The following is a 141,178-nucleotide window of genomic DNA, read 5'->3' as shown; positions in this document are numbered from 1 at the left end:
TCAAGCCACTGCTTGCCGCCATATTACGGGGTGTTATAACTAGTCTCGTGTGCGTTAACCGACTACACACCTAATATAGAGCTGCGCGAACACTTGTGTTGCGTGCATAGCTGTAGCCTTTCAACTCCTTTCGTTTCCTTACGAATTCACATACGTGTTCTTTAAAGGGAGATAATGACCTTTTTCCACAAAATCTGAGTTAGGACCATTTTCTGACAAAACACAACAAGTTATAATGTAAATTAAAACCATTTTGCTCAATTCGGTACCTTGCCGCAAATATCTCAACTTGAAGTCACGTTAGCGGGGAGCGCTGAAAATGACCGTTGAATAAGTACTTACATCACTTTTTGGTACTTGCATGTAATTTTGTAAAATGAGCGTATTCCTTACATTTGATCTTCATCACATCTAGTTAGTTAACCCGCGCACCGACGGGGGTCTGCGCCAACTTCGCACCGACGGGGGGGGGGGCGGATGACCGCCCCCCCCCTGAGATCTCGAGAACGAAGCAAGATAGCGACAAGCGGTAAACGGCATCGGATACGCACGGCGAAGATCTACAATTTTTACAAAGGTCATTTTCAGGTCAGGTCAAAGATGACGTCACAGGGGTCGAAAAAGTCAAAATGGCGGCGCTAGATATGGAGAGTTTTTCTCGAATAACTTTCAAATTAGTCAAGATAGGAACAAACTAAGAGCATCATCGTGATCCTCTCGTCAATCCGCATCGAATGATATATATGTTGACCTCGAAAGGTCAAGGTCAAAGGTTGACCTCAGGTCACGTGACCTCGAGGTCATCATGTATATCATTCGATGCGTCTTGACGAGCTGAACACAATGAGACCATCCACGCGTCTGTATCTTGTTCCTGTACGGAGTTATTGGCCAAAAACATTTGGTGACCTTTGATGACGTCACATGACCTCACAGCTGCCCAACAGCAAAACAGACCTCAAGGTAGTGAAGGTTGATCGTATATGAGGTCATGTATGGTATATGGGGCCATTCCGACCCGTTTTAGTGGTAAAAACAGGGAGTTGATTTTCCCCCCATTGACTTATAATGGGGAGGTCGCGAAATTGACCTGACCTTAGGTCACCGATATCAAAATTCCGAGATACACAAATTGTAGCTACTAATGACCTAATAATATCCTGCGACTTTCAAAGGCCTCCAACATCTACTGTAGCTCTGGCACGGTGACAAAGTTGCAAAAAAGTGACTTGAGGTTGGGTCATTCAAAGTGACCTGGTGACCTGACCTTATAAGGTAGGAGGTTCAAACTTGCACACCATGTGTAAAACTGATGAGGTTATAGTCATACCAAATTTCGCGGCGCTACGCGCCGCGCTTTTCCCGCTATTCGCGAAAAACCTCAGGGGGGGGGGGGGGCGGATATCCGCCCCCCCCCGTCGGTGCGCGGGTTAATGGTCGTCTATAGTGCCTTCAAAAGATATTCATGGTTTGGGGGTGGTTTATGTCTAAATTTACGCAACTATTTTTCCTGTTCATCATCTGACGCCATATGCTGCTATTTTAGTAGCAACGACTCAATTTTGAATCGGTCCCGCCGACTGCACAATAAAAGAAGATAGATACAACACTTTTGCGGCATCACTGAAAAACTTATGCAGTACTGTTATCAAAATTCTCATAACACCGTTCGACAAACCTGAAGTCTTTTTGAAATAAATATGCTTGTATTTTTCGCTTCAGGCTCTGACGCCAAAATAATGAATTTCGTAGTCGCAATCGCAAGATTTGGCTGCGTTTCTGGCGCATGCCGTTCATTTGTGGCGCAAAATAATGTAAACAGTGTCATTTCAAAGAAGAAGTAGGCACTATGTACCCCCGATTTAGAATCTAATTAATTCTAAACCGAATTAACTCTAATTCAAATTAGAATCCTTACAACCAAGCAACGACAAGGCGATAACATAAACAAAAACCCAAGCGTCGCTGTTTGAAACAAAAGCGCCATATGCTGCGACTTTTTTATAGAGAAGGACAACGCATTTCGGTGGGTGTTACAAGTACTGCAAGTACTGCTTCTTTTTTGCAAAAATAAAAACCTTTTTCACATACGAAAATGTGCTAGGAAATTTTCATATTTTATAGAAACCACAGTAAAAATAGTATAGATGTCCATAGGCGGTCCCAGGTGGGGGGGGGGGGGGGCACGGGGGCCATGGCCCCCCCTTTGGTGCTGAAAGGTGGGGCCATACTATCGTTTGGCCCCACCTTTCAGATCAAACAAAAGTCCTAGAAAGCTTTTTTTATGTTTCATTTTCTTTCTTGCGCCATCAAAGGACGTAAATTTCACTCATGAGTGGGCTCAGTTTCTCATTCTGTCAATTTAGCGGTCAGTGTCGCTGGCACTGGTTCACGAGTATGGCCGGATCTTACAGGGTGTCCCATAAGTTCCTTCTCACCTAAATTTTTCTTTTAGAGGCTCTCTTATTTAAAGCCACGCTTAATTTATTTTGTAACTGAGCTTTTGGGGTTGCCATGGCAACTGTGAATGTGCTCCACGGTAACTAATTCGTCTAGACAAAATATTTTTTGCCAGAGAGTTCACTTCCTGTGGAGACGGCTTACGCCACAACATAGAGGTCTCCGACACGGGAACGTCTCGGTATTTAGTCCACATTGGGCCATTCACGACGGTTGAGGGTGATTGAGGCCATCCAGTATGTAGCCAATGTCTGTCGCTAACTGGACGCACAGTCAACAAGTGACGCCGATGATTTGTCGGGAGTCAATCGCTGCAAGTTTACGCTCTTTTTTGTCAGCTTTCACGAGTGAGCCATGTGGCCAAAACTGTGTGGCGCCAAAATGGCCGTCAAAAAGGTCTTAGCGTTAGAAAGTTGGTAAACAGGCTTTTCAGGATGCATTACCAGCTGTCTAAGAGTATCATTTCGGGGTACCTAACTCAAGGTGACTTAAGCTCTACTTACCGGAGGGCTCAAAACAGTCAAAAACGTCTTAAAATGGCCAAACATGTGTTTCGTTATGCCTGAGGCTAAAAAACTGAAGGGCCGATGACATCAATGTGGTCATCTGGACTACCTAGTCCGTGCTCGAGATAAACCACCGGTGCAAACCCCAAATCGGTCCCATATGGGCGACGTAAAAGGCTTTTTTGTCATCCCGCTTTATTCCTATGCAAAAGGCCAGGGTCACGGTAATGTGGGGTAATATGCGTCCAGACGCTGATGCACAATGCGATTGATACTCCAGAAACAGTCTTGGGACGCAGAATGCTTCTCCAAGAAGATCTAGTAGGAGTTTCAGCTTTCTAGCTTAACTCGAACCGCAAGTATGACCACATCTTTTTAGGAGAAAATGGCATCCGGGAGGTCGTAGGCTCATCTTCAAGCACGACAGTGCATCAGTGCACAGGTCAAGCAAAGCTTAGAAGCAGTGCCAGGAGACTGTGATAGGCGTGTGTGGTAAGATCACATCCCAGCCAACTCATCGGATCCAAATTTCATAAAAATGTGTTGGGAATATAGAAATCGAGGCTCGTCGAAGCGAAGCGGTGTTTCAGCATTGAGGAGCTCACGGCGCATGCCAAGTCAGTCTGGGCTAACTTCAAGCCTGCTATGCTGCCAAACATGCCAGTTGGCATGTCGCAGCATGTATTCATGTGTTTGCCTATGAAATGGGGAGCACATTGAGGGGTTATAAACATATCAAAACGCAATGTACTCTGTTTTACATGCAAATATAAGGTGAGAACGAACTTATGGGACACCCTGTATATGGAATATCAGCGTGGGTTTATTTGAGGCTCTCTAGGCCCAGCAATGGCTGGCATGAGACCCTCTTCGGCAGTGGCGGGTGGGTCTTGCCAAATGAGCGTGGCTCTACGACACTAAAGTAAGACCTTATGGGTTGGTGCTGTGCACCTCAGAAGCCCGGTGGTGACGCCGTATGCCGGCTTGGTTAGCGTGGGACCTCCGGGGCCTGCATAGAGTTTGCATGAACTAGTATGCAATCTCAGAGGCCTGTGTGTAACGTGTACACAGTGGCGGTCGCGGGGGGGGGGGCATCAGGGCCATGTCCCCCTCCCCAAAGGCCAATAAAGGGGGCCATCATATCATTTGCCCCCCCCCCCTCAAACAACCGATGGGCCCCCATAGGTGTATGGGGCCCTGGCCCTTATTCGATCGTCACGAGGCTCAAAAAACCCACTCCCAGTTATTAACTATAGCTCCCACACCGGTCTTTGAGCGTCCTACACTGACCTCTGAGGGAACTTCAGTGGCGGTCAAGCGCCCACGTTGGCCGCTAAGAGCCCATATCGACCTCTGAAACCCCACATCTGGCCTATGAGGGCCCCTAACCGGCCTCAGGGGCCGAAACCGGCATCTGAGCGTCTCACACCGGTCTCTGGTGGCCTTATTTCTGTCTCTGGTGTCCCAAGACGAACCTTTAGGTGCCAATGAGGGCCCCGCACTGGTTGTTAAAGACCCGAAGCCGGCCTCTAAGGGCCTGCATTGGCCTCTGAGGAGGGCCCATCTTGGCCTTTGAGGGCCCTCTGCTGGCCTCTGGGGTCCAACGGCGGCTCATGCCGGTCTTTTAGAGCCCCACGCTGACCTCTGAGGGCCCCATGTTGGCTTGTAATGAGTAAGGACCCACATTAGCCTCTGAGAGCCCAACTCGGTCTCTGATGGTCTCAAACTACTGGCCTTTGCAGTTTTCAGGCCCTGTACTGGTGTCTGATGGCCCTAAACTGGCCTCTAAGTGAAAACATAGTACATGGGTGGGCTTCTGAAGATCAGAGGGCTTACGCAGACTCCTGCGACCTGCACAGCCTTACGTTGGTCCTGATCGAGATCACTTTACGTCCTGATGGTCCCGCGTAGATTCCCTCATATTTCGACGTCGGGACCCCATGAGCCGTTGTGGGTCCTGGGGCTGGCAGAGACTGATGAAGTCCTCAGGGCTCAGGGCCAGTCTTTTTAGCATGAGGACTAGGCAGGTTGAGTGAGCCCCAATAGAGCCGTTGCGAAGCCCGCAGGAGTCGCGCGCGGCCTTCAGTCAGATGCAAATTTTGAAAGCCAGGAACCTTTGGTCTCCAGAGGTCGGTCAGTCGGTGTACCTACTCTCTCCCGCCGCCACACAACTATAATGGGTAAATGTCATAGTCTGAAAATGCTCTCTAGATTTCACATGCTTGTTCAAAGCAAGGTTCAAAGCAAGAGGTAGGTTTCTGTACTTCTGTACTCCGAATTGTTTTATAGTGGTAAGGTCATGAATCCGCGTGCCCGACCTTCCAGTATATGCTACACCGATCCGTCGCCATGGTGCAGTGGCCCGACCGGTGGAAACAGCGTGGGACGGGAAATGGAACTGGTGATTTTGCCTTAAATTTAGCTTAAAGATTCCACGCAAGAATGAGATGGATGAAGCATAAGTAGTGCCAACTGCGTGGCGCCTCGTGGACGTAAAACATTAGCCGATCACCCCCCCCCCTCCGGTGACGGATAAATGTTATGTCCCGCGAGTGTGAGTTTGGCCCCCCCTTTTGCTAGCGGCTGCGACCGCCAGTGTAGATGTCGAGTAATTTTTATTTAAGAAAAAAGAAAGCTCATTATCTCCCTTTAACTGACAGCCACTGCAGAAAACTGAATGCGTCGTAATAAAGTTTATGTTCATTGTATATTTCCTCGTCTACCAGCGCTCGCCTAGTGTTGCGTAAACCTCGGATGTTTTCACAAATGTCGCCGGAATATGTCGGGAGCTGTAAACACCCCGCAACACTGAAATCCCAGCACCTGGGTGTTTTATTCTCTTTTTTTTAGGCACCAGCCTTCAGTCGCACATTTCTTTTTAAAGCTGTACCACGTAAGATGACAAGTTTTTCTTCAAAAAGTACAAGTATACCGCGCCTTGATATGAGATAGCGCACGCTAGCCAAGTTTTGCTATTTGCGGATGGCTGCCGTGCCAATATTTCCTGGTATGCCGAGTGCCGACCATAGCCTGTCATCTCGAACACGTAACCTTTCTATGCAAAGCACTCAATTTTTAGCATAATTGGTAATTTTTTAAATGAGAGAGCTCGTGGGCTTCACTGGCACTCGTCGACGATATTCCGTTTTATATTATGTTGCCATCTTCCTGCGCCTTGCGTTGGTATCGCGCCCTAAGTTTTGGCAGCGCTCGGCGACTGGTGCATTGGTCAAACTGATAAAGTCTGAAGGAGTGTTATCTTCCGGTCGAACTGGTTGTAGTGCCGTCTCCCTAATCAGACCGGTCAGAGACTGCCGGTCAGGCTGGATAGGCTGGTTGACAGTTGACTAGGCCATTGCTCAGTGTTGCTGATGGCGCGATTGACACTCGCCCTGTTCTGTAAGAAGTTTATAATTGGTCGTTGTGAACCCCACAAATATCGTGCGTTGTTTATGTGGGTTAACTTAGAGCGGTGGCCTGACGAGGGAAGTGGGTAAGATACCGTACTCCAGTTCATATTTTAACAAATTTTTACTGCGTCCCAAAGTTGATCAGAGGGCACGTGCTACGACTAAAGGCACAGGGCAAGGAACAGAGTAGGGCACTGAGGAGGGCAGAAAGTAGGGCACGGCAGGTTACAGGGCATGGCACAGGACATTTTAGAGGGAAGGGTACAGGTCAGGGCACACAGCAGGGCACAGGTCAGGGAACCGGACAGGGCACAGGGCAGGCCAGGGACGCAGTGGGTCAAATCAGCAGGGATACGTCCCAAAGCGAGGGGGCTGCGTCCAAAAATGGGACGCAGTAAGTGCCTTAAAATATGCCCTGCCGTACTCTCTCTCTCTCTCTCTCTCTCTCTCTCTCTCTCTCTCTCTCTCTCTCTCTCTCTCTCTCTCTCTCTCTCTCTCTCTCTCTCTCTCCCCCCCTCTCCCTCTCCCTCTCCCTCTCCCTCTCCCTCTCCCTCTCCCTCTCCCTCTCCCTCTCCCTCTCCCTCTCCCTCTCTCTCTCTCGCCCTCCCTCTCTCTCTGGCTCTTTCTCTCTTTCTCTTTCTCTTTCTCTTCTTTGGCACCCCCACTCCCTGTCCTCCAGCGCCCTCCCTCCCCTTCTCCATCACTCAGCCCGCCCTGTGAGACCCTCTCTAACCTGACGTCGCCGCCCGTTTTTTTCAGGTGCGTGTCTCGCCTCGTACAGGGCCTCATCTACCAGTTCCAGAGAGACGTGCACGAGGCGTGTAGCGTGCAGCTGGCCGGCGGCGGGCCGCTCGGCGAGAGGCCCGAGTCTGAGCTGGGGGCCGTGCTGCGCTACATGGTGGCCGGCAGGGGATGGATGATTCTACACGTCATCAACGCACTACCCTCCGCGGTAGGTGGCGATTGGACGGAGACAGACTCACTTGTGGGGAGATGCGCAGTTGTACAGACAAAGAAACACACAAACACAGCGTAGGTGTGGATACACAGGGACGAGCAGACACAAACACAGATATACGGACACACAGGCACAAGGAAACGTAGACGCGGATACACCAGGCACACAGCATGCCAGACACTAACATAGATATGTACAGAGATGGCCGGACTCACAAACACAAAGGCATGCAGATACAGAAAGATAATTGTATTGATAATTGTCATACACACTCACTCAGGCAAGAGGACACCCAGAAATACGCCGATTGTGAGGGGTTTGATGTTAGCTGATGGGTGCTCTGTTCAACTCAACACTTGATAGTACAGCTACGTCGGCTACCCGGTTCATTCGATGGTCTAAATGCCTCTGACCGTCCAACCTCTATAGTGAGTCCAATCGAGTAGCAACACTAGACATTCGGAGGATCCGAGACATTTTCAAAACTGGGGCCTTTGACGCATTCTGCCGTTGAACCTGACCCGCGTCATGCATGGAACGGGCCTTTTGTCAGCAGTACACGGTCTCATGTAAATCACGGCTTGTTGCCCTCGGTGCGCTGACGAATCGTGTGGCTACTGCCCACGTGTGCCTGTCATTCCCTCGCCCCCAAACTCATACAAACAACCACGCAGTGTACGCACTTGTGCACTTGTGTCTGTTTTTCTAAGATATGTGATTCTGGGATTCTCGTGGTCCAAAAAGTCACTGTGTCCCAGCTGCCTTCTGTTGTTATTTCTGCTATCTTGAGTCAGTATCCGATATAACCTCGTTGCTGGTGCGCCCATAACACCAGAGTCAGTATCGGGTTATTCACAGTTTGCGCAGCGGTCAGAGAGTGTGTCGGTACGTTGTACACAGTCTGTTGACCGATTGCCGAGAGAGAGGGTTGAACTGAGCGGCCGATAACGCCACACATTGGAACGACAGCCCGACGACAGGCTATGTGTGAGACGTGAGACGATGGTATGCTGCTCACTGTTGACCGTTAGCCTGACGAACGATCGAACAGGAAGCGATGCAGGGGCGCATGGCAGGGCTCGATTTTTCCGCGCAGAGTTTGTAACTGTAGTCCGGGCGCCCAAAAACCCCAATTCATCATCATCATCATAACTTAACAACTTCACCATGTGCGACTTCACCGTGTGATGAAGCATGTCTGAAAATTTGCGAAAAAAAGTTTATTTATTAATTTATCATCACTGGCCTAGCTCAGTGATCTGATCGCTTCTTTCCGTCTCCTCTGGAATCGCCTCGTGGTCATCCATGTGATTACCTTTGAATAACCTTCGGTGATTCGCCTCTCCCAGTTTCTCATTGAGCTGTCCACCAGTCTCTGTTGCCTCGACGACATCTCAGGGTCACCAGTGGCCGCCGTGGCTGAACAAACTGCCAGGCAATCTGATCAAGAGGGTCGATCCCGTTCGTATATGACATCGGCTGTCCAAAATATCTGGCCGATTTCCAAACGAGACCCGTCTCCGATCGTAAATGACATTGGCAAGCCCAAATACCATAGGCACCAGTCCGAAATGACCGTGTCTGCCCAACTGGCGAAGTTCCTTTGTATTTTTTTTTTTCGTGACATAAGGCTTCCATGAGGTTGGAAGCTAATGTATCGTGCCCATCGTGATGTTTTTATAACATGCTACAAATTCAATGAAATGCAAGACCTGTTAGAAAATGAAGAATTATAAACACAACAGTCGCCAAACATGTGCTCTTTTTATGGTATTGCTGACAGCCGAACAGTGAATATGTTTTAAGCCCATTTTTATGAGGTTATTTTGCCAGCTATGAGTGCAATTTATTTACAAAGCCGTGCAGAAAGGTTACCTTTTGTTTATTTACAAAATTCTTTGCGGAAACTACCTGTGACATCTTTCCAGAACCCCGACGTTTGCGCCATTGACGTGTTATTGCGTTGCATTTCCCAAATTCATTGAAACTTATCTTGGTGTCCGGCTATGGCGAAATACATAAACAAGATTAAGTAACAATTTAGTTGCTCGGCATATTAGTCGAGCTTCCAATACTGTGTTGCAACCACTAGCCCTATTGCATTTCCAACTCTGCATGTTTCACAAGATCATATGATTAGGAGACCTTTCCGGCGTATTTCTCAACTACCATGCTTTAATTTTCATTCGTAGATATCGGTTGTCTTTAAGGCGTCACTCTCAACCATTAGCAATAACAGTTCTTGCATATAACTATCATCCTGCGCAGTGCATAGTGTTTGCTTTAATGCGTAATGCTGGCGACCTAACTCACTGTCGCGGCGCTCCTCTCGTCTGGCCGACAGAGCATTCGCATATCTCCGGAGACGGTGGAGCTGATCTGCTCGCTGCTGGCACCGATGGCCAACCACGCGCTGCTGATGCAGGATACCGCCTCCAGCAAGGAGAAACAGCAAAACAAGGATAAGGCCGGAGAAGACACTCGAGAAGCGGAGAAGCCGGACGACACGAAAGATTCCTCCAAGGACTGTCCGGCGGCTCGGGATGCACAGAAGCGCGAGTTTCCTGTTGTGTCTGCGAACCCTCCAACTGAGTCCGACGTTCGCCCCAAGACGCCTCAGAAGGGTTCACCGAAGAAGTCAGTCAGATCACAGGAGTGTCGGGGTGCCGAGAGCCCGTCTCGGCCCGAGTCTCGGCAGTCCTCTGCTGACGCGCAGTCGGAGGGGGAGCTGCCGGACGCCCCTGCGGACGGCCTGTACCCGGTACCGATTAGCTGGGAGACGGCAGCGGTACACGGTACCCCTTTGTGTCCTCACACGGAGAAACTGCTGGCCGCGCGGAGAAGCCAGTCAGGTGAGATTGCGTCCAAAGAGAAGCAGGCCACAGTACTGTGCATTACACAGACTTGTTTACCTCTGCCGTGCAAAGGCAAAAACCATTATGTCGGGTCAGAGGCCATTACCTCAGGTCAGAGGTCACCCGAACATAATGGGCTTTGCCTTTATTTAAATTGTACGCTACAAGCACACAGACTCACAATCCGGTATCTCACTTTACACAGGCCGTCAAACCATAAACGCAACATAAAGTGACCTGATGCTGTGATCAAAATGTCTTTGCACGAATAGTTTGACTTGTCGCTCGCCGGTTTGATTGAATGTATGCGCCTTGCCTTGGGCCGTATAGGATGTTTGGCATTCCTGCAAGGAAAGGCGATACGCTCCTTAAGCTTAGTTTTCATCGTTTATCACTGTTCTGTGTTTATGGAGCCTGATTGCCAGTCGCGGTTATTCTATCCTTCTCATTGGACCGCTAATGAAAGCAGAATAAAAGCACGAGTGTCTATTTCGTTTCCGGTTAATATCCGTTAGGAATTGGATACGTGTGCTATTTCTCCGTTTCAGTTCTCGCTGGGCCATGTGGTCACGACCCCCTCTCCCTCCCTCTCCCCGGCAGAGGGGTCGCGGCCGCCCTCCCCGGCCGGCAGCAGCGACGAGTCTGACGCGGAGGGCGCCGCGGCGCTGGAGCGGCTGCACGTCCGGCCGGCGCTGGTGGTGTCGCGCCGTCCAGAGGCCGACTGCTGGGACTACCTGTCGGTGGCCGGCGCCGCCAGCAGCGACGAGCGGCCGCCCTGGGTGGCCCAGCCGCGGGCCGAGCGGCCGGCAGACTGGACGGCACGGTACCGGCCCCTGCTGGCGCGCCGCCGCCTACCGCCCGACGCCGTCATCCGCCTCGGTCTGTCCCTGCTGACGCGCTGCTGTATGAGGGCCGCCCCCGGCCAGGCTGACCCGCGCTGCGCCGTCTGCCTGCGCACCGCCCTCAAACTGGTGGACACTAAGAGGGCGAGAAGTGTGGTGCCGGAACATGCGCTGCTGTTAGCGGTGGCCACCGCCGGACCTGCGCTAGTGACACGTCCTGATATGATACTACCCCACATAGAGACATTCGCGGCGGCTGAGAGGGCCGGCGGTGACGGCTCCCTCTCTGGGCGCGCACTGCTCGTTGTGGTGAGGTGTCTGACTCTTCTAGCGTGTCAGAGCGTGCGAAACCCACAAGATGCGCCTGGTGTGTGGCCCGAGACTCTGGGGCTGTGGGGTAAGCTGCAGGTGACTGAGACGCTACAGCGTTATTTTAGTGAACCCGGCGCTGAGCCAGAGCTGTGCCGCGCCCTGGCCTCAGCCATCGCCTCCGCTGTGATTGCGCTGAAGGAGCTGCGGGCTCCGCCGCCGGTAGCTGGTGGCCGGCGCCGCGCGCCCGACGGCTGCGGAGGCGGCCCGCTCAGTGCGCACCACTGTCCGAAGCAGCCGGCAGGGCTGTCCGGCTGTCCGGCAGCGTTCCTGTCCGAGCAGCTGCTGCGGCTGGCTGCTGCCCCGCCGGACCGCGCGCTGCGGGCGCAGCTGATCCAGACTGCCGAGCAGAGCGGGGTGTGCTGCTGCCTGCCGCCGGCGGCCGCGCTGCCGCCGCTGGCCGCCGCCGTGGAGTCGGCCGGCTCGGCGGCCGGCTGCCGCCTCACGCTGCGGCTGATGGAGGGGACTCTGGCGCAGCTGGGCGGGGCGGCCAGCTCGGTGGACTGCCGGGTGTGTGACCCGGACCGGGGACCGGCCGACGGCGGCCGCTGGCTGCCCGCCGGGACCGTGTACGCGCGCCTGCTGACCGCCGTGCACGCGTCCCCCGGGCGCCGCCGGCTGCTCGGCCAGCACCTGCTCCGTGTGCTGACCACGGCTCACCCGCGGCTGCGGCTGGTGCTGCTGCGCGACCTGCTGCTGCCGCTGCTGCCGCCGGCGGACGAGGGGGGCGCTGCCGTGGACATTTCGCAACACCAGGTGAGTTTTCACTGTCCACAGTGGAAGCTAGAGTATATGGTCACACGGACGTGTCTGGTGCCTCGCTTTACTACTCAAAGACTTTACTAGTGTACCTCCGAGGCTACTCGAGGACTCGACGCTTGGACTGTGGCTTATTCTCGGTGCCGATTGTCGAACATACGCGGTGTTTATATTCCTTTGTCTGTCGCACTAATCTAATTTTAAATCTGTCTACAGTCTCGAACATCTGTGTGGTTTGAAGCGATCGATTCCTTGAGATCCAGTTATAGATAGGGCTTCTGCGTTTTTCTTGAACTGGTAAATTTCACGTCGACAGCGGACAGGCGCGCCGATTCTTATTCTCGTAACTGTAACATGATCCAGATACTACACGGTGATAGCGAAAAACAATAACAAGCAATGTTATCCGTAGCTCGTCAATGACTATCTACCCGGTTTATGAAATCTTTTTGTTAAAGATACGCTTACATGATGTTATGTATGCCAAGGGTATTAATGGGAGTTTCAAAAACACGTGTTCCGTCCGTTTTGTCTTTGTTTTGACGAATGAAACGACTGGATTGAGAGTTTAGGCACGAGGGATCACGTTGGTATTCCACTCTTGCAATAATGAGCAAAGGAAGAACGTGAAGAACAACTGCACCATGACAAAGGCCAGGCCTCCCAGTGCTGAGTGGAACAGCTCCCTGGCTGACGGCTGAACTATAGTAAACACGCGCACCACACGCCGGCATGGGCGGGGATAACGGGAGCTGAAAAACGCTATCCGCTTGGACTGTGACCAGCGAAACGCTGCTCTTATGCCAGGTCTGCACAACAGAGCTGTCTGCGAATGACTGGAACATGTCAATGATTGTCAAAATTGATAATTGCGTGCTGTTATGTTCCGGGCCTGGTCGTCTGTGTATAGTTCGGTGGTCCGTTCATCTTCATTCTTATCGGTGTGTTGCTGTGTTTTCTGCCGTATTCGCCGATCGGACTCGGGGTCTGCTTTCACGTTATCTCGTCCAATGTTTATACAGTGCGTATTTAATGTCGGGCTCCGTCTACGGCTGATGACACACAGCGGGGTGTATCGCTATCCAGGGATGACCTTCAGTGCCCGATGGATTACGGAAGCCCCCGAGCGCCCTCCTCCCCTCCCTTCACCCGCTCCCACCCCTACGTGTTATAGGGTTTCTTGGTTAACGATTGTGGCGCTGTGGAATGTGGAATAATTTTAATTCCGGGCGTATTTAAGGAGCTATTAGCTGCATGCTAGTGTGCCATCTTGGAGCGGGGCAGGGGAAGGGCTTCATTAACCCTAATGTGTTCCTGTGTGTACGGTTATACTGAACGATAGCGCTCTGTAAGCTTTCGTTTTTGTTGTTGTTTTTTTTTTTAGTGATCCTTATCCAGTCTTTTTCCTGCGGGTGGCTCGTCATTTCGATAGATCTTCGATTGGCCAGATGGTCTGCTTCTTTTCACTACACTTGGTTATCAAACAGTATATGCTAATTAAATCCGATTCCTAGTATTTGTTTTGCTGCGGAACTATCCACAGCCATTATTATCAGATCAATGATACCCCCTCAATTTGTCCTTGTCATGCCTCTAATGTTAATATGTTTTTGTCTTGCTCCCTCCGTTCCGTCGATTCCACCCTCAGGATAGTCGAATCCTTCTCCAGCCTCAACCCCCTGTCGCGCGCTGGACGGGCAACTTTATCCCATGCGGGAAGCTACCCTGGGAGCAGGCCCGTAGCCGGGTGCGGTGAGTGTTAGGGGTCTGATTGGCCTGTCCGTGTCCACTGGATGGGCTCAGTCCCGACGACTCACTAGGGTCCCGCCCAGACCAATGTCTCCCCCTAACTCCTATCATCTTTCCGGCTCTGAAATGGTCTCGTTAGACCAAAAGAGCCTAACCCAACAAAACAAACAAATTTGTCTTTCTGTTTACTCCGCAGGGACGGAAGTAGTGACTTCTCAACTTGTCCAATGAGTACCTGCTCCCCCAGCTCTGTGCTTGTTGGGGAGTGCCTTCTTACCCCTTCATGTGTGATAATGAGCTCCTGACTACCTCACACCGCCGTGTGTGGTGAGAAATGTGAGCTCTCCCACCCCTGAGAGCATCTGCTTGCCCCGCTTGTTTGTTTGTTTGTTTTGTTGGGTTAGGCTCTTTCTGTCTGACGAGACCATTTCAGAGCCGGGAGGATGATTGGAATTAGGGGGAGGCATTGTTCTGGGCGGGCACCTTAGTGAGTCACCGGGTATGAGCCCGTCCCAAAGGACAGGCCGACCAGCCCCCCCCCCCCCCCCAAGTACTCACTGCACCCGGCTACGGTCGTGCTCCCTTAGGAGCTGCGATGCGCTCCAATGGGAGCCGCCCGCATGGGATAAAGTTGCCCGTCCAGCCTGGATCAGGGGGTTGGGGAGTGGAGAAGGATTTGTGTGTCCTGAGGTTGGAAAAGAGGGAACGGAGGCTTACCCCGCCATGTGTGTCGAAGTATTACCTGCTCACTGCGTGCCCGTCGGTCGCCAGGAGTACCTGATGACTCTAAGCGTGTCGGCGTGCCGGCTGGTGCTGGAGGACGCCTCTGCCGCGGACGATGACCCGGCGGTGGCCGTGGTACGCCGGTGTCTCCACCCCTCTCAGCTCACCGGTCTGCTGCATCGACCGCGGCTCCGGCGGCGAGCCCTGACTCTACTGGCGCTCCTGGCGGCCGCCGAGACAGACAGTGGTTCACAGACATCGCCGCCAGGTGACAGCACCGCCGCGCTGATGGACACCCTGCTGGCTCACACGGGGAGTCTCTCGCGCGCCCTGCTAGTTGGAGACGCACACCCTACAGACTCGAGTCCGGAGATCAGCAGAGCCCTCCCTCCGGCGCTGGAGGCCGATCTACCCCAGCTGACGGACATGTGGCAGGCGTTCGTCACGGCCATCTCCCAGTGGAAGCTGCTGGGTGAGGCGGTGCTGTCTCGCTACCCGGACCTGGGCCGCGACCTGGCCTCGGCTCTGGACCGGCTGCTGCGCTTCCTGGGGTCACTGGAGAGGGACACAGCAGACGGCGAAACAGGTGCGTTCTCGCCCCCTCCGCAAACGCATAGGTTAACCTATCCCCAACACTAACGAGCTCTTCCGGTGCTGGCAGGTGATGCATGTGGGATCTCGTGGTTCTTGGGATCCTTTTATTCGTAATCGTATGGTTTTTTAACATTAGTCAAAAGCATTACAGCTGTCTGCCTAGTACATATGTTCAGACTTGAGGGTTTTGTTTTTGAAAGCTATAGAATATGTAGTATGTACTGAATCTCATCCAGTATTTGCCCAACACCGGGAACATAGCCGATGGCTCTGTGAGGACCGGTCAGCCTGACGGCTGGTCGGTGTCTCTGTGCGTGCTCTGCGGTGAACCTACCTGACGTTTCTGTACTGTGTCTGCCCCTGCAGCGCTGGACCTATGTGCTGCCGAGTCGTGCTGCCGGCTGCTGGCTGTGCTGCTGGAGGCCGCCCTGCTGGTCGCCCAGCTGACCCAGCAGGAGGCGCAGCTGGAGCGCCGGCTGGCGGCCGCGCTGGCCGCGCTCCGACCCCGCTCTGGGGCTCTGCTCGGTCGGCTGGCCGACCTGCTCATGGACCGCTGCCAGCCGGCGCCCAGCGGATCACAGCAGGTGGGAAACGGGTCGCAGTGCCGCTCCGCCAGTACACAGGCAGCCAAAATCACAGGCTTCGGTCTGGAAAAATAATAAATTTTGACTTAAAACTTGTTAGCTCACTCTTCTTGATCATTTGCTCTTTTACTTTTTTTTCATTCCTCTTACACTGCCGTGCTTAACCCACATGTGCCCGTCTGGAAGCAGTTTATGTTTTCCTCACTAAATAAGCTTTGCACTACCCATGAAACAGTGATAGGAGTAACTGTCTCAGGGGAATTTCTCCGACGGTCGTCCTATCTGAGCCAGTGTCCCCGCTCCTCTGACGCTAACGTACCCCTCCGTTGTGTCGCTGTTCCAGTCGGAGTTTTGCTCTGACGCCGGTTCGGTGCCCTCCTCTGACGGGGAGTCGACACAGAGTCCGCCTGGATCGACGGACGGCTACGACGCTGACTTTGAGATCACCGAGGGACCGGCGCCGCACCAGGTCAGGAAAACCCTCATCCGACTGCAGCTTTGCCCTCGCTAGCATGGTGGAGGGTTGGGAAGTACTTGCTCAAATTACTTTTTTATTTATCGTTTGTTGTAATATGTATCTGCCATTTATTTGTCGACGCGATATCATGCTCAATCATTGATGCGCCTCGGTCTTATCCGCTGGTCCGTCTGTTGACCGTCACCCCCGCCCGTTTCAGAGCTGCGCGCACCGTCGACTGCTGCACGTTTGGCTGCTGCCGCTGCTGGCCGACCTACTGGTGCGCAGTTTCTCCCTCAGCTGCCGCTCACACCTGCTGCACTGTCGAGAGGAGGACTGGCAGAGCCACCTGCGCCGCTGGCGTGCCGACCCAACGGGGCCGGACCCTCCGCGAGCGCTGTTCCAACGGGCGCCCACTTCGGCCCCACGGCCGCCGCCGCCTCCGCCGCCGCCGCCGGTTCCTCAGACACAGCAGCAGACTGAGGCGGAGGTCGTAGAACGGACAGGGGAAGGACAATTAACCGCTACCGATGGCGCCAGTGCAGAGTGTGTCATAAAATCTGAAGACTCAGGGGCTAAAGGAGGGGAACAGGTCACTTGTGATGCTGGAGCTATGACGGAAGAGCTCGGAGAGCCGAGTTGCTGTGCAAGGGCTGCGGAGAGCCCGGCGAAGCCCGACAAACCCGCGGATGACTCGGCTGCAGACGAGGGTATAGCCTCAGACGTCGGTGAGATTGGTGACAGTAATCCCGCTGGGGACTCGTGTGTCGAAATGGCGGAGACCAGCGTGGCGCAGGCGGAAAGGCCACTGAATGTGACTGAGGAGTCATCTGGAGATAATGGAAGCGCACAGACGGACCCCCTGCCTCTGACTGGCCTGACAGAGTCGGGAGATGACCAGAGGTCATCGATCGTCGACGTGCCGTCTGAGGACTGTACTGACAGGGCAGAGTCTGTCGAGGTCTCTGAGCGGCTGTCACTGGGTGAGGGAGCAGATAAGCTGAGTGAACGAATCTCCCCTGCTCACATATATGATCAAGAGGCTGAACGGGACATCCCGGCGAGTATGGAAAAGTCCGCAGATCCCGTCACGGTAGCCTGTTCTGATAACGTCCAGTCGTCGGACCCAACGATATCGGCGCCCCAGACAGCTAACCGGGCCCGTCAAGAAGAGATAGTTCACCCCACTGAGCCGACCTCCGAACCCACACAGTCCGATCCGGAGTTACCCCAGCAACCTCCGGCGGCTGCCCACGGCCCAAGCGCTCCGGTGGTGTCCGTCTCCGAACCTCAACCGGAGTCGGAACCCAAGCCAGAGTCGGAACCGGAACCGATGCCGCACCCAGAACCGGTACCGGCCTTCGTGCGCGAGTTCGGTCGAGGTCTGCGCCATGCCGCCTCCCGCCTGGCCGCCGCCGCTCGTCAGAGTGAGACGTCCGCGGCGCAGCTGAGGCACCTGGCGCTGCCGTCCCAGCTGCTCAGCGGGATGCCGGAGCTGTTCAGCACGGCAGTGCCGGCGCTGGAGGGTGAGTTGGGCGCTGCAGGATGAACGATTGTATAAACGAACGAATAAATGAACTTAAGAGTTAAGAATAAACATGCATTGCAACGATCGATCGAGTTACCCCTTACGAATAAATGTATGAATGTGGGTCTTGACGGCAGAATCTGCAGCCAGAATCTGGACGGCTGATAAGCGGGCATACTTGTTATTATGAACATTGAAATATCTAACTGTCTGCCCCGTTTCATCCCTGCTCGGCTTGTCGTGACCACTGCCCTTATCTGACTCGCCGGTACGTTTCAGACGCGGTTCGCGCCTGTGCCGACCTGATCTGGTCGGTACACGCCGACTCCGTCACAGAGGATGTCCTGGGACGGTACCTGGGATTCCTGACGGCGCCCAACCCACCGGTGGTGAGTTCTCTCAGCAATTGATTGGTTGTGCTTGCTTAGACATCTGGATTTTAACGGTAATTCACGGATCATTATCAGGGTATGCAGACAACCTGTACATATAGTATTATGCGAACTTGATACCTTATGAATTGACGTTTCAGGTAATATTTAGTTTTTTTTTTTACATTTGTGATAATTGTGCACAATTCATTACTTTTCTTTACCGGCATTTTTGTTTTGTGTTTATGATTGATTAGCTAAGCCCCACAGCCCACACTGCTGTCTGATGACGAGTCTGATCTGTCTCTCTCGTTAGATGCCGCTGCTGTGGCCGCTGCCGCGACTGTTCTCCAGCGCTCCGGCTCCGATCCACTGTCTGCAGTTTCCGGCCGGCGCGCCCGTGGAGCAGTCTGACCCGACTGTTCCGGCTGATGGCACCGCCGGCGGCATAGCGGACGTACTGAAAATGCAGCGGGTTCACCGGGACAGACGTGAGTGGACGGCGGGCGGTGGATGATTGGGAAAAACATGGATTGAATGCGATTGAATGTTTCTTTTTCAAGACAGATAAGACGGTTGTTTGTTCGATGCGGTCACGCAAGCCTTGACAGGGTCATCAGGGCGATTTATCGGCGAGTTAAATAGAAGTATTTGTGAATCGTTATAATGGCCAACAAATAGGTACCGGTGTCTACTATGGTCTGTAGTAGCTTTGAGTCGTAGCCGTATGCAAGCACCTCCCGGCGATTTATGCATTCTGACTCCCGTCCCATGCTGCGTTTCAGGCGTGGGCTCTGCGCTGGCACTGTCCGCGGCCGCCGTGCCTCTGGGCGGTCCCACCCGGCCCCTGGACCCGTTCGCCGGCTGCTCGGTCTCCCTGTGGCTGCGGCCGCTGCCTTCTGAAACCCCCGCCGCCTCCGCACCACCCTCCCCTCCGGCGGCCGCCGCGCGCTCCGAGGCCAAGAGCGGCGCAGCCTCTGAACGCTCCCGATGTCACGTGCTGTCGGTGGGTGCGGCCGGTCAGCTGACGGAACTGTGGCTGCAGAAGGACCGACGGCTGCTGGCGCAGCGGACGGAGAGCGCTGCGCTCACCTGTCGGGCGCTGAGCGAGGCGGCCCTCTCGGCGCGGCCGGCCCCCGCCCGCTGGACCCACCTGGCTTTCCGACTGGTGCCCAATGGGGAGGTCATGACCGTGAGTACGGATCTACGGTGTAGATGCGTCCTCTAATCCCTCCAGCTACAGCTACCACCGACAGTTGTGGAAGAACCGTTAGGTAGGTACTAGATTAGGCCCCTTGACTTAAATTTGTTTGCAGCTGCTTTTACCAAGGCTCCTGTAGTTTTTTTTTGTGATTTAAGAGTGAACTTCTGTGACATCGATCCCCAAAGGACCCGGTCGCTCCCCGTCTGACCAGCCCCCTCCCGGCCTCCCCAGCTGACGGTGCACGTGGACGGCTGTGTCAGTGAGAGTGTGGACGTCCCATCTGCCACCTGCGCCGGCTCGGCCGTCCTTCTCCTGGGGCACGGTGGCGGAGACGCCGGAGCCTCTTACGAGCTCAGCTCGGTGCTGGTGTTCTCTGAGCCGGTGCTCGACCTGGAGCACGCCTTCACCCTGCGGCTGCTGGGACCCGACTGTGCCGACCTCACCGCCTGCTCGTAAGTGTGAACACCCTCGGCGGGGGCCGGATGGGATGGTAGACTGGTGCGGTGCTTCGTGCCGGCTCTGCGACACCAGGGTGGCTAATGACGCTGATATTATGGCAATCGAATGCATTTCGTGTCCGGCATTTCCATAAATTTGGTATGCTTTCGTGAAAAGAAGCGTTTCTATTTTCTATCCGAATAGTGGACACCTCGCATTTGCATACACACTTGCATACACATTACACACCTTGCATACACACCTTGCCTAGCTTTTTCTTGGTAGTTTTATGTTGGAAGATCGGTGTTTGAAGTCAAATGCTGGTATGACAGGCAAAAAAGAACACATTTATGTCCTATTTAATAATTCGAAGATCCCCGTCGTTTACCATCGCTATCACCTGACTGTTGTACTCTCGTTTCCAGGTTCACCCCACTCAAGATCAACATCTCAGACAGCCTCACGGCCTCCGTTCTGAAGAAGGTCAACATCTCTCGGATCACCACCTCGTTCGGCGACCTCATTAAGAAGATGGAGCCGGCGCTGCTGCTGTCCTACAGCACTGCCGAGCCGGCGGTGACGCTGTCTTTCCCGGAGCCGGGAGCGGTGCCCCAGAGAAGGCCGGTGCTGTGGCGGTCCGCTGCCCGTCATCAGGTCACTCCTCGGCTGGTCACTGCCGTGGCAAGACTGGGAGGACTCAAGTTCTTCATGTATCTGTTCGCTAGGGTGAGAAGTGAATTATGGGGTCATCGTGGGCTGGGGGAGGAAGAAAGGGAAGCAGGTTGGTTGTCACGGGTAAATGGCAGGGGTTTTAGAATGTTTGCAATGAATCTAGTAAACTATAATAAATAATTTTGCCCTCCTCGCGTGATAAATGTGGCGAAATATGTTTTTCATATTGTCTATTTGCCAGGGGCCGTTATCAGCAACGGCAGACGGCTCATTCCGTATATCCGTGGTTCATGGCTCTCCATTTTCCCATTGTAAGCTATACAGTAAACACATGAAGCTGAGAAGCAAGGGACATTTCGGTGTGCAGTGTACTGTGTGGCCCCTCCCTCACTGCTGCACACCATTTTAGATCACCTCTCGTCTCCATCCGGCAGGTGGTGGAGCTGGGCGCCGACGGTCCCAGCCAGACCACGGCCCTGCACGTCCTACTCGCGGCCGCCTCCCACCAGTGGCGCTGGACCTGTGACGAGTCCGAGGACCTGCTGCCGCACATGGTGGCCGCCGTGCTGGGCTCCAAACCGGCGGCCGTTGGTGGACACATGCTCCAGGTCTGTGATCGCAATGGATTAGAGGGGTGTTTCGAGCCTGGCGCTGCTGAGAAGTTGAGATGGAGGAGATTATGCGTTTTTGTAGAGGATTTTGTGAGGTGTTCTGGACGGTAACTAATGGCGAATTTATTTTACTGAGACGTCACTCTCCTAAACTGAGTGGGTTGTCGATTCTAAACGGCTTCAGGGAGCTATTAACCTTATTAGCCCCCGTGACAGATACATTTTATAGCCCTCTTCTGTAACCTGTCCGTAGGCGTGGCCGCCCCTCCCCGGCTACCCGAAATCGTGACCGTGCACCTGCGCGCTCCGGAGTTCTGACCTGCCCTCCCTCCCCGTCTGTTCAGGTATACCTCTCCGCCTGCATTGGCGGCGTGACCGTGCACCTGCGGAGTTCTGACCTTCCTTCCCTCCCCGTCACCAGGTATACCTGTCCGCCTGCATTGGCGGCGTGACAGTGCACCTGCGGAGTTCTGATCTCCCCTCCCTCCCCGTCTGTTCAGGTCTACCTCTCCGCCTGTATAAGCGGCGTGACCGTACACCTGCGGAGTTCTGACCTCCCCTCCCCGTCTGTTCAGGTATACCTGTCCGCCTGCATTGGCGGCGTGACCGTGCACCTGCGCGCTCCGGAGCCCTAACCGCCCTCCCCGTCTGTTCAGGTCTACCTCTCCGCCTGTATTGGCGGCGTGACCGTGCACCTGCGGAGTTCTGACCTCCCCTCCCTCCCCGTCTGTTCAGGTCTACCTCTCCGCCTGCATTGGCGGTGTCACCGTGCACCTGCGAGCTCCGGTAATAATTTAATCCCCTGACTGTCTGCCGTACAGGTATACCTGTCCGCCTGTATTGGCGGCGTGACCGTGCACCTGCGCGCTCCCGTACTTAGTCCCCTCACTGTCTGCCGTACAGGTATACCTCTCCGCCTGCATTGGCGGCGTGACTGTACACCTGCGGAGTTCTGACCTCCCCTCCCTCCCCGTCTGTTCAGGTCTACCTGTCCGCCTGCATTGGCGGCGTGACCGTGCACCTGCGCGCTCCGGACGTACTGGCCGGCGTCAGCCTGAGCGACCCGGTGGTGCGCAGCCCGTCACTGCTGGTCGGCCTGTTCCGCCACTGGCGCTGCTGGCTGGAGCCGCCCGCCGACCACAGGTCAGTAATGGAGTGACTGAGGGAGTGAGGGTTGGATGGAGTTACAGAGGGACCGGGCAGTTCACGACTCAGCGGCTGGGGAGTCTGGGGACTAACGGTAGGGTGATATAGATTTATATGCAAGCCAAATTGTCTTCGGTGTCGTCTGCCGAGGGCGATGGCGCCAGTGTTGGTTTTAGTTCCGATACGGGTGTAGTACCTAACTATAATTTAACTGTGTGGTGTTCCAGTGATTTTGGTGGCCGGTGTCGCCTGCTCACGGAGGCGGTACGGACGGTGGTACTGGTGCTGTGTTAGTGCAGCTGGTGTTGAGGTGTTATGTGTGTCTGTGTTCCAGTGATTTCGGCGGCCGGTGTCGCCTGCTCACGGAGGCGGTACGGACGGTGGTGCTGGTGCTCTCTGAACGCTACAAGTACCGCGACTTCAACCTGGCGGTACTCCGTGAGAAGAGGCTGCTGCACGAGGTCCTCGAGTTCCTCACGGTGAGCACACAAACGCACGGCGGTGTGGTTTGATTCGCTGCTGTTTCTCATTGCCCACCACGTCCTTTTAAAAGCTATCTTGTTTTCTTGTTTCAACTGGATTGGAAATCAACTTTTTGAATTTAACCAAGAATGGATGCCTGTTGATATGACTGTGCACACTACACAATGCACATGCTACCTCAGGGTGTTTGAAGCTGATAAAGATGATGTTTATATTTTATTCTGGCAGAGAAGCCTGCCGCCTGGTCCGTCCAATCACTGCTCCCTCCAATCTCAGTTTCTAGGCCGTGTCTGACCCTCCCCCCTCCACCCTCCAGTCCCACTTCGTGGACGAGCGTGGCGAGCCGCTGCCGGCGCCGCTGGTGGACCAGCTGCTGCAGCTGCTGCAGTGCCTGGTGGGCACCCCGCCGTGTGCGTCCGCCCTCACGGCGCTCTGGCGAGCCGTGCTGCTGCTGCACCCGTCCAGATATATGTTCGTCTGCCAGACCAGGTAGGAGCGAGACTGGTTTGTATGGTTCGCACGGACTGTCCGTGTACGGGTTGCCCGTGTAGGCGGTTCGTACAGACGGTCGGTTCACATGATTCGTATAAACGACCCGTAAAAACGACGCGAGCACCCATCGGCAACTGGTGCCATGCTAGCAGATGCCATTTTGAGGAATCGCTTGTCCGCCTCCCTGACTCTGTGTCTATTGGAGCATGAGAGCCATGAATGCGCCGAGTGTCCTTTGTGGTCTTAGTGTCGCCGGACTTTACACTGAAAGTCCCTGACCTGTTCGTTGAGTTTACTAACTGTGCCCATTTCCTTCCCTCAGATCGTCATGCTACTACCTGCTCGACTCAGCGCTGACACACAGCCGGGAGCCGGCGGCCACTGAGCGGCTCTCGCTCTCTGCGGACTCGGCCGGCGGCGGCTCGGGCGGGCCGCCGGCCGACCTGGCCGCTGACCTGGCTGACGGAAAACAGGAGCTGGTGAGCAGGTTCCTGGACAGCCTGCCGCCGCAGAGGTCAGTAAGCGCTGAGGAGAGCGAGGGGTAGAAAAGGCATCAGTTTGTGAACAGTTGTTAAAATGTCGTAAAAATGTCGTCAAACGGCAGGTGTGTTGACGCGTGGTTTGTTTGCTGGGCAAACCGAAAATCGTACGCCAGTTTTGCCTACTTGTCCTAGCCGGTCGCTATAGCTGCTGATTATATGCTGTGAATCATATTCGACAAGCATTTGTCTTATGTCTGCAATGTGCACTTGCAGCATATGTCATCTAGCATTTTTGAGTCTCTGTCCTGTCAGTCACTTCTTCCATCTCTTAACTGCATTTTGCGTCCCCCAGGTCGGCGCGCGCCCGCACCGCGTCGCCGGAGCGGCCGCCCGCCGGCGCCCGCGGCCGCAGCGGCAGCGTCTCGCCGTCGGAAGAGGCGGACACGCGCGCTGGATCCGTGCCACCCTCGCCGGTGCCCGTCGGCGAGACGCCGACCGGACCCTGCTCGCCGCTGCTGCTGCTCGCGCGGCGCATGCGCGGAGAGTCTGAGGCGTCAGAGGAGTCGGAGACTCAGGTGGGTGGACGAAATGGAGATACAGGTGTTGCGCCAAGGGGTCTGTGGTTAGGGATGATCGGGTTTTGATGCGTCACGTACATTGCAATTTGTGTGTAGCTTCTTGTTTGGCCAAACTGATCGCTGTCTGCAAATTTCTTGTTGTAAAGAACATCTTTACGTAACAGTTTACATAGCGTTGTTTTGACTTAGGAAGAAGACACTTTTCGCTTAGAATATTACCTTAGTGAGCCCTCCTCACGCCGGCTACAACTCATTACCAATGTGTTTAGTTTTCCTCGTGCTGCCGTCACTTTCTAGCGCACACGGCAGTGTGGTAATGTCATCCCTCCGTCCGTGTTTTGCAGAGTGTGTCGGACCGCTCGTCGGTCTCGGGCGGCCAGATGGCTGCCCGTCTGATGGGCCTGCTCGGCCCGGCGCTGCTGGCCCTCCCCGAACAACACGTACCGGTTATGTGGGCGGAGGTGCGCGCTCAGCACCTCTGTGTCATGGCCAACCATGATGAGCCCGCAGTGCGCGCCGCTGTCCTCAAGGTGAGCGGATGATGGGGTGGTAGGGTGGGAGGGAGGGTTTTCTTTCTGGCCAGACGTCGGGAAGTTTTGTCTTTGACCATTATCGGATAAGCGAAGAAGGTGCAAAGAAACTATTAGATATTAAATTGCTTGTTAAATTGTCATATAATTGCTGCGGTATTCGCATGTCATTATCGTAGCTCTCCTCATTATCTATCCCCTTAGGTTACGGCCGGTAACGCATCATCATCGCTTCCCCATCACCCACAGCTGCTGCGCGTGTGGTGTCAGCGTGCACCAGCCTCCGCGCTACACCACTTCACCCGCGACTGCGGCTTCCACCTGCTGGGAAACCAGCTGCACTCCCACCCCGCCACGGCGTCTGTACTGGAGGCGAGCCGTCGGATGGTGCTGGCCGCCCCGCCGGGCCGCGGGCCCATCCAGCAGGTGCAGGCGGGCGCTCTGACGCTGCTACTGGCCCTGCTGCCCGCCTCGACCGGCGACATCAGCGTGTGCCACAACATCATCAACTACCTGGAGCTGATCATCACTGGGGTGCGTGCACAGAGTGGAGTAGCGGGTGATGGGGCGAGTAATAACTGGTATGAGTGGAAATAGGGCGGTTTAATGGTTGGCGAGTGTTCAAAAGATACAATGGGACGAGTGTGTAGTGTAGAGATGAGCGACAGTGGATAGTGTATGGATGAGCGAGTGGGGAGTGTTACCGGTAAACTAGAGATGGACGGCATGGGAGAGCCGGGGAGTGGGTTGACAGGGTTTGTGTGAGCGGAAAGGGGTGTAAATTATATATGTTTGATGGAGCCGCGAGAAGGGATTGGTTAAACAGATGGTGTCGTGGATCCCTCACAGCCAACTGAACGGTCTGTGCGACTCCCCAATTAGATCTCCCACGATGTCTGGCTGGGATCAACTCGCTTCCCAATCAAGCCATTCTCGTGCGACCTTCGCCTGACTTTCTATCCTGTCCGTCCCTGCCCAGGTGGAGCACTGGATCGGCGCGCTGCTGGACGACGGTCTGGTCGAGTCGGTGTGCGGCGCCGCCGTGCGGCTGGCCCACCTGCCTCTCCAGCTGACCGATCTGGGCACCAGTCAGCGCCAGATCCTGTACGACGACATCACCCGACTGCTGACCTCGCTCACCAAGAGGCTGGTGCTATCCACGCAGTCCAAACACTTCCAGGTAAGAACGCGGCTAACTAGCTTCGCAGACGTGCAATTTTATATTTTTTTCAAGGGGTTAACTTTGGATTTGATGATAATTGATAACGTCGAACTGAGACCAACCCTTCTTAGTTTCCAGTTGCCACATTTATGACGATTACTAAGATGAGATAAAATAAGATTCTCTTTGACTGACGGCCTCAAAATACTTACTTAGGCATGCTTGCGTATAGTGTTGCATTTGTGAGCATCTTAACGGATTAGTCAGGACGAACTGCTCGGCGCTGGCGCTGGCTGTTGAACGCCGCCACTCCGGGTTTCCGTTATCCAATCTGACACTGTTCTACCCCCACCGCCCCCTACCAGGTGTTGTACGACCTTTTGCTCGTGCTCAACTACCTGTACGAGGAGGAGCACCGGCAGTGCGGCGCCGGGTCCACACCCACTGTCACCGTGGTGCGACTCGAGTTCGACGTCGTCGAGGCTGCGCTGTCCACCATTCTGGTAAGGAAACAAAACGCATGCTAATACCTATGTAATATCTGCTGTTAAATATGTTACTCTGGAATTGAAATTACTCCCTGATAGGCGCCTTTCCTTACTATTGCAACGATTTGGTCCAGCTTGTCGACCGTTAAAATCGCCCACCCACCTGCGTTTCGACTTTTAACATTTGACCAAAAGCATGGGTGCTATGCTCAACAATGCTTCAACAATGCTCGCTCCATTGTTGAAGGGTATTATCATTAGCTTTGTCCATAATCGCCCACTGCCAAGCCCACCTCCCCACATGTACGCCGACTGCCCTCTCAACCCCACCTCTCGTCGTCAGGACTCTGTGAATCAGATAGTGGCGGACGGTGACCGGCCGCGACAGGTGGTACCCTCGCGCTGGGAACTCAGCGAGCGACACCGGCGGATCCTACTGCTGGCTGTGGATATCATCACCTACCTGGGTAAGATGGCATGATGGGGAAGTGGAAGGGGAGTATGGGCTCGAGCCGACTGGGGCTGGACTGGTATGGGAGCCGGGTGGAATCAAGATCCGGGTGGAATATCGACCGATAGTCTGACCAGAGGTGAAGTGCCTCTATTCGACTATATTTGTATTTGTTTTTTTTTTAAATAAAATTTAAGGGACGTTTTATTCATTGAACATTTATAACTTTCAGCTCCTTCCAATGATGCCACCAACACACGTAACTGTTCAACCCGCTGTCACCATGCCCGCCGTATCCATGTTGCCTCTTCTGTACCAGCAATGTCACCTTCGCTGACCCGGCTCGGTCCCCCGCTAACCCCGCCTGCCCTACCGTGCGCCGTTCAGACCCGGCGGATGTGACGGAGCACACGGTGCGGTTCCTGGAGTGGCTTCTGCCCATGGTGGCCGTCTGTGTACAGACGCCGCTGGCCGAGGGACGCGCCGAGCCGCTCCGACAGAACCGGCCCGGACTCAAAACGGCGCTCGGTGAGTGGGGAACGTGTGCTGTCAGTTTAACTGCGGGTGAATTGGCCAGTATTGTGCAGTCATGGTCCTATAGATGTGCTTAGTGTCTTATTCGTTTAGTTGCGTTCGTTTGGTGTGTGAGTAGTTTTAAAGTCTATGAAAAGGTGAAGTCGCGGCGATTGCAAGTCCTGTCAAGTTTTGTCCAAACATCTCGGATATACGTGTAGAGTTCGCATGGTTTCGTGGATACATCAGCCCTGAACCAAGGACGTCTTTGACAACTTCAGTTGTGCTGTCTTTATCACCCAGTACGTCGTTGATCAGTAATTCGTTCTTCTGATATGCTCATCTCCACCCACCCCTCCCCTCGCCCCCCAGGCACGCTGCTGGTGACCCTGAGCTCCCCGGACTGGCCGTCCGAGGTGCGGGTACTCGTGGCCGTGTTCCTGGCTCAGATGGACACCCAGGTGGACGCCGTGCTGCAGGCCTCGCTGCTCAACACCGCCAGCAAGGTATGAGTATGAACCGAGACACCGCCGTGGGGTACCAAAATCCGCCGTTGGGATCCCATTTACCCGGCCGTGGGGTACAACGATCTCCAAAGGCTTATGTAACGGGGTCCGTGGGGCACTCATGGGAGACCGGTGGTGACGGGCGAACATTTTTCTTGTTCTTAGTCGTCGTGCTCAAATCATTTCCGATACGCTGTTTTCGATATTCGATATACGATTTCTTCTCGATTTAATTGATTAACCCTCGCCGGCCGAGGGGGGGGGGCGGGTGCCGCCCCCCCCCCCATAGGGTTTTTTCGCGATAGCTCCGAACACGCTGGCGATAGAGAGCTGAAACTTGGCATACCTGACCTTTGATTCAAGCCGGATCTTTTGACACCAACCGCATTTTTGGGTCAGGTCAGTTCACTGACCTATGACGTCATAAGTGAACCTCTGCACGGTCCTCAGATGTCGCAACTTTGCAACGCCCTCACTGCCAGAGGACATGTCACAGGGAAATGAAACTTGCAGGATCTAGTATCCATTATGAGTCTCACAACTTGTATATCTCGGATTTTTCCTAAAGGTCATATGAGGTCAGGTCATTTTCGTGACCTCACCATTATAAGTCAAAGGGGAAAAATGAAAACTGCTATTCTGGCGCCGGGCACGATCTCCAACTATCTCAAGCACACAGAATCGTGATTTGATGCACTCCGTCTCCTTGCAAGGTTAGATGCGTCACTTTTGCAATGTTGACCTTGCATGACGTCATTTATGACGTCATCAAGGTCATATTAGTTTTTCGTCAATAACTCGTGATCAAATTGAGCTAGCGAGTCGGAAAAGCCACCAATGGACTCAGGAAGACCTGCCGAATCGAATGATCGGCAGGTCTTCCGACATGACCTCTTTCGACCAACTTCGTGACCTAGGGGTGCTGACCTGACCTTGACCTGAGGTCAACACCCTAAGTTGACCTGACCCGAACAAAAAGTATATCATTCGACGCGCCTGAGCGAGGCAAGCACGATGCTGCCAAAATCGCGGCTCTGCGGCCTTTTTTTGCGAAGTTATTCACCAAAAACTGAACCGTACCTTGGGGCACTTGACCTGACCTCAGAGGTCACCGGTTGACCTAGGACCTTAAAATCGGGTACCAATCTCTGCGTCTCGTAACGGCGCACACGCTCGTTTTTTTCCGCGACGCGCTAGCTCCACCAGGGGCGAAACGGCGAGGGGGGTCGTACCCGCCCCCCCCCCTCGGCCGGCGCGTATGTAGAAAACCAATAGGTCTGGCGAGGGTTAATATAATCGATTCACTCGATCACAATTAGATCGATTTCGATACGATACACTTCGAATCTATTTCACTTTCGATTCGTTATTCGCACTTTTTAACCCGAGTGCGAAGTTTATGATGCAGGTTGGATTTTTAGCTGTGGGTAGCACTGCTCAGTTACGTAATTGGTGTGCCAGTCGTACATGGTCATTGAGTTGAAATTCTTTACCGCTGTCCTCTACAGGCGTACCAGTTCAGCCTGTTCTTCCACGAGTTGCTGCACTCGTCCGACCTCAGCTCGGACCCGGCCTCGGCCGTCGAGTCCACCTCCGGCTCCATCAACTCATCCCCGGACGAGCCGCCCGCCAGCCCAGTCACCCCCGGTCCGACCTCGGCGCCCGGCCGGCCCCCGAGCTGGTCGGCGCCTCCCTCCGAGGGTCGGAGCCGCGGCCTGCGCTCGGCAGCCACCTCGGGCCGGCACGGAGCGCTCAGCCTGGTGGCTGAGGCCCTGGAGAGGAACGGACTGCCCTCGCCGCCGCCGCCGCCCACTCAGGTACGGGGAATCGCGGAACCGGCCGACCCGTGAATGCCGGGGCTGGAGGCTAAGCCCTTAGCCGTGATTTGCCGAATCATCACGTTTCCAACAGATGCTGTTAAGTGCTGATTTATTTTATGTTTGGAATTGTTTGTTGTAATGTGTCTTTCGTGTGTTTTTAGGTGTTAACCCTCGCCCGTAAACGGTGTTTTGCCACCTTCGCCCATGCAGGGGGGGGGGGTTGGTGCGACCCCCCCTGGCGTTTGAAAACGGAGCGTCGTAGAGCTTAGCGGAAAAGACCAACGGATTGCTCTCAGCGAGATCTCGCGATTGGTGGTATATTTTTTGGTCCTAGGTCAACATTTGACCTACTTATGACCGGTCAAAGGTCAAATTTTCGGAAAAATCTAACTTTTTCAGATTTCCGCGCCGATTGCGGCAAAACGGTAAGAGATATCGACTTGAAACCTTCACTATCGTGATCTTTGATCAATTCTCTATCGTTTGGTGTGTATTTCGATGTCATAACTCTAAAAATGATGCGTTGGGAGCATCGGAAGTCTGCAAGGTCATTTGTGCATTGGGTCACGTCAGGCGTGTGACGTCACTGACCTGACCCTGACCCAAAATGAACTACAAGAAACAACCGACGATGCCTGAAATGGATAGCAGATTCGAATTCAGGGCATCAAAATACCCCGAAAAGGCATACAAGTGCAAGAAGTCATAGCAGGTCAACCGAGGTCACTGACCTGACCTTGACCTTTAGTAACCTTGAGAAGGTCAACGGACATTGTGCCAATGTCAAATCAGCCAGTTATGATTCTAAAACAATCCATCAGTGTGTCAGGTCAGTCGGCATTTATACCAATGTGAAGCAATCTCCAATTTAGCGTAAATCTGGCCGGAGGTTGTTCCCTTTATGACGTCATAACTCCGTGACCTGACATGACCTTGACAAAAAAAATACCAAAAGTTGCGCAAAGGATGCCCCATAGGGTACTGAAAATTTGAGCAGGCTATCTGAAACGGTTCGGCGTGTAGCTAAGAAAAACCTCAGGGGGGGGGGGGGTTGCACCAACCCCCCCTACATGGGCGAGGGTTACCTTTTCCGTCGTAAATGGTGAAAGTGTAAAATGTATGATACTTCCCTACCTAGCTGTCCTGCTCTATGTTGTTGTGAAGTGTCCAGCCGTGTTGCCCAGCCCATCTGACTGTCTTGTTGTGCTTTGTCGCCAGAAGGGCGCCCAGTGGACAGTGGTAGAGACCACCATTCGCCTATGGCGTCAGGAGCGGGCCGAGCGGCGGGCTGAGTGGCGCAAAAACCTCGTGGCCGCCGAGAAAAGGTGAGGGCAGAGACCTTACACCGCTGGGTGGGGGAGTCACCGAAGCAGGCGTGTAGTCGTGCTCAGGGCTGCGGAGTCGATGGATTTTCGGCGACTCCGACTCCGACTCCGACTCCGGCTTTCAAAAACCAGCTCCGACTCCGACTCCGACTCCGGGCAGAATTGTCGACTCCGACCGACTCCAACTCCCGACTCCGACTCCGCAGACCTAGCAGGGCTGCGGAGTCGACAGATTTTCGGTGACTCCGACTCCGACTCCGGCTCGGGTTTCTAAAATCGACTCCGACTCCGGCTCCGACTCCGGTCACAGCTGTCGACTCCGACCGACTCCGACTCCGACTCCGACTCCGACTCCGCAGCCCTGGTCGTGCTTGAGAGCCACTCTTGGTGTTTGCCTTATTTCTTTCGTTAGATGCTCCATACACATGAGGCATGTTGTGGGTCAGCAGCTGTTGTCTACCCCAATTTCTAACTACTTCTCTTCCCGGTGTGTGCGTCCCCAGGGCGATGCAGTGTTACGAGAATCACTACCACCGTGTGTGTGAGGCGGCTCATCGTGCCACAGAGATCACCACGTGTCATCAGAACGAGGCGCGCCGGGCGCACCTTCAGGTAAGCCTCCCCCCAGCCCACCGGGCCTCCGCGCGTCGGTCACGGTCGACGACGGTCTTCAACGGGCTGTTGTACTGTCCGTTACTGCTTGGTGTTCTGATACGAGTCATGGAATATGGGAAAGGGAATGGATCGTTGTGAATAAGAATTCACTTACTGTGAGCCGAGAAGCTCATCGTCGTATAGTACCCACTCTAACCATATAACTGACGATCGTGCGCTGTTCTGCTCAGGTGCTCCGAGCGTCTGCGATGCTGCAGTCCCGCGTGGAGTCCGCCTGGCGACGGGTGGTCAAACAGATGGCCGACCAGGGCGCGCCCTGGGCGCCGCCGCAGGCACAGCACAGGTTTGTAGATTTTGTGTATTTCATATCTTACATCACCAGGCTGAACCAGAAGCTTTGCTGATGAAGTCGAAAAGCAATTAACGATCATAAGCGATATGATTGGCATGCAGCAAAGAGTGATAAGTGTGGATGAATAGGCCTCTTACACACTATAACCAATGAAAATGTCACATGTTGAAGATGAACTGATAACAAAAGTACAAGGCAATGACCCACCTCTCCAATTTATAGTAATGTTGAAGTAATATTCGTCGTTTGCAATGTTCACGCTATTCCAGTCCACACATCGCTGTGTTCTCTCTCGGTCAGTTTCTGGGAGCTGGACCCGACCGAGGGCTACCTGAGGCAGCGGAACCGGCTGAGAAAGACCCGGCTCAACCTGGCCGCACGCTTCTTCCAGCCGACCGCGGCCAAGTGTGTCGGTAAGTGGTAGACCGGGGTGGTAGTCGGTATCTCAGTGTTTAATCAGTAGCGACCGGCGACTGTGTCGCAACTGAGTCTTGCATTATAAGTAGCGTACTTTGTTGCATCGTAATTAATAAGTGTGCGTCCTAACTATAGCAACTAGCTACAAAAAATAAACGTCCTTTCTCCGTTTCATTTCGATAGTTGATGGTCTCCTGCCGCCCGATGTGGTTATTTACTTCTGAATGTTGGTCTGTCATTTTCAGAGAGCGACCGTCTGCCAGCTCCGCTGTCCTACCTGTTCTCATCGAGTGCGGCCGAGGTGTCCTCCCAGTACATCGAGCAGTTCCACATGGACAGAGTCAGGTCAGTAATACAGCCCAGGAGCTCGCCCTTCACCTGACAGGGTTCCTTACAGTACCAGGGTTTTTAACTTTGTTGCACATGAATTGACTCGAGGTGACGCACCTTAGGTAATGTCCCTGTCATGATCTTGGCTCCTTGAGGTGATGACCTGTCATCTGCTCTTTGTCTTGGGTACGACCCCATGGGCTGGTGACCTCACCTCTCAACTGACCCCTGCCGCAGGTACATGACGCCGTGCGAGGTGATCGCTCTGGATGGCGGGGTGCCCGGCGAGGTACTGATCAGCGACTCCAACCTCTACTTCGTGGTGGACCGGACCGCCTCTACGGGTTCGTCAGTAGCCGGCATGGTGAGTGGGCTTTCTGCATTCATTCCCCTTTCCTCCCCTCTTCCTGCCTCTACCTCTCTTTCTTTTCGTCAGCAGCCGGCCTAGCTAGTGGGCTTCCCCTCTTGCATGACTTTTTTATCCCTCTATCAATCTCCGACCTCTATCCCTCCCTCTTTTCTTCGCTCTCTTCCAGATGCCGGACTGGCCGGACACCAGCTACAATCGTTGCTCTGACCACGCCGTGCTCGATGGCCCCAGGTGCAGATTCAACAAGCTGCTCACCTGAATCCTACATACCATGTGTTTACAAATTAATGCTGAGCTCCTCCTAATTTGACCACTAGCCGCGCTGGTCATCACAAAAAGGTCGCAGAAAGTCCGTCTCTTATTCCAGGTGCTGGTCTGACGCCCCTGTCTTGCTTTGGGTGCTGGGCTCGTCCGAGTGCGGCTACCAGCGCTGACATTGGTCTGACACTGTGGCTATGGTTGACTCTGCCCCCTAACCCCGCTCCCCCTGTTTCAGGTGCTGGGCTCGTCCGAGTGCGGCTACCAGCGCTGGCCGTGTGAGGACATTCGCGAGCTGCACCGTCGCCGGTACGAGCTGCGAGAGTGTGCCGTGGAGCTGTTCATGAGTACTGGACACACTCACCTCATCACATTCAGCACCACAGAGGTAGGTGGGACGACCGGGCGCAGCGGTGCGGAGTGGCTGCTGATAGCCTTGTCAGCGTGATTGGCGCGTGATGCAGTCAGAAGGGTGTTGCCACTGTCAAAATCGTGTCTCGCTGTGACATTACTGCTTCTCATATTCGTTGTGGCTTTCTTTGGTCTCTTGTGATTTTCCTTTTTTGTATCATTTTTCGTTTTTTTATTGTGCTCGGGAAAATTTTTCATTGTTGCCTGAAAAAAATGTGTAGCTGTCACTTGTAGTCCCAATTTCTCGCCACTCGCCTGTTACTACTCAACTCATCATGTCTGACTGTGCCTCCTGTCCTCTCCACAGGCCCGGGAGCGGTTCCTGACGGAAGTGTTTACCTGTCCCGGCCTGCAGCTGGTCGAGTGCGACTCACTGGCCGACCTGACTCAGCGCTGGCGAGACGGTCAGTGGATGAATGCCCATGACCATTGAGCCGACCGGTTGTATGAGAATTGGGATAGCCTTGTGCAAATTGTAACTCTTAGCTGTTCGCCTATTCGCCAATCGGATGCGGATTATGCTTAAAAGATATGCTTACCTTACGATACAATTTACTATCCTATAATGCATTGTCATGTGAGCTGACTCCACACTCTAAAAACATGCTAAATATTTACAACTGCCGCTGTTCCAGTGCCACGACTAGGACCGTTCCTCTTATTTGTTGACTTATCGCCTTGCGTCTGACCCTACCCTCCCTCCCATTTTCTGTGTTTTGGCAGGCTCCCTGACCAACTTCGAGTACCTGATGCACCTGAACAAGATGGCCGGCCGGACGTTCAACGACCTGATGCAGTACCCGGTGTTCCCGTTCGTGGTACGCGACTACCGGTCGGCCAGCCTGGACCTGAGTGACCCGGCCGTGTACCGCGACCTGCGCCGGCCCATGGGCGTCCAGGACCCCACCCGGGAGGCCTACTACGTGGAACGGTACAAGGTACGATAGGGCACGCCTGGCCGATAGCCTAGTTGGACAGAATTTTATAAGTGACGCATAATTCAAGGTCAAAAGTTGGATGGTCACATGGCGTAACTTGGTGTGCAAGTTGAAAAAAATATTGAAATACGTTGAACTGTGTAGAATATCGTTGTTTTGTTTTGCTGTCTGGCTTTGTTTCTTCCAATGCATTCGTGTCTCGCATGTGTATTGCACGACAATGATGTGGCTCGGTATATAACCAGCCGGTCGTTATTTGTCAGAGTACCTTGTCTCCGATACCGACCGACTGTAAATGACGGCCCCTACCCTCCCTCCTCACAGTACCTGCAGTCGGAGATGTTCGGCAGTCCCGAGCGGCTGGGCATCGACGGCCCGTACTGACGCCGCCCCCTGTCTTACAGTACCTGCAGTCGGAGATGTTTGGCTCCCCCGAGCGGCTGGGCATCGACGGTCCGTACCACTACGGCACACACTACTCCAACTCGGGCATCGTGCTGCACTTCCTGGTCAGGATGCCGCCCTTCACACAACTCTTCCTCAAGTTCCAGGGTGAGTGGAGCTGGGAAATAGTTTGGCACCACGGGTGACTTATTGTTGCTGTGTTCTCAGAGCTTGTGGTATACACAGAATGCAGTGTTGGACAGCTGATAAATTATGGACAGATGTTTTACTTTATATTGTGTATTCTTCACCAAATTTAGGGAAGAAGTTTTCTCGGAAATATATGATGAATGCGTCGAGCGGTAGTTTCTGGTGTCGTTTGCTATGGTGTGACTGGTGGTTGCCTATGAACTGTCGATATAATTCCCCCAACACCCACCAGCCAAGTAACCGTAGCCCCCGTTCCATTTCTGTATCGGCAGACGGCAATTTCGACCTGCCGGACCGGACGTTCCACTCTGTGGAGCAGGTGTGGCGTCTGTCCAGCTCCGCCTCTAACACCGACTTCAAGGAGCTCATACCAGAGTTCTACTTCCTGCACGAGATGTTTGCCAACAGTCAGGGTAGGTGGCAGCGGCACGGTGGTGGGTCCACTTAGTCTGGGACAGTGATCTCAAGCCGTGCAGACTAGTTACTTGTCAAAGTAATTTGGCCGAGACAGACACTGTCATTTTTGCGACCAAAAGCGGTATTGGAATGTGACTTCCAATTAGTTTCAGCAGGGCGTTTTCTGTGTGTTAGTTACATCAAAGTGTGCGCTTTTTGTTGTATGTAAACACGATACTGTGAATATCTGCCAACCGCCCCCACTTATACATGCACAGCTACAGCCTGTCCTTTGACTAGGCACGGGTTTGACGTTCGCTCCTACCTCTCCACTACCCTCCTGTGACGGTCCGCCCACCCGTGCGCAGGTTTCCAGATCGGTCGCCGCCAGTCGGGTCAGTCGGTGGACTCTGTGGTGCTGCCCGACTGGTGCCAGCACTCGGCGCGGCTACTGGTGCTGGTGCTGCGCCAGGCGCTCGAGTCGGAACTGGTGCGCCGAGAGCTGCCCCACTGGATCGACCTGGTGTTTGGGTACAAACAGACGGGCCCGGCGGCCGTGCAGGCGGTCAATGTGTTCCATCCGGCGGTGAGTGGAGCTTGGGGACCAGCGCGGGAAGCGCCGATATACTAGTGTTGTTAGACGTTGTTGTTGGTTGACATGCAGAGTGCACAAGCACATGCATATATAAAAAAGGAATGAGGAATGTAAGCGTAGCAACTGCTATTAAAAGTCATATTGCTATTATGTTTTTCCGTTGTTTTTGTTTCGGTCAAACGTTGAATTATTTTCAGTTGCGTCTTTAATCATTGCTTAAATCCTCCGCTTTGTTTGTTTCGTACTCTGTCACTACCGTGTGTTGACTGACCGTCTGATACCCCCTTCCTTACAGACATACGTGGGCTACGATATTCACCGGTGCGAGGACGCGATGGCTCGCCAGGCGCGGCTGACCATGGTGCGCACGTACGGACAGATGCCGCGGCGACTGTTCCGCTCAGCACACCCGCACATACCCGACCGGACACATGTTAACATACAGCTGCCGGTGAAAGAGGTGAGGATAGAAGGAGCGAAATAGTCGGGGGAGAGTCAAACAGACGAACGGACGAAGGGGTAGACTAGGGAAGGAAGGGATGGAGGGAGGTTTTGCGAGTGTTCACTGCTGGCTGCTGAGAGAGGAGTGGCTATGATGATTATGCGACGAAGGACAATACTACCAATTATTCCGAACTGCGTGTGGGTCTGCCCGTCTGGAATCTATTATGGCCTGTGTCCTGACCCCCCCCCCTGCCTCTTCAGCCGGCGCTGCTACCTACGGTAACTGGCCTGCGCTGGGGCGAGTACGTCGGTTCTCCCGAGTGCTCCGCTCCTGCCGTGGTGTGGCAGCGGCCCCTCGGCGCTCCCGTGCGCCGTCTCCGCACCGTGCCGGCCGGCGCCGTGCTCGCCCTACCCCCGAGCACCTGCTGCACTCAGCTGTGGCGAGAGACTCGCAGACACGTGGTCACTCCGCCTCCCCCGGCTGACCAGATCAGTTTCGCCAACTGGGGCCAGCCGGACGGCCTGGTGCGGCTGCGGCAGGCGCAGAAAACGCAGCCGGTGGTCGCGCCGCCGCCCGGCGATAAGGTGAGGAAGCTGGCGGTCTCATGGGTCGACCGGATGGGACAGCGCTAGCCTTACTTGCAGCGTGTTTGAATTCTTGAGTTTTGTCTTGTGCGATATCAAAAGTTAATATAGCGTGACTTAAGTTACAAAACAATGCTATTGGCGATGTATAATACAACAGTCCATTAGGTTCTTCGGTTTGCTCGTCTCACTCGGTTGCTGCAAATGCTCCTTGCTGGTACCTAGCAGTCTGTCTGCTTTCACCCTTGGTTTCCCAACCGCTGTTTTCTCTCGCAAGCACCGGCCAGCGGATATCCCCGCCGCCGACCTTTTCTCGGTGGCCTAACCACCCCATTCCGCCCCTGTCAGGTGGATCTGTGCGCCTTCTCCGCCGGCCGACTCTGGGTGGGTCTCAGCTCGGGCGCCGTGCACGTGTACGACACGCGCCCGGCGGCGGCGGCGGCCGGCGTCCGCCTGGTGCGTCTCGGCCTTCGTCGGCTAGCCGCCCTGGAGCCGTGTGACAGCTTCTCGGTGATGGTAGCCGCAGACCGGGGCGGCAGCATGGCCATCTGGGACACCAACACGTGAGTGCGGCGGGAGATGGGGTGGGAGGCGTGGAAAGGGGATCGAAGGGTAGGCGAGGGTGAGGGCAATGTCAAGTATGGCAGGATCAGTAAGTTTTTCTTCTACTTGCTCTGTGGTCCAGCGTTTCTTATGGATTCGTCAATCGTCATGTCCATCAACTCTAGTTAGTGTCTTTTTTGTACTTATCTGCTTTTTTTTTTGTTTGCCTTCCTCTGTCGTCATTGCACTGCCCGCACTGATCTGACCTCTCCCGCTGATTCTCGCCAGTCTGGAGCTGGTGCGGCGTCTCTCTGTGGCAGGCGCCGTCCACTCCCTAGCCGTCAGCCCCACAGCCGGGGACCTGATCGTGGCGTACGGCGAGTGGGACGCCCCTGCGGCGGCGGCCTCTACACTGGAGCTGATCACCATCAACGGACGGACGGCGGCGCACCGCGGCTGTCCGCGAAAGGTGAGATGACGGGGGACCGTGGATCGCCCGGGTGGGCGCCGCGCTGTGGGGATCTCACGGCTGTTTGCTGTAAAATGTCGTGGGATGATAATAAGACCCCCAATCGCTATCAATCTTGAGGCTGTAACCGAACCTTTTCTTAGATAACAATTGCAGGTCGGCCTTCGATGATTTTATAGCTACTCTCTCTCGGCTAGCCTGGGACATTGTGCAGTGTAGACAGTCAACCAGTGACTGAATACAGCCTGACCATTGACCCAGTATGTCACCAGCTGACCTACCTGCCCAGTGCCACCAATTGACTCAGCAGATCCTCTACCCCGTGTTCGTCAGGTGACGGCGGTGACGGTCTCGGCACTAACCGAGGGCCGCGCCGTGAACGTGGTCGCCGCCGGCCACGAGGAGGGCACTGTCACTCTGTGGGATACGTGGCTGCTGCGGCCGGTAGGGGAGCCGCTGGCGCCGCCGCCGGCCGCAGTAGGACTGCAGGTCACCAGGTGAGATGATGTTCGCTGATTGCTGTTTTTGTTAGTAAATGATTTGGAGCTTTAGGGCGCCGAGACTCCTCGATAGTGAAGAGGAGGGGACGGGGATAGTACAGGAGAGATGACTGCGGCCGTGTCCGCTGCTATATAATTGCTCGAATAAGTAATGATCACGTGAACGATCAAAATGTTCGAAGTGTGTTCATGTCAGTCAGTAAAGACCGCTTTCCATCGTCACTTAGTGTTGTGTCCGAATGTGATTCGCTTGCTTCTGGATTACAATATAGTGTTAATGCCACTTTTCACTGATCCTTAGTCAATTGTGCCTGAGCTTTTGTCGCTTTGTCGCTGGTTGTATCCGTTTCGTGACATTGATGTCATTGTTTCATACGTTCCTGCCTACAGCCTAATTGAACTAACGTGTCCCTCTGTACCCCACAGTTTGTGCTACTCAGCCACCGGTCACCTGCTATACGTCCTGCACGGCCGGTCGGTACCACTCCCCGACCAAGCCAAACCAAGCCAGGTCCTGGTGCTGTGGACCAGTGGCGGCGTCAAACCCACGGCCCGGGCCGCCCGGTTACTGGACCTATCCACGCGGAGGCCCCGCGAACTGCCCGCATGGAGCTGCGACACCAGCGACGAGGAGTGAAGGGATTTCAGGGCAGGCAGAGGGATTCTGCTGCCGTATCTAGTTACAGCGGACGTCTGCTCATTGGACCGTCGTGTTCTGCAAGACTCGTGAGTTATGAGAAGTAAGTGTTCTGTGTTCTGTGAACGTATCTCGGCTAGTTGCAATGCTGTGGCGCCAGCCCTCCCGCCGCTCAGGGAGCCAGGACGTACGGACTGAGAGTCGTTCCATCAGTTGCATAGCTCTATCCTGTCCATGGAATCTGGCCAGGGGGCTGAGGCTGTGTCGGAGTGCGATATTTTTACGGACAGCTGGCTCCGCGAGTGTCAGCAGAGCTCCGAGGCTGTGCGAATGGTACGATACATTCCTGTGTTTATCCGGGTCAATTAACCGATGCTAGGATGATTGTAGACTGTTTTAGGGCGTGTTTGTGTGTGTTGCGATCTGTCTGCATGTCTGTATCTGTTGGGTGGGAAGTGTCAGCCGTCTGAATCAGGCAGTGAGGGAAACTGGTCGGAGTTACGGGCCGGCGGTCCCGAGGTCCGTCCACTGCGGCCCGTATCGGGTGTTTCGCTCCGCCTGTCCGTCGCGCCGGCGCTGGTCGGTGGTGGCCGTCCGCCGGCAGTGTCTGTGGGCGCTGTGCTCTGAGGTCAGCCTCCCCGGCTCGTTGGCGCTACCTCGGGATCCAGCGGCGACCACAGACCGGCTCACCGATCACAAATAGCCGACCGCTCAGGTCAGTACGGTACGACAGCGGCGAACTGACGAACGCTGCGGTGTGTGTGGGCTCATGTCTTAACCGGCCGGGAGGGGCCCTTCTCTTTCAGATGGTATGCAATATCGCTGCGCTATTACTGAACCGGCCCAGTTTTATATCAGGGTAAGAGTGTTATGGGAGGTACGGCAATAATCTATGACCGAGGGAGTTCGCGCGTGTGCGGTGTCTATCGGACGCCGGTGAAAACAGGGCGCCGGAGGGCATATTAGTCACGTGAGATTTGGAACTTCTCCCGCTCCATGGGCCTTCTATATGCTAAACGTCACGTGTAAATTTCACGAACCTTGATCAAATCGCCCCAGGCGTCCTGTTTTCACCGTCGTCCTCTGTACCGTGTGTTCATTGTTGTGTGTCGAACTCATAGCGTTAGCCCGCTGTGTAGCGCGCGTCGGACCTGTTGTGGGCACAAAGTGTATCTGTTGGTGCTCTCTAAGGTCACATACGCACCCTGCATAACCCTCCTGTGTTCACTGCTTCATTTTATCGTCATTCTGGAACGTCAATTTAGTTGACTTGTTTTTAGCGTTTTCCCACTGGCTGTACGTTTATCCTCATCTATCAGAAGTCAGGCATCCAATCAGGCAGAGGCCGTTTGGGCCGGCGTACGGGGCTGGGGCGCGGGTGGACGCGCGATCCTCGTGTCGGCTGTTACAAATATAACTCATATCTTATTGACTCTTGTGTGAATATATCTGAAACGGATGGTCAAGAACGCTGACCGTGAACGTAGACGGACGCTAGAAATAATTAGGCTAATTAGGCACTGGAACAACTGACTTCTCCAACCGTGTGCACAGTGTAACGTTGAACTGTCTGCTGCCTACAAACGACAGTGGGACTTCACATTCTCATCGCACAAGAGCCTAGTAGCACCATTTTCACACAATTTGTATTGAACTCTGGTCGTTAATAACAATGACTATAAATGGGATTAGCAACCCATTTGCTTGCTGAATGACCTGACTATTGGCCTGGTTAGGGCGACTAGAAATGGACACGACTAGTATAACACACATAAAAACGAGTAGAAAAAGTGGGACATTGAGCAATGCAAAACAGTAAAATATAAAAAAAGGCTTAAACGACTCCGGCCTTAGTAATAATTTGGCACTGCAGCACACTTCACAGTCCAAGTGGCACATTTACGCAACAGACCACAGCGGAGGACCACACCAGCCATGAATAATAGTTTCCCTACCTTCCTGTTGCCAAATTGCAAAGAAAATTTAGTGTACTATCATTAAAGAGAATTTAAATGTCAAGCACAATATGCTGTTAGCATCTGTTATTAATCCAGATTCGTAAATTACCCAAATAACGAATGTTACGTGATTCAACTTCACATAATTACACAGTAAAAACGCACAGGCGCACCTAAAAAGGCACCCTCTGAAAGCGCACAAGGGGTAACACTCAGTCGGCAATAACAGACAACAGTAGGAACAACCTATGAGTAGCGGGAAGACGTGCTTCCATCTGAATTAGGTACCTAATCACCGTATTCCAGCATCAATCCGCCAGCATTTTCATCATGAACTCCTTCGTGGGTTGGTCCTGCGCTGGTCTCTTACCGGTCGGTGCGGGCGGAGGGGGCGGTGGGGGCGGAGGTGGGCCACCGCCCCCCGCCGGCGGTGGCGGGGGTGGTGCAGGGGCGGTGGGCGGTCCGCTCGCTGCAGTTCGGTCAGTGGTAGCACTGGTAATACGCGGTGAGCCTGCCTCGGCCGTCTGAAAAGTACACCTTTTTGCGTTAGCTTTTGACCATTGAGCAAAACATTTGTACACATTCGCCATATAGGTGGCGCTACAAATGGGCGGTTGGTCACAAAGAATCACCATTGTGCAAAACTATTCGGCGATCTTCCTCTACAACTCGACATTGAACGAATGGTTCAACATTGTGCAAAACAAATCGTCAATGGTCGAAACTATTCGTCATATGCCGAGCTGGCTCCCTCTATGCCGTAGTCTGGCGAACTGTTAAACTGTTTTGCAGATCGTTCATTTCAGTGTTCAATCTATTTTGCTGAATGGCTGAAATGAAACACACCACGCCGGAATAGTTGTGCTCAATGCCGATTGTCGTAATGGCTCCTCAAACAGTTATGGCGAATGGTTGATCTCAAATGCAAAAAGGTGTAGTGCAAGTCTGTCAGTCCACACCAGAGACCGTGCATTGACGTGTCTAAAGTGAAATTGAAATTCGAAACAAGCATAAAAACACCATCAAGACTTCTATGAGGGAAAACTGAAGCGGACAGTGTAGCGGAAAATGTGGAACATCGATAGGGCTGCCGTAAAACATCTTCAAGTCGTACCTCCTGAAGCAGCTTTAGGGGCCGGCTGAACAGGATGTGGCGAACAAGCAGCAGCAGGAATATATTGAGAGATCATCAGAGCTTACAATGAAACTGCTCGAAAACGTCGATACATTCGCTCCGTAACCCGGCCCCCAAAACTGTTTCCAGACCTGCCGCGGTGATGCAGCCAAACGCGGTCGGTCGCTCGGCCAGTCTGTTTCCACGTCTCACCTTCAGCAGTCGCCGACTGCCGCCGAACGTGGCCACCGGGGCGCACGGCGTGTAGCCGAGCCGCGCGTAGAACCGCTGCTTGTCGTGTGTGCTCAGGTAGAGCTGACGGCAGCCGCGGCTGGCGGAGGCCATAGATCGTCAGCTGGGGAAACCAACTCGCCCGGCGGTATATCTATGGCTGAATGTGGACTAGGTCGAGATCGAAATACACGAAATACACAAAAGAAACTTCAGTTCTTGACATAAAAAGCTGTACAGTGGCAGATGCTACAATGCAATGGGCACTTTAGTCAATTAATTCGATTCAATGTAGTCAATAATGCTCCGTCACTAAAGTTAGTTTGTTGCTTAAACTTGGGAAAAATGGTTAAGAAGTAGACACACTAACCCACCTGGCAGCATACTCCTCTGCTAGCTGCATCAGATGCCTGCCTAGGCCTCTCCCTCGCAGCTTTGGCGATATAACCACTGCGAGAGGGATAACCCATCAGCATTGACATTCGATCAACCAAAGGCACGCAAACTTTACAACTATATCAGTGCATTACAAAGCACCCGGCACCAAGTTACAGATCAACACATTAAAACAAACAGCTGTAAACACCATGTTCGTGTTTGACTCGAGCGCCACTGGCACGATCGGGTCAGAGCGGGGCACCTTGCTGGACTCAGGTTAGTGCCAGAGTCACCGTACTCAAGACAGAAAGAGAGAATGGCTCATCACACTCGAGACAGCGCGGCAGACGCCTCATCAGACTAAGTTCGGACTATTGGTCAGGATGGGGCTCCTGACCGGCCTTCTGGCAGTATCATCAGACTCCCGACAGTATCATCGAACTCAGGGCAGGGAAGAAGGCGTCGTCTCATCGTACTCAGGGAAGGGCTGGGCGCCTGAATGGACTCCCGTGAGTATCATGAGACTCAGGGTATTATCATCGGACTCCCGACACTTATAATAGCATCGGACTAGGAGCAGGAAAGGAACCTGATTTGGTTCACCGTAGTGTCACCGACCTCGGGACAGGGAGAAGTCTCACCAGACTCGACAAACAGAGCGTCATCTCGGTCTGGCACTGGTGACAGCTTGGCGTGACCAACGACCGTGTCGGGTCGAGACTGTTCCACCAGCGCCAGGCAGGCAGGGAACTCCTCACACGAAGCCTGCAGAGTCCGCATCCTGGCAGAACGGGGTCAGCTGTGTCATTGGATGGCTCTGCACAAGGCAGCTGGCAGGCTGAAGAAGCTTGATGGAAATGATACCTTCCACACATTAACCCTCGCGGGCCCGGGGGGGGGGGCGTTTTTCGCCCCCCCTGGCGAATATTTGCGATAACTCCCGAACGCTTAGGGATAGGAAGGCGAAACTTTCAGTACCTTTTCTCCCATCAATTTGACATCTTCTGAAGTAAAAATTTTGGACCTAGCCCCCTTGATGACGTCACAAGGTGCATTTTTCTAGACCCCTGCACGGCAAACTTCGGCGTCACAGACGCAAACTTCAAATAGCTGCTAAAAATAGAGTTTTAGAGATAAAGACAAATTACGAGCACAGCTGTGTAGCGTTTGACCTAGAGAAAAATAGAAAAATAGTTTTGGTGACCTGAGGTCAGAGGTCAGGTCAACGACCCCGAAATGTGGTTTTAGTTTTTCGCAAATAACTTCGACAAAAATGGTCCTAGAGCTACGGCAGTGGTACCAGTCAAGCCGCGTCGAATGATATATATTTTGTTCGGAAAAGGTCAAGTTTCATGTTGACCTCATGTGACCTCGAATGACCTCTGGTTGACCTTGACACATGAAAGGTCGTTTATGATGGATTTGTACCCGCTGATCACAAATCTGGCATCTATTTTCCTCTAAGCCTTCATTTAGAGCTTCCGGATGGCAAAATTGTCTTATTTATTATTACTAACTTAATAAGTGAAATAGTCTCTAGCAGGGATACTCTTCTGTGACCTTGACCTTTGAGCAGCCTTGTATCGTAAGATGAACCACAAATAGGGAACTGATAAGCCTCAAAACATTTCAAAACATCTTGGAAGTTAGCACGCAAGATGTGCGAAAAAGTGCCAAGTTTGAGGTCAATTTTGAGCGTGACCTTGACCTTGACCTTTGATTTAGAGCACATTTTCAGAATCCTCAGATTCTCTTCTTTCGTTTGACACCCAATTTTGCCGGTTTGATGCAGCTTGCCGTCCTCTAGAAGGCTTACTTTGAGATCACTACACATGTGCCGGTTTTGGCCTTTGACCTTGACCTCTGACCTTGAAAATTGACCTGAGGTCAAAAATTTTAGGTGCATTGGAATCGTCTCGTAAGGACCTTTCGTTTGGTATCGCTTTTGTTTCCGTAGCTCTCTTATTTACGGAGTTAGACAGGGGGGGCGAAAAACGCCCCCCCCCCGGGCTGCGGTGGTTGGGATTACCCCCCGGGCCCGGCCGGGTTAATCAGATGTCTATATGTCAGATGTCTTCAACTGTTTCCAAAGGACATGTCTGAATCCACAAAGTCAAAGCATGTCTCAATGCTAAGTGAGATTGATATCACATGAAATACCAGGACATGTATGTCCCGTGTCATGTGTCATATTGATAAAAAATCACAGACAAACCAGTAACCACTTAGAAGATTAACCCGCGCCCGGCTGGGGGTCCTGGATTTCCACGCCCTGCTGGGGGGGGGGGGGGGGTGTTTGAACACCCCCCCTTCTAACTCGGCTCCTGGGCCACGTAGCGATACGCGGAAGGCGGCGTTCGAAAGAGCGTCAAAAATAATGACGAAATCACTTCGGTCAATTTTTTGGTCAGGTCAAAGGTCAGGTCACCAGAGGTCATTGAAGGCAAAATTTCGCCGATTTCCAGGTCGAATGTCGAAAAATTCCAAGAAGCCAACGCATAACTCGGGAACCAATAGAGCTACAGCGCCGCGGAAAAGCGCATTCGATAGCCCTATTAACGCCCTTTCTGAGTAATTCTCTCAGATTTGACCTAACGTCAACGGTTTTGCCTGCAGGGGGCAAAAACTGCAAAAATAGCCGATTTTTTCGGAAACAGTTTTTCTGCAATAACTTTTGACCCAAGCCTTGTACGAGTTTACTTTTACCGGCATCGTGCTCCTCTCGTCAAGACGCATCGAATGAACTATAACTTGACCTTGAAAGGTCAACTTGAAAATTTGACCTCAAGTCAAGGTCATGACCTGACCGGAAAGGGTCATGTTGCATATCAGTCGATCGATCCGTATCGTCGAGCTGAACACATCTAAGGTGTTTTCATCGCTCTAGCATGCCTCTATCAAAAGTTATTTGCGAAAAACTGTTAGATACCATTCGTGACCTAAGATGACCTCAGGGCATAAACAGGGGTCACGGACACCATTTTCATGTTCAGTGTGTCTAAACCACTTGTAATTCAGTGTTTGGGAGTGTTTATAATGTCTTTCGTCCAAAAGAGACGCATTTCAATTTTCTCCCATTGACTTATAATGGGGAGGTCGCAAAATTGACCTGACCTTAGGTCATCGATATCAAAATTCTGAGATATACATTTTGTACATGCTATTGCTCTTAGCAATCGCTGAAAGTTTCAAAGCGATCGGTCACTTGGTGTAGCTATGACAGACATTGAAACTTTTTATGAGGTGAGGTCACTTCAAGTGACCTGGTGACCTGACCTTGAACGACCTTGGTCTGAAATTTTCACAACATGTGTAGAATTGATGCATGATAAGGTGTACCAAAAACGGCGGCGCTCCGCGCCGCCGTTTTTGAGATATTCGCGAAAAACCACAAGGGGGGGGGGGTGTTCAAACACCCCCCCCCAGCAGGGCGCGGGTTAAAGGAAACAGTTCACTTTCCTGAAATTAGTATTTTGCTATTGATTTATGATTTTTTATGCTCAAAATGATCATGAAACAAAATAAAACCTTTTTGTAAAAACAATTATTTTCTATATTTTAATATAGGACGAACTATATTCTATGTAAAATAATGTTTGACGCGGAAGCTTATTACGTGTTGACCAATCATATTGCGTTGTTCAAACCTACGCATACTGCATTGGCTGTAAGCAGCATGCTGATTGGCTGACGATGACGTGGCTGCATTCCTGTGCAAGGCACGCATTCCTCTGCAAGGCACTCTTTTCGGAACGAGAAATGGAATATCTTCGTCTAGGGTGATCGTTGAGCCGTAAAAGCTCCTGATTTGTGCTAGTCTCAGCTCAAGCTACGAAACTGCTATTCCAGTTTAAAACCCCATGTTAAAAGTGAACTATTTCCTTTAAGAAATTCAAGCAAAGAGCGAGCAAAACAGGCATAGAGAACACCTCAAGCAGCTCGTATTCTACAAGGTACAAGGTAGTGTCCTTAATTTAACTAACCTGGCTGTAGTACTCCTGGGCCACTCTTCATTGAGGAGTACACAAACATTTCCCATGAGAGAACCATGCTGGTGAACTGGCAATACAGTGTAATCTTCACAGTGACTTGTGTTTGAAGACCCCATTGCATGCACTTTTATATATCAATGGTCTTGATGATGGAGCAAAGTCTCTGAAAATGTCATTCAAATGATCAAATATAGGCCCTTAATATGGACAGTTTCAGTTTCAGTTCATCTTGATGGTTGCTGCTTATTTGAATTTTGAAACCTTGCGTATGAGTTACAACTTCTAAATACATGCCAATATTTCATACCAACATGTCAATGAGCCCATCAGGGCCATCAGCAACCATCCATTTGAATTTACATTTAATAGCGATCCACATACAAAATCTGTGGTGATTACTGCTCACGTATATCTTTATCTATCACTGACGAATCCAGTTGTGCATTTTATCCATGGTGGTCTCGCATAGCTTACCAATAAACAAAAACACCTGGCAAGACACCCTACCAAAAGTGAGATTTCACAAAAACTGAAACATCAACATTCCCTGCAAGTTCAAGTTATAATTGCAAAGAGGGCACGAATTGCCAGCATCCTACCCAGTGGCGCGGGAACCGGGGGGCTAGCGGGGGCTGAGCCACCCCAACTTTTCGGCTGGGGGGGCTCGTAATGTATTTGAGCCCCCCCAGCTGGAGGAATCGAAATCGGAAATCTACCAACATAATTTCATAGATTCATACATAGGCGCGGGAACCGGGGGAGGGGGCAGTGGGGGAAGCTTGCCCCCACAACTCTGCGGCCGTGGGGGCGGTGCCCCACAACGTTTCATGAGGCCAGGAACCGTTGGGCAGCTTGTCCTCCCCAAATTAGGGGTTGTGGGTCACAAAGGAAGAAAGCATGTAAGTGAAAAATCCACCTATTTCACTGGCTCGGCAACTCATTTGGCAGATTAAAACCTTTACTCCAGGTTGCCAAAACGGTAGTTTCTTCACTCAGCTGAGACGGAATACCTCACTTTTTGAAAATATTTTCGTGTGTGTGTTTTTTTTTGTTGTTGAAAAGGCCAAGGTCTGAAAAATAAGTGGCCTAAAACTGGTGAGAAAACTAGATTTGGGGGTACCCTAGGTTGATTTCTATTATGGTTCAGCCCCCCCAGTCTGGAAGAAGTTCCCGCGCCACTGATCCTACCCTTTATACTGATCATTGTTAGCGTCTTAACTTGGCCTCAACATTAATGAAGTTATATTCGTAAGAACTTAATAAAAAAAACAAATTTATTAACACGCCCACTACACCAAAATTCCCACGAAAATTCTTGAAAATTCTCACATAACTCACCGAACCTGTTTGAAACAGATGCGCTGTTTCTGTCGCAAAGCTACTGCTTTAACTCGCTGCCACTAAATTCATAGTCCGTGCAGCAAACATTGCGGCGCGTGTGTAACTTCTAGTTCTATGCTCTGTATTCTGTACTTAAAAACTTGCTTAACTTAAACTTACTGTACATAAAAGCTACGTAACCCAAATCGCCGCTTTCACAGTCAATGAACAATGAACATGGCAAGTAGCACTCAAATAATTTCCGAATCCCTGGTAAACAAAAGTTGGATCCCTGAATAAACTAGCTGTAATTAGTTGGTCATAACGTCATAACAAGATTTAAAACTAGCCAGCATACTCAGGACTGATCCCGCCATGGTCATAATACCCCACCTCCAATCTACCTGACCAATGCCTACCAACCCCGATCCTGTACCTACGCCTTGCTAAAAACCGCTCAAAGTGATTGCGGAAGGGCCATTGCCTCCGGTACGAATAGAATAAACCGCCTCACAAAGTTTAACTTCCTTTTTTGACAGTTCGCTTAGAGTCGATTTTTGATCGTTTGAGGCTCCACGAGCCCAGTGACAACGATTGACTTTCAAACACCTCGCACATTTTCCTAATTTCAACCAACAAGTTTTAGGAGCATTGATAACCGAAAGGGCCCCTTTGAGATACTCCCGCTGGGCTGCGCCGATCGGACCGCGCTGTGACCTCTGTTTACGTGCCCACACACACCTCCGCTGCCGCCACCGCCGCGTCGTCTGCCGTGACCGGGGGCGGCGGCGCGGCGGACCGGCAGGCGCCGCAGTGACTCCGCAGCCGTCGGCGGAGTAGCAGCTCGGACCCATCGGGCGGCGAACGAGCTCCGTGTCCGTGTCCGTCGGCCCAGCCGGCCGGTGCGGCGGTGTGCCGTGATGCGAGTGCGGGTCGTTTGAGACACCTCCGCCGCTATGTGGCCGGTGAGGATACGGCGGTGGCGGCGCTGGCCACTGGCCGCCGCTCTGCTGCTGACAGTGGCTGCCGGAGCGCTGCTCTCCGGACCGTGGACGGCGCCTCACGACTCCGATCACCTGGTCTGGGGCGGCCGCGGCCCTGCGGCCGCCGCCGGCCCGGCTCAGCGGCTGGAGTTCTACGGCGCAGCGCGGAACCTATTCTCGAGTGACGGACGTCCCGTGTCGCCCAGCCCGTCTTCCGTGGGATCTGGGGACCTGCTCTCGGTGATAGTGTCATCATCATCAGCGGTTGAGGAGCCATCGGACGTCCCCATACCGTCCCCCAGCCAGGAGCCGGCGCCGGCTGCCGACCCACCCTCCACAAACTCCGCTCCAACCGAGGACGTTCCGCACGAGCGCGCGTTTGATCGGTACGACCACGAGCTGGACCTGGTCCGCCCGGAGGACGTCGAACCGCTGGCTGAGAGCTGGCTGAAGGCCCGCGAGCGGCTGTACGCCGCCCGCCGGCGCCGGCTGAAACGAGTGTGTTTAGCACGTGGAGTGGAGCTGGCGAAACATACGACCGAGAGGAGTGTGCTGGCCACCAGCAGTGCCAACCCCGGTGAGTGCGATACCTGCTTATAGAGGCGACACAATAACGTCAGAACACGGCACTCGCGACGTGCGTGCACTATGTCCGTCAGCACTGGAAAACAGCGCAATAACAATATACCTAGTTTGTGCCGACGCCGCCGGACGCCGGTGTTCGTATCTTGACAGTGGGTGCTGCACAGTGCACAAGCGCAAACCGCAATAGCACCGAGAAGCTTTTTTGATTGTGTGATGCTCCCACGCAAAAGGCAAAAGAAGTCCGTTATTCACGTTTACGTTCATTTTAATCGAAGTGGGAAACTCCTTTTCAAATCATAACTCATTGAAAAGCTATCGTTTTAGATACCTAACCTATACGCGAACGCATTATATACCTACACTCTGCTATAAAAAAAACGCGCACAGATAAATAATAAACAGCAAGGCTACATGTGCACGCACAGGCGAATGTAGTCCGCTACAACATTTACAGCCGTTCGTTCATATTCCCCTCCCCTAAAGCAACTCAATTTCCCTCGCATTTTTCAAGCTCATCGTCTTTAGATTCCCTCCGAGACCGTTCATATCTCGTTGTGCCAGCACGGCGATAACCGTAGACCGTGAATCCACAGCATATTGGTATAAGAATCTACAAGAATCTTGAGCATAAGTGAATCAGTGATTAGTCTGCGTACTCTGCGTCCTCACTATGTCTACCATTTCCCACCATCTTTTGGCCTCTAGTGTCTCCCCGTCACCGTATTACGGTATTTATAAGTGACCGTATAACTCTCCGTCGGCGTGCTTTTATAACTACGCCCGACACCCGACGTTCTCCTTACCCTCTACGCTCAACGTCGCCATCTCTTTAAAAGTGGTTACCTTCTTACTTATTATCATCATCTTCTTTAACCAACTTCCTAATGTCCACCGTCCAACTTCCCAGTTTCTTCACCAATCTGTCTACTGTCTAGAGCTGACTGTCCATCCGTCCGCGGGCTCTTACAGCCCGGCTCTGTCCCGCGTCCCGCCTATTCTCCCGGGCTCTTGCAGCCCATCCACCCCGCCCCGCCACGCGTCCGGTCACCAGTATACACCCGATGTATCCATTGTGCGCGTCTCGACATCCTGTTGTCGGCATCCAGGCGGCACCGTCCGCTTTTTGCGCCCGTCCGCTGACCTTGAAGGCCCGTCCTCGTCGCCCGTGGAGCCTGTAGTTAGCAGGCGAGCTCCTACGCACCGACCGGCCGAGCTGGGCTGGGCTGATCGGTGAGCGTGGGTGACGGATACAGGCGAACGGTGGCCTGTGTCGCTCCAGGTGGTATTACTGGTCGTCCATCGCCCCCATACTGTCAGGTGTGCCTGTGGCCGTGGTCCTCTGATGGAATAATTCTGAGAAACCGCGTGAGTCGACGCCGGCGTGTAGTCGCAGTGTCGCGTGATTGTGGACAGTCGACCGTTTTTAATTAGTCAAGTTCAGAAAAAACTGTTATATAACGAGTCCGTCTTTTGAATCTAAGGATTCAGGAATGCCAACAGTACCACATACGGAAGCTATTTTTTTAATCAAACAGTTTTCAATGCATGCATGTGCGTGATGCATTGCTTCCGTACATGCAATAGGCATGCATAATTGAATAGGTTAGCTCTATAAAAGTCATGATAATTTTATTTATATAACGTACATAACTAAATGTCGCTTGGTCCTATTTTAAATAAACATTAAAACTTATATAATAAAAACTTATACAGAGGCATTTCAAATAGCATTTTTGGTAGCTAGATTCGGTCAAACGGCCGAGGGCTCTCTATCTCACTATGCTCAATCTCTTCGTGACCCTTCCCTCCCTCCCCCTTGCTCTGCCAAAGCTCAGGTTTCTCTGCACGACGGCCAGCTGTTTGTCTGGGCACCAGCTGTCACGTTATGTCAGTTGCAAAACATTGCCGGGGGTCTAATCACCGCCGCCTCCGGCTCCGTCTGACGAATACACGAGCTGGGGTAGTCTGCGCGAGCTCACCGTTCGCTCTATGCCTGGCCTTGGTTGGTGGTTGGCACCGGGCGCCTCCACGCCTCTGCTCGGGTCGTGCCAATGCTCGGTGTACGACGTAGGTACTTTCGACGGTTACTTAGCTCGTAGGCGCCAGGCGGGCAGTGGGTGTGGTCAGGACTCGAGTCCCGCCCTCTGCCCATCCATCTGCCCCTCTGCACTCTTTCTCTATCTCTTCTCGGTTAGTCAATTGTACTGTCTCGTCTCGTCTCGTCTCGTCTCGTCCCGTCTCTCTCGTCTCTCTCCCTCCCTCCCTCCCTCTCCCTCTCTCTCTCTCTCTCTTTCCCTCTCTCTCTCCCTCTCCCTCCCTCCCTCCCTATTTAGCCCCTCTTTAGCCCCATCACTCTCCTTCTTAATGCTGTGAATCGGACCACTCCTAATTAACCCACTCCCCTGAGACCCTGACTCGTATTTACTCACACGTAAATATATGCTGGCAGTGGCTACCTGGCATATTTCTAGCCAGTGACCATGGCCCATGACGCATTGCAAAGTGCACACAGTGATTGCCAGCAGACAATCACAATGGGATTAGTGGCTCATGTGGCCTCGATACGCAAAAACTTGTGTCTGCGGTCTTCGCGTTATCCGATGACAACCGCGCGGCTTGACATTAGCTTCTGCCCAGGGAATAAAACGTGGGAATTTCACACGCTCGGTGGATGAGGAAGACAAGCCTCTGCTGTGGTTGGTTACAGAGAGCATATAACCACCAACCATGGCTGTGGTCAGTGGACTGGTCAACAGCACGCATCGCCACGGTCACTGGCCGGTGGTACCCTGCAGCAATCGCCATGGCATATATAAAACCCATACATATACGACTCATCACCCGATTCATTGAATCAGTCGGAATGCGGCGCTGACGACTCTGATGCTCGCTCAGACTGGCTGGGCGGTCAGCGGTCACGCTGGTGAGAGGAGGTCGGGTCATAGCACTCGACCGGACCGGTCGAGCCAGCTTCCTCACGCGGGATTTAGATCTTCCTAGGAAGTATGCGGTTTAAAGTTACCCCACGTCCTAGCTACCACGCGCTGGACGAGTCAGTTACTCCTCGAATCCGTAAAGTTGACCGATGGTCAGTTTTCATGGGTCAAACCATGCAATACGTCACTCGAGACCGGTCTAGCCAGTAGCCAGTCTCTTGAGGACAGCGCTGAGACCACCATACGCTTGTTGTGGTCGACCATTGATGATTTCTTATGCAGGACATGTGTAGTTTGGGCCGAAACATGACCCCTGTAGGCCGGGACTGGCCTGAACGGTCATTGATCTCCCGGGTACTGGCATTGCAAGAGATTCCCGCTTCCAGACCGGATATCGGCAGGCATGTGTAGCATTTACCTCACCTCTAAGCTCTTAACAATGCCTGCATAGATGGCACCAACTTATCAAAACCAATAATCGAAAAACAGTGCGCTGACTTTTTGTACAACGCATGACCTGCGATCTTCAGAAAGCCACCCTCATAAATAATTATCATCGCTTTCTAGCCCTCTCCCTCCGCTGCCGACCCATGATCGGCGTCTCCTCCAGCCTCTACTGACCAACCGTGACGGGCACCTCGGATCCTCTACCCAGCTCCCATCCTCTCCTCGGTGCTCCGCGGCCGCTGACCCGCTCCGGCCTCTGCGTTTTTGCCGCGCCGCACCGGTTCACCCCCCCCCCCCCCTCCTCCGGGAGCGGGGTCATGTGGGAGCGGGTGACCGGACGACGCGTCGTTGGACCGGCACGACGAGAGGAGACCGCCGTCGCGCCGGTCGCCGGCCGGGGGCGATCCCTGAGGTATCGAAGTGTCCACCACCTGTCGTCAGTCGCAGCGGGTTGCAGTTTTTCAGGCGGATGATATTGAAAGGCGCGGTCATGGTTTTATGTTTGCAGTCATCGTCAAGGGACAGCAGGCGGCAGTACGTACTGTCACTTACCAGTAAATGTCTATCGGCATTCACTAAATGGAAGTCTCAACCTTCAGTCACGTTTAGGTGTGTTTTGTCGCAGTTGTCGACTTTTTTGGCGGATAGCTCAGGTGCCGTGCTCGGCAATCGTACTCCCTGGCATTTAACTAAACACAATGCAGCACTTTCGGACGTGTCACGTGTCCATCGTCATGAGATTGCGCTTACTGGAGCTAATCAATCGCTACAAGGTGAAAGTAATGTCCATTATGCCCAACTGTTCCTTTGAACGTCCTGGACCTGGCCCGGCCCGTTCACAGTTCCGACAGTACGTGCATTGAGGGTCGGTGGGCGCCGGACGGTGGGCGGCGAGTCCGACGCCGGTAACCGTTAGACGGTGCCTTTGGCCGTCACGGTCTCACGACTGACCCGTAAGGGCCGCCCTTACTTGGTCATCCAGTCCCCATTGCACCAGATCACGGAGCCCCGCCCCTCAGGGTGTGGGGCGACCCGTCCCGGATGACCCGCCCTGTCCCTCTAACCTGAAGCTAAAGCCGGGACCGTGAACATGACCGAGCAAGCCATCTTCGAATTTCGACAAGGCAAAGAACGCGGTGATTTGTATTTATTTTATTCCAGTGACCCATCGCAACAGTCAGGATGTAGGTCGCCACGGCTGCCTCCTTTACCGTTACCACGGGAAAGCTGCACTAGAACGGCATGAGTTGGTCGTTTACGTCGGTGGTTTTCTGTGCCGCTCTTCCTCACGACTCGGGATGCGGAGGGCCACAATCACAATGAGGAGCGCTGACTCATCTGTGTCAGCATTCTCGAAAGGTCCGGCTTCCTACTGTGATGTCTGATGTGCATCTGCCTAGCTAATCTTCCTCTCTTTCTCCGACCTTTCATCTCCATTTCTCCTTGCCCATCTTATTTCTTCGGCTCTCGTGTCTCTCTCTCCCTCTCTCATCTGGACCTGCCTCTATCCGCCTTTCATCCCCCTCTCTCCTTGACCTTGTCCGCACCTCTCTGCCTCATCTCTCTCCCTCGTCTTCCTCTTGCCCTTCAGCGTTTGCCAAATAACATTCATATATTCGGACCCCGTAGTCTTAACACGCATGACCAGTTCAATATTCATCTGCAACACAAAACACGACCCAATACAGTCATCCCGCCCGATTAATTTACGTCTCGGAAGTCGGTGCATCCCCGGAGTCGCCCGGAGTCGGAGTCGCCAAAATCTTACCGACTCCGACTCCGGAGTTGGAGTCGGAGTCCGTTGACCCAACGCTGCATGGGTCAACGTTATGCACTGCACCTATTTGATTGACGATACTGCGCTCGAAATTAGATTTTGTCGAAAAAGCCATTTTGCTGTTTTGGACGAACGCTTTCAGCGAAAGAAGCAGAATACATCGAATTCCCCAGAACCTGATTTTTAATTCTGCATGTTATTTTAAATGCATAATTGCAAGCCAAAGCCTTGGAACGCACAAGGGATCGTTTCAGGCAAGATAAAAACATCTCCATTATGAACTTTAATACCATGATATGGATCTTAAGAACCGTCCGGAGTCGGAGTCGGAGTCGGAGACACCCTATAATCCATCGACTCTGCAGCCCTGGCTGCGAGCACCACTCAAAATTCCATTCAGACGAATGTCTTACGCCCATCGGGCTACACTGAAAACAATTTAACCCAAGGCTGGCGAGTAAACCGGTGTTTTACGGGTACCCCTATCCGCAACCATTTTTAACCACCCTCCCAGGAGTAGTGCTAGGTCCCATTGCGGTGTAGTCGTACTTTCTCTGAGCGGATATAACCGCTGTCAGCGAACAAGTCCGCTGAGAGCAGGGACGACTACACCGCAATGGGACCTTACTGTACTCCTGGGAGGGTGGTTAAAAATGGTTGCGGATAGGGGTACCTGCAAAACACCGGTTTACTCGCGGGCCTTGGGTTAAATTGTTTTCAGTGTACCAGCACTTCATTCATCACCCAGTTGAAGTTCTATGGCGCTGGGGAATTCATACCCAGGACCGTGGAGCCGGGCCCATCCGCGTTCCACGCCATCCTCTCTTATCGCTCTGTGGTTATCGAGTTCCGCACTCAGCGTGCGTAGATCTGGGTCGACGCGCACGCACATTCCGGAAGGAATGGAATGGGGGAAGGAAACGGAAAGGGACAGGAACAGGGAAGCAGATGGGAGAGAGTGAGAGAGTGAGAGAGTGAGAGAGGAGAGAGTGAGAGAGTGAGAGAGTGAGAGAGTGAGTGAGAGAGAGAGAGAGAGAGAGAGAGAGAGAGAGAGAGAGAGAGAGAGAGAGAGAGAGAGAGAGAGGAGAGAGAGAGAGAGAGAGAGAGAGAGAGAGAGAGAGAGAGAGAGAGAGAGAGAGAGAGAGAGAGACGGAGACGGATGATGAGGAATGAAGAATGATGACGACAGCTGCTCACGAGCTACGGAGAGACTAAAGTATAAGGGTCTTGACTGAACTGAACCAAAGAAATTGGCTGTAGTGGAGGAGGCAGGGAAGGGGGAGGGGAATTATCAGCTGTTTGTCTTTCCACTCCAGTCGTCAATCAAGCCGACCCATCCATGTTATCATCCCATCTGACGGCCCGACGTGTAGCCCGGTTCACAGTTGGGATCCATCTGAACGTGCAAACAAATGAATCACAGTCTGAGATTACAAGTTGTTTGTCAAATTGGTGCTCTCAATTGATTGATGGAGATCGAGGATGTTTAGGCGCAGGTACGATTTTCTCCTTTTTGGGGGGGGGAAGGGGGGGGTCAACTTATTAGCTACGGCTGGGCGTTCCGGCTAAAAAGTTGACCGGAGGATTTCAATATTCGGTCGATGTCTGAACCAACAGATCCGGCCTATGCATATTGCCTAGGTCTTTGCTTAGAGTTAGGACGGCCAGTTCTATGCCTGTGGCCTTTTAAGGGAGTCAAATTATACCTTTCAGAGCTTGGGGATATAGCCCCGAACCCTCAGAGATCAAGTTGTGCCGCATTGAGAAACCATCCATGTAACGTATATGTTACAGGCCGTATGAAAACTCAGTCCGTTTGCAAACGGCCTGGTCCGATTCAGGCCGTTTGCAAACGGCCTGGACAGCCCAGTCAGTATGCAAACGGACTGAAAAGTCAGGCCGTTTGAATACGGGCTGAAATTCCAGGCTGTATGCAAACCGCCTGAAATTTCAGGCTGTTTGGAAACCGTCTAGGCCGTATGACAACTTTCGAGACACCAGGCCGTTTGCAAACGGTCTAGGCACTTTGAAAACAATCTGGTCTGCATGAAGATAGCTGGACAATGTTGAGTTTGTTGAAGCACGACCATTTCATGACATTACATGGCACCATGCAATCATGGTCGGGAAGAGATTAGCAGAACTGAGGCCCGGCCCGTATAGCGCCCGGTCGACCCGGGCTTCCCCCCGGACTTCAAAGTTTCGCCTTCCACCGCAATGGTCAAGTATTGCCGGCGTACGCCACCGGCCAGCCCCCGACGGTCGACCGGGCGCGGTGAGGACCGGGATGTGATGGAGTTTTCATACAACACTACCATAACCCTACTTTAATTTGTCTTGGTTCTACCCCGACTAAACCACTCTATCGTTTATATTCAGGGTTCTGCCCTTTTCCCTCTCCAAACGGGCCTGAAGTTTTCCCTCCACCTCCCCTTCCCCACACACCAATAAATACGAAACGGCATCCTAAAAAAGCAGAAGTGCATCAGCAACACAATTCGCTTACGTCGCCCTACGTACTGCCTGTGGTGACTTCACCAGGCTCCATCAACTGGATGGCCGATAAACAGGCGGGCCGAGAAATTGTATTAGTAGGTAGTAATATTGTCGAGAAAACGGCCGGACCGAGCAGCTGCACAATAAGAAAATGTTGGACGTAGACGAGTCATTCGGCAGAATGCGCAAGCGTTCATGGATACAACCTGATCATCGACCAACCTGTATCCATTAAGTCATCTTAAGAGGCTGTTGTACTTCGCCAGACCGTTTGAAAACTGACTAGACCGTTTTCAAACTGTCTAGGCCGTTTCAAACTGCCTAGGCCGTTTTCATACGGCCTGATATTTCAGGCGGTTTGCAAACGGCCGGCTTTTTCAGGCCGTTTTCAAACGGCCTGACTGGGCCAGGCCGTTTGCAAACGGACTGGGTTTTCATACGGTCTGTAACATATACACTATACATACACGCGAATGTTGTTTTCGAGAGCGCATCGGTACACGCACACACGCAGGAAACGGCAGACACCGCGCTGGTGGGATGCGTTCACATGTTGCAAAACCAGTTATTGTGTGACTAGCACTTGAAGCTAGCAGCCAGTTGCGTGTAATTCGCTGCGGTATGATGCAACGTCTGGAAATAGATTACCACCCAGCACCTGTCTGATACCGGCGTTTGGGTTCCCTTCCCACGCCCCAGTATGCGTCCCCAGTGGGCGAACATGACCCAAGAGACGCCGAGGTGGGGGCTGGGGCCTCACCCCTGCGGTGAGGCCAACTTACGCAACGCACTCGCTCACGAGCTAGTCTGAACGACTCACGAGTGGCTTTTCGACACGCTGCCAATTGGCTAATGCGCCACTATATCAACAATAATTACATGTGCAAACACGTATAAGGCCCTCAATGAGCTCCCATTGACATCCGGCGTGACCCAAATGAAGCTAATCTAGATCTGACTTGTGAGTTGTCATGCACTAACATTTGAACGTGATATCTCTGACCTCATAGGCGCTGTGGTTCTGCGACCTCTCAGCCGGCCATTTTCTGGGAAACGGCTGATTACCCCGCACTGTGCCGCTACACCCCATTGAGTCCTTTTGTTTATGATAGTGTTTGCCGCAGCTGTGGGCGGCGCCACCACACGCACCTTTCCCAGCCCCTGACGCCCATCCGTCCGTCTGCCCGCAGGTGGTCCGGTCGAGACCATCAAGGTGTCCCATTTCACCGTGGTTCCGCCGCACAAAACGATGGCCTGTCTGGTGAATAAAGTGGCCTCTACATCTCTTCTGGGCACCTTTCTGAAGCTGACCGGCCACGGCGTGCCGCTGTTTGATGAGCTCAGCAGTCCGCACTCGATCGCCTCGCTGCTGCACCCGACGGTGAGTAAGGTGCCCTCGGGGGTGAGAGTGAGACCCGTGTGACCCGTGTGACCCCGAGTGGGGGCCGGGCGGCTGGCGAGTCGCCACACCTCCCACACCGCTCGCCCACCGTACTCCCGAACATGGAGGGAGAGCCGGACCCAGTGGGAGAGGGAGAGGGAGAGGGAGAGGAGGAGAGGAGAGACGAGACGGTGACCCTGGTGTGCCCTACCCCTGAACTACCGCCGTTAGCAGAGCTGGGCGCGTTCCTCGATTTTCGGTAGTGCGTTAGCGTTCCTGCGTTCCTCCGGCCGCGGTTAGTGCGTTCCTGGAATAGCGTTCATTTTTTTTTCGCTCGGTGCGTTAGCGTTCCTGCGTTCCTGCGTTCCTCCCTCAAAAATACCGCCGAACCACGCGGCGCGGGCCCAACCAAACACGGGGCGAATCGATCACAGAATACCCAGGATGGTGACGCGGGGCCGAAAAGCAACTCGACATCTCTTTTCCGAATCGAATATCTGAAATACGTTTTACCAATATCATCCGTAGGGTTTTCAACAAAAATACGACCTACTTAAAAACAATGGTTAAGTTGAAAGATGTATCTAAGTAAAAGTTATCATATTTACTTTACACATCTAATGCCTGAAACCGAATCGAATAGTAAACATCACCACTAAATCTAAACAAGCCTTCCTCGATTCGACCGACAAGTGGCGCCTCTACCGGCAAACACACGTACTCGAGATTCAAACATTTGACACAGAGGTCATTGGCAGCAATATCCAACAACTCATCTACCTATCTGGGGGTTCTGAGTTCTTGTTACATCGGACAAATTCTAGTTCGGACACATTTTTTTTCATGGTATAGCAGGGTTCGCACTTCACAAAATGAGGAACGCTTCAAAATTTTGGGTGGTGCGTTCCTCTTACTTGCGTTCCTTTGAAAAACTTTGCGTTCCTGCGTTCTTGCGTTCCTAAAAAGGCGGTGCGTACGTACGCAAGAACGCAGGAACGCACTAAAGGAACGCACTTGCCCAGCTCTGGCCGTTAGAAAGTAAAGGGTTGAGACGTGAGAGGCTCGTGTGGGAAAATAATAAGTGATGGAAACCCGTGGGATGTAAACGGATGTGGATAAAATGCTGAAGTTCAGGTCAACAACCACTTAAAAGAACCCGTCACGCCATTATAATGCAAGGTAAGTCCCAACGGCTACATGCAAATTAAGAGTGCCGTCCGCATCTGAATTTTACATCGGGATGACCCGTGATAGGCGTAATCAGCTGCTGGTGTGAACAGCCGGGCACCAGACTGGCTTGCTGATATCATAAGACCAGGAACATACGCTTCGTCGACTTCGACAAATATCCCGAACAACAAACGGGGAAGTTACTTGAGTTCCGCGAGGCAGTTTATTCAATGAGTCAATGCACCATATTGCCTCATGCGCCATTTGAAATCATGAATGATGTTCCGAGCTTAAACGCAGGTAATTCGTCACCAAAACCGAATCCGAAGCCCATCCAGGAGGAACAAATGTCGCACTATGTATGCTTGTTCAACGGGAAAATTCCTGTCGATGATGTCACGGACTAGCATAAATTGCTGTCCTAATCATATCAAATGATTTTTTTTTACCTCCACGCATCCTGGATCATCCATCACATGGGTGTTTCCAAGGTGTGTCAATAGACATACATCGGTCAATCACTTCAACCGTTTTACAGCCCCATGGCCCCCCGCGCGGGTCATGCATTATTCTGGACGGGTCATGACCAGGTATTGCGCATTGCGGCGCCAAGCCGACTGGTGGGTGCGCCTATTGCCGTCCCAGCTGAGCCCTGACCCGGCGGTCGTGGGAATGTCGTCATGTCTCCCATCGCTCCTTGTGTTAGGCACACATGAATAAAAAGCGTGACGAAATCAGCCATTTGTGAGCGCTGGGCTTCAAATTAATGGCAACCGTCCCTCACGCAAAACATTACGTGCAGTTCCAAATGCCGTGAGGGGTGGCTAGGTACGGTAGTCAAAAAGAAGCAGAGCGAAACATAACAGCCATGGTTTGCGTGCAAATCTGCCGATTAGATCTCAATTACTTCGCTTTCTGTGCACGCTTTTTGTGTGTTCACGATCTGGAAACAATATCCCTGATGATCAGGTTCTTTGACCGAAACCAGTCGTTAACAGTGCAACAAACTGGAACAGAAGTAACAATACAAAACAGTGGAGCAACGTCAGAGCCGAGTGCTCGTGGTGGGAAGGAAAGGATCGGGACATCGAGTCGGGACCAAGACTATAGAACTCCATTGGGAAGGGGTCAGGGTTCAGTGCAACGATTTCGACTTGATAACGAGTCCCTTCTCACAGAAGCCTGGCGAGTTTGCGCTGGCCACTAAACACTACTTCAAGTTCATGTTCGTGCGCCACCCCCTGGAGCGTCTCATCTCGGCGTATGAGGACAAAGTGGTCAAGGTTGACCACCCGAGCCTGCTGCACCTGAGGAAGTCAATATTCAACACCCAGGAGGACATCCGCATCAGGAACCGCACCTATGCGCTACTCAGGTGGGTCACCAGGAATAAGAGCAGCGACGTGCACATTGGTTATTTACTACGCATTGTTTTTTTAATATTAACGACGGATAGCACATAATTTTACTTCATTTAAATAAAGGGCATCTTTACCCAAAATATTTGGATAATTGTCGTTCATCCATGCATGGGCTCATGGATAAGGAAATGAACTTGAAGTGTTGCCGCACGATATAGTGATGAATCATGATAGTAGACTAATTTCCCAAAATGACAGGAAATCTTTGCGGATTATGGACCATTGGAGGCGGAAGCCCGGTCGCCAATGACAGCTATTGACGCTATCTTGCATTCAATGAGCCGTGCGGGTATGAAAAATTTACTTGTTTTTGCTCGAACATATCAAACATATGACAAGCAGCAGCTTATTTATGGGTGTCGTACATAATATTTTTCGACATTAGTCGGATCACAGTCTGGACACCGTTATCAAGACAATACTATTTTTCATATACTCCTGATTCATATGACAGATTCAATATGCATTCGATTTATGCAAACGTCCACATACTGTGCAGTTAAGTTAGCGATAATTCATATTAACTACTTTTCGGCTTCGATTCCACATAGGTATGCATTATGCAACCGTTTTTACCGTATGTTATCTCATCTGACCGCATTAAGTCGATTTTATGTCAAACTGTTTGTTATGTATTCAAACAGAGGAAACCGACTTTCCTGAGGACTGTGATTACATGGCTAGATCTATATTTAAATGGCACATAATTCATTAAGCTTAACATCGTTGCAGCTAGGGTAGCTGCAAACCGAGTGTTTTTGTTTGCGGTTATAATCAGACAATACGCGGAAAGGGTCCATTCCGAACAATGTGTGACGCCTACAATAGGTGATGGGCACCCGTAAAGCAAAACCGGTCGTCACATATCGCAAAAATGCTCAGATGAATCACTACCGAATGCCGACGCGAACAGCGCTCCGCCCTAGGACTGGCACCGTCCATTATCCTCAGCTGATTTTGCAACGAACCAAACACGTATTCGTATCCTTGGCTGCGATGATAGCACTGCTGAAAATAAGCGTAATTTTCCCGCAGCATAAGGAAAATGCTCACTACACTCCCACGGATACCCAGAATCAAATGAATATGTGTTTGTGTCTCCCAGTCACCACAACCCGTGTGAGAATGGAGTCAGTATCTGAAACGAATGCATTGCTCGTAATTACTGTTGGTTTGCAGCGATCACGTCTGGGTTGAAACAGACACGCAACCGTGTTGTTCTGTTATACTGGGAGCAAAGCAGAAGTTCAGCCACCGAACCGGGCAGGGCACGCCGCTGCACGTTACATTTTACGGGCCCATCGAGGCCGACACGTGCCAACCACTATGGCCCGCGCCTGTTTGTCGTAAACCGAGGGCAGTCCGGGTGTCGATTTCGATATTTGTTCCTGTGCGCGTTGGCGACTTCGATAAAGTAATGAAGTAATGAAGCTATCCTTGGGCTAGAGCTAACCCGCTAAAGCTAACCCGCTATACGCCTACAGCTAACCCGCCCGTCTATTCCCCAGAGCGAACGCAGCCAACCGAACTGAACTTCTGGCCGACTACGAGACTAAGCTGGCAGCGTACCGGGCCGAGGTGAAGGCTCGCCACAACGTGCCCACCTTCGGGGAGTTCCTCGACTTCGTGCTCGCCATGGACCCCACCGGTGAGTGCCTGATAACATTGCTTTAATAAATATTTTTGGTCATGACAGCGTTCTAACGAGTAACGTCACTGAGTGACAGAACGGATGATTTATAGACAGTAAGCCTCTCTCAAGAAGTGTTAAAAAGCACATACTGATCCTAATCTGACAGCCTCAGTAGCTGCGGTGCACAATCGGTCATCGAATCAGCCCAAGGCCTCTTCTTTAGTTCTCTCATCTCATGACCCTGTAAACCTCTTTGTTGGGTAGAAATGAAATAGTTTTGCTGGGCAAGACTAAAAGAGCCTTACAAAACAAAGCGAAACAGCAACCTGAACCGTCCGTGTTTTTCAGGTGACAATTTCGACAGCCACTGGACGCCGTACTGGCGACAGTGCACACCGTGCCATATGCATTATGACGTCATCGGTAAACTTGAAGACGGCTCAGACGACTTCAAGGTAAGGCTACCCCTCCCCCAGGGTGACCGGTTTGGCCGCTGGGTCAATGGGCCACCCTAACGGAGCCCACTCCATGTGCGGAGGTGGGCGGCGAACGGTGTGGGTGACAGCACGCCAGTCGTGTCAGCGGGCCGTGAATCAGGTTTGTGAGGATTATGAGGAAGGTGCCGGCGAGTGGGTGAGCTCAGTTTCCCGGTTTGGTAAGCAGGGACGTTGTTGCGTGTCGTTACTGGTGAATTGTATTGAGACAGTACGATGGTTGATGGAAGAAAGCGGGCCAAGCCACGACGGGGACTTCTGACTCCCACTGCTTCGAACTCGTAGAGGGTGGAGCGGAGCGAGCGGCACTGGTGATTCAGAGCCACCTCACTAATGGGGGTCAAATATGGAGGCTTAAGGGGCACCTGTGTAGGACCGACTTTTAAACAAAAAACTTCTGATCACTGAAGATTGTTTTGCGGTTCAATATGACATCGATAAATCACATGTTATCGACAGTCATCTTGTGTCCCTGTATTATTCAGTTATGTACTTTCATCCTCTTGCAGACCCCAAGCAATGTGAGCTTTAATCGTAGTCTTCTGCTACACAAACCTCACAAAGTTCTTCTCTTTCCAGTACGTGTGGCATCGAATGAAAATATACGACAAAGTAAAAATACCGCGGATGAACGCACTGAAGAGAAACGGCACGTCGCTGGAAGATCACGTACGAACGTATCTAACGCCCGTACGAGCCTCTGTCATCTGGAAACTCCGTGCGCTGTTCAAGCTGGATTTCGAGATGTTTGGGTACGACTGGGAGGAGATGCTGCGCTGGTCAGGTCACTGCCCCACCTCGGGAGCCTGCGCGCTCGCTTAGACCAGACGCTATCGCATTCAACAGCAAAACGATACGGTCCTCAGCTTAACGCTGCCTGGATTACCATGACGGTGTCTCACAGCGTAAATACTGTCAAAGTCGCCCCATGGAAGTTACCCAGACTTGCGACCTTTGAATTGTATAAATTTAAAATGCTACTTTATCCTGACAAACCGACATTCATTCATTGTTCATTTGGGGGCCAAACTGTGACTACCTATCAAACGTATGGCATCTCTCGTTTTGTGTCTCGAAAAAGAGAAAAATTATAGTGCGATAAATACCGGTTACACACTACAGGACACCATGAAATAGTATTCGTGTGATGACGTTTGAAGTTGATAATTTATGTTATCAGAGCGTACTGTGAATGCCCGGTGCCGTGGAAGCGCGAACTGGTGCCGTGAGTATTCAGCATCGGTTCTTACATGGTCCGCAAGAGTCGTACAACTTTGCTGGAAAGTGTTTTGCTGGGAAGTGTTTTTTTTTTTTTGCGTTTATGAGGACCGAGTAGGACTGTGAGGCTTGCGGTGAAGTGTTCTACCTACGCGTAATCTTGTTTGCCTTGGTGTTCTTAGATGATGCTTTCATGTGCTTTACATCGATTCAGGAACCTCAGACACGTGGGAGCGGGAGGTGCATGTGACGCCCATTGAGCTGTGATAGTTTGATAATAAAACCTCACCACCACAGCCCTATTTGTGCCGAGGGGGCCGCTTCCCAGTGGTTGTCTGATCGCCTTTCACAAGCGACCTTGAATTGGCGGTAAGCAGTCCTCGGACCGGCTGCAGCAAACATACTCCCCACATCCCCGGTCGGCAGTTGTCGGCTTAACCCGCATCCCGGGGGGGGGGGGGGGGGGGGGCTTCGACATTCCCACCCAGGTGATGGGAGGTGTTTCGACACACCTTCCTAATTCATCCCTGATCCCTGCACCTCTGTGCAGAGTGCCCCATGGCGAGGACAGACGGTGTCTGAAAGTTTGTAAAAATAGTTACACGGCATTGCTGCGGAAGGCAATGACGCTGTACAGTCAAATGTGCAAACACTTAATAGTATATCACATTTTTGTGATGAACATGATTGAATAATAGTATGCAGTTGTTCACAAAATTGTGTCATTTTATTGACACAACAAGGCAGCATACAGAAGGGTGATATAACTGTGGTAGCCATACGTATACCAGTTTCTGCCCGTGGAGTATAAAACAATTCTTATCACACGCGCTACGTTTGAGGCTTACAAATTCCTTACAAATTACAGTCATCCTACAGGCACAGAAACACAGTCCAGTGTCCACGTCATTGCACATGCCGCATAGCACAAAATTCAAGTTATCTACCCTATGAGAGGTGACACTGAAACGCAGTTATTACCGATATCACTGGCCCTGAACACTTTCATCACTGGAACAAGAAAATGCCCGGATCACACAGCCCACCCATAAAAAACAAGGTTCACACTCGCACATTACACACGGTGTGCACGTAAATACCCTACATACATATGTACATATTACACAATGTACATAGCCATACGCTTACAATCATACGCAGTACAAAAATAGGCAAGGATGGCCGTGTGACCGGTTTCAAGTGGGTCGTGGGTGGCGGCAGAATATATGAATGTTATAGTACGGAGGTTTATCGAGACAAAACGCCTGACCACGAGCCTTATCATGATGCCGAGCCCATTGTCAAGTGGTCGCTGCCCGGGCGGCCGCTGTTGCGACTGGGTATTCGATAGCGTATGCGTTTGTTAATGCAATTTTGTTGATATGTAAATAACAATTTGTGGACAAAGCACTGAACTGACTGTGGTCGGATAAGAGTGACTTTTCTGTTGGAAACAAGGCCCATGTGTTCGCTGTCCAGCCCCTGTTTCCCAATGAGCATGTTTCGAATCGGTTGGGATAGTGATAATCGTTGTATGGTTAGCCTTGCATAATTTCTACCACGTTTTTCATACATAACTGTTTGATCTTTAAACAGAAGCGAAGTGACAAATGAGATACTGCACCAACGAAAACCGAACCTTCACAGACTTCAATTGGCAAAATTCTTGGCCAGAGAAACAGCAGCTCTGAACCTGGCATCAAGCCAGACATTACACGATCACGAATATGTGCTACGAGTGTGTCGTTAGTCCGAGTGCGTGATGTCGTTTGCGAGGCGTGCAAGTAATGTGCGCGGCGTGTGTGTAGGTGTGCATGTGTGTGTGTGTGTGTGGGGGGGGGGGGCTACTGTTTTGTCGGGACACCAGGGAATGTTGTTAAGTGTTGCTAAGCTCTTACAAAAGCAATGGAATGTCGGGGCTGACGGTATGCCACTAACCTACTCGTATTTTTCTTGTGACAATGCATTGATATATGGCGAAATGATACATTTGCCTTACTATACTACAAACCCTGATATACGGTCTCACAACTAAGGAATGCCATTCGATCACATCAGCTCACACCCGTCACCGTCCTGTCAGCTAATGGACGGACCGAACGTCGGGGTGACCGGATCGTCCGACGACGGGCAGCTGTCCGAGCTGCCGCTGTATGGGGCAGACAGAGAGGACGGGACAGTACCTGCCTGGGAGTCATCTGCGCCCGCCGGATCGCCCGTCTTATCGGCCGCTGTATCACCCGACCGGTCGGCGGTCCCACCGGCGGGGGTATCTGACGCGCCCGTCTCAGCTTCTGGTGAGGCCAGGCGTAGCGCGGCGTCCAGAAGACGCGACAGCTCAACGTCGGTCAGACCACTGAGCTCCTGTCGCCGCTGGAGACAGAGCGCCGCCGCCTCGCGCGTATCGTGCTGTCGACAGAACAGAATATGCACGGTTGAGATATCGGGTGCATGCGTTCAAAATCAAGCACAGTCGTGCGTCCAGCGAAAATAGAAACAAGGGTCCTGCTGAGCTATTCAAAATGACACCGCTGGGAAGAATGAGTATTGAGTATTGAGTAATGAGCCTACCCCTTGGTAGAGGAATAAGACGAGAAAGCCACCACAATAATGACGAGTAGGACTGATCAATATCGCGCTGTAAGTATTCTGGCATTAAACTCACTAAGACTTAAAGCTTCCTAAGACTCAATCAGCAATCAATCATCGTTCGAGAATAAAAAGCGTTTTCGTACCGACATCATGACAGAAATATGCAGACGTAATGAGCCATGAGGGATGACATGCACTATTTTGTCAAAGATGATTGATATTCGTTACGTAAAATGAAAAAAACAATCGTAGATAGTGATGATGAAAAAGGCGGCGAATATTAGGTTTGTTTATTAGGGCTTTAGCGTCGACTACGGTGGTTATCTTGCACTCGATGGAATGGTTGCATTAGGAATGGGTGCATTAGCCAGATGGAAACGCAGACCGGTGTAGCGGGCGCCAAGAGGCCACCTAAGCACGTCAGTATTCATACATGCTGATGACACCGCGACAATGAACAGTGGCTGTTCCATAAAGATGACCGCCTGGTAGCCTAATACCCAGCCGACAATAGCCGCAGAGGGAGGGGGGGGGGGGGGTGATTGCACTCACATTTCACGACATCCAACGAATAGGGTCGTGCAGTTTTTAAGGCCGCCCCACACTGGACCTCGCATGCGGGTTGCGGGTCTGCGGGTTTTGGGCTCGCGGGTATAATACTCATTCATGGAGTTATACAACCATTCTCTTATCTGGTCATTACATGAATGTAGTGAAGCCGGTACACCCTCAGAAAATTGCATATTATCGCAGTAACAGCACAACGAACCAAAATTCGACTTCAACAAAACACACCAAAACTAGCAGCCCTTGCAGCGAGGAAAATCGAAAGTTGACTCAAAATCAACTTTTGGAATGCGATGCAAGTTGGCTCGCATGCTAAAAACATGCACACTGGCTTGTTACATAGTGGTGTGGGTCACTCAACATATAATACATACCTATATTTCTTAATTTTAAAGAAACCCGAAAACCCAAAAAATCGCAACCCGCATGCGAGGTCCAGTGTGGGGCGGCCTTAAGCCAGACATACCAGACGCTACCTTGACTGGAGCAGGACTCCGTATAACCCACTGCCCTAGACTGATCATGTCGCAGTCACCTTTTATCAGGAGTTCGCTTAGGAAAGTCACAACCGCCGAGCAAAAACCCCAGAATCTAGGCAGTCCAATAGGCCGACGGGGTCTTTTCACAAGGAATCGGTCTTGGCTGGAATCGCGAAAAGAACGGAAGACGTCCTCATCATATTGCTGTGAGAAGCAGCAAAAGTGCGAAAGTTGCAGGGTAGTGAGAGGTTTGCCAACTATGCGACCGGCCTGTGCTTGGTGTGCGATCATGAAATGGACACAAGCACAACTGAAACTCGCTTTCTCTGTGCTATTCGTCTTCGCACACTGATGAACACCCACAAATGCGACAATGACCAACAGACTAGTTATACAGCGATGACGGGTGACCTAAACCATCGGATACGTCCTGTCGGCTGGCCCAAAAGAGCCAATTGGCTACGATGCTGCCATCTAACAGCAGCGCACCATACCAACAGCAGGATCGGTCGCCATGGCCGCGGGGCGCCGCTCGCCCACACACGCGCTGAAGACCCACCTGCAGCACGTGCAGTCCGTGGTTGGTGAGCACCACCAGCTCGTTGATGCCGTCCCCGATGAGGTCCACGTAGGTGACGGCCAGCAGCGGCTGTGAGAAGCTGAACCGCCAGATCTGCGTCCACTCGTCGCCCTGGGTGCTGTACACCAGCAGCTCCTGTCGCAGCGGACAGAAACAGGTAAGAAAACTAAGCGAATGTCGCAGATCTTCGATTTTGGAGAAAGCCATGGAATGATAGACAAAAACAATGAAATAGTGAGTTTATGATGTCAGGAAATTGTCAACTGATTATGAATTGACAGGATCGCTCAGTTTGCTGTGTTCAGTAAAAATCCTAGCTTCTAGTCTGATCACATGTCCAAAACTTCATGAAAAACGGCAAGGAACCCATTCGATCCGCCACCCCGAACATTGTGCATTCATTCCCGACTCCCGACCCCTCCCCGAACGTCGCCAGCCCTCGTCCTCGCCCCACCACCTCTCCGATCTCCGACTCACCTGTCCGTACGTCCCCAGCACGATCTCATTCCTGCCGTCCATGTTGATATCGCACACGCAGCTACACGTCACCACATCACTGACATCACTCTCCGCCAACGTGTGACGTCGCGGCGGGGGCTCCCCCTCGGCCAGAGGTAGCCCGCTGTACACCACTGACGGCCACAGAGCGTTGGTGACCAGCAGATGAAGCGACTCTGGGCCTCCGCCAGCCGCGTCTGCCGGCTCCCGGAGCACGGCAGACACAAACCCGGGCGTCTCCAACCGGGTGCCGAGGCTGAACAGACGTACGGAGGTAATGGGGCTGTCGTGGGTGGCGGACCAGGCGAACGTGACGCTCAGAGAGGCCAGGTCCACCACGCTGACACGCACGTAGCCGCACTCGCAGGCCAGCGCCGTGATGCGTCTGCCGAACGGAGGAGGGGCCGTGAGTGAGAACGATGGGATTTCGGGCTACGATGGGTCATCATGGAGACAATTGGTGATCGCCGATAAATTAGCTTACCATTACTACGCAAAGTAGCGCAGCTAGAGGAATGTTTTATTTACTTTCTCATGGGAGAAATGTCATCTAACACACGATAGCAAAAAATGAATAGAAAAATAGCTGGACGACAGAACAATATCTGAGTATTTTTCAGATCGAGCGTAAAGATAAGGCATAAGAGGTGCTATTTTTATAACTTACGTTCCCGGTATGTCCTTGTAGAAGTTGGTCCACATGACGATGGAGGGCAGGTCGGCAAACTCTGGGAAGAGCGGCTCGAGGGGCTCCTCCCGGAAGCTCTGGTTCGGCTTGTCCTCCACGTACAGATGAATGTTTTTATCGCTGCCGCTCAGCAGGAAACACGTCTGTGGAAGGGGCACGGAAGAGGGTCAGAGGGAAATTGGGCGAGATGAACAGCTTGAAACAAGGGTGAATCGAATATGACAATCCATGGCTGTGAGGCTGAATGCATTCCGATCTCTTCGCGGCTAGCCTGCTACTATATAGCAGGGTTTGGTGTTTGTTTAATTTTTCAAATAAACAAACATAAACAAACTGTTCACGAACAAAAGTGTTCACGAACAAGTGACGTCATCGGTCAAATTTTGGTTAACAAACAACGAACAGTTCGCGAACGTTCATGAACTGTTCGCGAACACGGTAAAGAGGGGGTAGATAAGACCCCCTCCTTAGCCATTTCGCTCCTAATTGAGATAGAACCTTGCGGAAAAAGCCAGCGTGTACGTCTTTACAAACCACAGCGACTGGTATCCGATTTCAAGGTCTTACACCAACCGGTGACCGCCGAGGTCAGGTCAAGTGCCATAAAGTAGGGGTTTGGTTTTTGGTACATAACTTCGCCACAAATGGTGGCAGAGCCGCGATTGCGGCACCATCGTGCTCGTCGTGGCCAGGCGCGTCGAATGATATGCTTTTTGTTTGGATTAGGTCTTTTTAGTATGTTGACCTCAGGTCAAGGTCAGGTCAAAGCCACTCGGGTCACAAAGCTGCATGGAGGATGTTATGCTGCATATCATTCGATGTAGCAGTTCTTTCTGAGTCGATTGATGGCTCAACCGACTCGCTAGCTCAATTTGACCGGAAGTTATAAGCGAAAAGCTCCTAACTGCACCAAACAACCTTAGTGGCTTCTTATATGACGTCATGCAAGGTCTTAAATGCACAATTTAAGCCTCAGCGTTGCAAAAATAATTATGAATCATGATTCCATGTGCTTGATATATGACTGGTGCATTTTTCACATGTAAAACATGCCTGCAGTCATGTCGGCACCGTATGATAACAGTTGCTCCAAAGATATCAGAAATGATGACTTGTTCATGAACCTTCACGAACGTTCACGAACTGTTCGTGAACAGAGAATCGTTGGTGAACATGTGACCTTGAATGCCAAAATTCGTAAACTATCAAATAAACAAACAAACAAACATTGTTCACGAACTGTTCATGAACAAATATACAAACACCAAACCCTGCTATATAGTCGTATAATAAAATATGCAATAGACCATCAACGCATCAAATGTCCACAAAGCCACGTCTCTTTCCTTCGATGACAAAGGAAACACACCCATGTAACATTTTTTCATTTCTTTTTTTTACACGTCTCTGGCGACGAACTCATCCAACTCACGTCCAAAATGCCGTTGATTTCGACGACGGCGTGCTGCAGCTGGTACGGTATGAATTCGAGCTCGACGTGTCGCCAGTTCTGCGCCAGCGTCTCCAGCAGACTGGCGCCGAACTCGGGTTCCCAGTCGCTGTAGATGTTCAGGTACTGCGACGTCTTGCCGTCCGAACGGTCCACGTCCTGGTGATCAGAGAGGAACGTGGGAGCGAATGTTCAGTTGAAGGCCAAATATACACGGCGTTCGTTAACTTGTAGGGGACGACACCACACAACGGTATGCTCTCGCCCAGTTCACCGTTATACTCCGACATATTAATCGAACACCGTTAGAATATAACGGCACAGTCCTCTTAACTCCAACGTCTTTTCAGCTGGATAAATGTTATTACGCGGGTTAAACGATCCGCTCCTCTTCCAACTCGAACCGTCTGCCTTCAAGCCCTCCTAAACGACACTTTAATTGCTAAGCGCAGTAACAAGGCCCACAAGCACCCCGTCTCTCACTCAACCTCCCGGATTAAATTCAAAAACCACGACCTCACTTTGATAATGGCCAGTCCGACCACCATTTCCTCTTTGTTTTCACTCTTGTTGAATGCATCGACTGATATGATTTCGGACCCCTCCGGCAGGTAGGTGAAGGGGATCTCGTTGACGGTCGGGTGGAGGAAGCCACGGTCATCCTGCACGTACTCCAAGGAGTAGACCTGAAAACAAATTATCGCCTGGTTCAGTACAAAAAAAAAGAAAAAAAAACACCAGGCAAGGGTACATTCAGACCGACCCACGTTTATACAGTCAGGAGTTTAGAAAGCCGTCCCGAGCATGCAGCCGAGCGGTGAAGCTGCCGCCCAAACCTCCGCCAATGTGCCGATACGTGGAGGATCATCCCAGATTTCGTTAATCACTGGAATATGGTCCTACGGTAGGTTTTAGCACGCAAGTTATCACGGAAAACAATTACGCGAACGACATATGAAACCTGGCCGCCTGTCCCAAGGAGTCGTATCCGCGGACGCTTGGTCGCTGACTCGGGCCATGGGATTTGCGACCACCGGACGGTGGCGAGACATATAGCTCGATTCCGGACCACCTTTAGCAGTAAGCCGCCCCTCCCCTTCCCGGGGAGCCGGTTCGGAAATCAGCTGACGGCGGGTCACTGGAGGCAATCTTCATCACAATTCTACCGGTTCGACCGCTGCCCTCGACGGTACGCGGACGCCCGCAGAGCCGTGGTAGGCAGGGTGCGTAAGCAGGGTATATAGGACATCCTGGTAAGTACCTCAGTCGAGAGGTGGCCAATTTGTCGGAGCACGTGCTGCTCTGATCCCCGGCCGTCGCTGACGCCCAGGGTATATTGAGTGAAGCTGACGCCCACCATGAACTACCAGACGTCATCTGCGCGGAGTCGCGGACCCACCGCAGCTGCAGGATACAGACTGGTTGGCCTCCTAACAATTGTCTTTGGTCAACAAGAGCCCCTTAGCTAAATGAGTACCCAAGGGGACACTAGCAACAACTACATCAATGGGTGCACCAACAGATGAGATCAACAGAAGTCAACTTCTGACTAAGGAAGTTTGTCCAAGACATATAAAGCCATACAGAGCAAATTCTCTTGATAATGCCTCTGACTTAATGGGAGGTCCCCTTTCAAAAGGAGTAGCTGAGTCTGACGGTGAGTAAATGCCTTTAGGATTGGGTGGGATCTGGAGACCTCTTAGAAGGGTGCCAAGATGTCTCAGAAGACTACTGGAGCAACCACCCTAAACTTTTGGAGAGAAGCTGCTACATCTTTACCTGCAGTTTCTCATAATAAGAGATTTATTCTGTCAACTTTTGTGCAGAAAATGGGCTGCAGTGACCAAAACCAGCCAGCAATAGCAACTCAATCTCTCACAATAGATGGCACCACTTGCAATTATCAGGATTAGGAATTTACAAACATGGCCACCATCACAAAGCAAAAGCATATAAATGGCCTTCACTGCAGTCTGCAATTACTTCATAGTTATGCCAATAGATATACAAAACATGAAATAAAATTGACCACATTCTAGCACAATATTCCTTCAAAATGTCAAAGGCACACAGCCTAAAAAATGGTACCTTACCTAACACAGTTGGAAAGGACATGCTGCTTCTGCAAATCATAATAAATATGACAATCGATAAATTTGTGATATGTGGCTCAGTAATGCTTTGACACTTGATATGAAGGAGGAGGACAACAGAAAATGTCTTACCTTTCTTTTGAGTGATGCTACAAGCACCTTCGTAACCCCTCGTTCCACTTGCAAGAAAGCAAGACTGTATACATTGCCCTGAGAGGGCAAGGGGATAAAATGAGCGTCATACAGTCTCACTGGTGGTGCCATAACCTGTAACCTGTAAATAAAAAATATTTGTTAATTCTTGCACAGCCCAGCATCCAAGCTCTCCTTCACTGTGTGCATAGTGTGAGCATTGCCAATCTTATACAAGCACAACACAACCACAGCTCTCTCTCTCTGTATGACTGCACAGTGCAAGCACAGTGTTTCTGATTTAGGTTTCAACTTGAACTTTGATGAGAGGTGACATCAATATGGCCCAAATTCTACAAAGTACGCCTCGCAAGATACCAAGCTCCGCCTCGTCATTAGCTATATTTTTCATTTTATTCATACATTTTTTATGACGTCATTCATGAAACAAGCGTTTTAGAAGTGCTCCAGATTATTTCTTGTAACCTTGAACGCTGCCTTTGGTAAATTGGTTACATTTGTGGCGCGATGATGAATGTTTTGGCGCGCGGGAGGTAGGTAAGCCAGGTGCGTTTTCACATTTATTTTTTTGATACATTTTGCTTCAAAGTGACGGTAAAGCCGAAAAACAAATAACTCAGCAGCCTCCAGTAATTATATTTTAGTTTGAAATTACATGAGTCCCACTACAGTCGTCAATGTGGGTGGGGATGATTCCATTCCACGGCTGGCGCAATGATCAAAATAATATCCACATTTTACAACCAAATTTCTTCAGTGAGTGACTTAAACTAGGCTGGTTAATTTTTAACCTTCGTTTCTACAATTTAGGGTAGTCATGGGCTATGGGGCAGGCCGAGGAGTCACCAACGGCAACACATGTTTTGTTTTCAAGGCTCAAGCGTCCGCAAACCTACAACCTACAAACCTACAACCACCGGCACCTCTCCTTGGTTGCAAAAATGAAACACACCTGCCCCACTGTTGCCCAATTTAGCTCAGTTGCAACGTGGAGATTATCACATGGGCTTTGATTCAGGCAAGCCCTCTCAAATGTCAATTTCATAATTCATGATTGGCTCTCCCAAAGGAGCTCAGGCGCAGTTAAAGTTATTTATGAACTCTTCCATTTGAGTTGAGTGATCTCTATGTATATTCCAAGTGCTTCTTCTCACTTTGAACCTGCTTGATTACATTATTTAGAGGACTGTGAATGGGGTGTTTCTTCTAAATCTATGACCTTAGTGCTTTCTGTCATACCTACCAAGTATGAATGGGAACTGGGAAGGTCATAAGTTTCCTTTATCCAGATGCATGACATTATGCTTAAAACACATTGGTAATTACCTATTACTATATATTTTTCATCCTTGTTATGCTGGGCTACAACTCTTGCTTCCATTTTATATTTCACTGTTCATATTATGGAATACCTATTCTGTTTGTTCTGCAATCAGTTTAAGTGGTCTCACAACACCATATTATTGTGAAAGCACCAAACTCTATTAAAAATGAATAGGTGAGTAGTAAATAGAAATACAAAGGAAAAAAACTGTTGACCTAACCTTTTCAATCCTTGACCATATTGATTAGGTACTGAAAGCAAAAGAAAACAGTGTTTCAATTTTTATCTGTGCACCTAGCTTGTATTCTAGAATTGTAGGGCTAGCAGGAAATTTGATGTATGATCAATGATCATTTCTAACTTCAGTTTCTTTCTCACCCAGGTGTTCTGTCTGAGCCCTGAGCCTCGGGCATCCAGCCATGGACACCACTCCGGTGATGAGGCGCGGCCGGACCAAGCTGTCGCGGCGGGACCGCGGCCTATGCAGTCCCAGTCCGATGGCCGTGTGCGCGGCGTCCTCCAGCTCGGCGTACGGCACCCCGCTGCGCGCGCCGCCGACAGACTCGTGCTGGGACTCGCCCGTGTCCCCTTTCAGTCCTCCGCCGCTCTCACAGACGTGCGAGGTGTACTGGGAGGACGAGACACAGCGGCGGACTATAGAGGAGATGCGCCGCAGCGCCGGCCGTCCCGCCGACCGCGTGCCGCCGCTACCGCCGCCGCTGGTGGCCTCCCCGGCGCCGCTGCTGCCCGCCAGCCGGCGGCGGCCCGCCCGAGCCACACGGCAACAGCAGCAGCAGCTGATGGCCCTGCTCGAGCGGGCCGAAACGCTGTGCACACAGTCAAACACACCTAACACGCCTACCAGAACAACGGAGCCGGAGCGTGAACCGCAGCCGGAGCCGGAGTGTGAGCCGGGGCCGGAGCAGCCTCCGCCGCCGTCGGAGCCGGAGGCCGACAGCGGGGCGCCGCCAGAGATCGAGTCCGACCCCGAGCTAGACCGGTCTATGCTGCGCTGCACCCAGCTGGCCGAGATGGCCGCTACCGAGTCGCCGGTGCGTCGCGGCAGGTCCTTCAACGCGTTCGTCATGGAAGCCATGCCGGACGACGAGGACGAGATTTTCAGTCAGATTCCGGTCGAGGCCCTGGACGGAGCCGGAGAGCCTTCGGCGTCGTCCAGCGGCGCGAGCAGTGGCTCCAGCGTGCCGCGGCCGGCCGGCCGAGGTCTGCCGAGGACGGTGTCGGCACCTGACCACCGGCCGCCTGGAGAGACCGGAGGGAGATGGACGGCACAGCCGGGCCGGCTGTCCTCTTCACAGACGTCGCCGTCATCAGCAACAGCGAAGGTAGCGCCGCCGAGGACTCGCATGTACGGCGCTCAGGCAGCTGTCAGGGGTACCTGCGCTCCAGCGGCTCCCACCACGACCAATGCAGCTGCAAAGAGCGCATCCACTGGCACACAGCGCGCTGCAACAAAACCACCAGCGGCAGCTGCGCCGCTCGACCCGGCTCGACAGAAGGCTGAGATGAACCGGCGCCGTGCGGAGGCGCTGAGGCGACTGCGACAGAACCAGCGCTCTCGGTCCCTCGCCGTGAAGGGACAGACGCGGTAGCTGTCTGTGCGCGACGAAAGTGCCACTTGAGGTTTGTGAATTGTGATTCAGGATTCCTTGCTCGTGCTGATGTGTGTAAGTGCCGCAGCGGACTCGAAAGACATGTGGCGTGACGCTCAATTGACGGGCTGTTGTTATTGTGAAATCCAAGAATCTTGGGCGAATGGCATTGCCTTGTGAATGTCTGTCACTACATTTGATAGCATACTAGTGAAACGTCTTGAAGAGCACTCCGGCGTTTACTAAGGAAGGAAAATGCCGAATGTTGATTGACAGCATTGTGTATATTTGTATTGTGCAATGGGATTTTTCAAGTCCAGAGAACGCATGGGGTGGGGCTGTGAACCCAGTGGGGGGCTGCCAAGAGACGGTAAATGTTCTTTGCGAGCTATTATTAAGGAGCATTCCAAGCATCGTAATACACTTTTAATAGTAATCATACATTATGTGCGTGCTTGTGACCGTTGGATTGGCCGGCATGTCCTGATAGCGGAAGAAAAAAGACCAGAGACAAATGAAAGGGAAAAAGCTGCTGGTTGAGCTCCGAGTACAATCGCGCTAGTTACCGCAGGTGGAAAGCTTGTTTTGGACGCCACCAAACTTAGAAAGACAGACGCTTCCGCTCAAACGTGACGACACCATGAGACAAATCTCCGATGACTTCAACCACGGTGTATGCGTGGTGGGTGTTCCCTACGACACGACGACACGACTTCGCTCACATCTTAACAAACAACTCACAATAGACACGACGCGAATGCTTCCGATACAAGCAGTAAACTGCAAAACGCCAAGTGAAAATTGTATTATTATGCCCGTCGTTACGAGCTTGCTACATATTTTCTACCCACAACGGTCACATAAAAGCGCAATCTGGTAACAAACACGATACCCTCGCATCCAACGCAGCAAAACAGTCAGTCTAAAAAAGAACGAGTTCCGTCTTTAAACAAAAACATCTCATCCTCCCACAGTATGACAGCCATACGACCAAAAATGCAACAAGTCCCAGCATTGCTTTTCAATGATTTGGCACACGGTGGGCGGCAGTGTCGGCCGCCGTACCGTGACCCCTCGTGGGCCTGCACCCCTCCTCTCCCCGTCCGTCACACCAGACACTCTGGTCCTCCTCCACGGCACCAGCTCGTCCATGAGTAACAACTATACCCACACAGATCAACATGCCCAATCCTATTACACAAAAAGTAAGATAGTTGCTTCAACAGAAAGCCCTCACAACTTTGCAATAGATCTTCAGCAATACATGGCACACACTGCTTCATAATATACACTTTTGTATAATACAGGTCTCCAAATTGCGTCTCACACATGATTTTGCAGGTCCTCGTGTCTTCACTCTAGCACCACACATAATTCTCGGAACTGCACTCTCGATGTCCTAACGAAGATGGCGAGTCCAAACACCCTCAGCCCCGGTCTACCGTGGCCGGCCGCGGCCGCGCGGTCTGCCCGGCCGGCGGCGCGGCGGCTCTGCGGGCACCGGCTGCGGCGACTGGGAGCGCGAGATACCGGCCAGATTCAGCAGCAGGTCGGCGCCCTCCACCTCCTCAGGTGTGAGCTCGCCCGAGCGGCCGCTGCTCGGCAGGGAGTCGCCCAGACGGCCGCTGTGGGCAGAGACGGCGTCAGCGACGCGTGGAACGCTACCTCACACGCACATTTCACACACCACAGCAAGGCGCTTATGAACCATAGCCATTCGAGCTATATGTCAGTCTCTCTCTCAGCTTGGACGTAAATAAGTGCCCCACGCTCCAGTCCCCGTCCAACGAGCAAAACACTACGGGGGAGATTAACTGTAATTCAGAGTTCACTGTTCATCGATCGATCGGATTCTCCCACCAATACAAGAAGAAAGAAAAGTAAAAGACACCCAAACAAATGGCAGGTTAACAACCATATCCGTTATATGAATCTAGTGAGGATGCCGAGAATACGGGTCCACATTTCAGCATATTATAGCAACCAGGGCTGACGTTAGCTAATACACTCGTGCTCCATAAACGCGGGTATCATAACAGTTCCACCCCAAAGCCGTCCCAGCCGCACGTCTTACCGAAGTTTTTGAAGGGGTTGGTCCGACTGGTCCGACCCCGAGTCGTCGCCGCTGTCCTCTGAGGACCCGCCGTGCCCTTCGCGGTCCGCCGCGTGGCAGCAGGCGTAGGTGTGGTCCTCGGCCGCGGAACGGGATATGATCATCACCGGAGGGAACACCGCCTGGCGGCACAGACACCGAGGGGTCAGCGTTGGGACGGCACTTGTCATCAGTGCCGGTCTAGTCAGAGATAAAAGACATGTTAGTGCCGTTGACTAGAAAACCCACAGGTGAGCGCACGAAATGTATGAGCCATGAATAAAAAAATATATACTTTTAGACTTCAATTAAATCACGAACCATTTAAAAGCAAGTGTCCCTTTTCAGGCAGACGCCGATTGCCCATATCGAGTAAATTTCTTTTTCACCGCCGTAGGTATGCCTTGAAATACTCTATCCTTCAGTTCGGGGAGCGAGAGGGGAAGGGTCGGTTAGGGGAGCGGTCGGTTCGGTTCCAGGTGTCGTCAGCCCATTTACCGCTCTGTGTGCATTGTCCACGGCGTTCGCGGGCGGCTCCGGCAGGTATTTGCCCTCTCTCACTCGCTGGTAACCCTGGCCTGTGAACATAGACGCAACAGGCCGGTCGTTAAAGCCCGACCACACGAATCAGTTCTAGTGCGACTTTCTATTTATATCACTTCAAAATGAACAATACAAGCATTTCTAAAAATCAATAATCTGATCTCATCGACAACTTAAACATTCATGCGATGCTACAACAAGTCCCGCTATAATCCACTAGTTCCTCAGTAGTCCTTTAGGCTGCCGTTTACGGTGATGCCTATACCGACCCAACGTAGACCAACACCCAACACGACTATTTACTTCCCCTCCCTATCAAACGCCCTGTCCGAAGAGCCCGCCCACTGCCCAGCGGCGTGACCCAGCACCGTTACCGAAGTTGACGGGCGTGAGCAGTTTGCAGTTCGGCGGCAGCGGCTGTGAGTAGGCGTCGTTTGCCGGACTCCGGCCCGGGGCGGCCAGAAGGCGAGCGGCCAGGAACGGGAACAGCTGCGGGTTGGGCCCGTGTTCGCCGCCCTCACCGCCGCCAGACACAGCCACTGCCGGTGAGGACGGATATACGGTTAGACTGGAAGGGCAGACTACAGTCACAGCCGGCACGGACGGACAGACGGTCAGATTGGAAGGGTACCGTCGGGGTCTTGGGACGGTCAGAATAGGGGGGAAGACTCCTGTCTGAGACGGTCAGAATGGGAGGGTACGGTGTGGGACCGTCAGACTGGGAGGGCAGATTCGGGTCTGGGTCAAACTGACGATCAAGACTGGGACAGACTGACGATCAAGACTGGGACAGACTGACGATCAAGACTGGGACAACAGACTCCGGTTTGGGACACTCAGACTGGGAGGGCAGACCCCAGGCTATGGCTGGACAGATGGTCAGGCCCATCGTAACTTTATCCTCATCTCACTTTATACACTTTCGTCACAACGTCATATTACTTTTAAAACTCATGATCAGCACAGCATCCAACACTTTCATCTCACTTTTAACACTTTCATTACAACGTCATATTTACTTTTAAAACTCATGATCAGCACAACGTCCAACATTGAATAGCTATGTGACTGAACCTTCTCATTGCGGCACTATGTCCGGTCCGGACTGACCCACCCTGTGCCCCAACCCACCCTACCCCGGGGCGGGTGGCGGGTCAGATAGTTTGAATCAGTTGCCCACCACCATCCCCAGCCGCGCACACCGACCCGTTCGCACCTTTTTGCCGCCTTAGGAAGGTACTATTATACTTGTGGTCGGAGCGATCACTTGCATTATTAACTTGTTTGATCTTGCCGATTTTGGGCGAGCGTCGCCACCGCCCGTCTCCGTTGGCCATCCGCTGGAGTCCATAGATCATGCTGGCACGCGACTCGGGCTCCACCATCCAGTAGGAGCCCTTCGGACGGCTGGAGCCCCACGGCGGCGGCTGGCGGGACGGGGGGCACGGTCAGACATCGGCGCGACGCGGCAGGTCGGACAGGGGACGCTACACGACGTTTGGTAAATTACGCCCCGACAGCCGTGAGCGTAGGAAGTGTGGTCCAGCTGGACACTGCTACCCATATTGAAGGGCAAACAATGCTGAATTTAATACGTTGCCATATAAAAACGGGAAAAATTGACACTACTTACAATCATAAAAGCACGCACGTAGTTGGTATTAAATTTACATATACCGTAAATACGGTCATAATTACTTCAAACATATAGCCATGAAATGAATACCAAGGCACATTCGCAAATCTGCCGTGCAAAGGCAAAAACGCATATCTAACATTTTTCTGTCAGCACAAAATTTTACACAGGGGCGAGTTTTGTGTTTTTCGGTCATTGTGGTCTTCCATTGACCAGAAGCGCAGCAATGTATATATCATTTGAAACAGAATAACGCGCTCTACCTATGTACATGCGTATCATAGTCCAAAAGTAATAAATATTCATATAATTACATAAAAGTTTTTCTGCCATTGCAATATTTTCTTTGCGGGGGTGACCCATGCCAACAACAAACGCGTATCTGGGCAAATCCACACAACGGTAGATATGCGTATTTGCCACTTGGCACAAGGCGGCAGCACTATAGGCAAATACGCGTATTGGGAGATATGCGCAAGTGCCATTGGACACAGAAGCCCCCAGCTAGCTGGAAAAGAGACGTATAGTAAGATGTGCATAATTGCCACAATCGTCCTATCGAACTAGACAACTAACATAATGGATGATACGCTTGTTGTTTCGTGGCTCGTGCATACAAAACTTATGCCCGTAAATACATATGCACACGTAACTGACCACACCCTGTGATCAATACGGGAGATGCAGATTCACATAGCTGGCAAGACGTTTGTGCGTTGGTATACATAATGTTGTGACGCTGTCGTGGATCCTCACGCAAGTGCCTGGTTCCGTAAAAAGGTTGCCGGCCTTTTAACCCTCGCACTTGTAGAGCGGGGGAGGGGTCGTATGGAGTATGGATCCCTCGGTTTTTCGAGAATAACTCGTGCAAAAAGCGGCCGATCGCAACAAAACTTTACTTACCCTTGAGTTTAGAAATTTTACAGCTACTCGAAACAATCTGATGGCCTTGACCCAAATGACCTTTGAGCTGTGACTTATTTCTCAAGACCGTGTTTGGCCGAAATCGCGATTCGGCGTATATCAACTCACATTATCCGCGCGTTTCCAGTCACTGGCGGATCCAGGGTTTCAGCGCGGGGGGAGGGCATACCAGGTCACGAAGCCAAACCTAGGATACCCCTAAATCCTGTTTTCTCATCGGATTTAGGCCACTTATTTTTCGTCATAGCCCTGAAACGAGTTTTTTTTTTCTAAAAAAAAAAGAAATGGTAGGACACCTGACCCCCATTGGCAGATCCAGGAGGAGGAGGCTTTTGGGACAAATACCCCGGCAGCGCCAGAAATCGACGAAAATTGGTGGGGCCAGTGGGCCTTCAAAATGACTGGTATATAGAGCCGACCCAGGGCCGCCAGTGTGGGACCTTAAGAGGTACTGGCGTGGGACCATCAAAGGTATCGGTGTGGATTCCTCAGAGGCAGTGGTGTGGGGCCCTCAGAGGCACTGGTGCAGGAACCACAAAGGAGCCGGTGTGGGCCGTCTTAGGTGCTGGTGTGAGGCCCTCACATGGACGCCGTTGTGGTGCCTCAGACACTGGTGTGGCACTAAGCCCACACCATTCACAGATGGCTGTGTGTGGGGCCCTTGGAGTTGTTGGTGCGAAATGCGAATACTTAATAACCCAGTAGGACCTCTCAGAGACCGACAAAGGGCCCTCAGAGGCCGGTAACGGGCCGTGTGATGCCAACAACGGGCCTTCACGGGCCGGCAAGTGAGGGCCGGCAGTATCTTCAGGAGCCCTGTGGAGTCCTTAGAGATCGGCATGGTACTCTCAGACGCCGGTGGGGCCCTCAGAGTCACCGGTGTAGGACCTACAGAGTTACCGGTGGCTGGCTGCCAGAGGCACTGCTGTGGGGCCCCAGAGGCGCCGGTGTGGGACCCTCAGAGTCGCCGATGTGGAGCCTCAGGAGACACTGGTGTCTCAGAGGTGGCGGTGTAGGGCCCTCAGACGTGTCTGTGTGGTGCCCTCACAGTCGCCGGTGAAGACTTTCAAAGGCATCGTTGTGGGAGTCCTCACTCCTCAGAGACACATGCATGGGGGCAAGGGGTCTTCAAGAGACCAGCAAGGGCCAGCAGAGTCCTTCAGGAGCCCTATGGGATCCTGGAGACCGGCGTGGTACTCTCAGGGAGCCGAGTCACCAGTGGGGGGGCCCACAGAGTTGCAGGTAGGTAGCCGTCAGATGCGCCTGTGTAAGACCTTCAGAGGCGCCAGTGTGGGGCCTTCGGAGCCGCCGCCGATGTAGGGCCTTGAAATATTGGTGTTAGCCCCTCAGATTGGCGGTGTTGGGCCCTCAAAGGTGCCGGTGTGAAACCCTCACAGGCGCCGTTATGGCCCTCAGAGACACTGGTGTGGAGCCGTTCCATGCGGGTATGGGCCAGGACCCTAATTAGAGCTGACGCTTAATAGGTCAGCAAGGTCACTCAGAGGCCAGCACAGGGCCCTCAGAACCCTTATGGAGATGTGTGATGTGTGGCGACTCAGGAGCCCGTGACTCCGTGAGGTGCTCTCACGAGTCCTGCGGGTCTTACTCAGTCGAAATAAGGCACGCTTGGACCCTGAGCGCTTGGACCCTGATGCGAGATCACAAACCAGAGATCCAGCTTATAACTTACATTGAATATTTAACCGATGAATCAAATCAAAAGGACTATGTACGATGTACGTCAGACACGTACCCAGGATTTCGCCCAAGAAGGGGTCACCCGCTCTTGAAGGGGCCCGCGAGTCATCCGGGGGCCCGGGGTCAGCCCAGGCAAGGAAGTATCCAGGACCTTTCGATGGGAAGGGGGGAGGGGGCACGGTGGGTCTAGTCCCACTGGCAGACGGGCCTCTTTAAAACGGTCTTTGCCGTGAGAAAATGTGGAAAATTGGCAAGTAAAGGTATCATTTATGCCCGAGGAGTGTCGCTAATATACACTAATGTCTAATGTGCATAGTATTTATTTTACGAGCGAGAGAAGCGAGCGAGCTCCTCTGAGTCACCGTCCTCTGAGTCACCGGTGTGTGGCGCGCTCAGAGGTGCCAGTGAAAGGCCGTCAGATGCGTTGGTTTTGGGTCCTCACAGGCGCCGTTGCGGGGTCTCAGGGCTTAGAGACACTGGTGGGGCCATCATTGGCATGTGTGTGGCCGTGCAAAGTGGCCTGCAAGTGGAAAGTGGCCCTTCATAGGCTGGCAAGGACACTCAGAGGGTGGTAAGAGGCCCTCAGAGGCACTGGTACGTGGCCCTCAGAGCCGCCAGGCCGATGTAGGCCCTTAAGACGCGCTGGTGTGGGTCCCTTGGAGGTGGCGTGAGGAGCTTCGCAGGTGCCGTCGTGGTGGCTTTTAGAAACCTGTTGTGGGCCGTGGGGTATCACAGACGGATGTGGTCTGTGGAGCCATTGCAGCTGATCCCTCATTGGCTGTTACTAGGGCCATCAGAGGTCGGCAAGGTCTCTCATAAACCGGCATTGGGCCTTTATGGAGATAAGTGTGGCTACATAGGAGCCAATTACGTGCTCTCACAAGTACTGTGGTGTCTTTCCGAGTTGAAGCGCGGCTAGCACGAACCCTCTGCCACCAACTGTCGCCGCAGGGCCCCTCGGGTTCGAAGGAACCCTAAACCCGAGAACGGGCACGTACTCCCTCGCTTCCTGGCTATGCCACTTAATCCAAGTGATCAAGAAGGAACCCTTCAGGTAATCAGGGGCCTCTCAGATGACCAGGGGTTTTCAATTGATCAGGGGCCCACCAGGTGACCAGGGGAACCTCTGGTACCCAGGGGCCCCTCAAGTAACCAGGGACCCCTTAAATAACCAGGGTCCCCTCAGTAAACGGAGGCCTCTTAGGTAACTGTAGGGTAGGAGTCCCTCAGATAACCAGGGTCCGGCAAGGTCTCTCAGGTCCGTTTTTGACGAGGCTGTTATTGACGTCAGGTGCGAGCCCTTTGCCACCAGCAGAGGGCTCTTTCAAGCCTTTAGACTTTTGACTTTTGAGCCGTTTAAGGTCTCTTGAGGGCCGTTTGACGTCTCTTGAGTTCCCTTTGAAGCCTTCTAAGGGTCCTTTGAGCAGCCGAGGGCCTTTGAGGCCTTTTGAGGGCCTCTTGACGTCAGCTGAGGACCGTTTGGGGCCTTTTGATGGCCATTAGACGCCAATTGAGGACCCTCTGACACCAACTGGAGGCTCTCTGACACCAGCTAAGGGCTCTTTAAGTTTGACGCCAGCTCATATCCCTCTGACAACAGCTGGGGCCCTCTGATACTAGCTCAGGGCCCTTTGACGCCCTTTTAGGCCTTCTGAGGGCCCCTTGAGGCCTTCTAAGAGCCCATTGAGGCTTTTTGAGGACCGTTGGACTCCAGCTGAGGACCGTTTGAGGCCTTCTGATGGCCATTTGGCGCCAGCTGAGGGACCTCCGACACCAGCTGGGGGTCCTCTGACATCAGCTAAGGACACTTTAAGGCCTTCGGAGAGCCGTTTGACGCGAGCTCAGGGCCCTCTGACGCCAGCTCATGGCCCTTTGACGCCCTTGAAGGCCTTCTGAGGTCCGTTTGACGTTGGTGAGGGCCCTTTGAGGCCATTTGAAAGCCCTTTGAGGTCATCTGGGGCCCTTTGAGGCCATCTGAGGGCCCCTTGACACCATCTGAGGGCCCTTTGACACCAGATGAGGCCCTTTGACGCTAATTGAGGCCCTTTGAGGCCATCTGAGGGCCCTTTGACACCAGATGAGGGCCATTTGACGCTAACTGATGGCCCTCGAGACCATCCGAGGACCCTGTCACGCCATCCGAGGGCCCTTTGAGGCCTTTTGAGTGCCGTGCCATTGCAATTTCACCACAATCACCCTGGCTGCGCTACTAGGCATTTTATGGACTCATATGAGACTGCTGGGGAACGAGATGGGCCCTCCCGGTCTTTTCAATCTTTATTTCATCTCATTTTAACACGGTCTTCGGCGGTCTAATGATTAGGGGGCCCCCGACTTGAATGGAATGGATCATCTCATTGTCCTCATGTGGAATCCAATGATTCGAGAACTTACATTCGCAGATAATATTGGTTACGATACTTTCCCTTTTCACGGCAGATTCACTCACTCATCGAAAAAAGAATCACGTGTTTCACTACGATACCTCCGCTCAGGAGAAGCGGTCAAAGGCGCATATCTGCAAAGTTCGTCGAATGAACATAATTGAGAATCGCTCCACCACGACAAAAACGCACATCTACGTTGCTCGTTCACTGTTTACCAAGCCAAAAACGCGTATCTGCACAGATATGCGTTTTCGTCTTGGAATGCAAAGACATTATTGCACACTGAGACCAACAATACGCATATCTGCAACAGATATGCGTTTTTGTTTTGGAAGGAGGATTATTTAATCCAGACGATTACCAGCAGGGAGTAGATATGTAAAAGTTGTGTGTTTTTGCCTCTGTGGATGCCTGGCTAATTGTGTTGTGTGTGCTTTTTCCAAACTTATATATGACATATTTAGTTATTAAATGACGTATAGACTTTAATATTGATATGAGCATGTGTAGCTCATAGAGAGGAATCGAATGGTATAAAAAACAAATTTTGCCAAAATTGTTAGTTATGCGTTTTTGCCTTTGCACGGCAGAAATTATACAGTGTGTCAGAGTTCTATCCACCCACCGGTGCGTCGGCGCGTTTGAAGCACTTGCTCAGCGACAGGTTGTGCCTGACCGAGTTCTTCCATCCGACGGCGGCCGACTGATAGAACGGAAAGTGCTGCTCGATCCAGGTGTAGATCTCTCGCACCGGCAGCGCCTTGTAGCGCGAGTCCTCAATAGCCATGAAGATCATACAGGAGAAGGAGTAGGGCGGCTTGTACGCGGCGTGGATCTGCAAGACGAAGGTCACGGTAAACAAGTGAACACAGAAAACAAGCGTAATCGATTGAAGAGACAAATCCATGACCAGACAAAACGAGCGTGTAAGCTGCTACACCCGTCTAGACAAAAGCAGCCGTCACACTCTGCCGTTTATCCCTTCCCTTAGAGGAGAGAAAAGGAAGGGGATTGGGGTGCACCGGAGCCCAATCAACCTCCCTGGCGCTGGGCCCAATCCCCAAAATTAGTCCCCACTGCAGCCGGCGCGGGGGCGAGGACGGCGACAATAATGGATCCGAGGGAGGTGACAGCACGTAATTTGACTGTGCCCCCACTTTGTTCGGTGGTCTGACCAATTAGGTGGACTGGCCAACCCCAGCTGATGAGGCGTTAGCCACGGGGAGGGGTGCAGGGGCGGACAGAAATGGGATAGATGAAGAAGGGGAGATGCGGGAGGGAGAAAAAAGAAAATCGGCATCAGTTATGAGCTGATGATATAATTCTATCCATTCCAGAGCCGAGATGGTGAGTCAACTTACTATAGGCATGAGCATTGAGCAATGCACAATTTTGATTTCAATAGGTGCTGTAGGCCGTAGGGTGTAACGATTAATTTCCCTGCTACATTACTAAGCCCCGCCAACAAAAGAACAACTTCATCCATTTTTTCGTGTACCGCCTCCCCGCGGCGACCCAGCCCTGAGCGCTCACCGCTCACCTTTGGGTCATAGCCGTTGGTGGAGTGCTTGAGGTAATGCCGGACCCTGAAGAAGCAGGACGGTGCGAAGGGGACACGCCGGTCCTTTCTAAGGGACGAGTCGGGGTCTTCCTCTGCCTCGTCGGCCGAGCCCTGCTCCACAGACGGCTCTTGCTTGATCTGCCCCTCACAGTTGAGCGTTCCGGGAGCGAGCGGCGCCTTCAGCGGGATCCCTGGAGGAACAGAGGAGACGCTGTCAGTAAGAGGAGGGGAGGGGCAGCGCTGCAGACCCAACGAAGCAAACATAGGGTGGTGTTGAACGGCAGGGAAGAAGTGCACACGGTACAAAAAAGCGTAACAGAAATCTGAAATGGCCAGGCACGAGTAACGCAAGCGCCATTTTTAGTAAGAAGATCGGCATGGAGCCACCTCGCCTTTTTTAGCTACCGTTGACGATGGATGGCAATTGGCAATATCCTGGAGCAGGATTGCCCTTACACGTGAATGCATGAATGAATGAATGAATGAATGATTGAATGAATGAATGGGTCAATGAATGGATGAATGAATGAATGAATGAATCGGTTAGCTAAACACACCATGTAGGAGGCGAAACAGCACACGCAGATAAGGCAGCCGTTTAACAGTCTCGCACTATCCATGATATATCGAATAAGAGCAGCAAAACCGACACTAAACCAGGTGACGGTCGACTTTGCCGCGGCCAGTACTGACCCTTGATCAGATTTTTGTCCTGTAGCCAGGAGAGCGAGGTGAGCTCCTCGTCAGGCTCCGGGTCTGGCTCCATATCTATAAATTGGTCACCGTCCAGCATCTGAAAAGCAACCACAGGCATTGTAGTGTGGTTGGCACGTCTGCATTGTTCATCTTAGCAGTAACAGAAACTAGGTAATTCCTTAACAAATTTTGAAGCTTGAATAGTCATATTTTTATTCGAGATATACTAACATAAGGCGAATATGTCTTGAAACATAAAGTGAAACTCTTTGTTTCATTGTTCCATTTCGTCTGAATAAAGTTCACGAAGTGAAACTGTGAAAACAGTGAAACTGAAGATACCCTCAATTCGACACCACATGATTGATAACACAAACTGAATAATCGACTAAAAGAATGAAATGATAGCGGCAATGTCGAAAGTCGACAATCAGAGACCTATCACCCACCGAGGCGTCTCCGTCCGAGCTGAAGCCGTCGTCGTCGGCGCTCCTGGTCCTATCTTCAGCTCTCCGACGGCCGCCCAGTAGCCGCGCCCTCAGCAGGTCACCTCTCGGCACCATGACCATGGGGTCCTCCAGCCGCCCGCCTGGAAGGGAACCACAGTTTGTTCATTGGAGCTTATGAACGCGCCGACTACAGTCATTATGAGCCGACGTTCTATGTCAGAGAAAATCAAAATCCTATCCTGATTCTACGGTCCGAGTGGGGTAGTAAACTAAGGCAGTCCGGCAACAACGGTATATCGGTCATACCACCGCCAGCGCTCACAAAACAATCACTTCAAAAAAAAAAAAAAAACATTCGACATGATTCTATGAACATAAGCACTGAGGACAGAAACATAAAAACATAATTATTTGACAACTTTCCAGCACGTCAGCATTTTGAAGGGTCCACCGACGGCGTCACCCGAGCTTGCTGTACTCACCCAAATGCATGCCGTCTTGTTCGGGAGAGCAGGGCGGCGACTGCTCCAGCGCCGCCTGCCACTCCTCTGGCTCGATCTTGATGTCGACCTCCTCTGCAGAGATGTCACCGTCGCCCTCCTCAGCCTGTTCGGCCGGCGGAGACGGCGGCTGCACGTTCCTGTGAACGACAGACGGGCGTCGGTTAGTGGACACGGGCAGAATCATTTGAGGGCTTGGACCTCGGTACTGTAGTACTGACCGACACGGTACAGAAAACGACTTACGCACAACGCTAAGGGTTGCGTTGATAGCAACAGGAGGTTCGTCTTAGTAGGCAGACAGATGAACTAACAGACAACAGTTACAACTTACACGGTGAATTATTGACATATCAGGGTAGACAGGTCAAGGTCAAAAGGAAAGGTGGGACATTGCATGTCGACGGGCAGCAGTCACTAGCCGATTGTTAGGTCGATAGAAACTTTTGCATGAGCCCTTGACGAGTTCCGGCTAAGTTTAAGGCACTCAAAAGTAATAAGCGGCCCAAGAACTGACAAATATCTTATGATGGGAATGTCTAGCAAGATTCACCTCACTTTATCATCATAACCTATATCACACCACTACTCGAAAACGTTTCATTTTCACATTTCTATGATAGTCAGTCGCAGGCCTCGACAATCGACGTGCCGTAGCGTGCGTAATAATCGATAATTGTTTGCCTGTAACTGTCCGACCAAAAATTATCATTCATATCTTGCGTGAACAAAACTACATACATCTAAGAGAATATGTCGATCTCCAAAAGCATTATGCCAAAAAGTTGCTTGATTTCCGCACCAATTTACCTGCCCAGCCCTGTATCTCCTTCTTCATCCTTCAGTACCCAATTCTCGCCGTGACCCACCTGCCCTCTCCTGCCGCCGCCGGGGGCCGGCCCGTGCCGCCCATTACACCGCTCACACTGCCCGGCGACTCCGGCGGCCTACTCTCCAGGAGGGCGGGCCCCGGGCGCCGAGGACGCGGCCGTGTCGCCATGGCAACGACCGCCACTCGGCCGACCCATCGATGCCAATGTTCTGCCGCGGGCTACATGTGGAAAGGAGGCGGGTCAGGCCGGGATAGGAGCGGGGAGGGGGCGAGGAGGGACCAAAGATCAGAGGGATGATTCGGATGACATGTAGGAGGCCAAGAGTGAGTGAGCATCCAGACTAGCAAAGTATACAAAAAAACGATTAAAAATATAATAATGGCTGAGGATGATTCAACATGGATCACATACAAAATTCGTGGGATATTTTCGGTTTGTTTGTTTGTTTGTTTGTTTGTTTGTTTGTTTGTTTGTTTGTTTGTTTTGATAAAGTACCTAAGCCTACTCGGTCTTGTGACCATTTGAGGTCACAAGAGGTCCGACGACATGTCGTCGGATTACGGATGAGAGGATAGCCTTCAGTTGAGTCGACTGAGACCGTTGCGCCCAAGTGCAGTGGCTGAGCCAATAGCGTCGAGACGGGATTGTTCCGGCGGGACATTCCACTCTGCCAATTAAACGGTCACCCTGGATAGATGTGCTCATTCTGCAGTTCACGGTTCACTGGTCGTCTGATGATCGCCTGATCGATAATCGTCGGATGATAGTCATCCCTGACAGAAAAAATGTGATCAAAAGAGATCTTCAGATCGGTCCTGAAGATAAAAAGGGCTACTTGGTCGGCATTCCAACGCATTTTAGGTGGAATCAACAGCTTCTTACGTAGAATAGAGCATGCATATGATACCTACTACCTAACTCAGGCATAATGGTTTGTATGAGAAAGTTTTGCAATTATATATTTGCTGGTATGCTACAACTAAAAAGACCTCGTTAGGAAATAATCTCTTGAATGAATCTAACACGCGTTGAATGTCCACTGTATGTACCTACATGACGAATTCGACTCAATTCAGCATCAGGCACACCTCCAGCAGCGACTAAAAGGTGTTGATGCTGGCGCCTAGATACGGATGACAGCCCCCACAGAAATATGTAGACATGTGAGGGGTCAGGCATGTCCTTCACAAGCTGCCACCGCAATCAACGGCCTCCATGGAACGCAATTCACCGGGATATTCATAGTGAGTGATAACAACTGCGGGTATGCCTACTGCGCAGACAATAATTTAGAACTGAAAGCACAACGCCAATCTATCACACCATGCATTTAAGCACTCACAAGCCCGCGCTATAGAAAACCAACCACGTCAGTACAGCGAAGAATCTGTTTCGATGGTTGATCGCTGGCTCCCCAGCGGGCCATTCAGGGCAGCTGTCATTTCTAAAGCAGCGAATGTGCCGAAAGATGCCAGCTGCGTCGCTCCCAGACGCACCCATGGGCAACGCGGACGGCAGCGTCACGCTAAACATGCCTGAGCCGGGGAGGTGCTGTCGGCAGTCGCTGGTCCGGTCGGGGCCGCGCGGCACGTCACCATGTCTCTGGTGCAGGTGACACTGCTGGTGCAGAGCACTCTGCTCGTTCTGTCGCTGTTGGTACCTGCCGCTCGGCCGCTCGCCTGGCGTCAGGACGAGGCCCTGTGTCTGGCGGAGCAGGTGGCACAACCGAACGGCGCTTCGGCTACCGCCTGCGCCGTGCACGCATTCCGTCACTCTGCGGCCGGGTTCCGCCACCTGGCTGATGGCAGGTGCTCGCTCTGCGCCGCCGTGGAGCTGAACACCACCGGCGGTGAGGTCACGTTCGTAGCAGACGGGTCGGCCTGTCGCCAGGACGCCGACTGCGGCACCGACGCCCAGTGCACTGCGGGCGGCCGGTGTCTCTGTCAGCCCGGTCTGACGGCAGACTGGGACGCTCCGCTCGTCTGTCGGCCTATCTATGGCGCCGTGAATGTGCTGTTGGCCGAGTCCAGGGACTCTGCACTGCCCACCAACCTCAGCGTGCCCTGGCAGGTGGACTGCAACCCGGCTATCGCCGGCGGCAGCGTAATGACCGCCATCGCGGACATCCCTGGCCCGTTTGACTCCGGCTGGACCACCGACATCGACTACGTCAAGTGCAGCCATCTGGGCGGCGGGTTTCAGCTAGAGCCCAGCCGGGTAACCAAAATGACGCTCCTCAACAGAAGCAACGGTCACTCCGTCCACTTTTGTCCCAACAACTCGGTAGTCACAGCTCTGTTCGACTCGTATGGACTGATTCCACCGTACTACATGCAGCAAGCCGAGTTCGCCAAATGCACGGCCGTCGGCTCCGGCTGGGGCGTCGGCACCGGTGACCAGTGTGTGCGCGTGCAGCTGGGCACCACTGACCGGCTGGTGATCACCACCGATCAGGCCGCGGACGCCTACTCCGCGTGGCCGGCCCAGTGTCCCCCTGACGGGCCGTACGCCATCACTGCGCTGCTGGCCGACGGATGGTACTGGACGGAGCTGGTCTGCTGCCCGGTCACAAAACTGGCACCGCAGGACACCGCCGGACTCGGGGCTTAGACACGACGGGGTCGGCCGGCACCGAGAGCCGGCCAACAGCCCATAGCGTGAGGTTCAACAGCCTGTCTCTGCCCAACCTGCATCGATAGTGACGCACTAACGTCAGACGGAATGCAGCATTGTTCGTGCACACGCCCGTAACAAAACCATAGCCAGAGGGACAGTGACTTATGCAGGATCAGTTTTCCCACTCTGTCGTGTGGTATGTTTCACCAAATGACGAAAATTCCATCGATATCATACCCTCACGAAACCTGAAAGTAGACAAATGTTTCCAATTCGTTTCCAAATCGTTTAAACGTTTCCTTCCGAAGTCTTTTTTTCTCGAGAAACTTAGAAAGGCGGCGCAAACACTTCCGTTTTATGGCACTAGTAATCACCTTTTTCCTCATACAACTGTAGCTTTTGTGACCACACCTCAACTGATTAGTCAAATGTGCGACATAGCTACACCAACTGGACGATGATCTACTACGAATAAATGTTTGATCGTTTAATGGGTCATCTGGACAGTCAATGACTCAATTAGAACAAAGGACTCCCGTCAAGACGATCGAGCCCGATTCTGATTCGTCTACCACTGCATTAATTGATTCTTCCACACTTATGTTGATCACTCCCCCCCCCCCCCCCCCCGCCCAATGGTAAGTAATTATCTCGCCCACTGGACGTTCGCTAAAAAAAGTGTCAAAAGATCACCCTCCCGAGTGCGTATATTCGGATGCAGTATGAGCAGAGCATGGGTCCCGAAAAATTCTTCAGAAACTAGAGAAATTCTCGCGGGGCAGGACGTCTGTCAAACTAGCAGCGAGCAGCGAGCAGCGAGTCCAGCAGCGAGAAACGGGCCATCCCGATTTAGCTGAAAATTTGCTCACAGCGCCTTCTCAGCACGCTGATTCCGAAAATCATGGTCTCTAGGGTAGGAATCTTTACCGTTCTCGAGATAGAACCCTCTAAAGTTTTCGACACCCATGACTGGGCCATCCCGATTTGGCTGAAAACTTGCTCACAGAGCCTTCTCAGCACGCTGATTCCGAAAATCATGGTCTTTAGGGTAAGAATCTTTACCGTTCTCGAGATAGAACCCTCTAAAGCTCTTACCACCCATGACCGGGCCATCCCGATTTGGCTGAAAATTTGCTCACAGAGCCTTCTCAGCACGCTGATTCCGAAAATCATGGTCTAGGGTTAGAATCTTCACCGTTCTCGAGATAGAACGCTCTAAAGTTTTCGACACCAAAGACCGGGCCATCCCGATTTGGCTGAAAATTTGCTCACAGAGTCTTCTAAGCACGCTGATTCCGAAAATCATAGTCTCTAGGGTGGGAATCTTTACCCTTCTCGAGATAGAACCATCTAAAGTTTTCGACACCCATGACCAGGCCATCCTGATTTGGTTGAAAATTTTCTCACAGAGCCTTCTCAGCACGCTGCGGCTGATTCCGAAAATCATGGTCTGTCAAATTGACCGGGCCATCCCAGTCAAATCGGGATGGCCCGGTCATGGGTGGTAAGAGCTTTAGAGGGTTCTATCTCAAGAACGGTAAAGATTCCCACCCTAGAGACCATAATTTTCGGAATCAGCGCGCCCTCTTTTCTAATTATAGACCCATTTCAGTTTTGCCAATTATCTCAAAAATTCTTGAATCAGTGATATACAACCAGGTTCTTAGTTTCATAGCAGAAAACGAAATTCTCTTTGACTACCAATTTGGATTCAGAGCCAAACATTCGACGTATATGCCTATTTGTCTCCTTCATGACTCAATTACTAGTAATCTTGTTGATGGCTGTACTACAGCAGGTGTTTATCTCGACCTTGCCCGCGCATTCGATACTGTGAATTCAGATATTCTTCTCAGCAAACTATCAAAGTACGGCATAAGAGGTAACGCTCTGGATCTATTTTCCTCGTACCTTTCTGGTAGAAAACAATGTCTAAAATATAAAGATGTTGTCTCAGATCTCACCGACATCTCCTGTGGGGTGCCGCAAGGCTCTGTGCTGGGCCCTATCTTATTTCTTCTCTATATTAACGATCTTCCCAAAGTTTGTGATGAGGCCAAATTTTTTCTCCTTGCTGACGATACTGCTATCCTCTACTCTGCCCAAACACTTGATGAACTACAATTTGCTATCTCACGCTCCTTTCCAAAAGTCGTTCTGTGGCTTCACGCTAACAGACTTTCTCTATCTACTTCTAAAACGTTCTATCAACTCTATGGTTCTGGTAATGTTGAATCTGTAGGCCTTTCTATACCTGTGAAAGGCGTCAATTTAAAGCGTGCCCCGGTCGTCAAGTACCTTGGTGTGTTGGTCGATGAAGATCTAAAATTTAAATCTCACATTAACAAAGTATCTGGTTTGATTAGCAGGAACTTGGGCATCATGAGCAGAGCCCGTTATTTGCTTAACAAGAAACTCTTGATCCTTTTGTATAACTCCCTTGTTCTACCCTATCTCAGCTATTGCTTGCTTATCTGGGGCTCCAACTACGAAAGTAATCTTAACCCAATTGTCATTGCTCAAAAGCGGGCGATTCGGCTCATAGCCGGTGTCGGTCGTTTCTCGCACACTTCGCCACTTTTTAGAGAACTTGAATTACTGAAGTTCCATGACATTGTTAACAAGCAACTCCTACTTCTCATGCATAACTGCCTCTTTGGACGCCTCCCCGCTGTCATATCTGATAAATTTTCCTTGCATAACCAGTCCCGCCCTTCACGCAGTGTCACGCACTTTAGTGAGACAGTCACATCAGGTACAGGGGATATGGTGCCCAACTATCGATTGACCAATTACCGACTCTTCTCTCCTTTCTGTAGAGCACCTAAGACCTGGAACCTGATGATTGCCCCACGTATCCCGAACTTGAATAATATCCCTCCAAGCACAAGTCTCTTTAAGAAATGTATTATGCGCATTTTCTTAGATGAATACTAGGCTGCTCCATCTTTTACATGCTTGCTATATATCATCTGCTATTACATCTAACTCTTCTTTCTTCATACATATCGCATTTATTCCTACTCGTATCTCTACTCTCTACTTATTCTTTATTTTTTTTTTTTCATTTTTCATTTACTCGTCCATGAACTTCCTACACCACCACCATCACGTTCGTTGTTAACCTGATTTAGTGGCGCGTAGCGGGACCTCAGGAAGCTAAGCGACCTATATCCCGCTGCGTTTTGCCCAAGCCGTTGTTTTGCTACAAAACTATAATCCAGAGTACCATGTTTGTTATCTTGTATCGCATACCGTACTGGTGTTCAGGTTAATAAGTTTAATGGCCATTCGATATGACTCCCCCACGCTTATCCTGTCAATTGCCCCCCCCCTCCCCAGTTTTGTACTTGTCTTAACTTTGCCTGAATCCTCTTCCCAGCGCCGACCGCTGCTGCGTGCCTCTGGCTCTGCGACCTGAGACCTGAGGTGGCCGCCTTGTCCAGCACTGATGCTGCTACTGCATACCGCCGAGCTGGGTCGCCGCTGCCACTGGCAGCACCTGGGGAGTAACCAGCTGAGGTGCACTGGCAGCAACGCAGAGAACCGCGGCCCTGTCGATCGTGGAGGAGGAGGGGGCCCTCCAGCGGCGGTTCGTGTGGGAGACGGACCTCAACGTGATGATCGCGAGACCCTAGACCGGCCGCGCTACCGTCTTCTGGCCGCATCGTTGCCGCGCTGCACAGCGCCAGCACCTGAGACTGACAGAGTCGGAGGAGAAGGAGAAGGAGGCCCTCCAGCTGCAGATACGGAAAGAGAAGGTGTCCAACGTGACGTTGACAGGACGCTGGGCCAGCGAAGCCGCCGACGTCTGTCGGCTGCATCGTTACCGCGCTGCTTAGCGTCAACACCCCAGCCTGGCCGAGTCGGAGGAGTAGGAGAAGGAGGCCCTCCAGCTGCAGACACTGAAGGAGAAGGAGCTCAACTTGGCGATGACGGGAAGCTGGGCCAGGGGAGCTGCCGACGTCTGTCGGCTGCATCGTTACCGCGCTACTTAGCGTCAACACCAGCCCGGCCGAGTCGGAGGAGTAGGAGAAGGAGGCCCTCCAGCTGCAGACACTGAAGGAGAAGGAGCTCAACTTGATGATGACGGGAAGTTGGGCCAGGGGAGCTGCCGACGTCTGTCGGCTGCATCGTTACCGCGCTACTTAGCGTCAACACCCCAGCCCGGCCGAGTCGAAGGAGTAGGAGAAAGAGGCCCTCCAGCTGCAGACACTGAAGGAGAAGGAGCTCAACTTGGCGATGACGGGAAGCTGGGCCAGGGGAGCTGCCGACGTCTACCCGCTGCATCATTACCGCGCTGCTTGGCGTCAGCACCCAACCTGACAGAATCGGAGGAGAAGGAGAAGGAGGCCCTCCAGCTACAGATACGGAAGGAGAAGGAGCTCAACTTGACGGTGACAGGACGCTGGGCCAGCGAAGCCGCCGACGTCTGTCCGCTACATCGTTACCGCGCTGCTTAACGTCGACACCCCAGCCTGGCCTAATCGGAGGAGTAGGAGAAGGAGGCCCTCCAGCTGCAGATACGGAAGGAGTAGGAGCTCAACTTGACGCTGACAGGACGCTGGGCGAGTGAAGCCGCCGACGTCAGTCCGCTGCACCTATACCGCGCTGCTTAACGTCAGCATCCAGCCTACTCGAGTCGGAGGAGTAGGAGAAGGAGCTCAACTTGATGACGGGAAGCTGGGCCGGCGGGGCCGCCGACGTCGGTGCGCTGCGTCGCTGCCGCGCTGCTTGGCGCCTGCGCCTCAGCCTGGCCGACTTGGAAGATGAAGAGTCTCTGTAACCACAGAGTCTGATACTGAAATAGGCGTCTATCATGTTCAAGACGAGGCCCGCGGCCGTGCGTTCCGCCGCTGTCCAGTTCCCAAACTAAGTCTTTGTTCCTTGACGCCAGTGCTGTTCATGTGTTGTTGAGATCAGCGCCATCTGCGGCCGTCGGTGGCGCCATCTGTGGCTAATGCTATGCTACGTGTACTGAAATGGACAGTGAATAGGCTGTGAATATGTCTCTGTTTATACATTTCTTTAGTGTTGGCGCTACCGGTGGCATTCCTACATCTAACCATCTAACAGTGTATCCCGTAACATGACTAACTATCATATCCTTCCTACCACCTCCACCGGTAGCGCCATCCATATGCCTATTCTCGTTCGTTATACCGAACCAGGCACCATGGCTGTTGCCCCAGACTGAAGTGTTTAAATGCACTTCATGTGTACTCGTTAAATAATAAACCGCCGGTGGACTCCGGTGAAAGGAAAAAGAAGGCTCTGTGAGCAAATTTTCAGCAAAATCGGGATGGCCTGGTCATGGGTGGTAAGAACTTTAGAGGGTTTTATTTCGAGAACGGTAAAGATTTCCACCCTAGAGACCACGATTTTCGGAATCAGCGTGCTGAGAAGGCTCTGTGAGCCAATTTTCAGCCAAATCAAGATGGCCCGGTGATGGGTAGTAAGAATTTTAGAGGGTTCTATCTCGAGAACGGTAAAGATTCCCACCCTAGAGACCATGATTTTCGGAATCAGCGTGCTGAGAAGGCTCTGTGAGCCAATTTTTAGCCAAATCGGGATGGCCCGGTCATGGGTGGTAAGAAATTTAGAGGTTCTATCTCGAGAACGGTAAAGATTCTCACCCTAGAGACCATGATTTTCGGAATCAGCTTGCTGAGAAGGCTCTGTGAGCCAATTTTCAGTCACATCGGGATGGCCCGGTCTTTGGTGCCGAAAACTTAAGAGGGTTCTATCTCGAGAACGGTAAAGATTCCCACCTTAGAGACCATGATTTTCGGAATCAGCGTGCTGAGAAGGCTCTGTGCAGGGTTGTGCTTGACTCATGAGTCGAGTCAGAAATTTGACTCAACTCTGACTCAAATGAGTCAGATTTGAGTCGAGTCGGATAAAATGTTGAGCTGTTCAGTTGAGTCAGAGTTGAGTCGGACAAAAATATTAAGGCGTTGAGTTGAGTCAGAGTTGAGTCAGTAAAATAACTTTTGACATTGGGATGAGTCAAACACCCCCCCCCCCGCTCAACAACTTAGCCCTGGCCCTGCTGCTGGATTTTTTTCACCCCCGCCCCCCGCTCAACAACTTTTTTATCTGAGTCAATTTTGAGTCAACTCACTTGACTCAACAAAAATTGAGTCAAGTTTGAGTCAACTCATATTTTCATTGAGCCGCTTGAGTCATGAGTCGAGTCAAGGGGAAAAAATCAGCTCCTTGTTTGAGTCAGAGTTGAGTCAGGGCTTTCTGAAGTTGAATGATGAGTCGAGTCGGCCAATTTTTTTGAGTCGAGCACAACCCTGGCTCTGTGAGCCAATTTTTAGCCAAATCGGGATGGCCCGGTCATGGGTGGTACGAGCTTTAGAGGGTTCTATCTCGAGAACGGTAAAGATTCCCACCCTAGAGACCATGATTTTCGGAATCAGCGTGCTGAGAAGGCTCTGTGAGCAAGTTTTCAGCCAAATCGGGATGGCCCGGTCATGGGTGTCGAAAACTTTAGAGGGTTCTATCTCGAGAACGGTAAAGATTCCCACCCTAGAGACCATGATTTTCGGAATCAGCGTGCTGAGAAGGCGCTGTGAGCAAATTTTCAGCTAAATCGGGATGGCCCGTTTCTCGCTGCTGGACTCGCTGCTCGCTGCTCGCTGCTAGTTTGACAGACGTCCTGCCCCGCGATAATTTCTCTAGTTTCTGAAGAATTTTTCGGGACCCATGCTCTGCTCATACTGCATCCGAATATACGCCTCCCGAGTATCGACACAGCCAGGCAGTGGTATTCCACAGCCATTAGTCACATTTCTCGGTTCCATCCGCTCTGTATGGGACGTTTCTCGGAACGATTTGGTACGGACAAAAGGACAGAGGGAGAGAGAAAGAGAGAGGCATGGGTGAGAGACGGGGACGCGCCTACAAGACAACACACTACGGCAGCGCGTAGCGCCGCCGCCGCACCAGAGATGTTCAATATCCAGCGTCAACGTCGCCATGACGACCGCGACGGGCACGCCGTAGTCATGGCAACGGCCACCGATTGGACGGGGCGCAGTGCGAGCGGCGCGCACACACAAACACACACAGACACACACGCACACAATTAGGTAGATACTGAGGACGTGTTGTCATTATGCAGATGCATAGTGTGTGTTTGACGGGCGGAGGTTGCTTACTGGAGCCGGTGTCCCGATAAATGACGGACGACGCGGAGGTCGTGACCGAGTGACAAACGGCGTCCGAAGATCAGTAAACGGTGGCGGGTCACTCAGTAACAATGGTCGGAACACGCAAACAATAGAGGATGCAGTGATCCGTCTTCCCCTTGTGTGCTAATCAGCCTAATGACCAGCAAAGCATGGGGAAAGGGACAATCATAAGGGAAAGTGGGGTAAGACGGACACCTTAACTTTGGAGCCATTTTTCGGCCGGTTAGAAACATCATAGAAACGGGAAACTGAGTGAAAACCTTTTTTTAGACATTTTACTTCCATTTGCCAGAAGATGAGACTTAGACCTGATTCAACAAATAAACTGCAGCTATTTTTGCAAAACCTTGCAAAAACCCGCCTTACCCCACCCCATGGAGTAAGACGGTCACATGGGTAGGGCTAGGGCAAGACGGCCAGCTTCTTTCACCGACCAGCACAGCTTGCAACAAATGCCCGAGATTAGCCGCATTGATACAGTCGCTCGTTGGTCCCAAGTGCTTTGGAAATGGCAGTATACGAAATTCGTGCAGAAGGCGTATGCTCGTATATAGGCCCTAGTTCAGAAGCCATGTAGAACCGCTTTCACATTCATTATTCGAGAATAAACCGTGCCGAAGGAATATTGCTAACATGTCTGTGAGTATCGGAATCGAACATATTCTTATAAGAAATGCTTCTTTTTTTCCTACAGCAACAAAAATATTTTCACCAGTACAGACCCATTGGATTCATAGTTGCCCGTCTTACCCCAAACTCAATGTCAGAAGTTCAGCACGATTTTTCTCTGTGGACAATTTGATGCAAACAAAGCAAATCCGCGGTAAATGAACACTGGTGGCATATGAGTGCACCACAAGTGATTGCGAGTTTTTAACTCTATAGTGCTGCACACAACAGCTTGCACAATACATTATGGATGTTTTCAATGAAATGAGTGTTTTAAAGAAATCAAAATAAGAGATTATCGACCGAACACAATTTCACCAGACTTCAATGGTGGTGTGTAGTGGGAAAGGCAATTCGGGTCCTAACTTTTCTCGCTCGTAGCGCCAGGGCTGCGGAGTCGATGGATTTTCGGCGACTCCGACTCCGACTCCGACTCCGGCTTTCAAAAACCAGCTCCGACTCCGACTCCGACTCCGGGCAGAATTGTCGACTCCGACCGACTCCAACTCCCGACTCCGACACTGCAGATCTAGCAGGGCTGCGGAGTCGACAGATTTTCGGTGACTCCGACTCCGACTCCGGCTCGGGTTTCTAAAATCGACTCCGACTCCGACTCCGACTCCGGTCACAACTGTCGACTCCGACCGACTCCGACTCCGACTCCGACTCCGACTCCGCAGCCCTGCGTAGCGCTATTGGTTTGGCCTGCAGAAGGGGTGCCCGTCTCACCTACCCTGACCGTCTTACCCCACTTTCCCCTAAATAACGCGAAGGGACTGCAAACCGGAAATAATCCACTGAAAAAAAAGTTCACAAAGGTTTTCCTTGCTTTGGCTTTGCCAAAATCAAGACAAACGCAGAACGTATACAAGCCTAAGTCACAGCCAGTGCATGAGAAGATCGTAGTTAGTTTTCACTTTGCTTCTGGATTTCGTCCATCTTGTAGTGCGATAGTGCCGGGTTTGTTTTCGGATAATTGCTAATGACTTCGTAAAGCAGCATTATTTAAGCATTCATTATGACCTCATTTCACGTGCAGTTCCGGCAGCTGCCTTCGTCATACGGCGGCCGCGCGACTAGCGTCTCCCGCCAGTTCTGGAAATTTCCCCGCCGACGTGCGCGTGCGTAATATCCGCCATCGTCGTTTCTCGTCCTTTCGCTCGCGGTCGCCGTGCGAGGTGCACGTGGGTTGGTGTCTGGTGAGGTGGAGCAGGCTGGCGTTTGGCAATTTATAACAGTTATTTACACGGATATCCGAGGCTGCGAGAACGGTGGGAGAACAACTATCAAGGTACGTACGTTCGCTTCCACATCATATCAGTTGGGCAAACTAGACCTTTAAAATCAAAATATGGAGGCATCAAAAGATTGATTCCTTATGACCATATTTGGGCATAAATGCAGACCATTTCTAACTTACCAATCATATAAAAATAAGTGAGTGTTTCAAGAAGGAGCATGCCTGATCTTGAACAGAAATGCTGGAACTACCTACTAAGCAAAATAATATTGGAGTCCTATCATAACAATTTGAATTCTATAGGTAGTGAAAGGCAATCAAGGAATTGATTCCAGTTGGGCAAACTAGACCTTTGGAATCAAAAGATGGAGGCATCAAAAGATTGATTCCTTTTGGGCATAAATGCAGACTATTTCTAACTTACTAATCACATAAAAATAAGAGAGTGTTTCAAGAAGGAGCATGCCTGATCTTGAACAGAAATGCTTGAACTATCTCCCAAGCAAAATAATATTGCTCCTATCATAACAATTTGAATTCTATAGGTAGTCAAAGGCAATCAAGGAATTCAGTCGGGGAAACTATGGTAAAATCTGCTATTTTTAGCAGTCTGCTATTTTTAGCAGAAATCTGCTAAAAATGGGTACGCATGTGACGTCATCGTACCCAAATATAGCAGATTTGGGTACGGCCCCATACAAAAGCAGATCTGCACCCTAATTGAAGCAAATGCGCATCAAATGCCTGGCAGATTCATGATGAGAATAGTGCTGAGAGTGTTCTCTGCTATTTTTGTTCAGATCCGACTATTTTCAAATTCATTATTTAAAAATAGTCGGATCTGAACAAAAATATCAGAGGAAATTCTCAGCACTATTCTAATCATGAATCTGCCAGGCATTTGATGCGCATTTGCTTCAATTAGGGTGCAGATCTGCTTTTGTCGGGGGCCGTACCCAAATCTGCTATATTTGGGTACGATGACGTCACATGCGTACCCATTTTTAGCAGATTTCTGCTAAAAATAGCAGACTGCTAAAAATAGCAGATTTTACCATAGTTTCCCCGACTGAATTGATTCACTTTAAACAGATAATCATAATATTGATTCCCCATCAGCTGGCTAATCATTATTTTGATTCACAGGTAATGTTAACAGATAGGCAACAATGACTTGCAAGAATACAGCATTTATCTTGCTATTATTCTCATTTAGTGGTATCCTCAGCACCACAACTGATACCTATAGCATTGTTGTACTTTACCTTCACTACATTTGATAACAATTCACAATTTTTAAATGTCAAGAATACAAAAACTGAAGCAACAGGTAAAAACCATATAAATAATATAAAAGCAGTACAACAATGTTAATTAAGGGTTTAAAAATTTCATTTTGCCATTTTACACAAATACTGATTGGTTAGTATGTGATTCATGATACAAAAATAACATACAGTGTGATTTCCTCAAAACAGCTTTTACGTGATGGACAGTGGCTCTGTCTTTTTCCCATTCACAAGGCCAAAGGGACAATTTCTTAGCTTTGAGGTAACACTTTTTGAAAACCTACCACATTTTTCTACCTTTTAAAAGAAAAATCTCACCGTCATGGGCCTTTTTTCAACCGTAACGATTCATTTGAAGTCAAAAGTGTACCCAAATGAATCAAAAAATTGATTCCATGCCCATATTTGGTCATGGCTCCTCCCACCAGAATCAAATTATTGATGCCTCCATATTTTGATTCCAAAAGTCTAGTTTGCCCAACTGATTCACTTGGAAAAGATAATCATAATATTGATTCCCCATCAGCTGGCTAATCATTTTTTTGAGTCACCTGTAATGTAAACAGATATGAAGCAATGGCTTGCAAGAAAACAGCATTTATTTTGCTATCATTTGCATTTAGTGGCATTCTCATCACCACAACATATGCCAATAGCCTTGTTGCTCTTTACCTTCACTACATTTGATAACAAATAACAATTTTTAAATGTCAAGATTACAAAAACAGAAGTATCAGGTAAAACCCTTATAATAAATATAATTGCATTATAACAATAAAATGTAAGGGTTAAAAAATTTCATTTTGTCATTTTAAACAAATACTTATCAATATGTATGAGATTCATGACACAAAAATAACATATACTGTGATTTTCTCAAAACAGCTTTTACGTGATGGAGAGTGGCTCTGTCTTTTTGCCATTCACAAAGCCAAAGTGACAATTTCTCGGTTTGGAGGTAACACTTTTTGCATGCCTGCTACATTTTTCTACCTATTTAAACAAAAATCTCACCGTCATGGGCCCTTTTTCAACCGTAATGATACATTTGAAGTCAAAAGTGTACCAAAATGAATCAAAAGATTGATTCCATGCCCATATATGGTCATGGCTTCTCCCACCAGAATCAAATTATTGATGCCTCCATATTTTGATTCCAAATGTCTAGTTTGCCCAACTGATATTGCCCGCCCATCATGCGTTTAAGTAACCTGAAGTGACGTGTCTTTGAGGCCCCGATGCACTGCCGGATTCGGCCACGAATTTGTCGCCGAGGCCCGATCACATCGCAGCAAAGTTTGGTGATAAGATCGCCATGCCTCCCCCTAGCTTCGTCTCATCCTCTGTCCCCTTTCAGCGTCCCCCTTTCTCGTTCTCCTCTCTGTCTCCCTTCTCTATCTCCGTCTCCGTCTCTATCTCCATCTCCACCAGTGTCTTTGTCTTCATCACCGTCCTTGTCTCCGTCTCTCTCTCTCTCTCTCTCTCTCTCTCTCTCTCTCTCTCTCTCTCTCTCTCTCTCTCTCTCTCTCTCTCTCTCTCTCTCTCTCCTCTCTCTCTCTCTCTCTCTCTCTCTGCTCTCTCTGCTCTCTCTGCTCTCTCTCTCTGCTCTCTCTCTCTCTCACTCTCTCTCTCTCACTCACTCTCTCACTCTCTCTCTCTCTTTCTCTTCTCTCTCTTCTCTCTCTCTCTCTCTCTCTCTCTCTCTCTCTCTCTTTCTGTCCCTCTCTCTCTCTGTCTGTCTGTCTGTCTGTCTGTCTGTCTGTCTGTCTGTCTGTCTGTCTGTCTGTCTGTCTGTCTGTCTGTCTGTCTGTCTCTCTCCCTCTCTCTCTTTCTCTCTCTTCTTTCTTTTATTTAGCTGTGATTTAGCTGTCCTGTCCTGTCTGTGTTCTTGAATTTGTGTCAGTAGTCCCTACATATTTCCCCAATGTCATGTCGCTACATCATACATGAATTCACATGTACGAGACTGCGTTGCTATCTTTCTTCTGTGCCTTTGTCCGATCCTTTTTTTCTGAGAAAATGTGGTGTTTGTCTCGCTATCGTGTCTTCATGTGCGGCATTTGGAACATTCAAAACCATCGTTGTTTCTTATTCGTTTTCTGACCAAGACTGTTTGTCTCTTTTACTGTCTTCCTTAAACTTTGTGTTGCATCGTTAAGTTGCGTTTCGGAAATTTCAGGTTGTTGAAAGGAATTTTTTTCCAATTTATTAAATTTCTTCTACAGTTTCTGTTGAGCATGTTATGCTCCTAAAATTAATACAGTATCAGTTTCCCTTTTTATATGTTTGCTACGGACTGAGTAATAATGCACCAGGTGGTCCTTGTTCGTTGGCTTCCGGTATACTATTTGCCATATATTTGTCTTTGTAAACTCATGAATATCAGTTATCACGTTAGATCATGCACTCTATCAAGCAGCTGTCATTGAACTTTAACCCGCGCCCGGCTGGGGGTCCTGGATTTCCACGCCCTGCTGGGGGGGGTGTTTGAACACCCCCCCTTCTAACTCGGCTCCTGGGCCACGTAGCGATACGCGGAAGGCGGCGTTCGAAAGAGCGTCAAAAATAATGAGGAAATCACTTCGGTCAATTTTTTGGTCAGGTCAAAGGTCAGGTCACCAGAGGTCATTGAAGGCAAAATTTCGCCGATTTCCAGGTCGAATGTCGACAATTTCCAAGAAGCCAACGCATAACTCGGGAACCAATAGAGCTACAGCGCCGCGGAAAAGCGCATTCAATAGCCCTATTAACGCCCTTTCTGAGTAATTCTCTCAGATTTGACCTAACCTCAACGGTTTTGCCTGCAGGGGGCAAAAACTGCAAAAATAACCGATTTTTTCGTAAACAGTTTTTCTGCAATAACTTTTGACCCAAGCCTTGTACGAGCTTACTTTTACCAAAATCGTGTTCCTCTCGTCAAGACGCATCGAATGAACTATAATTTGACCTAGAAAGGTCAACTTGAAAATTTGACCTCAGGTCAAGGTCATGACCTGACCGGAAAGGGTCATGTTGCATATCAGTCGATCCGTATCGTCGAGCTGAACACATCTAAGGCGTTTTTATCGCTCTAGCATGCCTTTATCAAAAGTTATTTGCGAAAAACTGTTAGATACCATTCGTGACCTAAGATGACCTCAGGGCATAAACAGGGGTCACGGACACCATTTCCATGTTCAGTGTGTCTAAACCACTTGTAATTCAGTGTTTGGGAGTGTTTATAATGTCTTTCGTCCAAAAGAGGCGCATTTCAATTTTCTCCCATTGACTTATAATGGGGAGGTCGCAAAATTGACCTGACCTTAGGTCATCGATATCAAAATTCTGAGATATACATTTTGTACATGCTATTGCTCTCAGCAATCGCTGAAAGTTTCAAAGCGAACGGTCACTCGGTGTAGCTATGACAGACATTGAAACTTTTTATGAGGTGAGGTCACTTCAAGTGACCTGGTGACCTGACCTTGAATGACCTTGGTCTGAAATTTTCACAACATGTGTAGAATTGATGTATGATAAGGTGTACCAAAAACGGCGGCGCTCCGCGCCGCCGTTTTTGAGATATTCGCGAAAAACCACAGGGGGGGGTGTTCAAACACCCCCCCCCCAGCAGGGCGCGGGTTAAGTCAGAAAATATTAACAATATCTTTTTTGGCGAAATTTCGGAGTTATCCTGTGTAACGCATGGACGACGGTGCTTGAGGTCACAATTCGACGTTGTTCATTCCAAAATTATCTCATCTTCCAATGCCCAATGGTGGCCCTTCAAAGGTGATCTGTCTGCCAACAAGTACTTCTGCCAGCCGGTGACAAGTACTTGCACAAATATCTCTGCAAGCTCTTTGCCTTTACATTGGCTAGCGACACCAAGAGACATTTGATGTTTGCCAATGAATACCCCCCGATGCCAGTTAGTGCCCCGTATCGCCGCTTCAACTTTACGTGGCTGAATGATGATAATTTGAATTTTTTCGCTAGAATATCTCTAAATAAGAGTTAATCCGTAATTCCAACGTAAATATACCAAGGACGTAAATAGACCTCCGCGCTGCAGCAATTTATGCCTAAATTTGTGTGGTACATATACTTCAAATAATTTTAATTTGTTTTAGTGCTGAGAATTATTGCAATTGAAATTTGAACGCCCAATGGGGTAAAAAACACACATAGTTTGGCTGGCCTGCGCCATCACTGCCTTCGAGAGCTCGAGTGCGAATTTTACCATAGTGGTGGGAAAAACTGGCGATCCTGGTATTTGCTGAGTTTTAAGTACTTAACTTTTAAATGGCTATTTCTTTAACCCGTGCCCCACTGGGATCTGTGTATAACACGCCCCACTGGGGGGGGGGGGGGCTATTCATAGCCCCCTCCTAACTCCGAAACTACTGGGCCGATCGTCAAAATTCAAACAGCATCTGATAGCCCCGGAAAACTGCCGCAAGAAACCTAATTTCATTGACCTCGAGGTCACCGATGACGTCACAGGTCAGGTCAAAGTAAAACTTATCGATATTTGGCTTGTTCACATTTTGGGCTCTGGCTGCCGTCTTACAAGTCAGATCAGGCTGATTTTTGGTTTACATACTCGTGAACAGATGCTTTAGATACCCTGAGGTTACGAAACTTGTATTTTGATTTTCAGGTCAGGGTCAGGGCATCATAGGTCACGGAAATCTTATGTCATAAGTCGGTCACGTGACACATGTTTTATGGTCCATTTAGGCCATAGATTTCGAATTCGGTGTCGCCCGTGTCATTTGGGGTCATTGTCATATGAATATAGCTGAGGTCAGGTCACTTTCAGGTCAAAAAAGGTCAAATTTCAAAGTTGAATTTTTTCAACAAAAAACATATCTATCGGATGCAGTTTGAGCTCAGGAACACGATGGTGCTACTTTTATTGGTGTACGATGTCAAATTGGTACATAAAAAATGATTGTAAAAATTTAAAATTGTGAACTTTTACTAAAATGCGTATAACTTAGCCAATTTTGAAGGTATCTGACTGAAAATTGCTAGAGTAAGTCATAAGCATGTGTTCTATCACATATATTCCGGTTTTTTCGAAGAGTCAAAAATTTTGAAATAAAGATAATAACACACATTTTGAATTTTAATAAAACTAATTTTCAAAATTTTCAAAATTTTGAAAATTCGAGATAGCAGTTTGATAGCGCAGTCTATTCTGAGTCCCCTCATGCAAAGAAATTGGATCTAGCTCAAAAACTGAGCTCCTGGGAGCGATTTCCGTGGTTCAATGTTTTGCGTCGAAATTGGCCGAACATGACGTCACTCTGACGTCATTTCCGGCCGTTCTATGATAGATACGAAGTTCATATTTTGACACAAGGTGTCAAATTGATTCAGCCGAAGGTACTGAAAGTTTTGCGGCGATACGTCAAGCGGTTTAGAAGTTATTGCAGAAAAACGGAAGGGGGGGGGCTATGAATAGCCCCCCCCCCCCAGTGGGGCGCGGGTTAACCCGCGCCCTGCTGGGGGGAGGGTGTTTGAACACCCCACCCCCACCCCTGCAGGTTTTTTAAGCTGTTTTTTGGCACACCTTATCATACATCTTTTCGCACATGCTGTAAAAATTTTATCCCAAGTTCACCCTAGGTCAGGGTACCAGGTCACTTCAAATGACCTCACCTAAAAAGTTTCAATTAGAGTTGCAAAGTTTTCCCCAAAGGCTGCTACCGGCACCGCCCCGCCCCACAAAAATTTCCTGGGATACCGGCATGCTACCACGCCCCAAGCAAAAAAACCGCCAAATTACCGGCATACTAAAAAACCTGCATTCTTGATTCTAGCTTACCCCTGCAAGAGATGCCACATTTTGGCAGTTTCAGTACCCCTCCCACCCAACAGCCATCCATTGTCCAACCACAAATACCAGCAGGCTGATTTTGGCTGAGTTGGCCCCACAAATACCCAAAATTTTGAAACTCAATTCCAGTCTATAGCTGTTAAAATATCACCCGTAATCAAAGAAGTATTGCCTACAAAAAACTATTACGTTCATCAAAAAGGTGTGGACAAAAAGGACTTGAATTACTGAAATGTGTTTTGAAGACTGGACAGTGAGCAGTAATCACATTTACATTTCACAGGTGTTCTACTTTTCCATATTCTCCTAAAATGTTGCAGGCACCAGCCAAATGTTTAAAATCTAGATGGTCAAAACATAGGTAAGCAAGTAGGTACAGATTCGGCCATCTTCCTAACTGAGGAGGCGAGATCAACATCTACTTTTTCCTATCCACTATGGCTTGCTGGTTCGTGAATAAGATACGAATCATGTAAAAAATGTGTTAATAACTCACTGGTCCTGAGAATAGTCACCAAATAATATGTATAAAAACGATATCTTCCATCCTCTCCAACCTCAAGCGGGAACAAACACAAGGGCATCGATTTCGAAACAGATGCGCCATAACAGAGGCTTTTAACCAGCTGATTAAAACGCTGCAAAAAATGTTTAACGACTGCAAGCCACCGCCTCGTGAATGATAATATTGATAAAAATCATCCAACACAATATTAAATTATAATGAAATCAACATTGTAGTGTAATTCACTACAAAGAAATTCATTTCTCTTCAGTTATTCAGCCAAAAGGGTATATGAATAAATATTACGTCATCAGATTACATCCATTCATTAGGGGAGAGAGAATCTTAAAAGTAAATCCTTGGTTGTCTAATTATTGCGCCACTTTGTGTCAATTTTGCCTGCATGATGTGTTTTCTTGTAAAGATAAGACAAAATGCCAGTTCAAATCCATTTTCATTTAATTATGGGACCAAAGTCAGGCTCAGGGCTACCTAACACCTGCCTTTTCAGCTGGATTTTCAGTGTCAAATTCTTTGTAGAGTTTCTCAGACCACATCTCATGATCTCAGGACTCAAGGCCAGTTTCCAAACATTGTGTTTTTTGGTGTTTTGATTCTGCCTTTTCCCCTAGGGAATGTTGTCATGAACATTTATTTATTTTATTGTGCTATACGTATTACCTACCATTAGACTTACTAGTTGATCGTGCTTTTGCAACATGAATGAGTATTCTTCCTTTTATAGACCACAGTAGATTCTTGACAATTCTTATGATAACCAAGCCTGTGAATTGTGTGAAATGCTGAGGTCCATGTGTTACCCCTACACTTAGCAATGGAACTTCTACCACAAAATGTATCTTGCAGTGGCTAGCTAATATTGCTGTTACTACAATTTGAGAGCCTCTTAGTGTCCAAAGTTTGAATCATTTGCTGATAATTTTTTTGCACAAAATCAAAAATACCGGCATGCTACCGGCAAGACATGCCAGATACCACGAATAAACCTGCGGTAGTGAAAAATTACCGGCATGCCGGTAGTGCGGTAGGAAAATTTTGCAACTCTAGTTTCAATGCCTGTCATAGCTATACCGAGTGACCGATCGCTTTGAAACTTTCAGCGATTGATAAATGAAACAACGTGTACAAAACGTATATCACGAAATTTCGATATCGATGACCTAAGGTCAGGTCATTTTTTAGACCTCTATTATAAGTCAATGGGAGAAAATTGAAAAGCGCCTCTTTTAGACGAACACCATTATTAACATTTTCAAACACTTAATTATGAGTAAACATGACACGATAAACCGGAGAATGGCACCCGTGACCCCTCGTTATGTCCCCGAGTTCATCTCAGGTCACGAATGGTATCTAACAGTTTTTCGCTCATTACTCCTGATAGAGGCAAGCTAGAGCGATGAAAACGCCTTAGATGTGTTTGGCTCGACGATATGATATGAAACCTGACCTTTGCGGTCAGGTCATGACCTTGACCTGGGGTCAACTTTCAAAATTGACCTTTGAAGGTCAAATTATAGTACATTTGACGCGTCTCGACGAGAGGAACACGATGCTGGCAAAAGTAATGTCGTGTCTCTCTTGAGTCAAAAGTTATTGAATAAAAATATTTTCCTATAAAGCGGCTATTTTGGGAGTATTTGCCACCTGGAGGCTAAACTGTTGACCTGAGGTCAAATCTGAGAACATTATTCAGAAAGGCCTGTAAAAGAGATATCGAATGCGCTTTTTCAGCAGCGCTGTAGCTCTATTGGTTCCCGAGTTGTCCCTTGGCAGTTTCGAAAAATGTTGAAATAGCAAAATTTGACCTTTGATGACCTCTGGTGACCTGACTTTTGACCTGACCTAAAAAATCACTGAAGTATTTTCGTCATGGTTTTTGACTTTTTTTTTAATGTCGCTTACCGCGTGTCGCTACGTGGCCCAAGGGCCGAGTTGGGGGGGGGGGGGGGATAGAAAGCTTTATGGAAATTACAAGATGGCAGCTCTGCAAACAGCCAAATATGCCCGAACTAATAAACACCCGTGCTAAACCTTTGCAGGTGCATTTATGTCCAAATTACTAGCTGGTGCTTTCATCTTTTCAGGTGGACTTCAAGCAGATCTGTCCAGTATGCCGCATTAGCTGTGAAAACATACACCTAACCGCCAAACATATCAGTAGAGAGCATGAGAACTGTACTGGGTTTTCTGTAAAATGTTTGTACTGCGCGAAAGTGTTCTCGCATGTTAAAAAATGGAAGAGGCATGTGATCGAAGTGCATGTTCGTGGTGGCATCGTTGTGTCCTCTCAGCATAGTTTCGTATGTCCAAGCACATCACGTGGAAGTGTATCGACTCAGACTGTTGACACAGAAGTGGGCGCCGTCATCGAGCGAGACAATTGTCCTGATATTCATGCTAGTTGCGCTGATACCGCTGCCCAAAAAGACGATACTTGTACTGGCAATCAGGGGCTCGAACATCCGGCAAATTTTCTGCTAAAACTGAAATCGTCCGGTCTCAGTGATAAGCACTGCGATTCGTTGGCGGATTATTTGAAAAAATATTCGTACAAAGTTGCTAGCGAATGTGTCAGTAGCATCGCCAAAGGGGACAATCCCGACCTATCAAACCTACCGTCGCTCAAGGCTCTCGATGAAGTCCGCTCTTCCGCTGCATGTGGCAAATACGCTTCACGTAATCTTCTATGTGTGAGCCCCTGTGAAGTATTACTTGGGAAGTCTGATGCTGGGAAGTCGCTGTCTTTTCAGTATATATCGCTAACATCACAGCTGCAAAGCTTGTTCGCCAGCAAACGTTTCCAGGAGCACAATCTCCTTGAATCGGAATCCAGGTCAAACTTGGGTGTTTACAGGGATATATTTGATGGAACTTGCCACCAGAGGGAACAAAATCGGATTTCATTGATACTCTTTTTTGACGAATTTGTTGTTTCCTGCCCGATTGGAAGTCATTCAAAGCAGTACAAGCTGGGCGCTGTTTATTGCTGTATTGCCAACTTGAACGAGAACAGGGCTCACGCAGATAACACACTACTTTTGCTGCTCTTTCAAACAAAGTATTTGGAGAAATATTCGTGGGATGTGATACTAAAACCATTGATAGATGAGTTGGTGACTCTTGAACAATGCGGAACGATATTGGTCAATCGAGGAAATCGTGTTCCTGTGAGCGTTCGCGTTGAGTTCATTTGCGGCGATAACCTAGGCATTCACAGCATTGCAGGCTTTTATGCATCGTTTTGTAACACGAACAGACTTTGTCGTGCCTGCTACATATCCCCAGTTGAACTTAAGTCATGCTTTGATGTGAGTCAGCTCCGGCCACGCACTCAGGAGTTGTATGCCTACGAGCTTAGTGTTTTAGAAAAGAACCAGTTCTCCAAAGCTCACTGCAAACGATTTGGAATCAACTTTCCATGCCCTTTCCGGGAGCTAAAGCAATTCCACGCTGCTGACTTCTTCCCATTCGACATTGTTCATGACTTGTTCGAGGGTGTCGTGAAATATTGCATTAGTTTGGTCCTTACTGCAGGAGTGCAGCGATCACTTCTTAATTTGAATGCCTTGAATGGAGTAATTGCCACTTTTGCGTTTTCACCGCTGGAGGGAAACAAGCCTGTGACGCTGCAAAGAAGTGGTGGCACCGTGTGTGTTGGGGGTACTGCTTCTGAAGTGTGGACATTGTTGCGTTTTTTGCCCTTGCTGCTGTCGGAAGCTAACAGCGGCTTGTTAGATGCCCCTGAATCCGAAGTGCTCAGAGGTCTTATAGTTATAGTTCAGTACGCTGTTTCGCCTGTGTTGTTTGAAAGTGACCTTGTAGCGTTTGAGAAGCTTGTTAGTGAGTGGCTGACACTTCTGACGTGCACATTCGTAGACTTTGTGCTGACCCCAAAGTTTCATTATCTGCTGCATTACGCGAGTCAGATAAGAAAGCATGGCCCCTTGCGTTGCTGCTGGACAATGCGTTTTGAAGGAAAGCATCAGAATTTGAAGTCGTTCCTGGCTCGCTCAAAAAATAATCGTAATGTTTGTAAAACGATAGCTTCTCGGCACCAGCGGTTCATTGCTGTTCGGCATAACGCGCCTCAACCCAGTGCCGTATCGTCACGAAAGTCGTTCAGCCGAAAGAACAAGGCGAGTTTTCCTGTAGCTGTTCAAACACTTGTCGCGCAAAATGGTCACCCGGTTTGGAAATCCGTGACGCACATGAATACGGAGTATACAGCCGGCAATGTGATCTTGGTGAAGCGTGATGACACTGTTGTGTTCTGCCGAATCCTGTGCGTGTGTTCAAAGGACGATGACGTACAGTTTGTAGTTCGGTACTGTGGCAACTCAGATTTGTCTCATGTGTCGTGTGTTGAACTTGAGATGCAAGAACAATTCGAAAGTGTGCGCCCCGAATGTCTGGCTGATTATCTGCCGCTTGCCTGTTATAGCATCTGTGAAAAGGAGTTGGTAGTGCTCAAGCACAAACTTTCTTCGAACCATGTACGAGTACCTAGTTAGCCAGGGCATGGTAAAAAAACTCGTTCGTGTGCGTGAAAAGAAACACTTGGTACAGGCTATTGGCGAGGCGTTTGGTGTTGATGTGGAGGACTTGATGGTGCGATACTACGTGGCTGCATTCGACGACTACGTTGATCTGGATAACGTGGCAGAGCTTCCTGACCAGTGTCGGCTGCAAGTCCACCTCCGTGTGACGCCGGAGGCCCACGCACATCTACTACGTCAAGGAGACACGGTCCTTGTGCTGCCAGAACAGGCCGTGTTTGCTTCAGGACCAGCCACGTTTGCGCCTGGGCCATCGTCGGAGCCCACGCCTGGGCCATCATCCGAGCCCACGCCCGGGCCATCATCCGAACCCACGCCTGGGCCATCATCCGAGCCCACGCCCGGGCCATCATCCGAGCCCACGCCTGGGCCATCATCCGAGCCCACGCCTGGGCCATCATCTGAGCCCATGCCTGAGTCAGCCCTCGCTGGAATGTCGGACTACACCAGGACCTTCGACAGGTATTCTTCTCTCAAATAGTATTTTAATGTATTAGCTTATGTTTTTTTTTTGCCATGATGCAGGATAATACATATGCAAAAACGATCAATAACGTGGCACATACATGTTCAGAACAAAGCCGCAAAAATGGAACAGGGTTTCGTCAGTGGAAAGATTATTTCATTTTTGCGGCTTTGTTCTTAACGATTATTATTAATACCTATATGCCATGATTTCGATCCTTTTTGCATATTTATTATCATGTTTAATTACATGTTATATGGTAGTATATTTATTATATGTCCGTATATTATACGCATTGTTCACTTTTTTCTCGACGTGTCCTTACTTTTTTTTTACAAAACTCAATACAATCTTCATTGTCATCACCAAAGTCAAATCCTAAGAAACTGGTGAGAAGCGCGGTTTTGAAAAGGCTCATTTTGCAATTATGTGCACCATATGGTAACATAAATACCACACTTAGGTCCTTGCTTAGGTCGGAACAAGCAAGGAACAAGGTCGGAATGATTTCTTGAGTACCTTGGTCGTTGTTTGATTTTCCACCCTCGGTCTTCGGCCTCGGGCGGAATATCAACAACGACCTAAAAAATCATTTACCGGTCCCGTGTGGTATTTTATCATACCTGACCCTCCTTCCCACTGGATAGAACGTATAGGTACATTGCGCAATTGCCATTCAAAGCGCTTTTGTTTTGCAGCCCGATGTCCGGTTCTGGAATATCGCCGAATGCCGGTAGCTCCACGCCAGTCCAACTTAGTCCAACGTCTCCGACGGCACCAGAGCGTGTGTAAGTACATGTTGGTGACTTAATTCCCTCCCGTCAAGGTGGTTGATGCGCACTCCACACCTGATGTTTTTCGTAGATTGCATAAAAACGGCGGTGTTGTGCCAAATTTGACATAGCCTATTGGAGGGGGGGGGGGGGTAACCTTTCCTTTGTATATGTGACCTAAAAATGTTATGTCCGGCTGAACTAAGGTCAATGAAAAAGATAAATGTTGGGGCCAAATTTCAACTGCCTTCATGCATCCCTGCCACACAAAATTTTTGGCCGATATCTTTTAAACTCTCATGATGTGCTTATATAGTTCACTGAGCTGTATAGGGTGACGGGTGTTCCAAAAAAAAACTGAGCCTATAAGCTAGATTATAATATAGTTAATATACTTAAGTTAACCAGCGCCGTGCTGATGGTTTAGATTTTCCGTCGAGTGCTGGGGGGAGGGGGGAGGTTTTACGTCCCCCCTCTAACCCGGCTCTTGAGCTACGTAGCGACACGTGGCAAGCGGCATTCGGAAGTTCGTCAAAAAACATTACGAAAGTAGGTACTTTAGTCAGTTTTTAGGTCAGGTCAAAGGTCAGGTCACCAGAGGTCACCAAAAAATGTTACCGATTTTTCCCGATTTTCCAACTTCAGAAGCTGCAGCTCATGAACCAAAAGACTAGAGCGGCGCGGGAAAAGGCAAACGATAGCCCATTTCAGCCCTATCTTAAAATTTGACCACACCCTATGCGGAAAAGATGCATAATAAGTTGTTGCGCGTCGCCGTTTTTAGATATTCGCGAAAAAACCTTTGGGGGGAGGAAAACGCCCCCCCCCTCCCCAACACGGCGCGGGTTAATATCTGCCCAGCTGCGTGCTCTGCAATTTTGAAAGAAAAAAAACGCTTGTTGAAAAGAAAGGGAAAGTTCCATCCATGTCAGCCCGAAGTTGAAAAAAATTATCTTTAAAGAGAGTAGTCGCGATTGCTAGATGTAAAGTTGTTTAGTTTTTTTTTTTTAAATTTAGTCCGAACCTTTTGATAGGAAGGATCCACAAGGACAGAGCCACCGCTAAGCGAAGCTTGTTGCGATGACACTGCCCTCTACCCTCCGATCGCGCAATGCCAGTTCTATGGCAGAATTTAGAATCCAAAGTTTAACGTGCGCACATAGCCGCGCACCGCCGGTCCCCTCACTGACTTCGCCTGGCTACGGCCTGCCGCCCGCCAACCGCAACCATACCTGTCAGGAGGCCCATAAATGTCAAGCGCTCGTCGCGCTTCGAACCCGGACTGTTATAACCGGGAACGCGTGCTCTCACCACGCGGAGTCCAACGCTCTACAAACTGAGCTACGGGACCGGCAAGATCCCGTAGATTCTTGTTGAAATGGCTCCGTAATTTTAAACGATGCTAAACAGCATCCACTTTTCACGGTGTGTCATTTAAAGTAATGATTCAGATTTCTAATGTGACACCAAACGTCGAAAATGCTAAATAACCCGATCAAACTTCGTAAAGTTGGTCGTTCTTTACTACTTTCAATTCTGAAGTGCGTGAAAGGGAGCGGGACGGCTCAAAGCCACGCTGTCCAGACTTCATTTTTAGGAAACATTTAGGTACCACTGAATGAGCCAAGTGGTAAGAACTTATTACCAATAACAAGGTCACAAGGGTTCCCAAAATGCAAAATGGTAACATTATACTGATCATTTTGCTTACAGACTGCTGAAAGTGTCACTGGACGACATGTCGCCCAAACTGAGGACTACTCTTCAGTGTGGGACAAAACTGAAGAGGGATGACTGGATCGAGATTGGAAACGTCATCTACGAGAAATATGTCGAGAAGTACTCTAACCCGTGAGTAGGCTTCCTCCAACTTGAATTTGCTTAAAAGTGCGCCCGCCCCCCCCCCTCCTTCACGTTGGTTTTGAGATGAGATTGCCAGGTTTGTAGTCAAGCTCAGCAACCATGGCCTTTCCTGGCCATATACGTAGCAATTGCCGATTACCACACTCTGCTGACGGTGTTTGACCCCCGCCCTTCTAACTTTACCCCCAGGCCACCTATGTATGCGTGATGTATGTATGTATGTATGTATGTATGGATGGATGGATGGATGGATGCATATATATATATATATATATATATATATATATATATATATATATATATATGCTATCCTTTGCGTATGTTTTTTGGAAAATTGGGTAAAGATCGGATTTTTTTTGTGAAAATTTGGAGATTTTTTGTACATTTTGGGAAAAATGCATGAAAGTTTTGTGCGAGGATAAATTCTGTCCCCAAACTCAAAGGTCTAGCGATGCCAATGGGCCTAGCGCGGGTTAAACCCGAAAAGGTTCAAAATGCCTCGGGCTTGAATTTGAGCCCGATGCCGGGCCCGTGGGCTCAAGATTCCCACTCATGGGCGTAGGAACCTCACGAAAAGTGTGTGTGGGGGGGGAGGGGGGGGCAGCGAAACTTCATTGTCACTTTGTGGGAGCCCCCAATACCCCTAAAAATAAATTTTTGCAGTTTTGTGCTCATCTTACCTTGTTATACCATTTCCTGCTCTTAGTTTTGTATTCAAATAACAAATGAAGAATTTTCTTTAAAAGTGGTTGGAAAGTGGGGGACCATGCCCCCCGCACCCCCGTTCCTACGCCTATGCCATTACTAGCAGGTAGGTCTGTTGGTAGGCATATTCTTGCGGCCAAATAAACCCTTTTGTTTTGGACGAACGCCTGACTTATGACCTGGGGCGGGAAGCCGAAATAGCTCACGTCCCTGCAACCTACTTTGGGCTCAACAAGCGTTTCCCTTTCATCACTGTTAGAGGGCTAAGCAGTTTTCAGTGATTGTCTTGTTATCCTTGTTTTCAACATCTTCATTCCATTCCTTTTAGGTATCCTAAGAGGTACAGCGACATCGCCTACTGCATTATCCGGCAGATACCAAACCTGGTACAGGACAAAACTGTAGGCGAGACAGCGGTAAGTTGACCAGTGTTGCCCTTACATATTTGCCAAATTTGGTGTTGCCGAGACGCGGATCTTATCGGCAGTTTATTCGGGGGGGGGGGGGGTACCTCGTGAAAATTTTGTTGTGTTACGTTGAGTAATGGTGCAATGTGAGGAAAAAAGGAGTGGGTGGGTTGGAAATATTAACACACGCCGGCACCGGTCTTTTTCCCATCCTCGGCGGCACGGGGGGGAGGGGGGTACGAATCCCTTCGCGTTGGCCCCCTGATAGAGCTAGAGCTTCGCGAAAAAAAAACGAGCGCATCGGCCGTTACGAGAGGAAGCCGACGGTATACAATGGCCTTTGGCCCATCGGTGACCTTAGAGGTCACTGGTCACTGGTCAGGTCAAAGCCTCGTATCGGGACTAGCTGAAGCCACAGAAGACAAAGACCTTGTAGCGCTATGACGTCGACCAAAATGCGTCAATCACTGCCAAAATAGACTAAAAAGTATCAACTTTGAAATTTGACCTAATTTGACCTGACCTTGACCTGACCTCCACCAAAACATAACATTAACTGGCCCCAAAGGCTGCTTGACCCACATAATCGCATTTGTCATGTAAAATGGACCATAAAACATGTATCACACGACACTTTCATATTGTGACCACCAGTGACCTGATCTCTGTAACCTGACTTGGTATCTGTGACCTCAGATAGCAAAGTATGTGTTTGACGAACAATGTACCATCGATGGTTTTCAATAACTTACCAATTTACTCGATTTCACAACACATTTCTTGAAATGCCTGTGAACGGTGAAAATCCGACCTTTGACCTGACCTGTGACGTCATCGGTTTGAACTAGGTCAATGAAATTTGGTCACAAGGTAGTTCCCCGGTGGGGCTATCGAGCGCCGTTTGAATTTTGAACATCGGCTGGTAAACTTCCGAGATCTTGGGGGGGGGGGGGGCGAAACGCCCCCCCCCCCTACTATCGGCGGTAGGGTCCGCCGATAGCCCTACGGGGCGCGGGTCAATATTTGACATTACTCTCATGAGCGTTCTATGAAAGCTGATCTTAACGGATCCTCCATTTTCCTATAATTCAGGTATGCCTGCCTACATCGTAATTCATGAGCACAGCTCTTCATTTCACTTTGAGGCTGAAAAGTATACAAATAGAGAACAACTGTGTGGTCTTGCCTACAGGAACTAATCGCTGAAAAGTTGGCCACAAAGTTCCGCAACAAGCGGCGGAGACTGGACTCCTCTGCCTCAAATCTGGGCGTCCGCAAGCCGGTGCGGTACGGGATGGGGCTGCCGCAGTACGCCCCCGCTTTTGAAGACAGTCAGCGCCTAGAAGTGCAGCGGGCGGTGGAGCAGCTGCAGACAGTCAATGGCCAGGAGGCCATCGATGGCCTGATGCAAGACACCTTCGCCGACCGCAGACACCTGATAGTTAGGGAAAAGGTGTCAGTGGCGATTATCAAGGAGCGCTACGGTGCGCTCTTCAGCGTTTACCAGGTACATTGAACTGGCTTACAATAAATAGCATTGGTCGTTGTTCAATGATTTTTAGTTGACGAAGTTAATGCATGGATATAGCGTAAAACCATTCTTAGTATCGCGATAGTTGAGTCAGCGCCGCCCAGTATCGACCGATCGCCATGTGTAAAGTGTTATTGCGGGAAAGTATAAGCCCAGCCAAAGATTTGACTGCGTTTTCGATAGCCCCGTTTTACCTGCCTCTTTCCAATAGGGTTACTGAGTACTGACTCTGGTGTTTCAGCTCTGGATGGAGCTAGAACGTATGGCCGGCCGCAGTCTGCGGCGGGAAAGTGAACTCCTGTGGGCACGTTATCTGACGGCAGCACAAGAGGTGCTTGGCTGTTCCGACATCGGTGAGTTGGATTTGCCGACATCCCCACTGTTTGTACTACTCCCTCCTTGCCTTGTTGTGAAGGCTCACATTTATACACTTGTCGGTAGAGTTGATGACAGGGCCAAGGACGTAGCCAAATGGGTCACGGGGCCATGTCCCCCCCCCCCGAGAAGGAAAAATAAAAATTTAAATAGCTGCGCTACACCCCCAAAAATAGTGAGCCCAATCCGAAGTTTTTCTTTTTAGAGGGAGTACCCTGGCTAGTGGCCCCTGGTGCCCCCCCCCCCCGAGCAAAATCCTGGCTACGTGTTTGGACATGGGGCACTCCATCACTCCCCGTCCCATACCAATTCCATGCCCGCCCCGGCCGTCCCAAGTGCCCTTTCCATTTGCAGTTTTCCCTAAATATGTTAAATGCATGTTTCTTTTCAGATCGCGTCCCGAAGGCCATCGCCTGGGCACTGGGCGACGCCCTGGATATCTATCGCAACGATGGCGAGGGTCCTGGTGCTGTGGTGGCCGGCGGCACTGTCTTCGTCGATGGAGTAGAGGTGGCGGAAGTGGGAGAGAGGGACGCTCTCCTCGTATGGGCCGTGGCCCTCTTCGTCTTCTCGCTCAAATACCCCACGGGCTCTCGGTCCACCGGGCGCTATCTCTCGTATCATGTCTTGGGCGTCGAAGACGAGGCGCCCAAAGACAGAGTTAGCCAGCGCTTCCATGGTGAAGTGATGAAGCACATGTAGGTAGTGTTACGGGCATCGTCTGTTACTCGCCGTGAGCGTGGCCCTGGAGGGTGGCGCCGGTGTGGCGGCCCGGCAAAGTACGCGGGTAGGCCGGCGTGGCTTTGTTTGCAGCTAGTCCAGAGACCGCGTTTCTGAAGTGAAGTCATTGAGCACATCTAGGTTGTTTTACGGGCACTGTCTGTTTCTCGCCGTGAGGGTGGCGCCGGTGCGGCGGCCCGACAAAGTGTACGCGGGTAGGCCGGCGTGGCTTTGTTTGCAGCTAGTCCAGAGACCGCGCTTCTTTCTTCTGGCATAGAGCCAGACCGCGTAGCATGGAAGGCATGATGTTGTGGAAAACTGGTGAGAATTACGCTCTGAAATGTTATATAGCGTCTTTCTAATAAATGACATGGAAATCAAACTCTATCTTTTTAACGCTTTGGTTGAGAAGCGCAACGGAATACCGTACCTATGGGTGGGGGGGGGGGGGGGTGAGGGAAGGGGGTTAGTACCAGGTTAGTGAATGCCTGGTATTTGGGTTGGTAAGCTCACTGTATTGACTTGGTACAGATATGGTACAGCATAAGTATAAACCTTGCACAGACATGCTAGTGGGTTAGTTGGAGAATGCGCAACTGTTAGTTGTACCGTTGGTGGCATTGCGAAGTGTATGTAAAGCATTGGTTATTTTATTGTTTTCCAGTTGTTTCCCTTTCGGTTCCTGTAGTGCTTAGCACTAGTATACGCTTTGTTGTCACTTGGTTACTGGATGCTCGCTGGTTGCGGGTTGGTTAAATGACAAAGATTTTGGAACGCAAAGTTTTCCCTTGACATGACTTCGTTTATTAGGTCGTAGTTAGTCAATATTTTTTTCAGTGTCGGAAAAATCGAAAAGGCGAATCCCCATCTTGAGGTGAAAATCCTATTGCAACTCCTTTCATGCCATCCCATTTCACTGCTGCATACTGTGCCGTCCGCCCGTCAGCATTGCGGCACAGCATCACTCCAGGCGCCTACTTCTACTGCCATCTAGGGGCGGCGGCTGGAACTACGGCCCGGGCGCCGGCGCCCTGCAACGCTGCGGCCTAGACGACGGCAAATTAAATGCAAACGGATCAGGATAAAGAAATCAGGATGTAGAATTTCACAGTCCAACATGTATGCAGCATGCAGGCTAAGATTTAGGCCGGTCCCGTGGCTCAATCGGTAGAGCGTTGGACTCCGCGTGATGAGAGCACGCGTTCCTGGTTACAACAGAGCGCGACGGGCGCTTGACGTTTATGGGCCTCCTGACAGGTATGGTTGCGGTTGGTGGCAGACCGTAGCCAGGTCTGCCACCTGGCTACGTTTTTGAGATATTCGCGAAAAACCACAAGGGGGTGTTCAAACCCCCCCCCCCAGCAGGGCGCGGGTTAAGCTTTGGACTTCAAATTCTGCCATAGAACCGGAATTTCGCAATCGGAGGGTAGAGGGCAGGGTCAACGCAACAAGCTTCGCTTAGCTGGGGCTCTGTCCTTGTGAATCCTTCCATTCAAAGGGCTTGGACTAAATTAAAAACGCTTGTGCTCTCTTAAAATGCGAACAATCCTCGATGAAAAAGAGAATAGCCAAAATTTCCGACTCCGAGCAAGGAGAAATAATCACACGTTTTCAGTCACCGTGTAGAACACATGGAAAGAACTCCGTCGTTGCACAGAAACGCAAATCATAAATCACTCATCATGTCTTATCCAATGTCTGCACTCTGCGCTCAAATATGTTGACCACAAATATGTACGCGTTAAAACGAGGGAAAGAGCGGCGAACCCGCAGCTTCTTGGTCACTTTTCCCAGAACATTTAACCCGCGCCCTGCTGGGAGGGGGGGGGGGTGTGTGTTTGAACACCCCCCCTTGTGGTTTTTCGCAAATATCTCAAAAACGTTTTGGTACACCTTATCATACATCAATTCTACACATGTTGTGAAAATTTCAGACCAAGGTCATTCAAGGTCAGGTCACCAGGTCACTTGAAGTGACCTCACCTCATAAAAAGTTTCAATGTCTGTCATAGCTACACCGAGTGACCGATCGCTTTGAAACTTTCAGCGATTGCTAAGAGCAATAGCATGTACAAAATGTATATCTCAGAATTTTGATATCGATGACCTAAGGTCAGGTCAATTTTGCGACCTCCCCATTATAAGTCAATGGGAGAAAATTGAAATGCGCCTCTTTTGGACAAAAGACATTATAAACACTCCCAAACACCGAATTACAAGTGGTTTAGACACACTTAACATGAAAATGGTGTCCGTGACCTTTGTTAACCCGCGAGTTGCTGGGGGGGGGGGGGGGCGTTAAACGCCCGCACTTTTTTCGCCGGGCCATAACATAAAAACGGCGCCGCAGGCGCGCCAAATTTTGGGTACCTGTAGGGAATTGATTGAAGTTTATTGTGACAAAGTTTCAAAAAAATCGGTTGGTAAATTTTTGAGATATCGAGGTTTTAGTGACGTCATGATTTCTGAGTTTTCGACCAAAAACGGCATATGTTCAAAAAATCATATAAAATCACAGAATAAACATACAGACATGCCGTAAACGCCATTAGACTGCCAATACCATGAACAATCAAATGGCTATCTTCGATTATTGATTATCGTTCCGCATTTTCCAAAATCTTGAACTGAATCTTGGCAATTTCTCGTGACTACTTCACGACCATGATACATGCGTTTCTTAAATTGAACTTTTTGAGCCAAACACGTACACATATGATAAAATGAATGTCACCATCGTGTTCTACGCCCCAAATTACCCTTAAAACATATGTCACAGGCTGCGAATATCAGTTTTGATTTTCGGGGATATGTGCCTACCCGGTTGACCTGACCTTGACCCTGACCTATGCTTGACTGACCCCTACATGGACCTGACACTCCTGTAGGCCTTATATGATGGATTGTGCACCGTTTTGACAGAGTCTATGACGAGAGGCGCCCATTGCGAAGTCCTGAAGTCCATGCTACTGAAAGCCCGATTTCAGGTGTTTGACCCGACCTTGACCCGACCTGTGACCTCAAAATTCAACTTAAAAGTACTCATCTGAAGCGTCTCGTCGCGTTCTTTCGTTTGCCGCCTCGTGCGTTTCGCTGCGCCTATTGGTTCTCGAGTTATCGGCTGGGGGCGTTTAACGCCCCCCCCCCCCCAGCAAACGGTGGGTGGTGAAATACCCCAGCAACTGCCGGGTTAATGCCCTGAGGTCATCTTAGGTCACGAATGGTGTCTAACAGTTTTTCGCAAATAACTTTTGATAGAGGCATGCTAGAGCGATGAAAACGCCTTAGATGTGTTCAGCTCGACGATACGGATAGACTGATATGCAGCATGACCTTTTCCGGTCAGGTCATGACCTTGACCTGAGGTCAAATTTTCAAGTTGACCTTTCAAGGTCAAGTTATAATTCATTCGATGCGTCTTGACAAGAGGAACACGATGCCGGTGAAAGTAAGCTCGTACAAGGCTTGGGTCAAAAGTTATTGCAGAAAAACTGTTTCAGAAAAAATCGGCTATTTTTGCAGTTTTTGCCCCCTGCAGGCAAAACCGTTGACGTTAGGTCAAATCTGAGAGAATCACTCAGAAAGGGCGTTAATAGGGCTATCGAATGCGCTTTTCCGCGGCGCTGTAGCTCTATTGGTTCCCGAGTTATGCGTTGGCTTCTTGGAAATTTTCGATATTTGACCTGGAAATCGGCGAAATTTTGCCTTCAATGACCTCTGGTGACCTGACCTTTGACCTGACCAAAAAATTGACCGAAGTGATTTCGTCATTATTTTTGACGCTCTTTCGAACGCCGTCTTCCGCGTATCGCTACGTGGCCCAGGAGCCGAGTTACAAGGGGGGGGTGTTCAAACACCCCGCCCCCCCCCCCAGCAGGGCGTGGAAATCCAGGACCCCCAGCCGGGCGCGGGTTAAAGGAGGATAAATAAGTATAGTGACATTTTCTTATTGAAAACTGAAAGGGCAATGGGCATTGACTCTCATTGTAGTAAACTTACGGTCATGAATGAATAAATGAAGAGGTATTCAAAATTGCCCTGAAAACTCAGAACAATTAATAATATCGAAAGAATAAAAATAAAAGCGAAACTTGTACAACTGACGATTTCCTTTACTCATCAGTCATTCAACTGTGAGCCCGGGCACAATGCCAAATCCCTGACTGTAACGCAGACTGTCTCGCTAATGACGTCATCAAGTAGTCGGCAGATGCCACCACTCAGGTGGGCGGCCGACTAAAGGGACGACAATCACTTGCCAACGAAATGGCAGTCATACAATGGTCGCTTTTTGCCCATCCAATGGCTAATACGTGCAGGTAATTTCGATTTTATGACGACGAAATGACAGCATATATTGCTGCAATGAAAAAGGGAGCTAACATGAGGCATAAGTAGAGTGTAGACCTTGGTCGAGTGGCCGGGTGATCCGAGCCGCTGGCGCCGCAGTGGGTCAGAGCCCAGTGAAGGAATGGTCGGACCCTGCTGCGGCCCAGTGTGGAGTGCCGTCGACGGCAGCAGATGGTCCGAGTCGGCGGTCAGCCCGATCGGACACACTAGCAGCACGGAGCCGGCTGAGCAGTCAGCTGTCACATAAGTCAGCTGCCCCAGCAGTCAGCTGTCCGAGCAGTCAGCTGTCCCAGCATTCAGCTGTCCGTGCAGTCAGCTGTCTGTGCAGTCAGCTGTCCGAGCAGTCAGCTGAGCTGTCTATCGTAGTCAGCGGTCCGTTCACAACGTGCCTTATGAACGGGATGCCGAATATGCACACAGGACTGATTCCTTCTTGTTGGATCACGCAGCGATTTCCGGTAGGCTTTGCTGGCCATCACAAGCTGAATGCGGCTACCGCAAATGCCGGAGAAATTTGGAACCAGCTGGGAAGGCAGATCGGAGCACGGAACCCATCCTGTATGTGCTGGAGGTGTCTTAACAAACGCAGAAACGTCACGAAACGCAGAGCTGTCCAAGCCGTTCAATCTCAACATTCCTTCCATTACGAAACAGCAGCTCTTCCAGCTTCGTCACGGTTTCTCATTACAACTCCACCAATAAAATTAAGAACTATAGCACAGCCAAACAGCTCAAGTACCAACCACTCGAGATCCGAACAGCCGTCTCACCCAGACGCACTACTCACTCTTCTGCGCGCCGCTCCCCGGCGTCGGCTCCTCGGCCGCCGGCCCGCAGCCGCCACCGGCCACCGGCGCCGACACGCGCAGACAGACCGGCCTCCGTCTGCCGTCGGCCCGTCTAAAACAGTCCGCCGGCGCCGGCCGCTGGCACCGGGCCCGGTACGGGGGACGCCGGACCCCGTGGCCGCTGACACACTCGCGAGTCACGACTCCGGCCGACGGCGACCCACCGGCGGCCGTCGGAAAGGGAGAGATCTGTCGATCTCGTCCGGTTTTGGCGTGCAATGAATGGGCTCTCTCAGGAACGACATTATCCACTGGTCAGTCAATACAACTTTGCTTCCAAAAACATTGCGAATGTTTGGCACTACAATTTCCACATTCATCGACGCTCAGCTTGCTAAAACCAATAAGCCAGCAACGGTGCCCCAGATACCAGTAGATACCAGAACCGGAGGAATATTTCGGTATCGCATCGATCATAACTTGAATCATAAACATCTACCACCGATCAGAGTCGCCACTCATCATTAAGATGTGGGAGCCGCAGAATCTCGTTTTCGTTGGGCAAAACAGTAGAAATACGTCACATGACCTATTAGTCTTCAATTCAGCCTACAGCTCTCTCGTCACAGAGGCAGCCGGTTTTTTTTTTCGCCAAGCGAATGTGCCGCCAACGGTCCCATGCCAGTCGTCAAAAAATTATCATGCAAGTGCAACAGCCAATCATCGAGCAAGCTCACCCGGTCGCCGAGCGGCTCGTGACGACGTGTGTGTGTGTGTGTGGGGGGGGGGGGGGATTCGACACGCCGGCCGCCCACGGACCTATGGCTGCTGTCGAGGGCCCCACGAGACGTGCCGGTGGCCATTCGCCGACGCTCACCCAGTTCCCCCGCTCCATTCGTCTGGAGCTGTGCCAAGCGACGTTGACGCATGCCTGACGGCCTAGTCCCGCCCATATGGGCCCCCTCCCTACCGTCAGTGGCGCTAAAGAATGCCTGGGGAGGGTAGGCTAGGAATATGGACCTTTACGGGAAAATAGCAGTGGCCCTTCAAACATTGCCGAGTAAAATAGAACAAACTTGGTGTTGCCGGCAACATCCAACACGCAGTTGAAACACGCTGCTGCATTTTGTATTAACTGGTGCGCCAAACTAGAGCGACGTACGTATGAGCACTTTTCAAATGTAAAGCATAAATAAAGTTGCCTGGGGCAGTAAAAGAGACCGTACATACAAAATAAGTTAGTAGGTAAACCTACGCCAAATTAGCGCTACAAATAATAGACATGACACAAGGTAAAGCTGACATTTGACAAGCCGTCTTATCCACATCATCGCGACGAGAAAGCTTCTTTTATGGACCTCAAACGCCAAGGAGACGGAGACAAGTGAAACAATGCTCGTTTTTGCAAGTTAGGTCCTCCATTCGGCATTCACAATAACAATATGAAAGTTCGCCATAGCGGCGTAGTCCGACATGCAAATCTTCTACTGATGCAATTCATGTTTGTTACCTACTTAAAACAAAAGGGATATGATGTCTAACTAACATATGTAGCTGCCATAGTTTTCAGCTGCAGACTATGCCGACTATGCCTACAAATGAGTGAGGTGTGCCTGCAGCATCAAGTGCAGTATGAGCACTGAGCGTGAGGCTGGATAATGTCCCATACCATTTCAATTTGTGCATTGTTCTGGGCAGGAAGGTCAAAAGTTGACCTGGTTGACCAGAAGCAAGACCAGAAGCAAGAAACATGAGAGGCCGTTTCTTGCTTAACACACTGGATAACCCAGTTATGGAGGTGGAGAAGATGTTGCAAATTTGCCCATTGACCTAATACAAATAATTGGGACAAAATAACCCAAAAATCAAACAGACAAGATGAAGGTGGGGATGTTTGAGAAACATGTGAAACTACTTTTGGGCCATTGGAGTAAGAATTCAAAAATCAGGCAAAAATCACACTATGTATAACAAATAACATGCCAAGCGGAGAGTCTGTTTCTACTCACATTCTGTCCTGCTCTGGTGTCAGGTGTTCTGTCGGTTGGCCATCTGCCTGTTGCCTCAGGGAAAACCTTCTCGGATACACTGGCTTCCGACTCCGCAGCATATCTGCTGTTTGTGACCCACTCAAATCACCACACCTGTGAAAATGGTAGTCATACATATCAGGCAACCACATCAATATATCAATATGTTTATACTCCATATCAATATATACATATACCGTAAGGTGGGGCTATTTGAGACAGTGGGACTATTTGAGACAGTATTTAAAATAGTTATGAAATAAAAACCGTTTGAAATATGTGCTTAATTTTTACTCAGTCAATTTACTACTCGATTCCACACCTTCCTGAGCAAAATTATCACAAAAAATTAAACGATCTTCATTCCAGTCGGGGAAACCATGGTAAAATCTGCTATTTTTAGCAGTCTGCTATTTTTAACAGAAATCTGCCAAAAATGGGTACGCATGTGACGTCATCGTACCCAAATATAGCAGATTTGGGTACGGCCCCATACAAAAGCAGATCTGCACCCTAATTGAAGCAAATGCGCATCAAATGGCTGGCAGATTCATGATGAGAATAGTGCTGAGAGTGATCTCTGCTATTTTTGTTCAGATCCGACTATTTTCAAATTCATTATTTGAAAATAGTCGGATCTGAATGAAAATATCAGAGGACATTCTCAGCACTATTCTAGTCATGAATCTGCCAGGCATTTGATGCGCATTTGCTTCAATTAGGGTGCAGATCTGCTTTTGTATGGGGCCGTACCCAAATCTGCTATATTTGGGTACGATGACGTCACATGCGTACCCATTTTTGGCAGATTTCTGTTAAAAATAGCAGACTGCTAAAAATAGCAGATTTTACCATAGTTTCCCCGACTGATTCCATAGCGGTTTCAAATACTGTCTCAAATAGCCCCACTTTACGGTATTATACCCAAGATGCAGGCTAATGCCAACAGCTACCTACCTACTTGAACCAATAAGATAAAAATTGAAGTATTTACCTTCACAATTTGCAGCAGACAAGTTTTGATGGATTCTTATGTGTATTTTGATTTATAATGCGGTTGGGCCAATAACGTGCCACATGTCATCAGACAAGAAGAACCACACGAAACCCACAGGCCACAGCCAACCCAGCGTAAACAAATGAGCGCACCAGAATAGTGTTCGGTAATAATCGTTTTATCAGCATGCTGCCGAGTGGCTGGCGCTTCCCGTTCTCCCATTGGTGAAAAGTACGTGGGCTTTGCTTTCCACCAATAAGAAGCCGATAAATACCGATTAGTTACCAGGCAACTTGTCGGCAGAAAGGTAGTCGAACAGAACTATGAATGAATGAATGTGTTTTTCCTCGACCCCACTCGGGGTATCACGGTAGATGTAGATGTAGATGTAGATCGGGGTATAGCCTTTATAACGGCACCCCTTGTTTCTTCACTGTCACTTAAGCCATGAATATGGATGCTACGACTAAGCAGGTTGACTAAGCACTAAGCGTAAACAAAATATGAGCGTGCGTGCCTGGAATTTGCTACTAGCGGGGGTTGGACAATACAAAAATTACAACAATAAGCGGTCCATTCTTCTTCAGATTTATACGCCTGCAGTTGCATTGGCTTGCTTCAAGCTTATTCTCCGCCTTCTTGCTTTCCACATATTGTACAGAATCTCTTTTTTAACTTCTATCTCTTCAGGTTCGAACAAAAACTTCCCAATAATCATTGCTTGGTTTTCCTGCATAGGCCTTTGTAATAAAGTTGCTTTTCTCCTCTCTTCGGTTATCTCGTCATCTGTGCATTCTAGCAAAAAATGTTCCGTATTTTCTATCTCACTTCCACATAGATCACATTCTGTGCTTTGTCCAATGTGTCTTTTCCGGTCATTCAGTGGGAGGGTTGCAGTTCGAGCCTTGAATAATATTATTGATGATGGCCTGTTGTCATACACTAAATCTTCCTTGACTTCATTTTTCCATTCTCGGTATAATGTTAGGCTTGTCTTATTTTGTACTTCTTCATTCCATCTCTCACTGTCTAATTGCCTTGCTTTCTTCACTAACTCTTGTCTTGTCATTCTTTGCATATCATCTGCAATTCCAAATGCTTCAGCATATTTGAGATTTGTTTTTGTCCAGTTACTTCTTGTGTGCGTTTTCATTTCTTCTATGATGTTCTTCAGAAGCTCATTTTCTCTCATCTGTATATTCTTGAGATACATGAGTCGTCCTTTCATTAGTCTTGTTTTCATTTCTGATGCTCCTATTTCTCCTCTCAGTGAACAGATAGGTGCATAGATAGGAGCTCCTAGTATGCTTCGGTAGACCTTGTTCTCTTGTCTTTGGAGATGTCTGATCTCGGAATCTGTCAAACTGATAACGCTTGATCCATATAATATTGATGGTATTGCTACACTTTTCCAGAAAGTTTTCCCAATCAGTAATCTTGAACAGCTTTTGTATATGATTGGTAGAGTAAGATTTGCCATCTTGCATGCTTTTTCCATCATTTTTCTCTTCTGCTCCTTAAACATATCTCTTTTGTTCACAATATCAATGCCCAAATATCTTATACTTTCCTGTACCTGTATTCCTGATATGTTGTCAGGTTTCTCCTTCATGTTCCATATTATTGCACAACTTTTGTCTTTGTTGATTTCTAGTCCACAGCTTCTGCTCACTTCACTTATTATCTTCAGGTTACGTTTGGCGTCATCTACCGTTTGTGACATTACCAGTCCATCGTCAGCATAGAAAAGCACATGTATATTAAATATATCATTTATAAAACCTCTCCCTTTCTTCTCTATTTCTGTTGTTATGATGTATGTCACCAACTTAAAAAGTGTTGTCGAACCAGTACAACCTTGTCTTATTCCACTTGTCACTTCAATAGTTTGTTTTACTGCTTCATTCAGTTCCACCACTGTTTCATCCCCATTGTAAATTTCAGCAATAGTATCAATCACTAATGGGTCTATCTTATATTTCTTCATATTGTCAACAAGTACATCTCTTCGAATAGAATCGTATGCTTTCTTGTAGTCTATTGATATCAAGATGAGTGGCTTTTTGCTTTTGAAGCTTTCTTCCACGCAATATTGCACAATGAGCAAGTTGTCTTCAACTCTTCCTCCTGGAGTGAATCCTGCTTGTGTTTCTTTCATTTCATTATTCTCTAGCAGATGCTTTTCTATCTTATCTTTGATCATGCTCATAAATAGTTTGTATGATACGTTTGTTAGTGCTATTGGTCTAAGATCCTTTGCAACAGGCTTCTTCTTCTTTGGCAACATTCTTGTTCTTGATTTCTTCCATTCTCGTGGGACATTCTTTTCATTCAGGCTCTTGTTCATGCATTTGTGCAGTGTTCTTAGACATTTGTCACTTTTCAGTATAACCTTATACATTTCTGGCTTTAGCCCATCTGGGCCGGCTGCTGTTCTTCCTTTCAATCTTTTCAGAGTACTTTTCAGCTCCTCTATATCAAAAAGACTGCTCTCCATTCGTCTTATCTCATTTTGAGGCATTCTCGCTATCATATCCATATGTTCTCTCAGTTGTCCTTGAGCATCGTTCTGTTCTGCTGTTTCGATTTCCTCTTTGTAACGGTGACAAATACGGTGATCTCATCTGGATTTGGTCACGTGATCATTTTCGAGCGCAGCGCACGTGCAGTTGTGGCGAGGGCACTTCCAGAAATTCTGGATCCATGCGATTTTGGAGCCAATGTAAAGTCTATGGGAAAATGGTTCATTTTTATTTGTTTTTCTTATCACACCTAAACTTTCAAGTTTTTCTCAAAGATTCACCCTGATTCATGTGTAGAATTGATTGGTCTTTAATATGGTATCAATTTTAGATTTTTATCGGATAATTTCAAAAATGACTTACCATTTGAACTACAAAAAGAGGTGATTGCGACCAAGGATTGCGGCCGCCATATTATGTCAATAGGAAATTACGTTTTGTTGGGTATCTTCATTTAGGTAAACCGTTCTTGAAGCTAGTAGCTTAGCTAGTGGATGATTCATCTGTAAAATTTGTTGATTTTTTTGTATTGTGTATTGTTTATGCTTTTATGAAATAATAATTAAATAAGTTGAATCTAACACGACAACGGCCCCCACGTCCTGCAAGCTATCGTAGCATTGGGCTGTACTGTAACTATATGAAACCAGACAAAGTTTGAATCGTGACTGTGGTAAAAGTTTTTAAGCGAAAACAACGAAAATCGCGTTACCGTGCCTGACTGTTGGAGACTGTTGCAAGACCTATTTGATTTGAGCATAAGGTTATCCCTATTTTGTCATTAAAATACACCAACCTCATTTTGAGTCGAAGGTAGTTGTACAGCTTCACCGACATGCTAGCCCGCATCCCCAATGCCTTGGTCAGGCTGTCGTCGTCCCAGGTCTTTGGACGCTTGCCCGTCTTCAGAGCTCGAAGCTGTAACACGGTGTTGTACCAAGGTTACGCACACATTCATCGTATAGACGATTATAGATTACGATAAAAGTGTAGATTCACTGACAGTTCTCATGAATTGCTCTTCAAACTATAAAGAATAGTACATCATTCCACTTTTAAACAGATGCTGTCCATACATAAAAAAATAAAAGGCCACAGAAGGCACAGTAAAAAACATCATGCAGCACAGCTTATCCCAGATCGCATCCATGTTCCATATCCATATTACATATCCATATATCCATACTGCCTAGCATGACTTGCATAAATTATCAGTGTCGGCATAGTAGTTCAAATGTTAAATTATGCAATTATATAACATTATATTTTATAGTGGAACCAGGTGGACACAGTACGTATTTATTTACCTGTGAAACGGTTAGGACTTTCAGCATGTTGGTGTCCTCTTCCTGCGTCCTCTTCTTGGTTGCAGCCAGCTGAAGTTCGAGTTCGTCAACCCGGTGCTCCAGCTCCTCCATCACCACCTCTGCAGCAGCTGGAGCCTGGCAGGTACTACAGCGCTCTTCTCCGCGCTCGTCGACAATGAGACCACCGGCCTGGGGCAGCACGGCGGTCTCAGGTGCGCCGGCCTGGGGCAGCTCCGCGGTCTCCGGTGTTCCGCCTCCGGCCTGGGGCAGATCCGCGGTCTCCGGTGTTCCGCCTCCGGCCTGGGGCAGCTCCGCGGTCTCCGGTGTTCCGCCTCCGGCCTGGGGCAGCTCCGCGGTCTCCGGTGTTCCGCCTCCGGCCTGAGGCAGCTCCGCGGTCTCCGGTGTTCCGCCTCCGGCCTGGGGCAGCTCCGCGGTCTCCGGTGTTCCGCCTCCGGCCTGGGGCAGCTCCGCGGTCTCCGGTGTTCCGCCTCCGGCCTGGGGCAGCTCCGCGGTCTCCGGTGTTCCGCCTCCGGCCTGGGGCAGCTCCGCGGTCTCCGGTGTTCCGCCTCCGGCCTGGGGCAGCTCCGCGGTCTCCGGTGTTCCGCCTCCGGCCTGGGGCAGCTCCGCGGTCTCCGGTGCACCGGTGTTGTTGGCGCCAGATCCTTGGCTAGGAAAAAAAACAGAACCAAACAGGTCACATTCTGAATATGATAATATACAGAGCCAACACCTCAACTTAATACATTAATTGAAATAAGCAGTGAACTGTAAGGTGAAAATAACATGTTTATGCTTCCAATTGCCACATCAACATTGACAGTAGGTAAAAATGTGCCAAATAAAAGTGTTCCTGCAACACTTTACAAGATAAGTGCTTTACGTACCGCAAAATATCCACCCAGCCTAGATTAAGGTCACAAGTTTAAAAGCAGCTGCAGGCTTCAGACGTCATGAAAACTTCATGTTATTATATGAAACTAAATGACATTAACACAGTGTTTATTCTTAAGTTCCCAACTGAAAGTGAACATGTTAGGACAGCATTCTTGAGTAACCATCCAACTAATATTTACTTACCCAAACAGCACTCCTTGGTGACCATTGTACTCAAAGAGTGTTGGCACGGATTCTCCAGGGGCGAAGTGGCAGGAGCACAGCCTGGAGCCACTGGTTGGCTCTGTGTCTTTCCTCCTGCAGGGAAAAATATATGTGTGATGTCAGATGTGACTGGTAACTGCATGTGATAAAACTGGCAATATTATACAAAGTTATAAACAGCGCAAGCAAACTGCTCTTTTACCTAGTTTGTAGGCATATGAGACCTCACAAAAATATAGGTACAGTTGAAATTGAGCAACAATATATTTTGAATGTTACTTTTTATTATATTGACCATGAATATCACTATAAGTGCTCAGATGCAAAAGGCAAAGATGAACATGAAAGTCATCTCTGTTTGCTTTGTAGTGTTGACTTAAAGAACATGCTACATTAATAACTACATGGTAATCTGCAGACATGTGCACGGATCCCAGACAACCAATCACGGAAATCGAGATGGCCATTAGATTGACGGTTTTCAAGCATGAAATTATGGTGGAAAACATGGCTCATAGAAGCCTCTCAATGAACCAACTATTTTGCATTCCTTCAGGGTTAACAGTTCTGAGAAAATCCCTCAAGATCCATCTCGGATCCATGATTCGTGACCGTGGATCCGAGATGGATCTTGAGGGATTTTCTCAGAACTGTGAACTCTGAGGGAATGCAAAATAGTTGGTTCGTTGAGAGACATCTATTAGCCATGTTTTCCATCATAATTCCACGCTTAAAGACCACTAATCTAGTGGTCATCTTGATTTTCGTGTTTGGTCGTCTGGGATCCGTGCCCATGTCTGGTAATCTGCTTCTCTTGCTCTAAGATTCTTACCTGATATTATTTATCCAGCTCAACATTTTCTTTCTGGACTTTGGAAACCTCTTCAGTGAGCATCCATGACGATCACCATGGCGATGACTACAACCTGGTGCAAAGCACCCTGTCATCGTTACGTTAAAAGTGAATGATATTAAGTGATAAATGATAATCAAAGACTCTGAAAAAAGAAGATCAGCATTAGTACATATGTCTTGTTGTTTCCAAAGCTTAAGTATGATTCTCCATGTTGCAGGAGTTTGATGGCTTTAACAATAGCTTTGAATGACACCAAAATATGGTTAATATTTCAAGGCAACATCCCACCTTTGACATTCCCTGCTTGGAATGCTGAGGGCTGTTCACGGGCCCTGTGTGCGGTTGGCCCATACACAACCTCAAGCTCCGCCCACTGCATCCCTACCTCAGTGGTCAGCCTTCCGTCACCGCACACAGCGACCGCTGTGGCCGGTCGGGACTGGCACGCAGCCATGTCCCGACTGGCCACAGCAGCCATGACGTCAGAACCGCCTACCCATCCCCTACCCCACGCCTGCTGCACACACTGCACACACCGCACTCAGCAGTGTGCGGTGCCCGTGAACCCCCCTCTGTTAAGCACACTATGAAATTGACAGAGATGGTAACATAAACTGAAAATGTTACCTTCATTATTACAAAATAAACAATTCCCATTAATTTCATTATTACGTCACTGCTCACAGCAAAGCTCTTTCAGCCAATCAAACTCCTTGTGCAGAAACTCACACTTTACATTATTGCTCATTATATTTCATTGAAGCATTGTAAGAAGGGCTGTAGCCAAATTCTCTACCCTGTTTAGCTAATGCTTAAAATGCCTCCAAATTTTCATTCTATCTTTTGTGTCTGTTAACAATTAATAAAGGCAATGTTCCAAGAAAACAATGGCAATTATGTTCAAATGGAAACCCCTAATTTTGACAATAGGTAACGGTATGATAACCCATTGCTGCAAGAATATGTAAAGTGAACTTTGATTGGGTCAAACATTGATATATACTCAAAAGCAATAGTGCATGGCGTTGACCTATAATCACATTAGTAATAAATTGATGCACAACTGCAACAGTAATAGCAAAACCGATGAGCAATAACCCAATCTTGATCTGGCACTAACCAATATGCATGAGTATCATACTATATATCACATGGTACATCAACATAGAAAACTCCTGAGCATAACTAAAATTATCAGAATGTATATCAAGAATAATAATCAATAATAATCGAGGACCCAGACTATCATCGCCCTTACACATTCATCACTCCCCATGTCCACGCACAGACTGTTTACCTCGTGTTCGTAGTCTCCCGGACGACGAAGATTCTACGCCGTTCGGCCAATTACGTTCAAGATCAGCGGGGTTTGGCCGCGGTTCTCGAACGCTATTGGCCAGATTACTCAGAATCTTCATCGTCCGGAAAACTGCGAACACGGGGCTACATTTTTCGCTACGGTAACAAAAGCGCCAGAGTTGACTACCAGAGCGCTGTTCGGCAGCCGGCTATTTTGTGTGCAGGGTATGACGCGTTCCGCGAGCCGACGTCACGGGCGATGACGTCGGCTCGCGCGCGAGCCGAGCGCCAACGACAAACTAACGGGAACCCTCGGACACCCTCGGGGCATAAACCGCGGAGTAGCATATTGAGCGAGTCTTATAAGGGAAATTCATATATTTTCGTTTCTCAAATGATAATCAGGGTGTCTCTTACCTTTTTACGTATCATTTAGGCTTACCTAACACTTCAGTTGCCAAATATCTGCAATTTATTCAAACGAAGGTATTTTCAGTAAATATCAATGCTATAGACCGAAATCTTTTGAATCAAAACTCCAACCAATAGAAATAAAAATAACTTATTTTATTCCAACCATTTCCTCCAAATTAACAACATAAAAACTCACTTTTACACACATCATTCATAATAAAGCATACTAACACGCCGCTTTAGACAATTGCGGCGTCGAGTGGCGCGCTGCTAGCGCTCTTTTTCGATCGCAGAGACCCTGCACGCGCGCGAGCACACTACGTCACGTCCGGGGGGCACAGGTACATGAAAAATCGCAGTGACGTAACACTTTTCTCGCTTCTCATTGGTCAATAGCCCGTTGCCGGGGTAACGTGCACGTATGTGAGCGCGGGCAAGAGTACTAGCCGGCTGCCGATCAGGGCTCTGAGCCCTGATCCGAAGGTCAAATGGGTCACGTGACTGTGCAGTTCAGATGGACAACACCGCGGGGTATGGGAGCACGCGCTTCGATCAGCATACCAGCATGCGGCGGCTAAATTATTTAATCTATATTATAAATCCTAAAAAGTCCGCCGTCGGGGTTACGCCCAAAAAGGCTTATTGCGGCGCCGTCGATTGACGCAGGAGGGTGAAATTTTCACGGCTCGTGGGTCACGTCATTCAACAGGTCGTATTAAATTTTGGGCACGATGCGGCCGGGGGTGCGCCCGTGGCGCGTGCTCACGTGCGCCATAGGGTTAGCATTAGAATCGGCATAAACACTTATTAAACAGGCTATTGCTCGGAAACGGTGAGGGCTACGGGGATGAAATTTTCACGCCAAGTCGAGCGCGTGCACTCATTTGTGGTATTAAATTTTCGAGGGTGTGGGTTCAGCGGTGTGCACGTGGTGGGGCCGCGACCGGTGCCGAGCAGAGGGCACGTGCTTTAGGCTCAGTTGTTCGCTTGGAAAACTGAGTGAAAAGCATCAGAGCCGGGAGGTCATTGACCTTTGACAACGAAGGCCGACACAAGGCACCGCTCGCCAAGGGGATTCGCCAGTAAATACAATTAATTTGTTTTTGCAATATCTCAGCCGTTTCTGGCCCGATTTAGCTGAAACTTGGACTGTCGGTGGTAGTGTAGTGTAGGGTAGGGTAGGATAGGGTAGGGTAGGGTAGGGTAGGGTAGGGTAGGGTAGGGGTAGGGTAGGGTAGGGTAGGGTAGGGTAGGGTAGGGTATGGTAGGGTAGGGTATGATAGGGTAGGGTAGGTTAGGGTAGTGTAGGGGTAGGGTAGGGTAGGGTAGGGTAGGGTAGGGTAGGGGTAGGGTAGGTAGGAGTAGGGTAGAGTAGGAGTAGGGTAGAGTAGGGTAGGCGGGCGGGCGTGCGTTGCGGGCGTTTTTTGCGGCGGTATTTGCGTTTTTTGCGGTGTTTGTGTTTGGTGGCGGGCGGGCGGGCGTTGCGGGTGTTTTTGCGGTGTCTGCGTTTGGCGGCGGACGGCCGTTTTTTGCGGCGGTTTGCGGCGGGCGGCCGTTTTTTGCGGTTTGCGGCGGGCGGCCGTTTTTTTGCGGCGTTTTGCGGTTGCCGGCGGCCGGCCGTTATTTGCGGTGTTGCGGTTTGCGGCGGGCGGCCGTTTTTTGCGGCGTTTCGCGGTTGGCGGCGGGCGATGCGGGCTTTTTTGCGGCGGCGGTGTTTGCGTTTTTTGCGGTGTTTGCGTTTTGCGGCGGACGGGCGTTTTTTGCGGCTTTTTTTGCGTTTTTCTGCGGTTTTCGACGGGCGGGCGATTGTTTCTTTTTTGCGAAGTTTGCGTTGGCGTTTTGCGCGTTTTGCGGTGTTTGCGTTTTGCGGCGGGCGGGCGGTTTTTCACAATTCAAGTCCCAACCTTCGGATCCGCAGTGCTGTTCGACAAGCGCTGCCCGGGCCCACCTTACAGTTTAATTAAAAACAGCTACCCAAATCTACCCAAATAATACAGATAAAAATAAAAGTCAATCACCCAAACTAATGCACCCGTAACATAACATAAATCAAAACATATAGTTATCGCGTAAACCTGTACCTCTAGTCTACTATTATAAATCTTAAAAAGTCCGCCGTCGGGGTTACGCCCAAAAAGGCTTATTGCGGCGCCGTCGATTGACGCAGGAGGGTGAAATTTTCACGGCTCGTGGGTCACGTCATTCAACAGGTCGTATTAAATTTTGGGCACGATGCGGCCGGGGGTGCGCCCGTGGCGCGTGCTCACGTGGTGTGCCATAGGGTTTACACTAGAATCGGCAACAGACTATTGCTCGGAAACGGTAAGGGCTACGGGGCTGAAATTTTCACGCCAAGTCGAGCGCGTGCACTCATTTGTCGTATTAAATTTTCGAGGGTGTGGGTTCAGCGGTGTGCACGTGGTAGGGCCGCGACCGGCGCCGAGCAGAGGGCACGTGCTTTAGGCTCAGTTGTTCGCTTAAAAAACTGAGTGGAAACAATGCCGGGAGGTCATTGACCTTTGACAACGAAGTCCGACACAAGGCACCGCTCGCCAAGGGGATTCGCCAGTAAATACAATTAATTTGTTTTTGCAATATCTCAGCCGTTTCTGGGCCGATTTAGCTGAAACTTGGACTGTCGGTGGTAGTGTAGGGTAGGGTAGGGTAGGGTAGGGTAGGGTAGTAGGGTATGGTAGGGAGTAGGGTAGGGTAGGGTAGTGTAGGGCAGGGTAGTAGGGTAGGGGTAGGGTAGGGTAGGGTAGGGTAGGGTAGGGTAGTAGGGTAGGATAGGGTAGGGTATAGTATGGTAGGGTAGTAGGGTAGGGTATGGTAGGGTAGAGTAGGGTAGGGTAGGGTATGGTAGGGTAGAGTAGGGTAGGGTAGGGTAGAGTTAGGTAGGGTAGGGTAGGGTAGGATAGTAGGGTAGGATAGTAGGGTAGGGTAGGGTAGGGTAGGGTAGGGTAGAATAGGGCAGGTAGGGTAGGGTAGGGTAGGGGTAGGGTAGGGTAGGGTAGGGGTAGGGTAGGTTAGGGTAGGGACTAGGGTAGGGTAGGATAGGGTAGGGTAGGGTAGGGTAGTAGGGTAGGGTATGGTAGGGTAGAGTTAGGTTGGGTAGGGAAGGGTAGGGTAAGGTAGGGTAGTAGGGTAGGTTAGGATAGTAGGGTAGGGTAGGGTAGGGTAGGGTAGGGTAGAGTAGGGTAGGGTAGGGGTAGGGTAGGGGTAGGGTTGTGCTCAAAAAGGGCCCAACATACAAAACACTTGACACTCCGCAACTACCACCATCCCTTACAGTTAAATTAAAAACAGCTACCCAAATCTACCCAAATAATACAGCTAAAAATACAAGTCAATCACCCAAACGAATGCACCCGTAACATAACATAACTCAAAACATACAGTTATCGCGTAAACCTGTACCTCTAGGTACATGAAATGGTACATGGGGCACAGGTACATGAAAAATCGCAGTGACGTAACACTTTTCTCGCTTCTCATTGGTCAATAGAGCACGCGCTTCGATCAGCATACCAGCATGCGGCGGCTAAATTATTTAATGTGGAATAAATCAAGACGTCGACCGGGCCCAAATACAGAACCCTGCAGGGCCTTAGCGCTGTTCGGCAGCCGGCTATTTTTTGTGCAGGGTATGACGTATTTCGCGAGCCGACGTCACAGGCGGTGACGTCGGCTCGCCCGCGAGCCGAGCGCCAACGACAAACTAACTGGAACCCTCGGACACCCTCGGGGCATAAACCGCGCAGTAGCATATTGAGCGAGTCTTATAGGGAAAATTCATATATTTTCGTTTCTCAAATGATAATCAGGGTGTCTCTTACCTTTTTACATATCATTTAGGCTTACCTAACACTTCAGTTGCCGAATATCTGCAATTTATTCAAGCGAAGGTATTTTCAGTAAATATCAATGGTATAGACCGAAATCTTTTGAATAAAAACTCCAACCAACAGAAATAAAAATAACTTAATTTATTCCAACCATTTCCTCCAAATAAACAACATAAAAACTCACTTTTACACACATCATTCATAATAAAGCATACTAACACGCCGCTTTTGACAATTGCGGCGTCGAGTGGCGCGCTGCTAGCGCTCTTTTTCGATCGCAGAGACCCTGCACGCGCGCGAGCACACTACGTCACGTCCGGGGGCACAGGTATATGAAAAATCGCAGTGACGTAACACTTTCCTCGCTTCTCATTGGTCAATAGCCCGTTGCCGGGGTAACGTGCACGTATGTGAGCGCGGGCAAGAGTACTAGCCGGCCGCCGATCAGGGCTCTTGTCTAACATGTTAACTGGGGGGGGGGCAATTGCCTCCCCAGT

The 141,178-nt window shown here is 50.2% G+C and overlaps 8 protein-coding genes and 1 long non-coding RNA gene across 13 annotated transcripts; 5 read left to right on the top strand and 4 right to left on the bottom strand.

Moving 5' to 3' along the window:
- The first annotated feature begins 31,569 nt into the window (after positions 1–31,569).
- Positions 31,570–32,446, top strand: LOC122389941. Its single transcript, XR_006258046.1, has 3 exons — positions 31,570–31,678; positions 31,912–32,024; positions 32,334–32,446. It is a non-coding gene; the product is annotated as an uncharacterized LOC122389941 (long non-coding RNA).
- A 265-nt stretch (positions 32,447–32,711) lies between these two features.
- On the top strand, positions 32,712–40,952 carry LOC122389933 (lysosomal-trafficking regulator-like). Its single transcript, XM_043382443.1, has 14 exons — positions 32,712–32,795; positions 33,018–33,144; positions 33,647–33,796; positions 34,127–34,223; positions 34,543–34,757; positions 35,162–35,309; positions 35,624–35,764; positions 36,116–36,333; positions 36,638–36,802; positions 37,048–37,371; positions 37,720–37,934; positions 38,203–38,383; positions 38,717–38,880; positions 39,310–40,952. Exons 1-14 carry the CDS (start codon positions 32,782–32,784, stop codon positions 39,518–39,520), a joined length of 2,370 nt encoding a protein of 789 aa, XP_043238378.1. The 5' UTR covers positions 32,712–32,781; the 3' UTR covers positions 39,521–40,952.
- Positions 40,953–41,144: 192 nt separating this feature from the next.
- Positions 41,145–48,508, bottom strand: LOC122389947 (N-alpha-acetyltransferase 80-like). Its single transcript, XM_043382459.1, has 6 exons — positions 48,489–48,508; positions 47,185–47,356; positions 43,843–43,982; positions 43,198–43,273; positions 42,806–42,923; positions 41,145–42,002 (listed from the first exon to the last, which is right to left on the bottom strand). Exons 2-6 carry the CDS (start codon positions 47,307–47,309, stop codon positions 41,787–41,789), a joined length of 675 nt encoding a protein of 224 aa, XP_043238394.1. The 5' UTR covers positions 47,310–47,356; positions 48,489–48,508; the 3' UTR covers positions 41,145–41,786.
- An 815-nt stretch (positions 48,509–49,323) lies between these two features.
- LOC122389946 (carbohydrate sulfotransferase 11-like) lies at positions 49,324–65,350 on the top strand. The gene is made up of 6 exons (XM_043382457.1): positions 49,324–50,073; positions 58,928–59,118; positions 61,467–61,663; positions 63,218–63,357; positions 63,691–63,797; positions 64,416–65,350. Exons 1-6 carry the CDS (start codon positions 49,470–49,472, stop codon positions 64,656–64,658), a joined length of 1,482 nt encoding a protein of 493 aa, XP_043238392.1. The 5' UTR covers positions 49,324–49,469; the 3' UTR covers positions 64,659–65,350.
- A 404-nt stretch (positions 65,351–65,754) lies between these two features.
- On the bottom strand, positions 65,755–74,548 carry LOC122389943 (KICSTOR complex protein kaptin-like). The gene is made up of 8 exons (XM_043382451.1): positions 74,512–74,548; positions 74,134–74,275; positions 72,430–72,594; positions 71,891–72,067; positions 70,438–70,601; positions 69,750–70,155; positions 69,252–69,407; positions 65,755–67,463 (listed from the first exon to the last, which is right to left on the bottom strand). Exons 2-8 carry the CDS (start codon positions 74,263–74,265, stop codon positions 67,134–67,136), a joined length of 1,530 nt encoding a protein of 509 aa, XP_043238386.1. The 5' UTR covers positions 74,266–74,275; positions 74,512–74,548; the 3' UTR covers positions 65,755–67,133.
- LOC122389944 (serine/arginine repetitive matrix protein 1-like) lies at positions 73,247–77,525 on the top strand. Of its 5 annotated transcripts, none has more exons than XM_043382454.1 (2): positions 73,247–73,565; positions 75,861–77,525. In XM_043382454.1, exon 2 carries the CDS (start codon positions 75,898–75,900, stop codon positions 77,086–77,088), a length of 1,191 nt encoding a protein of 396 aa, XP_043238389.1. In that variant the 5' UTR covers positions 73,247–73,565; positions 75,861–75,897; the 3' UTR covers positions 77,089–77,525. The 5 variants fall into 5 exon arrangements, with proteins under 5 accessions (XP_043238389.1, XP_043238387.1, XP_043238390.1 ...); XM_043382452.1 differs by lacking the exon at positions 73,247–73,565 and adding an exon at positions 74,630–74,700; XM_043382455.1 differs by lacking the exon at positions 73,247–73,565 and adding an exon at positions 74,644–74,687.
- A 351-nt stretch (positions 77,526–77,876) lies between these two features.
- LOC122389940 (forkhead box protein N3-like) lies at positions 77,877–127,208 on the bottom strand. The gene is made up of 12 exons (XM_043382449.1): positions 127,191–127,208; positions 126,313–126,425; positions 89,557–89,714; positions 89,075–89,214; positions 88,623–88,722; positions 87,909–88,120; positions 86,994–87,203; positions 80,940–81,150; positions 80,098–80,262; positions 79,679–79,758; positions 79,163–79,323; positions 77,877–78,713 (listed from the first exon to the last, which is right to left on the bottom strand). The coding sequence occupies exons 1-12, from the start codon at positions 127,206–127,208 to the stop codon at positions 78,527–78,529; spliced, it is 1,755 nt and encodes a 584-aa protein (XP_043238384.1). The 3' UTR covers positions 77,877–78,526.
- On the top strand, positions 111,864–121,557 carry LOC122389942. The gene is made up of 8 exons (XM_043382450.1): positions 111,864–111,887; positions 113,706–114,797; positions 115,500–115,589; positions 117,288–117,425; positions 118,471–118,558; positions 119,742–120,056; positions 120,322–120,433; positions 120,847–121,557. The coding sequence occupies exons 2-8, from the start codon at positions 114,271–114,273 to the stop codon at positions 121,155–121,157; spliced, it is 1,581 nt and encodes a 526-aa protein (XP_043238385.1). The 5' UTR covers positions 111,864–111,887; positions 113,706–114,270; the 3' UTR covers positions 121,158–121,557.
- Positions 127,209–131,068: 3,860 nt separating the features above from the next.
- On the bottom strand, positions 131,069–135,502 carry LOC122389939. The gene is made up of 3 exons (XM_043382448.1): positions 135,498–135,502; positions 133,170–133,836; positions 131,069–132,780 (listed from the first exon to the last, which is right to left on the bottom strand). Exons 1-3 carry the CDS (start codon positions 135,500–135,502, stop codon positions 132,571–132,573), a joined length of 882 nt encoding a protein of 293 aa, XP_043238383.1. The 3' UTR covers positions 131,069–132,570.
- Positions 135,503–141,178: the final 5,676 nt, after the last annotated feature.

The sequence above is a fragment of the Amphibalanus amphitrite genome, unplaced genomic scaffold (assembly GCF_019059575.1).
Source record: "Amphibalanus amphitrite isolate SeventyFive unplaced genomic scaffold, NRLGWU_Aamphi_draft 000377F_arrow, whole genome shotgun sequence".
Classification (NCBI taxonomy): Eukaryota; Metazoa; Arthropoda; class Thecostraca; order Balanomorpha; family Balanidae; genus Amphibalanus; species Amphibalanus amphitrite.
Note: the sequence above shows the minus strand (reverse complement) of the source record. Positions and strands in the feature narration are given on the sequence as shown.

What these genes read in the sequence shown, in the direction of transcription:
- LOC122389933 (XM_043382443.1), top strand. An exon ending in GTTCGTCAGTAGCCGGCATG is followed by an intron (nt 33,145 to 33,646) that starts GTGAGTGGGCTT and finishes CCCCTGTTTCAG; the next exon opens with GTGCTGGGCTCGTCCGAGTG. An exon ending in ACCGCGGCTGTCCGCGAAAG is followed by an intron (nt 38,384 to 38,716) that starts GTGAGATGACGG and finishes CGTGTTCGTCAG; the next exon opens with GTGACGGCGGTGACGGTCTC.
- LOC122389947 (XM_043382459.1), bottom strand. Translation starts at nt 47,309, where the DNA reads ATGGGGTCTTCAAACACAAGTCACTGTGAAGATTACACTGTATTGCCA. An exon ending in CCCAGGAGTACTACAGCCAG is followed by an intron (nt 43,983 to 47,184) that starts GTTAGTTAAATT and finishes CCGTTCTGCCAG; the next exon opens with GATGCGGACTCTGCAGGCTT. An exon ending in GCAGAGGAGTATGCTGCCAG is followed by an intron (nt 42,924 to 43,197) that starts GTGGGTTAGTGT and finishes GGCCTCCGCCAG; the next exon opens with CCGCGGCTGCCGTCAGCTCT.
- LOC122389946 (XM_043382457.1), top strand. Translation starts at nt 49,470, where the DNA reads ATGTGGCCGGTGAGGATACGGCGGTGGCGGCGCTGGCCACTGGCCGCC. An exon ending in CCTCGCTGCTGCACCCGACG is followed by an intron (nt 59,119 to 61,466) that starts GTGAGTAAGGTG and finishes CCCTTCTCACAG; the next exon opens with AAGCCTGGCGAGTTTGCGCT. An exon ending in ACGGCTCAGACGACTTCAAG is followed by an intron (nt 63,798 to 64,415) that starts GTAAGGCTACCC and finishes TTCTCTTTCCAG; the next exon opens with TACGTGTGGCATCGAATGAA.
- LOC122389943 (XM_043382451.1), bottom strand. Translation starts at nt 74,265, where the DNA reads ATGGCACCACCAGTGAGACTGTATGACGCTCATTTTATCCCCTTGCCC. An exon ending in TACAAGGACATACCGGGAAC is followed by an intron (nt 70,156 to 70,437) that starts GTAAGTTATAAA and finishes TCCGTTCGGCAG; the next exon opens with ACGCATCACGGCGCTGGCCT. An exon ending in TGCTGGGGACGTACGGACAG is followed by an intron (nt 69,408 to 69,749) that starts GTGAGTCGGAGA and finishes CCGCTGCGACAG; the next exon opens with GAGCTGCTGGTGTACAGCAC.
- LOC122389944 (XM_043382454.1), top strand. Translation starts at nt 75,898, where the DNA reads ATGGACACCACTCCGGTGATGAGGCGCGGCCGGACCAAGCTGTCGCGG.
- LOC122389942 (XM_043382450.1), top strand. Translation starts at nt 114,271, where the DNA reads ATGTACGAGTACCTAGTTAGCCAGGGCATGGTAAAAAAACTCGTTCGT. An exon ending in TACACCAGGACCTTCGACAG is followed by an intron (nt 114,798 to 115,499) that starts GTATTCTTCTCT and finishes TTTGTTTTGCAG; the next exon opens with CCCGATGTCCGGTTCTGGAA. An exon ending in CCGACGGCACCAGAGCGTGT is followed by an intron (nt 115,590 to 117,287) that starts GTAAGTACATGT and finishes TTTTGCTTACAG; the next exon opens with ACTGCTGAAAGTGTCACTGG.
- LOC122389940 (XM_043382449.1), bottom strand. An exon ending in GGGGAGCGGCGCGCAGAAGA is followed by an intron (nt 89,715 to 126,312) that starts GTGAGTAGTGCG and finishes TGTCGTTCACAG; the next exon opens with GAACGTGCAGCCGCCGTCTC. An exon ending in TGGACAATGCACACAGAGCG is followed by an intron (nt 79,324 to 79,678) that starts GTAAATGGGCTG and finishes CTGTGCCGCCAG; the next exon opens with GCGGTGTTCCCTCCGGTGAT.
- LOC122389939 (XM_043382448.1), bottom strand. An exon ending in AAGTCCTAACCGTTTCACAG is followed by an intron (nt 132,781 to 133,169) that starts GTAAATAAATAC and finishes ACCGTGTTACAG; the next exon opens with CTTCGAGCTCTGAAGACGGG.